The following is a 121,896-nucleotide window of genomic DNA, read 5'->3' as shown; positions in this document are numbered from 1 at the left end:
CGTTCATGTTTTATGTTCTCAAGTACAGGTCTGTTCACGTCGGTTTGTTATTTTGTATTTTGTCAAGTGTTCTTCGTGTTCGTCTTTATCAAATAAGTCATTATGTATTCACACTACGCTGCGCTTTGGTCCGATCCTTGCTCCTCTTCAGACGAGGAGGAAGACGAGCGTTACACTCTGAAACATGACCCTGCCAAGCCGGACTGCTTCTTGACACACTGCTCGCTTAACCCGGAAGCCAGCTGCACCAATGAGTCGGAGGAAACATCATCCAGCTGGCGACCATTGTCAGCTTGCAGGCACCTGGCCTGCCACAAGGAGTCGCTAGAGCGCGATGGGACAAGGAAATCCCTGCGGGCAAACCCTCCACTAACCTGGACGACACTGGGCTAATTGTGTGCCGCCCCAATTGGCCCAGTGTCATCCGGGTTAGTGGGTGCCTGCAAGGTGACATTAGTCGCCAGCTGGATAATATTTCCTCCGACTCACGGCCAGCTGCGACACAGTCAGGGACCGAACTCGGGGCTGTAGTGATGCCTCAAGCACTGCGATGCAGTGTCTTAGACCGCTGCGCCACTCGGGAGAGCTGTATACTCCCAAAGTAACTAAACTATGATGTACATGGTTGCTTATAAACCTAAATAGATGTATACAATGCATTAAACAAATACCCCAGATCAGTGAGCTTGTACTCAAAACCCGTCTAATTGCATAATTTCTACAATTCCACATTTTAAGAACTTAATTCCCTCGGTGCATGGGTTCTACTGTTCTATTTTGCTGAATTTGTATTATAATACAGGGGGGGCCTGGAGGGAGAGGAGGCTAACACCCATGCAGGTCAGACCGTCGGTCAGTCACTGGCACAGTGCTTGGCATGTTGACCTGAGCAAACATTAAGGAAGCCAAAGGAAGCTCTCACTTATCAGGCTCTATCTCTCTCTGGCTCCTGGACCCAACAGTTTAGTGCTGACACTGATTAAGTACGGCACATTGGGATTTGAAAGAGAGAAAATAACTATGTAAAAAGGATTTAATGTATGCACAATGTACTGTACCTTTAAATTACTCCTATTTCTCTTGACTTGGGACAGCTGTGGCATTGCGTGGACTGAAATCAGGGTCGGTTCAGTGTTTAAGTAAGTGTTATGTAAAAGTCTAAGAATCACAGTCCCATCTCCATTATTTATATAATAAGATAATGGATATAATCTGAACTCAAACCCAGTGAATGATAGCTTTGATCTATGATTACTCATCCAAATAAGAGCAGCCTTAGGGGTTTTTTATACAGAAGAGAGAAAAACACATCATTGACGATGTGCTGCTCAAAAGCATTTGAGAATGAGTGGCAGGGAACAATCTTAAAATAAATTAGGCTGAAAACAATTATACAATTGAATAGCTCTTAGGGTGACATTTTGACAAGCAAAAAAGGGGTGCTGATGACAAACCAAACGATATCACTTTGAGTCTGCACGTTCCTTCTTTCCTTGGTGATTAACAGTATCATTTGATCTCTCTCTTTTCATCCCGTGTCTGCTCTGTTTATGCACATTCCTGCTTATTCCTGCACTCTCATAGACATGAAACAATTAAGGGGTATGGAAATAAATGCTGCTACAAGTACAGTAGAGTACTGAGAGTGATTAGGGTCTCTTTTGACATTACCACTGCTTTTTTTGCCTCGTCAGGACTGGTCCTTGACAGGTCGACATTCCTGACCTATTCAAATCCAACCTGGTGTAATACAGTATGAAAACAGCTATTAATGCATTGCCAGTAAGACTTTGACTCTGCGATCACTTCACAATGTTCATTTGGAGAGGCGGCTTTGCCCATCTGTTCTGAATTTACTTCTTTGCCACACGTCCAAGGAGGTTGTGTTACAGTATTGTATTTCGGAAAACCTAATGGTCTCTTCCTCAAAGCTCTCTTTATCTGTCCTTATGCAGCTGGGGTAAGAAATAAAGGAAATAGACAACGTATGGAGAGGTGCTTCAAGACAAGTCTCTTCCCTAGAAAAATGACATTTCCAAAGGTGACCTTTGGATTTGGTCAAACGGCTGTGGTCTGTTTTATACTATGGAAGCTGATCCTGGTGGGTGAGGTGGGGAGGGACATGGCACGTGCCACGCGCACTCTCAGGGCATGGTTGTCCTGCCAACGATGCCATCTTTTCCTGGCTGCTGAGCGCACCTGGAAGATGACAATGAAATATTGTATTAGTGGTGGGCAGCCAGTCTATCTGGTAGGACACACAATATCTAGGGCACAGGAAATCTCTTGAACTTGAATTAACATATTTTATTTAACCTTTATTTAACTAGGTAAGTCAGTTAATAAGAACAAAATCTTATTTACAATGACGGCCTACCCAGGCCAAACCCTCCCCTAACACGGACGACGCTGGGCCAATTGTGCGCCGCCTTATGGGGCTCCCGATCACGGCCGGCTGTGACAGTAGTAATGCCTCTAGCACTGCGATGCAGTGCCTTAGACCGCTACGCCACTCGGTCAACAAACAATCTTTACAAAATGGTACAGAACCATATACAGTGAATAGCTTCAAAAGTATCCACAGTAGACTTCAATCAGTGTCTTTTTTTCCCATGTGTATATATCAATGAAAGCTTCATAGATGCAGTTGAGAACAGCAGAAGCAGGAGGGAGCCACATTTTTCACAACCCTTTTTATGGCACTTTGAATTTCAGCAATGATGGACCACTAAAGTAAGGGGGAAATTGGTCTAGAAAAATAGAGAGCATCTTCTTTAAAGTTTGTAAAAGAAAATAGCCTGCAGGATAACGATGGTAAAAGTAGGGTCTCAGGACTTTTTGTCCACAGCCTCTCATAACGGTCCGCCACATAGCGAAGCCCACGCGTGAAAAGACCATTGTTGACTAACCTCGCCATTAAGAAAGCAGTAGAATACTGACACAAAGAACCCCTGGAAAACAAGACAGAACAACGTTAGAATGTACAGAATGTAACTTCATATGTAAAATCTGTTTTCATAGATCTTTATTAATTCACTCAAATAAGGATGTACAATAATCAATTCACTCAAATACGGGTGAAGTCACTCAGATAGGGATGTACAATATTGGACAATAATCACCTATTGGTCAGATATTTTATAGTGAGTCCAAGTAATCAGATGGCCACTCAAGGTGGGCTAGCAATAGGCTTTTTTTTAGAGTGAAAATGTGATTCATGTAATAAAAATGCCACTTTCTGCAAAGTGTTACCAGTGGCGGTCAGTGATGTTTTTCGTTTTTCATGAGCATGGCCTTATTTCTATGAAAGCATATTGGATGACTGTCATTCATATCCATTTTTCCAGTTCAATGTAACAGTGATAGGTTTAGGCTACTACATAATAATAGTACTCTAATTTTCCTTATACCCATCATGAGGTTGCTATAACTTAGCCTATGAATGAACGTTTACAATGTACAGTAGGTGCACACAGGTTGAGAGACCACTTGAGGTGACAGATGATATACTGTAGGGTGTAATCATTAGTACAACAGTTGCAAATGAGAGTTTCAATTGGACAAATTCAGGTATGTTTATCCCTGTTTTGTTCCTTTTGCTTGCGCTTAAGAAAAGTTTTTCAACAGAATCGGCGGAATGAATACACACCTGATCACCCGTAAACACAATTCACTTTCATAGCAGCCACATTCTATTCCTTCTCGCATCTATGCTCTCTCCTCTCACCTTTTCCCTTCGCTTGTGGACTTCAACACACAACACATTAGGCTAAAAAAGCTTTCCAAGCCAAACTATATCATAACTGCTACACACAGCCTAAAGTAGTTGTCAACATATTAGCTAATGTAAAGTCAACATAGCATATAGAACTAACGCGTTAGTAAACACACTACAATCATGCAGTAACGTTACAGTGTACAGTCAGTAAACTAGTGTTTACAACATATTCTTTGCCCCAATGAGTAACTTGTATAGATATGGAAAAAAAAGCAATTGAATCAATGATTCACAAATGTATAAGAACAATTCGGCACTTCACTTCACATTCAGGGCAGTCTGTATTTCACATTTCAACATAGCAATAATAGAAGTACTGATTCATGATGGAACAGCCTTTTAAGAATAGTCTAAAACCTGACCCCTATTCTCTACACACCTTCACTGAGCACCATTAACACATACAGTACAGTCTCCCCACCCACTCAGCCTTGCATTGTGGAGCAAAGGTTTACACCGAGAATACTCAATGTGGACAAACTCACGCCCACATACATTCTCCTGACAGCTCCTTCTTCCACAGGCTATAAAACCTCAAATGAACAGCATATTAAAGCTAAAGAAAATTATAAAGATTTAAAAGGTTCAAGAGTTGTGTGTTCTTGGGAAGGAGCAACTTGGTAAAGAAAAAAAAGACTCCATGATCTTACCTGAAATGATTGTAGAAATGAATTGAAATAAATAAAAACTATTTGCGAGATGTCGTCCTCCCCGGGATTCACAAAAAACAGCATGTAGGTGATCCCCAGCAAAGGCAGTAGCACTAATGTCGCTTTTACTGCTTTTCTGTGAAGGAAATAACAGAAAAACAGCAGTACTCCAATTTAGTTACCAAAGTAATTGGTGAAAGTGGTTGCGTCTACAGGGAAGATGTGTAAATGTTTCAATGTACGTACACTTCCAAAGTTTTGGAACACCTACTCATTCAAGGGTGTTTCTTTATTTTTACATTTTTCTACATTGTAGAATAATAGTGAAGACATCAAAACTATGAAATTACACATATGGAATCACGTAGTAACGAAAAAAGTGTTAAACAAATCAAAATATATTTTATATTTGAGATTCTTCAGATAGCCACCCTTTGCGTTGATGACAGCTTTGCACACTCTTGGCATTCTCTCAACCAGCTTCATGAGGTTGTCACCTGGAATGCATTTCAATTAACAGGTGTGCCTTCTTAAAAGTTAATTTGTGGAATTTCTTTCCTTCTTAATGTGTTTGAGCCAATCAGTTGTGTTGTGACAAGGTAGGGGGGTATACAGAAGATAGCCCTATTTGGTAAAAGACCAAGTCCATATTATGGCAAGAACAGCTCAAATAAGCAAAGAGAAACAACAGTCCATCATCACTTTAAGACATGAAGGTCAGTCAATACAGAACATTTCAAGAACTTTGAAAGTTTCTTCAAGTGTAGTCGCAAAAACCATCAAGCGCTATGATGAAACTGGCTCTCATGAGGACCGCCACAGGAATGGAAGACCCAGAGTTACCTCTGCTGCAAAGGTTAAGTTCATTAGAGTTACCAGTCTCAGAAATTGCAGCTTAAATAAATGCTTCACAGAGTTCAAGTAACAGACATATCAACATCAACTGTTCAGAGGAGACTGTGTGAATCAGGCCTTCATGGGTGAATTTCTGCAAAGAAACCACTACTAAAGGACACCAATAATAAGCAGATACTTGCTTGGGCCAAGAAACACGAACAATGGACATTCGTCTGGTGGAAAGGTCTCCTTTGGTCTGGAGTCTGTCACGCCCTGATCTGTTTCACCTGTCTTTGTGATTGTCTTCACCCACCTCCAGGTGTCACCTGTTTTCCCCATTAGTCCCTGGATATTTATTCCGGTGTTCCGTGTTTGTCTGTTGCCAGTTTTTCTCGTCTTGTCAAGTCAACCAGTGTGTTTTTCCCTGCTCCTGCTTTTCTTATCTCTCTTTTGCTAGTCCTCCTGGTTTTGACCCTTGCCTGCCTTGACTCTGAACCTACTGGTCTGACCATACTGCCTGCTCTGACCACGAGCCTGCCTGCCACTCTGTACCTCCTGGACTCTGACCTTGTTTATGATCTTTTGCCTGTCCATGACCATTCTCTTGCCTGCCCCTTGGATTATAATAAATATCAGAGACGCAAACCATCTGCCTCCCGTGTCTGCATCTGGGTCTCGCCCTGTGCCCTTACAGGAGTCCAAATTGGAGATTTTTGGTTCCAATCGCCGTGTCTTTGTGAGACGTGGGTGAACGGATGATCTCCGCATGTGTATTTCCCACCGTAAAGCATGGAAGAGGGGGTGTTATGGTGTGGGGGTGCTTTGCTGGTGACACTGTCTGTGATTTACTTTCAAGGCACACTTAAACTCAAGGCACACTTAAACAGCATGGCTACCACAGCATTTTTCAGCAATACGCCATCCCATCTGGTTTGGGCTTAGTGGTACTATCATTTGTTTTTCAACAAGACAATGACCCAACACACCTCCAGGCTGTGTAAGGGGTATTTTACCAAGAAGGAGAGTGATGGAGTGCTGCATCAGATGACCTGGCCTCCAAAATCCCCAACCTCAACCAAACTGAGGTGGTTTAGAATGAGTCGGACTGCAGAGTGAAGGAAAAGCAGGCAACAAGTGCTCAGCATATGTGTGAACTCCTTCAAGACTGTTGGAAAAGCATTCCAGGTGAAGCTGGTTGAGAGATGGCCAAGAGTGTGCAAAGCTGTCATCAACGCAAAGGGTGGCTATTTGAAGAATCTCAAATATAAAATTGATTTGTTTAACACTTTTTTGGTTACTACATGATTCCATATGTGTGTTTTCATAGTTTGATGTCTTCACTATTATTCTACAATGTAGAAAATAGTAAAAATAAAGAAAATGATGAGTAGGATGAGAAGGTGTTCTAAGACTTTGGACCAGTAGTGTATGTCAATACAAAAAAGCACTCCAAGACCTCAAATTTATTTTGGGAGATTGTTTGCTACTTACCATTTCTCACAAAGGATGTTGATAAATGACCCCAAATAATGAATATCAGAGATACATATTCATAGCTAGTAAAGTTAGAACCCCATCCTATGAGACTACTTCCTCACTAGGCTCCTATCAGATCAACTAGGAGGGAGATGTACAATATTGGAAAATATCACCTATTGGTCAGATATTTTATAGTGAGTCCACATAATCAGATTGCCACTCAAGGATTGCTAGCAATAGGTATTTGTTTCAGAGTGAAAATGTGATTAATAAAATAAAAATGCAAATTTCTTAAAACTGGGCTTGACTCCAGCAGGTTGATGATAGAAAGGGGTCACGCCCTGACCTTAGAGAGCCTTTTTATGTCTCTAGTTGGTTTGGTCAGGGTGTGATTTGGGGTGGGCATTCTATGTTTTGTTTTCTATGTTTCTTTATTTCTATGTTTTGGCCGGGTATGGTTCTCAATCAGGGACAGCTGTCTATCGTTGTCTCTGATTGGGAGTCATACTTAGGTAGCCCATTTTCCCTCCTTTCAGGGTGGGTAGTTAACTTTGTTAGAGGCTTCATAGCCCTGTTAAGCTTCACGGTCGTTTTGTATTGTTTATTGTTTTGTTGGCGACATTCAAATAAAAATAATTATGTACGCTCACCACGCTGCACCTTGGTCTTCTTCCAGCATCGGCCGTGACAAAAGGGGTTTATTGCTTAGGGTTTTGTGGCCAAAACAAACATCTGACAATATAAGAGGCCCATTTGAGTATCAGGTTGAAAATGGAAAATCTCTATGGGAGACAGTCTTTCATTCTTAATTTCCTCGAATTACGATGTGATTTTAGGTAATCTACCTAAGCAGTGAAGTAGTTGATGGCCCTGTTAACACATCAAATAGCACCTATTGTATGATATAAATCCACTGTTTGACTTTGAGTAGGGAACCCAATGTCAGCAATATCAGCATTGGAGTAACAGAGGTCTATTCTACAGGACAGAGGTCTGTAGACTTTGCTGGGAATTGAGATGCCCCCTTTTGAGTTTTCAAATAATCCACTAGGAATAAAAGCTTCAATGTGAATCGAGGGCGATGAAAGTTGTTCCGGGAATAATATGCGAAAGGCTATTCTCACTGCGCAACATCAGCAGATCATTTGTAAATAAAAAGAGGGGTTCTATTTCAAACAGAAACGATCATCATGGAAAATGTTGTGTGTGTGTGTGTGTGTGTGGGGCCATATCTTTACAGGAATGTTATGTAATGATGCGTGCAAGTTGAGTACAGATTGAAGTGATTCACCCCTTATAAAGCAGCTGACCTTATTATCACTTCGTTGAGTAGGAGGGATTTGTTAAACAAATGCCCCATTAATTGCTCCATAAACTGTGAATGTTGAGGGGAGGTTGTAATAACTGCAATAACTGTGGGTTGGCAGTCTCACATCACGATACAATGTATCAGACTAAGGACGAAGACCATGTTAGGACAAAGACCATGTTGTTTGAAATGTTATTGTGTCACCTTTATTAAAACGTTTGCGTATGAAGCAACCAAACAGTGAGCGGACGTTCCCTTATTCTCTATGAATTAGTGTAACTCTTGGCGAATCCTATAGTGTACGGCATTGGTTTGTCAGGTGTTTTTTTTTTCTTCCCCTGACTGTCTTCAAGGCACCAGCATCAGAGGGAATAACAAAATGTTAGGAAACCAGATACGGGTGTTCTGTGGTGATAACGTTCTTGGAAAGACTCGTGCCTCTCTCCCATTCAGTCACATAGCCTTTCTGCTGAAATGATAGGAAGAGATTGTTCCTTTCAGCAAAATGTCACTTCTGGATGACTTTATATTTGCAACATTTTGGGACAGTCAAAATGTATTTAAGAATCCTCCTTTGGCATTAGGGTGGATTCCTTCTGAGGTCTAAATGAGTTTGGTTTGAATAATTAACTCTAATAACTCCTCAAACTCGCTATAGAGAATCTCTTTGAGTTTCTACAGGGCAAAAAAAGCATCGGTTAAAACTCAATGGTTCAACGTTAACGAACGCTTCCACTTCCTCACTGAAAAACACTGCGGGAAGCAATGGAGGCTAAATGCAGAATATAATATTTTTTTATTTAACGTTTATTTAACTAGGCAAGTCAGTTAAGAACAAATTCTTATTTACAATGACGGCCTACACCCGGACAACGCTGGGTCAATTGCGCCGCCCTATGGGACTCAAACTGGAATCAAACTTGTGCGTCGCCCTATGGGACTCAAAGCCTGGAATCAAACTGAGAAGCAGTGACTTAGACCGCTGCGCCACTCGGGAGCCCCCCGAGTGAATATTAAATGGAGGTCAAGTAATCTTAATATGGCATGCGATATTTCAAATAACAACCCCACAGGAGTAGTGACTCACCTGTACTGTATAGTTTCTGATGTGGTAGAAGCTCTCAACTTGGTCATAAGGATTCTTACTATGTTGAAGAGGAAAACGAAGTTTATCTAGCAGAGAACACAGATGGAAAACTTTCATTAGGAGTTCATTATGTAGAACATGATGTTTTAGTAATGAAAAAATAACTAAAGGAAGTGAAATTTGCTGCAGTTGCATTACGGCAGCAAAGGAATAAAACAGTGAGAGACAATAGTCTTGTTACCTACCAAAAGCACAAGGATGACCGGCCCTTGATAAATGTAGTCAATATACTTTCCAGGTTCTTTCCCAAACCAGCATCTGTTGACACACATTAAAATAATGGCTTTTTGAAGTGTTGCATATAAAACAACATAATTTGTATCAATCTATATTCCATTATTAGCTAAACAATTTTGGAGCATTATCAAGACTTTCCAGAGTTTCCAAGTTAGAAATTGCTATAATTGAAATTAAATTGGAGATGAAATGTACTCTTTTGGTTAGCCAAGAAGTGCCTTGATAATAGTAGCATAAACATCACAGTCAAAACATATACAACATGACCTCTAACTATTGAACTGCAGTCTGACTTTATTCTATTAAAAAGGACAGCAATTGCATTTTCAAATAAACTGAGCTATCAATTGCCTTTTCATAACCTCTTTAGATTACATTAATGATCCTCTTGTAAATGCTACAGTGAATGCCCCTTTGACACCTACAATACAGTAAATTGCTGATTCACCTTGAATCCGTACTGGTAGTGGCTCCACAATACTAAAAGGATTCAAGTACTACACTGTACTACAAAGGGTATAAGACATCTTTCAAGGTTTATCTGTGACTAACACATTTACAATGGCATACATGTACAGGTGTAGGATCTTAATCTGATCACCCTGTTGCAGCAGAAATTCTGAACGTGTAGTTTTCATTTCCACTTTGAAATGTCAGACTTGATTTTCCCTTATGAAAATTGTATCAATCTGTACAGAAATGTCAATTAATTATAATCCACATAATAATTAACATTTATTGTTGCTAAAGGATAATTTTTCTGCTGTAGCAAACTGGCTCAAATTAAGATCCTACGTCTGTATAGGTTTCTTTGCAATCTATCAAAGGTCATTAACCTTCACCTTTGATGGACCCTCAGCTTTTAAAATGGTTAGTCAGATACAACAAAATACCTACAACACAAACAATTTATTAATGCTTGAGATTTCATTGTTGTTGTTTAAATTGAAATTGTGCACTTACTGTTCATTTTCATTATAAAGCTTCCCAATGGCCCAAGCAACAATAATAGGACATGGAATACCTGAAAGAAATACAAAAATGAATTGACATATTTGCCAATATTGTGAAAGTTGGTGCTAACCCTGCTCCAGAGCGATGTATCTTAGCCCAGGGATAAAGAGGCTGTTAGCCCTGAGCTAAGTGCAGTAAAAACTAGGCTAATTAGAATCAGACTGCTGCATTTAGAAGCTATTACAGAGATGAAATAAAGGGATCCATTGAGGCCAGTTGGATCCTTCCAGTTCTACTTTGATCTGGCTTAAGGACTTCTTATCTTGCTGGTCCCCAGTGTTGGACAGATAAAGTGAAATCTGTTCTACTTCCTACATTTCTTAATAAGTGATCATTAAGGATCTGAAGAAGCTGGGCACTGATGACATTGATAACTTTTATAACTGGCTGGAGTGGATCTACTAAATTAACGTCTTTAAAAATGTTATTATGTGTTCATTATCTCCTTGAAGACCAACAGGTAAACTACATGACCCAATTAGTATTTAACTTAAACTAACCACCCTGACTACTCAAAACAAAGTTTTTTTAAATATTTGTTAGTAGAAAGGAAGTAACAAAATCCACCAAAGCGATTCCTCTCTGTGAAGGAGAAAATATTTAATTTGCTTTTTGTTTACTTAATTTACTGATTAAGAGGATGGCAGTAATCAGTTTCAAATTCACTTTAAAATGAACCTCTCGAGAACAAAAATAATACTATGATGCGAAAAGACTACATGAAACGCATGACAAGTCGATCTTTGCACCAACTGACCTAGACAACGTATAGTTGCTTTAATCAACAAAAAGAGAAGATAGTCTATGTTAAGGTTACCCCCATGCCAGACATACTTATTAGAAATGATGATGCTCGAGAGTAAGAACCAAGTCTAGTCACTGTAATGTCTGAAATGAGAGATCATACTTCAATGTTGGAAATAGGATTCTACTTCAAAGCTGAGACCTGTGCTTGAAAACCACTTGATCATCAGTGGAACTGTGATGGACTGAGTAAATTACCAAAGGGTGTACTCAAGGACATCCCTAAAACCAAAACATCAGGCTACAATATTAATTTGTAACAGATAGACACTGAGTGTACAAAACATTAAGAACACCTGCTCTTTCCTTGACATAGACTGACCAGGTGAATCCAGGTGAAAGATATGATCCCTTATCGATGTCACTTGTTAAATATATACTTCAATCGGTGTAGATGAAGGGGAGGAGACAGTTTAAAGAAGGATTTTGAAGCCTTGAGACAATTGAGACATGGATTGTGTATGTGTGCCATTCAGAGTGTGAATCGGCAAGACAAAAGATTTAAGTGCTTTATGGTTGTAGGTGCCAGGCACATCGGTTTATTTCAAGAACTGCAACGCTGCTGGGTTTTTCCTGTGTGCATCAAGAATCGTCCACCACCCAAACAACATCCAGCCAACTTGACACAACTGTGGGAAGTATTGGAATCAACATGGTCCAACATCCCTGTGGAACACTTTCGACAACTTGTAGAGTCCATGCCCCGACGAATGGAGGTTATTCTGAGGGTAAACTCAATATTTGGAAGATGTTCTACATTGTGTAGATAGCACCAACTGACTGTGCAAGGTTATTTACTTATACACAATAAAGACATCTTCTTGAAGCTACAAAATCAATTCCTTCTGTCATCCCACTGCTGACACCAATACATCCCACTGCTGAAATCTATGTACCTCCCACTTGTGAAACCAATGGACTGTAACAATTCCACATCCCCTCCACTACACACCTGAATTAACAAGTGTGAGTGAACAACCTTTGGTTAATTCCATTTTGAGGCCAAGATGAGATTTCTAATAACTACACTGGGTGTGTTACTATACTGTACTATATCCTATACCCTAATAACTATACTGGGTGTGTAACTATACTGTACTATATCCTATACCCTAATAACTATACTGGTGTGTTACTATACTGTACTATATCCTATACCCTAATAACTATACTGGGTGTGTTACTATACTGTACTGTATCCTATACCCCAATAACTATACTGGGTGCGTTACTATACTGTACTATATCCTATGCCCCAATAACTATACTGGGTGTGTTACTATACTGTACTATATCCTATATCCTAATAACTATACTGGGTGTGTTACTATACTGTACTATATCCTATACCCTAATAACTATACTGGTATGTTACTATACCCTAATAACTATACTGGGTGTGTTACTATACTGTACTATATCCTATGCCCCAATAACTATACTGGGTGTGTTACTATACTGTACTATATCCTATACCCTAATAACTATACTGGGTGTGTTACTATACTGTACTATATCCTATACCCTAATAACAATTCTGTGTGTTTTACTATACTGTACTATATCCTATACCCTAACGTACAATATGTTCAAAGGATTCACATAAATGCGACCTATTTACATATCCATCCAGATCTATGTTTTATCCCATTGCATGCATAGTCCTACATTACATGTTATACACTGCTCAAAAAAATAAAGGGAACACTTAAACAACACAATATAACTCCAAGTCAATCACACTTCTGTGAAATCAAACTGTCCACTTAGGAAGCAACACTGATTGACAATAAATTTCACATGCTGTTGTGCAAATGGAATAGACAAAAGGTGGAAATTATAGGCAATTAGCAAGACACCCCCAATAAAGGAGTGATTCTGCAGGTGGTGACCACAGACCACTTCTCAGTTCCTATGCTTCCTGGCTGATGTTTTGGTCACTTTTGAATGCTGGCGGTGCTCTCACTCTAGTGGTAGCATGAGACGGAGTCTACGACCCACACAAGTGGCTCAGGTAGTGCAGCTCATCCAGGATGGCACATCAATACGAGCTGTGGCAAGAAGGTTTGCTGTGTCTGTCAGCGTAGTGTCCAGAGCATGGAGGCACTACCAGGAGACAGGCCAGTACATCAGGAGACGTGGAGGAGGCCGTAGGAGGGCAACAACCCAGCAGCAGGACCGCTACCTCCGCCTTTGTGCAAGGAGGAGCACTGCCAGAGCCCTGCAAAATGACCTCCAGCAGGCCACAAATGTGCATGTGTGTGCTCAAACGGTCAGAAACAGACTCCATGAGGGTGGTATGAGGGCCCGACGTCCACAGGTGGGGGTTGTGCATACAGCCCAACACCGTGCAGGACGTTTGGCATTTGCCAGAGAACACCAAGATTGGCAAATTCGCCACTGGCACCCTGTGCTCTTCACAGATGAAAGCAGGTTCACACTGAGCACATGAGCACATGTGACAGACGTGACAGAGTCTGGAGACGCCGTGGAGAACGTTCTGCTGCCTGCAACATCCTCCAGCATGACCGGTTTGGCGGTGGGTCAGTCATGGTGTGGGGTGGCATTTCTTTGTGGGGCCGCACAGCCCTCCATGTGCTCGCCAGAGGTAGCCTGACTGCCATTAGGTACCGAGATGAGATCCTCAGAGCCCTTGTGAGACCATATGCTGACACATGCACATTTGTGGCCTGCTGGAGGTCATTTTGCAGGGCTCTGGCAGTGCTCCTCCTTGCACAAAGGCGGAGGTAGCGGTCCTGCTGCTGGGCTGTTGCCCTCCTACGGCCTCCTCCACGTCTCCTGATGTACTGGCCTGTCTCCTGGTAGCGCCTCCATGCTCTGGACACTACGCTGACAGACACAGCAAACCTTCTTGCCACAGCTCGCATTGATGTGCCATCCTGGATGAGCTGCACTACCTGAGCCACTTGTGTGGGTTGTAAACTCCGTCTCATGCTACCACTAGAGTGAGAGCACCGCCAGCATTCAAAAGTGACCAAAACATCAGCCAGGAAGCATAGGAACTGAGAAGTGGTCTGTGGTCACCACCTGCAGAATCACTCCTTTATTGGGGGTGTCTTGCTAATTGCCTATAATTTCCACCTTTTGTCTATTCCATTTGCACAACAGCATGTGAAATTTATTGTCAATCAGTGTTGCTTCCTAAGTGGACAGTTTGATTTCACAGAAGTGTGATTGACTTGGAGTTACATTGTGTTGTTTAAGTCTTCCCTTTATTTTTTTGAGCAGTGTATAAAGAAAATGTCAAAATGGCTCAGCAGTGAGCTGAGCTGAGCTGAATGACTGAAGCGTGCTCCAGTGCAGTTTCAGGAGCCTCTCCATTGTGGGAGTTGGTTTCTAACATGCAATGTGCTTTCACTACCACTTCAGCTCTAGGTGAGTGTGGATAATTATGTGGTGATGACTGGGGGCATCTGCTGCCTGTCCCATTAAGCTCTCGCTCAATCGCAGGCCTGAACTGATGTACAACCACCTCGAACTTCCGCGCACTCCAATAGCATTTTCTCTTTTCTTGAAATTAGACACTTCTGTTAATCTCACAAAATGCTTTGTGGGGAATGTTTTGCTAATATTTAGCTGCATTGTCTAAGCTTGTCTACTCAAGCATGTACTGTAGCATTCACGCTTTGTGATGTGGAGTGAATTAATAAAAACACTACACAAACTAGTGTAGATCACTCCATAGATCAACAACTTTCATAAAACCCCTGAGTTATTAAGGGGCCAGTGTACAAAAAAATAACTACCACAGCTTTCTGCAGCGATATGCCATCCCATCTGGTTTTTGCTTTGTGGTACCATGCTTCTGTAAGGATTGACGCTGGTAGAGACGAGAAGCAGGTACAGGGAGTGAACATTTAATGGCAACAGACATGGAACAGGACAGCACAGCGTCTGGACATGAACACATAACGACATTAATGCAGACACAGGGAACAAACAGGGGAGCAGACAGTTATAGATGGGGCAATCAACAAAGGGAAGGAGTCCAGGTGAGTCCAATGAGCGCTGCCGTGCGTAATGATGATGTCAGGTGTGCGTAATGAAGGGCAGCCTGGCGCATTCGAGCGCCAGAGAGGGAGAGTGGGAGTATGCGTGACAGCTTCACCATAGGGATAGTGCCAGGTTTCCTCCAGACGTGACACTTGGCATTCAGGCCAAATAGTTATATCTTGGTTTCATCAGTCCAAAGAATCTTGTTTCTCATGGTCTGAGAGTCCTTTAGGTGCCTTTTGGCAAGCTCCAAGCGAGCTGTTATGCGCCTTTTACTGAGGAGTGGGTTCCGTCTGGCCACTGTACCATAAAGGCCAGATTGGTGGAGATTGTTGTCCTTCGGGAAGGTTCTCCCATCTACACAGAGGAACTCTGGAGCTCTGTCAGAGTGACCATCAGGTTCTTGGTCACCTCCCTGACCAAGGCCGTTCTCTACCGATTGCTCAGTTTGGCCGGGCGACCAGTTATAGGAAGAGTCTTTGTGCTTTCAAACTTCTTCCATTTAAGAATGATGTTCTTGGGGACCTTCAATTCTGAAGTAATGTTTTGGTACCCTTCCCCAGATCTGTGCTTCGACACAAGCCTGTCTCGGAGCTCTACGGACAATTCCTTCGACCACATGGCTTGGTTTTTACTCTGACATGCACTTTCACCTGTGTGACCTTATATAGACAGGTGTGTGCCTTTCCAAATCATGTCCAATCAATTTAATTTACCATAGGTGGACTCCAATCAAGTTGTAGAAACAGCTCAAGGATGATCAATGGAAACCGGATGCACCTGAGCTCAATTTCGAGTCTCATAGCAAAGGGTCTGAATACGTATGTAAATAAGGTATTTCTGTTTTGTATTTTTAAGAAATGTGCAAACATTTATAAAAACCTGTTTTCGCTTTGTCATTATGGGGTATTGTGTGTAGATTGATGTGGATTTTTTTTATTTAATCAATTTTAGAATAAGACTAACATAACAATTTTTTTTTTTTTAACAGACTGTCATAATGGCTCATATATGATTGACAGATTGACAAAATAGGGAAAAAAACAGTTACCATTTCATGTTTCATATTTAGACAGTGTTAATGCTGCTGTGTGTATGGCTGCTATCTAGAGTTTTATGATTGATATTAAATCAAATCAAATTTTATTGGTCACATACACATATTTAACAGATGTTATTGCGAGTGTAGTGAAATTCGTGTGTTCCTAGCTTGTGTTTCTTATCAGTCACATGTCACAGTCTGACATGTACAGTACTTACACCAGCCAATGAACAAGAAGACCCATTTTTTTAGCTTGTCCGTAGAATAAGTCATCACAATGGCTGTGTGAAGGTAGCATCCTTCAACAAACATCCAGAAAAAATTGGTCACCACAAAATAGTTATATATCGTTGTTATAAGGCGACACCAAGGCTGTAGAAAGACATAAAATGAGTTAGGTATTAGTGCAATGAAAAGCTTAACATTCATGTGAATTGTAAAAAAAAATGAAATAATATGTAACGAATGTTACCTCATTGCTCTCATGTATATTGTGGTCAATCAGCTGAAGTAGGAACCACATAACATTCCTCAAAATGAAGGTTGTTATCAAGTTCCAGTGGATTATGTTTCGAAGGCATCTTATGCTCCTAGAAATATACAGAACATTAGAAATTTGAAAAAACAACAACAATGTTTTATATACCTAAAGTTACAATATTCCAATCAAAAACATATTCCTACAGTAGGCGACAACATTTTATTCTTGGGTACAATTTACTTGATATTATATTTGACCTTTTTTAGATTAACAAGCATCAAAACACAGTTTACATACAAAGACACCAAAAAATAATCTATAATCTTGATTAAATATATGATTAGTGAAGGTTTTGAGATATACTCAACATACTTGTGTTTTCAACTGAGAGGGACCTCTTCATTTTACATTAAATGTGTTAATGGGGGGCAATCCTGCAGTTCAAATAAATGTCGCTCATTGTTTTGTAAGAGGTCACATGTACCGCAAATTAATTTAGAAGGGTACTATGGCTGTACTTGCCTTAAGCATAAGAAGAGAACGAAGGCCACGACAAGAGCTCCCACAGAAATACAGTGCCCTAGGTAGTTGATGATCAGAGCAACCTTATAGTGCATTGGATATTTCCTCTGAGGAGAGAATATCACAAGTTCTACTTCAAAATCTCGAAAGACACAAAATGATTAACACAAAATTATACAGGTAACTGCACCTTGGCATAGATTCTACAAGTGTCTGAGACTCTATTGAAGGGATGCAACACCGTACTTCCACGAGAAATTCCATAATTCTGTGTTTTGTTGATGGTGGTGGAAAACGCTGTCTCAGGCACTGGGTTGAGATCTGGTGACTGAGATGGCCATGGCATATGGTTTACATCGTTTTTATGCTCATCAAACCATTCAGTGACCACTCATGCCCTGTGGATGGGGGCATTGTCATCCTATGGGGGCATAGCCATGGTAGCCAAAATAATGCCCGAAGTAATTGCCTGCCCAGCATTTTTATACATAACCCAAAGCATGATGGGATGTTAATTGCGTGATTAATTTAGGAACCACACCTGTGTGGAAGCACCAGCTTTCAATGTACTTTATATACCTCATTTACTTGGGTTTCCATTATTTTGGCAGTTACCTGTACATACACGTTGACAGAGACATGCATTTGCAATGCAGAATTCACCTTCAAAAGTTATCAATAAAACTAAACATGGAAATGTGGAACATTCTGATAAATTACCTACTTTAGCTGACTGGATTAGTAACAATGAACAAACATTACAAAAAGCTAGGATTTTATTTGTTTCCAATTTTCTTGTGAATTTCAGAAATCAGAGCTTTGTATGTTGAGCTAATATTTGAAGTAGCTGCTTTTGAAACATAAAAAGAGAGTAGCTGCTAATGTCATTAACCGATTTGGAGGGGGGGGGGGGGGGGGGGGGCAGTCTAGAGCCAGTTGCCCTGTACACACTAACCTTAAATTTGACTATTATTAAAAACTGATGGACATTTTTGTCTCTAAACAAGTGGATTATTTATCTTTAGGCTCCCCTGATGGTATATCTACAGTATATGTAAAAAAAGTTTATAGATGTAACTTAATTAGATTATATACAGTGGGGCAAAAATGTATTTAGTCAGCCACCAATTGTGCAAGTTCTCCCATTTAAAAAGATGAGAGGCCTGTAATTTTCATCATAGGTACACTTCAACTATGACAGACAAAATGAGAAAAAAAATCCAGAAAATCACATTGTAGGATTTTTAATTAATTTATTTGCAAATTATGGTGGAAAATAAGTATTTGGTCACCTACAAACAAGCAAGATTTCTGGCTCTCACAGACCTGTAACTTCTTCTTTAAGAGGCTCCTCTGTCCTCCACTCGTTACCTGTATTAATGGCACCTGTTTGAACTTGTTATCAGTATAAAAGACACCTGTCCACAACCTCAAACAGTCACACTCCAAACTCCACTATGGCCAAGACCAAAGAGCCGTCAAAGGACACCAGAAACCAAATTGTAGACCTGCACCAGGCTGGGAAGACTGAATCTGCAATAGGTAAGCAGCTTGGTTTGAAGAAATCAACTGTGGGAGCAATTATTAGGAAATGGAAGACATACAAGACCACTGATAATCTCCCTCGATCTGGGGCTCCAGGCAAGATCTCACCCCGTGGGGTCAAAATGATCACAAGATCAAAAATCCCAGAACCACACGGGGGGACCTAGTGAATGACCTGCAGAGAGCTGGGACCAAAGTAACAAAGCCTACCATCAGCAAGGGCATTGAAGATGAAACGTGGCTGGGTCTTTCAGCATGACAATGATCCCAAACACACTGCCTGGGCAACGAAGGAGTGGCATCGTAAGAAGCATTTCAAGGTCCTGGAGTGGCCTAGCCAGTCTCCAAATCTCAACCCCATAGAAAATCTTTGGAGGGAGTTGAACATCCGTGTTGCCCAGCAACAGCCCCAAAACATCACTGCTCTAGAGGAGATCTGCATGGAGGAATGGGCCAAAATACCAGCAACAGTGTGTGAAAACCTTGTGAAGACTTACAGAAAACGTTTGACCTCTGTCATTGCCAACAAAGGGTATATAACAAAGTATTGAGAAACTTTTGTTATTGACCAAATACTTATTTTCCACCATAATTTGCAAATAAATTCATTAAAAATCCTACAATGTGATTTTCTGGATTTTCTTTTCTCATTTTGTCTGTCATAGTTGAAGTGTACCTATGATGAAAATTACAGGCCTCTCTCATCTTTTTAAGTGGGAGAACTTGCACAATTGGTGGCTGACTAAATACTTTTTTGCCCCACTGTATACACTACCGTTCAAAAGTTTGGGGTCACTTAGAAATGTCCTTATTTTCCATGAAAACACTTATTTATCCTGGTTTTAACTAGGAAAGTCAGTTGAGAAATCGTATTTACAATGACAGCCTCCCGGGGAACAGTGTGTTAACTACCTTGTTCAGAGGCAGAACGACAGATTACCTTGTCTGCTCGGGGATTCAATCCATTAACCTTTCGGTTACTGGCCCAACGCTCTAACCACTAGGCTACCTGCCGCCACATACATGAAATTAGTTGCAAAATGAATAGGACATATAGTCAAGGCGTTGACGAGGTTATAAATAATAATTGCGTCCTTCAAACTTTGCATTCGTCAAAGAATCCTCCATTTGCAGCAAGTACAGCCTTGCAGACCTTTGGCATTCTAGTTGTCAATTTGTTGAGGTAATCTGAAGAGATTTCACCCCATGCTTCCTGAAGCACCTCCCACAAGTTGGATTGGCTTGATGGGCACTTCTTACGTACCTTACGGTCAAGCTGCTCCCACAACAGCTCAATAGAGTTGAGATCCGGTGACTGTGCTGGCCACTCCATTATAGACTGAATACCAGCAGACTGCTTCTTCCCTAAATAGTTATTGTATAGTTTGGAACTGTGCTTTGGGCCATTGTCCTGTTAAGCGCTGTCCACAGGGTATGGCATGGTGTTGCAAAATGGAGTGATAGCCATCCTTCTTCAAGATCCCTTTTACCATGTACAAATCTCCCACTTTAACACCACCAAAGCACCCTCAGACCTCCACCATGCTTGACAGATGGCATCAAGCACTCCTCCCTCCAGCATCTTAATTTTTTCTGCGTCTGACGAATGTTCATCTTTGTGATCCGAACACCTCAAACAAAGATTTGTCTGTCTATAACACTTTTCTCCAATCTTCCTCTGTCCAGTGTCCGTGTTATTTTGCCCATCTTAATCTTTTCTTTTCTTTTTATTGGCCAGTCTGAGATATGGCTTTTTCTTTGCAACTCTGCCTAGGCGGCCAGCATCCCGGAGTCGCCTCCTCACTGTTGACGTTGAGACTGGTGTTTTGCGGGTACTATTTAATGAAGCTGCCAGTTGAGGACTTGTGAGGTGTCTGTTTCTCAAACTAGAGACTCTAATGTACTTGTGCTCTTGCTCAGTTGTGCACCAGGGCTTTCCACTCCTCTTTCTATTCTGGTTAGAGACAGTTTGCACTGTTCTGTGAAGGGAGTAGTATACAGCGTTGTACGAGATCTTCAGTTTCTTGGCAATTTCTCGCATGGAATAGCCTTCATTACTCAGAACAAGAATAGACGTACGAGTTTCAGAAGAAAGTTATTTGTTTCTGGCCATTTTGAGCCTGTAATCAAACCCACAAATGCTAATGCTCCAGATACTCAACTAGTCTAAAGAAGGCCAGTTTTATTGCTTCTTTAATCAGAACAACAGTTTTCAGCTGTGCTAACATAATTGCAAAAGGGTTTTATAATGATCAATTAGCCTTTTAAAATGATCAACTTGGATTAACTAACACAACGTGCCATTGGAACACAGGAGTGATGGTTGCTGATAATGGGCCTCTGTACTCCTATGTAGACATTCCATAAAATAAAAATCTGTCGTTTCCAGCTACAATAGTCATTTACAACATTAACAATATCTACACTGTATTTCTGATCAATTTGATGTTATTTTAATGGACAAAAAAAAAGCTTTTCTTTCAAAAACAAGGATATTTCTAAATGACCCCAAACTTTTGAACGTTAGTGTACAGTACCAGTCAAAAGTTTGGACACACCTACTCATTCAAGGATGTTCTTTATTTTTACTAATTTCTACATTGTAGAATAATAGTGAAGACATCAAAACTATGAAATAACACACATGGAATCATGTAGTAACCAAAAAAGTGATAACCAAATCAAAATATATTGTATATTTGAGATTCTTCAAATAGCCACCCTTTGCCTTGATGACAGCTTTACACACTCTTGGCATTCTCTCAACCAGCTTCATGAGGTTGTCACCTGGAACGCATTTCAAATAACAGGTGTGCATTCTTAAAAGTTAATTTGTGGAATTTCTTTCCTTCTTAATGTGTTTGAGCCAATCAGTTGTGTTGTGACAAGGTAGGGGTGGTATGCAGAAGATAGCTCTTTTTGGTAAAAGACCAAGTCCATATAATGGCAAGAACAGCTCAAATAAGCAAAGAGAAACACAGGCCATCATTACTTTAAGGCATGGTTTAAGGTCAGTCAATGCGGAAAATGTCAAGAACTTTGAAAGTTTCTTCAAGTGCAGTCGCAAAAAAACACCAAGTGCTATGACGAAACTGGCTCTCATGAGGACCGCCACAGGAAAGGAAGACCCAGAGTTACCTCTGCTGCAGAGAATAAGTTCATTCGAGTTAACTGCACCACAGAAATTGCAGCCCAAATAAATGCTTCACACAGTTCAAGTAAGAGACACATCTCAACATCAACTGTTCAGAGGAGACTGTGTGAATCAGGCCTTCATGGTCAAATGAAGGCCTGATTCAAGAAACCCCTACTAAAGGACACCAATAATAAGGAAATCTATCCTTTGGTCTGATGAGGTCTTTTTGAGACGCAGAGTAGGGGAATGGATGATCTCTGCATGTGTGGTTCCCACCGTGAAGCATGGAGGAGGAGGTGTGATGGTGTCGGGGTACTTTGCTGGTGACACTGTGTGTGATTTATTTAGAATTCAAGGCACACTTAATCAGCATGGCTACCACAGCATTCTGCAGCGATATGCCATCCAATCTGGTTTGCGATAGTGGGACAGTCATGTGTTTTTCAACAGGACAATGACCCAACACACCTGTGTAAGGGCTATTTGACCAAGATGGAGAGTGATGGAACACTGCATCAGATGACCAAGCCTCCATAATCACCTGATCTCAACATAATTATATTATTGGAGTTTGACCACAGAGTGAAGGAAAAGAGGCCAAGATGTGCTCAGCATATGTGGGAACACCTTCAAGACTGTTGGAAAAGCATTCCAGGTGAAGCTGGTTGAGAGAATGCCAAGAGAACACCAAGAGTTTGCAAACCTGTCATCAAGGCAAAGGGTGGCAACTTTGAAGAAAACTCAAATCTAAAATATATTTTGATTTGTTTAACACTTTTTTGGTACTACATGATTTCATATGTGTTATTTCATAGTTTCGATGTCTTCACTATTATTATACAATGAGAAAATAGTAAAAAATTTACTTTTGACTGGTACTGCATACATACATACATACATACATACATACATACATACATACATACATACATACATACATACATACATACATACATACATACATACATACATACACAGTTGAAGTTTACATACACTTAGGTTGGAGTCATTAAAACTCGTTTTTCAACCACTCCACAAACTATAGTTTTGTCAAGTCAGTTAGGACATCTACTTTGTGCATGACACAAGTCATTTTTACAACAATTGTTTACAGACATATTATTTCACTTATAATTCACTGTATCACAATTCCAGTGGGTCAGACGTTTACATACACTAAGTTGACTGTGCCTTTAAACAGCATGGACAATTCCAGAAAACGATGTCATGGATTTAGAAGCTTCTGATAGGCTAATTGACATCATTTGAGTCAATTGGAGGTGTACCTGTGGATGTATTTCAAGGCCTACTTTCATACTCAGTGCCTCTTTGTTTGACATTGTGGAAAAATCTAAAGAAATCAGCCTAAACCTCAGGAAAAAAACATGGAGACCTTGATCTGCATACACAAGTCCTACCAACCTTCTCCTCCAAAATGGGTTCACAACTGGAGTAGTTGCTCTTCAGAGCCCACGTTCCATTATCTATGCATTCTCTGTATGCGCTCCCTGCGAAAAGAGGAGCGAGAGGATCGTAAACTTATGGTCACATTACTTATGGGATACAATGTAAGTAAAAGTACATTCAACGGAGTTAACAGAAAGAGTGTGGGTGTGTGGTTAAAATCAATGGGGAAGCCACGGGAGGGCTTCCCCAATTATCACAAACTATGTTGTGATAATTGCATTGTTTGTTCTATAAGCCATTAGAAATGCTTTTATAGGGCATCGTAGTAGCCAGTATAAGACCGATAAACCATAGCCTACATCGTTTCACAGACACAGTTCCAAAAGACAAGTGTCACACAGCGCCGGAATAAATTCAAACACAGACGTTTGCCAAATTATCAGATTTAAAACTGGACATACACTATATATACACAAAAGTATGTGGACACCCTTCAAATTAGTGGATTTGGCTATTTCAGCCACAACCCATTGCTGACAGGTGTATAAAATCCAGCACACCGCCATGCAATCTCCATAGACAAACACTGCCAATAGAATGGCCTTACTGAAGAGCTCAGTGACTTTCAACATGGCATCGTCATAGGATGCCACCTTTTCAACAAGTCAGTTCATAACATTTCTGCTCTGCTAGAGCTGCCCCGGTCTAGTGGAAACATCTATGACCAACAACAGCTCAGCTGCGAAGTGGTAGGCCATACAATAATCCTGAAGCGCGTAGCATGCAAAAAGTAGGAATAATGGTCTGAGGCTGTTTTTCATGGTTTGGCCTTGGTCCCTTAGTTCCAGTCAAGGGAAATCTTAACGCTACAGCATACAACATTCTAGACGATTTCCTGTTTCAGCATGACAGTGCCCCCGTGCACAATGTGAGGTCCGTACAGAAATGCTTTGTCAAGATAGGTGTGGAAGAACTTGACAGAGCCCTGATCTCAACCCTATCGAACACCTGTGGGATGAATTGTAATGACGACTGCGAGCCAGGCTTAATCGCCCAACATCAGTGCCCGACCTCACTAATGCTCTTGTGGCTAAATGGAAATCCCCGCAGCAATGTACCAACATAAGTGGAAAGCCTTTCCAGAAGAGTGGAGGCTGTTATAACAGCAAAGGCGGGACCAACTCCACATTAACGCCCATGATTTTGGAATTAGATGTTAGACGAGCAGGTGTCCACATACTTTTGGTCATGTAGTGTATGTCCTGTTTAAGTACACAAATAAAAATGTAACAAACACTTAAAATGACCAACACAGCATGGTCCAATGTGAGTTAAAGTTAGTTGGCGAAGTTCAAATCACCATCGGTATCCTCAAAATGTAATAACGTCCTAAAATATTTTTTCGGAGCAGCAAGATTAAAATAGCCTAATGCGAAATTTGTAGGCTAACTATAGGTAGAAGCCCCCGGAAGAGCGCGCAACAGAGCAGTGTACTGCCTACACTCGGTTTGTTTAAATGAAATAATGTTCATTAAATTGCTTGTAGTAGTAGCTAAAGTTTGTATTGCTACTGATTCAGTGACGTGGTCAGCCTTTACTGCTGGGACTGCAAGTTTGTGTCCCGGTTTCCTGTTAAGTAGCAGTTAGCTGCTAGACATCAAGAAAATGGAGCGGGCTAACACTAGCAGTGCTAGCCCACTGGTGTTTTTATCCACAGCTGAGCACAAATGCTTCAGGTGTGAGATGATTTTCACACAATCACAAGATAACGATAAGGTGGAACTGGAAATTGGACATGGATTTGTCTGCCCTAAATGCACCACCATCTAGTATCTTAGGGAAGAGATCATCTGGCTGTTAGCTCGGCTGAGAGAAAAAAAAACTGCTTTCAAAGTACACCGACCTTGCTGTATCCCAGGCAAATCGAATCTCAGTTTTAAACAACTCTGTCTAAGTCGGGCGGTGTTGTTCTGTCCCAATCCAACAGGCAACTCTGTGGCCCATGGGAGACTGGACGCTCGCAAGGCGTAGGAGTTCGGGGAGGCAGTCTGGCCACCCATCTATCCGAGAAGATCCGATCCGGCTATCAAACAGCTTTGCCCCACTTGAGACGGACCTACCAGCCCAGGATTATTTCCAGCAACATCGCAAACTGTTTTAGACTGATAGACAGGATATGGTAGTGCTCCAGTTCTCCCTGTAAAAATAAGCAACAGGGGACTTGGAAACCATATCAACTCCTATACAAATGACACTATGGTTATCGTGAGTAACCTAATTGATGTTCTTTTAACTCCACCTTCTAGTGAGTTTATACAAACTGTCATCTCCTACCATTCTGATAGATTGGAGACTGTCAGAAAATGTGTTTGTCACGTTAATAATTTAGTTATTTCATTGGTTACCTCGAGGCAGAGTGGCCCACACTCATTGAATATGGCACTTTTCAATGTTAGAGCAATCCCTCGTAAAACCTTTCTCGAAATGATTGCATGTTTCTCACTGAAACATGGCTGCCTTCCGACTATAGTATCGCTCTTATTGACGCCTCCCCCTGGACTACAGCTTTTCATACTCTATCAGAAAATGGGAAAAGGGTGGGGGGACAGCCTGTATTTTTCCTAATGCTCTCAGCTGTAAGGACATTATTTAATTTGGCAACTTTGTGTCAACTTTTAAGCATCATGGTATACTGTTTAAATGTCAGCCACCAGTGCTGGCCATAACCATGTATAGGCCTCCAAAGCACTGCCCCACTTTCTATACTGATTTATCTGAACTATTGTCTATTGTCTTTGAAAACTATGATAAAATCATTGTTGGGTGATTTTAATATTCCTGTTGACAAAGAGACTGACTGACTAAAAGGCAATTTAATTTCTGAATATTTTGAGCTCTATGGACTTTATCCAACATGTTACTGGGCCCAAAAGCACTTTCTACTGAAATATCCACTATTGTTGATGTTGCTTTATCTGATCACCACTGTGTATTTCCTACTACCTTGTTGCCATAGCACAGGGTAATACTGAACACATTATTAAGAAACACTATCTTACCTCTGAAGTTGCGACAGATTTTATTGAGTGTATGAACAATACTCCATCACCTATTCTGCCTTCCTCTTGTGATGATTTAGTTGATAACTTTAATAGAAAATGGAGGGCAAACATTGATGCTATAGCTCCAGTAAAGTTAAAGGCCAAATCCAAATGGGGAGCCCCTTGGATGAGTGAGGAAACTAATAAATTAAACGGAAATTACAGAGAGGAAGTGGAGAAAGTCCAAGTTGCAGGTCCATTTTGATATTCTGAGAGAGCAACTTGGCATATATAACAAGGCAATTTGAAATGCCAGATGGGCTCATTTTTCTCACTTGATCACTAATAATCAGAAGAATTAGAGTGCTCTTCTCGACCATTGATGGCCTGATAAATCCTACCCCCACAAGCCTATGTGAACTTTCCTCCACATCTAAATGTGATGAGTTTGCGGCATATTTCAGAGATAAGGTAACAAACATTATGCTGGGTATCAGTCAAGCAAGACCTGATGAGAAGTTTGATATGTGCCCTACTCTTCTTGGTTGACATAGACATGCTCAGGAAAGTGATATCAAGAAAGCCTTTGGTCAACTGCAAAACATACAGAATGCTGCAGCATGGGTACTGACCAAGACCAGACGGAGAGCACACATTGCATTGGTTTTAAGGTCTCTGCACTGGTTGCCTGTGAGTTTTAGGATTTATTTTAAGATTATTCTATTGGTTTTTAAATCAATCCACATTGTGCAACATGTCAGACATGCTTTTAATTTGTGTGCCTAGTAGGTCTGTCAGGTCCTCTGGCACTGGCCTTTTAACTATCCCAAAATCTAGGACCAAGATGCATGGAGAGGCAGCCTTTAGTTACAATTCTGCCAGGAATTTCCTGCCAGAGAACCTGAGGGGGGCCAACAGTGGACATTTTCAAAATAAATCTTAAATCTTACCTTTTTAGCTTTGCTTTTCCTTAGGGTGCTTTTTTGTCTTTTTTTTTTATCCTCTTGTTTGTTGTATAGTAAATATTACATTTTGTTTTCATTTTTTTCTTGTGAAGCACACTGTTGCATTCCATGTCTGAAATGTGCTGTGTAAATAAATAAAGCTTGATTTGATGTTAACCTGTGGTAACCCCAAGATGTTCATTAAAACAAGGCACACTAACTATTGATTCAGGACCACGGAGAGTTACCGGAGAGCGTGGTCTCCCACCTCCGCTATTTGTCAGCACCACCAGCTGGACAGTGCCTCTCTGCGTAGGTAGGTTTGAATGCTTTTCAGAATGGAAAATGACCTTTCAGCTGATGTACTTGTAACACGGATGGTGAGCATCTGTTTCAGGTGCTTGCATATCTCGGGTAAAGTGGTGGTCAGGTAATTTTTCACTAATAATTGCAGCTGCTCACCTGGTGGTTTGTGGAAGTAGGTATCAGCATAGACTACCTGCAGCTCATTTTTCAACCTCTGGTCAAAGAAAGGGTACGTTTGGATCAGCTGTGTGAAATCTCTGTCAGGAAACCCCTCTTGCTGTGAGTACTTGGGAAATGACCCATGATCAAGAACACAAAAGAAGTCAAGGCTTGTCATGTCAGCAAACCTCTGGGTCATGTGTAGTATGATTCCATCAAGTATTTCCAAGTACAGTCGTCAGTATCTGTTCAGGAGGCCTGGGTCATTGTCAGCGTTGTCCCTGCTCAGTCATCACAGCCACAGTCATCCCATTTGTCATACTGTATATCCCTTGATACTTCACATCACTTCTAATGGCTTTTGATGGATTCCGTGTACTATCAACCCGTACACATGAATGCCTTACATCAAGAGATTTGCTCTGTAGGGTCTGAAACAGTGGTTCTGTGAGTCCAATTTTTTTTAAATACATGTTTCAGAGCACTGATCTGAGCAATTTAATCTTTATCCCAAAAGGGCTCAGTTACTGTATGAGTCGATCAAAAACAATGATCTCAGGCCTTCGTGCACAGCATGCACTGCTCTAATCCCGGTTCCCGAATGGTATTGTCAACCTCAGTAATCATGGATGTATTTTTGCATGACAGGGTAAAAACTGTCAATAGATATAAAAATAAAAAAACATTTAGTCTTGAATACTGGTTGTCCCCGGCGCTTAAACCAAGTTTAGTTTGTGAGCATAACAATGAATGAATAGGGCATATTGACAGTGGGTTTTCACGAGCAACTGAACCACACCTCGCTGCCCACTATACATTTGTATTTTTTATTGAACTAGGCAAGTCAGTTAACAAATTATTATTTGCAATGACAGCCTACCCCGGCCAAACCCTAACCCGGACAAAACTGGGCCAATTGTGCACTGCCCTATGGGACTCCCAATCACGGCCGGTTGTGATACAGCCTGGAATCGAACCAAATCAAATCGTATTAGTCACATGCGCCGAATACAACAGGTGTAGACCTTACATTGAAATGCTTACTTACGAGCCCCTAATCAACAGTGCACTTTCAAAAAAATATGGATAAGAATCAAAGATAAAAGTAACAAGTAATTAAAGAACAGCAGTAAAATACCAATAGCGAGACTATATATAGGGGGGGTACCGATACAGAGTCAATGTGCGTTGGCACCGGTTAGTTGAGGTACTATGTAGATGTAGGTAGAGTTATTAAAGTGACTATGCATAGATGACAACAGAGAGTAGCAGTGGTGTAAAGGGGAGGGGGGAGCAATGCAAATAGTCTGTGTAGCCATTTGACTAGACGTTCAGGAGTCTTATGGCTTGGGGATAGAAGCGGTTTAAAAGCCTCTTGGACCTAGACTTGGCGCGCCGGTACCGCTTGCCGTGCGGTAGCAGAGAGAACAGTCTAGGACTAGGGTGGCTGGAGTCTGACAATTTTATGGCAGGAAGCTTGGCTCCAGTGATGTACTGGGCCGTTCGCACAACCCTCTGTAATGCCTTGAGGTCGGAGGCCAAGCAGTTGCTATACCAGGCAGTGATGTAACCAGTCAGGATGCTCTCGATGGTGCAGCTGTAGAACCTTTTGAGGATCTGAGGACACATACCAAATCTTTTCAGTCTCCTGAGGGGGAGTAGGTTTTGTCATGCTCTCTTCACAAATGTCTTGGTGTGCTTGGACCATTTTAGTTTGTTGGTGATGTGGACACCAAGGAACTTGAAGCTCTCAACCTGCTCCACTGCAACCCCGTCGATGAGAATGGGGGTGTGCTCGGTCCTTTTTTTCCTGTAGTCCACAATCATCTCCTTTGTCTTGATCACGTTGAGGGAGAGGTTGTTGTCCTGGCACAACACGGCCAGGTCTCTGACCTACTCACTATAGGCCGTCTCGTCGTTGTCGGTGATCAGGCCTACCACTGTTGTGTCATCGGCAAATGTAATGATGGTGTTGGAGTGGTGCCTGGCCGTGCAGTCATAAGTGAACAGGGTGTACAAGAGGGGACTGAGCACGCACCCCTGAGGGGCCCCTGTGTTGAGGATCACCATGGAGGATGTGTTGTTATCTACCCTTACCACCTGGGGGCGGCACTTCAGGAAGTCCAGGATCCAGTTGCTGAGGGTGGTGTTTAGTCCCAGGGTCCTTAGCTTATTGATGAGCTTTGAGGGCACTATGGTGTTGAACTCTGAGCTGTAGTCAATGAATAGCATTCTCACATAGGTGTTCCTTTTGTCCAGGTGGGAAAGGGCAGTGTGGAGTGCAATAGAGATTCCATCATCTGTGGATCTGTTTGGGCGGTATGCAAATTGGAGTGTGTCTAGGGTTTCTGGGATAATGGTGTTGATGTGAGCCATGACCAGCCATTCAAAGCACTTCATGGCTACAGACGTGAGTGCAACGGGTCGGTAGTCATTTAGACAGGTTACCTTAGTGTTCCTGGGCACAGGGACTATGGTGGTCTGCTTAAAACATGTTGGAATTACAGACTCGGACAGGGAGAGGTTGAAAATGTCAGTGAAGACACTTACCAGTTGGTCAGCGCATGCTCACAGTACACGTCCTGGTAATCCGTGAATGTTGACCTGTTTGAAAAGGTCTTCACATCGGCTGCGGACAGCATGATCACACAGTCTTCTGGAACAGCTGGTTCTCTTATACATGTTTCAGTGTTATTTGCCTCGAAGCGAGCATAGAAGTAGTTTAGCTTGTCTGGTAGGCTCGTGTCACTGGGCAGCTCTCGGCTGGGCTTCCCTTTTGTAGTCTGTAATGGTTTGCAAGCCCTGCCACATCCGACGTGCGTCAGAGCCGGTGTAGTACAATTCGATCTTAGTCCTGTATTGATGCTTTTCCTGTTTGATGGTTCATCGGAGGGCTTAGCGGGATTTCTTATAAGCTTCCGGGTTAGAGCCCCACACCTTGAAAGCGGCAGCTCTAGCCTTTAGCTCAGTGCGGATGCTGCCTGTAATCCATGGCTTCTGGTTGGGGTATGTACGTACGGTCACTGTAGGGACGATGTCATCGATGCACTTATTGATGAAGCTGTGAATGATGTAGTGTTCTCCCTAATGCCATCGGAGGAATCCCGGAACATTTTCCAGTCTGTGATAGCAAAACAGTCCTGTAGCTTAGCATCTGCGTCATCTGACCTCTTTTTTTTTTATTGAACCAGGGCTGTAGCGATGACTTCTAACACTGAGATGCAGTGCCTTAGAACGCTGCACCACTCGGGAGCCCATGCGGCTTGCCCCGTCGTAAGTCTGGCAGATGAGTTTGTTGGCAAATACAACCCTGCAGCCAGTTTGTATTACAACATCAGTGATTGCCTCTGCGTTTCTCTCTGCGCTCATAAACAAAAAGAAACAGGAATTTCTCGCATAACACCTTTATCATTGACATAGCGTGCTATGATTGTTTATTGACATTTGCAGGATATGTCTGCGGTGCCATCCACCTGGACTTCTATGAAGGGTGCTGAACTAATCTCACTGTCTTTTTTGTAAAACATTAGTATTGTAAAACAATACAAAATATACACATAAAAACAAAAGCATACAAACACACACAAACATCATCACCCTTCCCAGACCCACCTGCTCACACCCCCATCTCCAGCGCCCTCATCACTGTCCATCAAATTGCTCAAACTGTACCATTTTGTTTCTCTCAATCGCCCATGCACTTTCAACATTTAGATAAAGCGTTTGACCTTTCCATTGTGTTAACGATAGAGGATTGGTTGATTTCCAGTTTAAGTATGCGTTCAAGATGATTGACAAAAGCAGTGTCCAACTTATTGGGTTTCTCACTGCACCCTGATACATGTATGCCATGTCTTGAAATACGCAGTTAGAGCGAAAAGTACATTTACATTGTAATAATTCTAACTGCCAACTTTCTAACTTCTCCCATAACTTCTGGACTTTCTAGCATTCCCAGAAGGCATGGATTATTGAGTCATTGTTAGTTTTACACTTAAGACATGACTCACTGTCAATCTCACTTTGTATCACGTCTGCGATGCTCTGAATGCTGTCATTCTGTATGGTGTTTGACATACCTGTAAATACAGTCCTTCTCCGAAGGTGTTCAGCCATGGCAGTATCGAACTCCGCAAATGCATTGAGTTCCACAATTACAGTTGTTAAGGCTTGTTGTTCAATCATCGTGCCCCCTGAAGGTTTGCTCCTGTCATCCCATGTAGATTACTGTGATGAACAGTTTCTTCAGAATGTCTCTGTTTTTCTTGACCTGATCATTGTGCCTCTGGACACTGATCACTGCGGCCTGGTCGAGAGCATTGTTGATCCGGACTCTACCCTAAAGCTTTAGTTTCAGGCTGTTGTGCCTGACCGAACATGTGCTCTTGTCAAATAGAAGGCAAAGCCAGCAAAACAGCTTCCTTAGCCTAGCACTCCCAGCTGTCCTATTGTAATTCTCAGTGTTGAAAGATTTGATCCGAGCAGGTGCTCCTCTCCCCTGCACAATATCCAATTTTGGAATCGGCCTTCCATTCCCCTTGATTTTTCAGCTGGTGCACAAATTACAGTTTTACTAAATGTTTTGAACTAGGAACTCTAGATCTCCATCTATAGCTAGCTACTGCAGGAAAATGCCAGGACCATTCACAGTTGAGCTCGCTCAGCTCAATGCTGATTGGCTATTAAAATTATCAAGGGAGGCCAAATTCTAGCTGGCTTTCCATGCTATTGAATTCAATTCTAAGGATGGCAACATGTCATACTCTTTTTGGCCAGACCGGTTCAGATACATGGTGCGGTTTCCCTCGCTCTGATGATTTCTCCGTTGAGATACATTTGCAGGTGGCTCAAATGTAAGGGAAATTATTAAACAAAGAGATGAAAGAGACATTTCAATGTTTAATTTTTTGGGGAAGGCTGGCCTCCATTGGCATGCATAAATACATGCCACTGCGCTCCAATAGGCCGAAGATCAAATGCATGATCTATGTCTGTAATACCTACATGTTTTAAACAGACCACCATAGTCCCTATGCCCAGGAATGCCAAGGTAACCTGTCTAAATGACTATCGCCCCGTAGCACTCACATCTGTAGCCATGAAATGCGTTGAAAGGCTAGTCATGGCTCACATTAACACCATCATCCCAGACACCCTGGACCCACTCCAAATTGCATACCACCCCAACAGGTCACACAATCTCTATTGCTCTCCACACTGCCCTCCCACCTGGATAAGAGAAACACCTATGTGAGTATGTTGTTCATTAACTACAGTTCAGCTTTCAACACCATATTGCCCTCATCACAAAACTCAGGACCCTGGGACTGAACACCTCCCTCTGCAACTAGAGCCAAGACTTCCTGATGCGCCGCCCCTAGGTGGTGAAAGTAGACAACAAATCCGCCACGCTGACCCTCAACACAGGGGCCCCCCAGGGGTGTGTGTTTAGTCCCCTCCTGTACTTCCTGTTCACCCACAACTGTCATTAAGTTTGTTGACGACGGTGGTACAGTTCACTCTTACAAAAAAAGGGTTATTTGCGGAGGAATAGGGTTCCACCAAGAACCGTTTTGATCAGAATAAACATTTTTGTAAGAAAGGGTTCTTTGATGATTCATTGGAAGGCAAAAATTATTATTTGGAAGGCAAGAAGGGATCTACATAGAACCATAGATAATATTTCCCAGCATGCTCTATTGCAGGGAGATTTTCAGAATATTTGTTTTAATGTAATATCTATATTTTTGCATGTACATTGATTACAATCTAATCCAATCTGTTTGTAATTGGATTTACTGCACCCGTTACTGAGATGGTTGTTCCAGTTTAGATGACCGAGGTAGTCTCAGTATACTCTGGCTGGATTCCAACAGGAATTACACATCACTTTGCAAGCCAGCATAATGTGACTTGCAGGCCTGATGTGGCCTATAAACTAGGAGACTCCTAACACCACTGTGTAGGTATATAGTAACTAGGCCCTCAAAGAAAGGCCTTATGATATATGTAATGAATTGTCATAAATAATGACATTTTAAAGGTAAGGCTAATAAGGTGGGTTCTACCCGTTCATATAGGGTTCTAGGAAGAACTCCAAAGAATGAAGGGTTCTCAGTAAAACCCTTCATAGACGATTCTAGGAAGAACCTTAAGATAACATATGGAATTGTTTTAAGATGGTCATACTATGGATCATTTAGCTGTTTGATTTTGAATTTTAGGACCCCTTTAGGTATATAAAAAAATATTTGATAAAAAAAATATTGATTTGGTCATTTACTACTAAAGTCTATAGAAACACAATCAATAAAACATTCATAAAATGGCAAAAAAGGACAGTCAAAAAATAAATCATAAGAAACAAGGTTTTGAAGTTGATGTCCTATATCTAGGAGATATAAAAAAAACTCTGGGAAAATACATTATTTATATTTTTACACATTTAACCCATTTTCTTGGGTAGGCACAAAACTACCTTCATACTTTCATTTGTTTTTTAAACCGGTACCGGTTACCTTCAGACGAGTCCTGTGACACTTGAGGGGGGTTGTAGAGAAAAACGGAGAACACCGTCATGTCTGTGAAAATCTCCCCTTTCCACATTAGTTTCTGGCCCAAACGGTTTGGACGCTATCAAACAGAAGTTGTCACATCGACGGTACCGACTTAAGACGAGTCTTCTGACACTTGTGGGGAACGGAGAGCAAAACGGAGAACACCATCGTGTTTCTGAGAATTTCTAGGTCAAACCGTTCGGACACTACAGTCGTTTACGTGACAAGATTTTCGGGATGTCTCATGGTCTGTCAAACACTGCTCTAGCTCTGCCACTTTTCACAGCGGATGCGGAAGTGCGACACTGGCAGATTAAGTGGATTGAGATGCATCCAATGCAAAACCCCCCCCAGATATCTCTAACTTACACTGATGGATTCTTATGGGGATTTTTTTTTTGTGGCCCTCAGATCCTCAAAAAGTTCCACAGCTGCATCATTGAGAGCTTCTTGACTGCTTGGCATCCGACCTCAAGGCGCTACAAAGGGTAGATCGTACGGCCCAGTAAATCACCGGGGCCGAGTTTCCTGCCATCCAGGACCTCTATACCAGGCAGTGTCAGAGGAAGGCCCTAAAAACTATTTTGACTTGCTGTTTATCTATCCTGTTGCCTAGTCACTTTACCCCTACCTATATGTACATATCTACCTCAATTACCTTGTACCTCTGCACATTAACTATTTCAATTACCTTGTACCTCAACTCAATACTGGTGCCCATCTATATAGCCATCATGACTCATTGATTCCTCACATTTTTATCCTTGTATTATTTTAGCAGACACTCTCATCCAGAGCAACTTACAGTAGTGAGTGCATACATTTTCATACTGGTGGGAATCAAACCCTCAACCCTGGCATTGCAAGCACCATGCTCTACCAACTGAGCTACACGGGACTACTACATTGCTGGGAAGTGCCCGTAAGTAAGCATTTCACTGTTAGTCTACACCGGTTGTTTACGAAGCATGTGAGAATTACAATTTGATTTGATTCTTTGAATTTAGTCTTGCCGTCTGTGGTGAGTTCAATATTACATAATAATCATTCATGTGCTCTATTTAAGTTAAGTAGATAATTGTAACACAACTATCATTCAGGTGTAGTAGCAGTTGTGAAGTAAGTTTATAATAGTGATACAACAATAATACTTCATTTATTAGGTAAATAATAGATCATAACTACTACAAGTGGCATAATGCTATGCAAGTTGATTATAGTTACACAAGTCTTTCACTTAGCGCTGTCCTGTGAGCCGAGAAAAGATTGTTACCTCATCCCTCAGTTCAAAGTTTACCACTTCAAAACAATTCTGCCACTCTTGACACTTTAGGAATAACAATGTTCATTCATGAAAGGGGCTTTGCAAAGCCTCTTAATCCTCCAGTTAATACATTAGCATATCTTTAAAACCTCTTACTGTAGCTAATTGACTTTGAACTACATGTTTTCCTTCTACATTTCAATGTACTTTTTTTTATATCCTTGATACTTCATGCATTTTATTTATTTTTATAATCCTCTTAAAGCTGCAATATGTAACCTTTTTGGTAACTGGACCAAATTCACATAGAAATGTGTGGTATAGATCTGTCATGCTCATTGAAAGCAAGTCTTAAAAAGCGGTAGATCTGTTCTATGTGCACTATTTCTATGCTTCCCGTTCTTAAGTTTTGTTTTTAGTCTTTTACTTTCGGTTTTGTACACCAGCTGAAAATACTATGTTTCCACAGCGATGGTAGATGGTACAATGGTTCTCTACACTATACTTGTTTGTTTTGTCACATAAAAAGAAATTAGGGCAAACTATTAGAATATTAGCAACCATGAAATGGCTTTAGTGATTTCTGCATAGTGCATCTTTAATGATTTGCATGTCCATTTAATGAAAAAGTATCCGTAAATTTCAAATGAACCATGTTTCTTTTCAACATTGTGCTACTGTATGATTGTATCTCTTTTGTATAACAAGTTATACAAAATCATGATGTATACAACTAACATATTCGTATGGTAATGAATGAAAAATGCAAAAATGGGGAATATTCACTGACCTTTTTATAAAAATATTGGCAAGATGATAGATTAAAGGAGCAGGGTTAAATGAGTAAGTGGACAAGAGTGGCAATGGGGATGAATAGGGACAATCAGAAGTACCATGCAATCTGGTGAATTACCTTTCAACACCTGATTATGCATATAGCTAACATGTATGCAAAACCAGGTATCACACTATTAGTTAGCCCAGGTTAAATAAAATTGGTCTGAGTTCAATGGTATTTCCTAATCAACAGTAAGTAAAAAAATGTATTTAGCAGTGAATGTATATTTAACAATAAAGAATCAACAAGAAACATGGTTTGATTGAATGCAGAGGACACCTTCAGTTAAATCATTTGGAACAAACAGACAACATGAGTCCCATGAGACAAGGCAAAACAATCAATGACATGACCAAACCAAACACAGAGCCATTGAGCCTGTTCATTTGACCCTTTTTCAACAAAACTACCTGGACATGTTCATTGATCCACTGACAGAGACATTTTTAACAGCAGCTTCTGATGCTGCTACTCACATCTAAGGCCAAGTAATGCACAGTACTGTAGGGGACAGCTTGACTGAATACATTTTGAGTATAATTTCAGGATATTGACTCTCCCTAAAGATTCATCCTCCTCTGTACTTAGAAACTCGAGAGTTGACAAAGTACATCCAAATTAATTGGGTGGCACTCTGGGAATAGTCTAATACTTTCCCAGCAATACAGGCAGCCTTGTACGGTAGCTCAAACACCCCCAGTCCTACACTTGTAAGACAAGGAGAATTTTCCCAGATAGTATGATATTAACACAGAGAAATAGTAACTGTCTTTGTAAAGTATGCTCTTTCAGTGAACAAATGAGGGCTGGGGAGCAGGTTCAGATGCTTGTGCCTGTGAGCTATTCCACTGAGTCAGCAGTAATTTGAAGCATTGGTGCAGGGAAAGAGTACAGATCTCTGACTAACCATCTGTACATTACGCATGATGAAGCAAAGTTAATCATATCTGTTTCTCTTTCCAAACCATGGTACTAGAGGTCGTTTCAGTGCTTCCTTTCAGCTTGGTAAGGGGGAACTAAGATGTCTGTGTATACACTACTACATGATTAAAAGTATGTGGACACCTACTTGTCGAACGACTAATTCCAAAATCATGGGCATTAATATGGAGTTGGTCCCCCCTTTGCTGCTCTAACAGCTTCCACTCTTCTGGGAAGGCTTTCCACTAGATGTTGGAGCTTTGATGCGGGGACTTGCTTCCATTCAGCCACAAGAGCTTTAGTGAGGTCGGGCACTGATGTTGAGTGATTAGGCCTGGCTCGCAGTCAGTGTTCCAATTCATCCCAAAGGTGTTCGATGGGGTTGAGGTCAGGGCTCTGTGCAGGCCAGTCAAGTTCTTCCACACCGATCTCGACAAACCATTTCTGTATGGACCTCGCTTTGTGCACGTGGGCATTGTCATGCTGTAACAGGAAAGGGCCTTCCCCAAACTGTTGCCACAAAGTTGGAAGCACAGAATCATCTTGAATGTCATTGTATCCTGTAGCGTTAAGATTTCCCTTCACTGGAACTAACGGGCCTAGTCTGAACCATGAAAAACAGCCCCAGATCATTATTCCTACTCCACCAAACTGTACAGTTGGCACTATAGATTTGGGCAGGTAGTGTTCTCCTGGCATCCGCCAAACCCAGATTTGTCTGTCGGACTGCCAGATTGTGAAGCGTGAATAATCACTCCAGAGAACGCGATTCCACTGCTCCGGAGTCCAAGCTTTATATCACTCCAGCCGACGGTTGGCATTGCGCATGGTGATCTTAGGCTTGTGTGCGGCTACTTGTCCCCTGAAACCCATTTCATGAAGCTCCTGACTAACAGTTCTTATGCTGACGTGCCTTCCAGAGGCAGTTTGGAAATAAGGAAAGTGTTGCAAACGAGGAAAGACGATTTTTACACGCTTCAGTACTCGGCGGTCCCGTTCTGTGAGCTTGTGTGCCCTACTACTTCGCAGCAGAGCCGTTGTTGCTCCTAGTTGTTTCCACTTCACAATAACAGCACTTACAGTTGACAGGGCAGAAATTTGACGAACTGACTTGTTGGAAAGGTGGCATCCTATGACGGTGCCACATTAAAAGTCACTGAGCTCTTCAGTAATGCCATTCTACTGCCAATGTTTGACTATGGCGATTCCATGGTTGTGTGCTGGAATTTATACACTTGTCAGCATCGGGTGTGGCTGAAATAGCCGAATCCACTAATTTGAAGGGGTGTCCACATACTTTTGTGTATATATTGTGTATGTTGTTTATAGTGTTGGAGGTTAGGCAAAGTTTGAAGAGACAACAGCAGGTTGTAGAATTCCATACCCCCTTTTAACTGCTAGTGATCAAAAACGAATGAAAACATAATAATCTCTAATAAAAAGGTATAATTCTGCCAGTACCTCAGTATGATCAGTGTGCAGATTCAACGTCAAACAGTTCTTGATTCCTGCCCCACAGCCGATGACTGATGGCTATCAAAGAGTTTTGTGTTTGATACACAGGACAGGGCAAATGTTTGTTTACAATAATACAAATAGTGTACTCAATACACCGTGAAAGTATATTTTATAGTTTAATCACAAAATGTTTTACCATTTTGGGATTAAACTATAAAATATGTATACTGTTCATACAATAGCAAGTGAGTGTTTTTTCACATTTGTATCAGTCCTTCGCATGACTTCGCTGTACTTTGGCCAGTGTCTAACGCAATAGTATCTTTGACATTGACTCATGAGTTCTAAAAAAGGAACAGCCTAAGGACACACTTGGCAGAGCACTGGAACATTCAAGTTTATTTTCTCAGCATTATATTTTGTTGGTTTAATTTCAGTAGGCATCTACTGAAATACAGGAGACACTGATTTCAGCTTATTGAAGAAACTCTAAAAATACGTACACAAAAACAACATCAATGTTTGTCACGTGCTTACTTACAGGCTCTAACCAACAATGCAAAAAAGGTATTAGGCGAACAATAGGTAAGTAAAGAAATAAAAACAGTAAAAAGACAGTGAAAAATAACAGTAGCGAGGCTATAACAGTGGCTATATACAGTAGCGAGGCTATAACAGTAGCGAGGCTTATACAGGCACCGGTTAGTCGGGCTGATTGAGGTAGTATGTGCATGTAGATATGGTTAAAGTGACTATGCATTTATGATAAACAGAGTAGCAGTAGCGTAAGAGGGTTTGGCGGGTGGTGGGTAGCGGGACACAATGCAGATAGCCCGGTTAGCCAATCAAATCATATTTATTAAGCCCTTCTTACATCAGCTGATCTCAAAGTGATGTGCCTAAAACCCCAAAACAGCAAGCAATGCAGGTGTAAAAGCACGGTGGCTAGGAAAACCTAGTGTCACGGCCGTCGAAAGAACTGGACCAAAGCGCAGCGTGGTAAGCCTTCCTATTCCTTTTTATTAGGAAGACGCCGACAAAAACAATACAAAAACGACTGTGAAGCTTAAGGCAATAGTGCCACAAAGAAAGACAACCTCCCACCAAGACAGGTGGGGAAAAAAGGCTACCTAAGTATGGTTCTCAGAGACAATGATAGACAGCTGTCCCTGATTTGAGAACCCTACCTGGCCAAAACATAGAAATACAAATAATAGAACTAAAAAACATAGAATACCCACCTCAAATCACACCCTGACCAAACCAAATAGAGACATAAAAAGGATCTCTAAAGTCAGGGCGTGACACCTAGAGTGGAACCAGGCTATGAGGGGTGGCCAGTCCTCTTCTGGCTGTGCCAGGTGGAGATAACAGAACATGGCCAAGATGTTCAAATGTTCATAGATGAACAGCAGGGTCAAATAATAATTATCACAGTGGTTGTCGAGGGTGCAACAGGTCAGCACCTCAGGAGTAAATGTCAGTTGGATTTTCATAGCCGATCATTCAGAGTATCTCTACCTAGAGTTGAAAACAGCAGGTCTGGGATAGGTAGCACGTCCGGTGAACAGGTCCCCAATGTCCGGGGGCACTGGTTGGTCGGGCCAATTGAGGTAGTTAAAGTGAGGCTCATAGCAAGTCATAGTATATTTGAGGCCACAACGCAATAGGGTAGGCCCTTTTCATCTTCGGTCACTGAGCAACACACAAAAAGCATTTGTCTCTTAGGAAAAATGCCCAGAGTGAGTGCATTTGGTGATCGAATTGACTTCTTCATCCTCTGACCCAGACGCTTCACCGTGATGACATGACGAATGAGATTCTTAAAGGGGTAGCTGTAAAATTCTGGAGAAATATTGTATACATATAGATAGTTATACCCCACTGCAATTCAATACACTCATAAATGTGCAAATGGATGAGCAAATGTATGCCGTATTTCACTCTTATTGTAATTATTATAGGTAATATTCCATAGAAATCTGGAAAGTTACTTTAAAGGCTAGTAACTACTGCATTATATTATATCTAATCTAAAAGTTCCTCCAAAATGACAGACGCTGCTGTGAACAGCAGCTTGGTGGAGAGCATCCTCACATTCAAAATGAAAGTCTGGTATGGTAATCTGAGCATGAGGAGCAAAAGCAAACTGAACAGAATAGTAAACATAGCCAGCAAAATAATTGGTCGACCACAGGCACATTTGAGCATCCTGTTCCACAAGGCAACCAAAAAGAAGACACTGGTTGTCGTTGGCGACCCCTCCCACCCTCTATACCCTCAGTTTGAGAGGCTTCCCTCTGGCCGGCGCTTCAGAATGCCCATGGCCAAGAAGAATGTGTTCAAACATTCATTCGTTCCTTGTGCTGTTGGACTACTAAATGCAAAGTAAATTGTATGGGTATATGTACAGTGGTAAGAAAAGGTATGTGAACCCTGTGGAATTATCTGAATTTCTACATAAATTGGTCATAAAATTAGATTTGATCTTCATCTAAGTCACAAAAACAGACAGTCTGCTTAACTTCTTTAGGATCGGATCCTTTTTTTCAATTTTTACCTAAAATTACATACCCAAATCTAACTGCCTGTAGCTCAGGACCTGAAGCAGGGATATGCATTTTCTTGATACCATTTGAAAGGAAACACTTTGAAGTTTGTGGAAATGTGAAATTAATGTAGGAGAATATAACACATTAGATTTGGTTAAATATAATACAAAGATTTTTTTTTTTTTTTAAGTTTTTGTACCATCATCTTTGAAGTGCAAGAGAAAGGCCATAATGTATTATTCTACCTCAGGTGCAATTTAGATGTTGGCCACTAGATGACAGAAGTGTATGTGCAAAGTTTTAGACTGATCCAATGAACCATTGTATATCTGTTCAAAATGTTGCTTCAAGACTGCCCAAATGTGCCTAATTGGTTCATAATTGTGGACTCTCCTCAAACAATAGCATGGTATTATTTCACTGTAATAGCTACTGTAAATTGGACAGTGCAGTTAGATTAACAAGAATTTAAGCTTTCTGCCCATATCAGATATCTCTATGTCCTGAGAATTTTTACTTACACGAAACACTTACAACCTCTTGCTAATCACATTAGCTCAACCGTCCCATGTGGGGGACACAGATCCCGTAGAGGTTTAACTTCTTATGGCTGCAGGGGCAGTATTGAGTAGCTTGGATGAAAGGTGCACAGAGGTGCCCATAGTAAACTGCCTGCTCCTCAGTCCCAGTTTCTAATACACTGCTCAAAAAAATAAAGGGAACACTTAAACAACACAATGTAACTCCAAGTCAATCACACTTCTGTGAAATCAAACTGTCCACTTAGGAAGCAACACTGATTGACAATAAATTTCACATGCTGTTGTGCAAATGGAATAGACAAAAGGTGGAAATTATAGGCAATTAGCAAGACACCCCCAATAAAGGAGTGGTTCTGCAGGTGGTGACCACAGACCACTTCTCAGTTCCTATGCTTCCTGGCTGATGTTTTGGTCACTTTTGAATGCTGGTGGTGCTTTCACTCTAGTGGTAGCATGAGATGGAGTCTACAACCCACACAAGTGGCTCAGGTAGTGCAGCTCATCCTTGTGGATCCTGGGATTCCTAGGACTGCATTCCAATGAAGTTCATCAAAGGTAAGGAAACATTTATCATATATTTTCTGGTTTCTGTTGACCCCAACATGGCGGCTAATTTGGCTATTGTTCTGAGCTCCGTCTCAGATTATTGCATGATTTGCTTTTTCCGTAAAGTTTTTTTTTAAATCTGACAGCGGTTGCATTAAGGAGAGGTATATCTATAATTCCATGTGTATAACTTGTATTATGATCTACATTTATGATGAGTATTTCTGTTGAAACGATGTGGCTATGCAAAATCACTTGATGTTTTTGGAACTAGTGAATGTAACGCGCCAATGTAAACTCAGATTTTTTGTTAAAAATATGAATTTTATCAAACAAACATGCATGTATTGTGTAACATGAAGTCCTATGAGTGTCATCTGATGAAGATAATCAAAGGTTAGTGATTCATTTTCTCTATTTCTGCTTTTTGTGAAAGCTATCTTTCGCTGGAAAAATGGCTGTGCTTATTGTGGTTTGGTGGTGACCTAACAATTGTTTGTAGTGCTTTTGCTGAAAAGCCTATTTGAAATCGGACACTTTGGTGGGATTAACAACAAGATAACCTTTAAAATGATATAAGACACATGTATGTTTGAGGAATTTTAATTATGAGATTTCTGTTTGAATTTGGCGCCCTGCACTTTCACTGGCTGTTGTCATATCGATCCCGGTAGCGGGATGCAGCCATAAAGAAGTTAAACTAATAATCACACAAATTATTGTATTTTTCTTGTCTATATTGAATACATAATTGAAACATTCAGTGTAGGTTGGGAAAAGCACAGCTCAGAATGCTCAATGAGGTTTTAAGAAGAATCTTAGAGCGTCAGCTAAAGACTTCCCTGGAACATGCTAACGTCTCTGTTGAAGAGTCAACGATACGTAAAACACTGAACAAAAATGGTGTTCATGGGAGGACACCACGGAAGAAGCCACTGTTGTACAAAAAATCATTGATGCAAGTCTGAAGTTCGGAAAACAGCATCTGGATGTTCCACAGCGCTACTGGCAAAATATTCTGTGGACAAATGAAACTAAAGTTGAGTTTGGAAGGAACACACAACACTATGTGTGGGGGAAAAAAGGCACAGCACACCAGTATCAAAACCTCATCCCCGTGGTAAAGTATGGTGAAGGAAGCATCATGGTTTGGAGCTTCTTTGCTGCTTCAGGACCTGGACAGTTTGCCACCATCGAAAGGAAATATTAATTCCCAAGTTTATCAAGACATTTTGTAGGGGAATGTAAGGCTATCTGTCTGCCAATTGAAGCTCAACAGAAGGTGGGTGATGCAACAGTACAACGACCCAAAACACAGAAGTAAATAAACAACAGAATGGCATCAACAGAAGAAAATACGCCTTCTGGAGTGGCCCAGTTAGAGTCTTGACCTCAACCTGACCATGAGATGCTGTGGCATGACCTCAAGAGAGCAGTTTACACCAGACATCCCAAGAATATTTCTGAACTGAAACAATTGTGCAAGTCTGATCCGCAACTACAGAAAACGTTTGGTTGAGGTTATTGCTGCCAAAGTAGGGTCAACCAGTTATTAAAACCAAGGGTTCACATACTTTTCCCACCCTGCACTGTGAATATTTACACAGTGTGTTCAATAAAGACATGAAAACGTATAATTGTTTGTGTGTTATTAGTTTAAGCAGACTGTTTGTCTATTGTTGTGACTTAGATGAAGATCAGATCAAATTGTATGACCAATTTATGCAGAAGTCCAGATCATTCCAAAGGGTTCACATACTTTTTCTTGCCACTGTACCTATCTATCTAGTGCAGTCGGGACTGTGGTCGTTTGAGTGAATGTATTAAATAATTCCCCTGCATATTATCATTTTATTTGACCAGATGTGATCTCCCATGAGATGATGTTCTACTGTACTAAATGAGAGCATTGCTCGATCACTGTTTAGTCAAGAACCACTGCTAGACAGGCACATTGAATGTGACTGTACTATTTGCCATTGGTGCATATGTTATTCCTGCCTTGTCCTGGATATTAGCACAACTAGGTTAATACTATTTACACATACTGCTCAGAGTTCAACACCATTGTGCCCTCAAAGCTCATCAATAAGCTAAGGACCCTGGGACTAAACACCTCCCTCTGCAACTGGATCCTGGACTTCCTGACGGGCCACCCCCAGGTGGTAAGGGTAGGCAACTACATGTCTGATCCTCAACACTGGGGGCTCTCAGGGATGTGTGCTCAACCCCCTCCTGTACTCCCTGTTCACTTATGACTGCACAGCCAGGCACGATTCCAACACCATAAAATTTGCCGATGACACAACAGTGGTAGGCCTGATCACCGACAACAATGAGACGGCCTATAGTGAGTAGGTCAGAGACCTGGCCGTGTGGTGCCAGGACAACAACCTCTCCCTCAACGTAACCAAGACTAAGGAGATGATTGTGGACTACAGGAAAAAAGGACTGAGCACGCCCCCATTCTCATCGACGGGGCTGCAGTGGAGCAGGTTGAGAGCTTCAAGTTCCTTGGTGTCCACATCACCAACAAACTAAAATGGTCCAAGCACACCAAGACAGTCATGAAGCAGGCACAACAAAACCTATTCCCCTCAGGAGATTTGCCATGGGTCCTCAGATCCTCAAAAGATTCTACAGCTGCACCATCGAGAGCATCCTGGCAGGTTGCATCACTGCCTGGTAAAGCAACTGTTTGGCCTCCGACTGCAAGGCACTACAGAACGGCCCAGTACATCACTGGGGCCAAGCTTCCTGCCATCCAGGACCTCTATACCAGGCGGTGTCAGAGGAAGGCCCTAAAAATTGTCAAAGACTCCAGCCACCCTAGTCATAGACTGTTCTCTGCTACTGCACGGCAAGCGGTATCGGAGCGCCATGTCTAGGTCGAAGAGGCTTCTACCTCTAAGCCATAAGACTCCTGAAAATCTAGTCAAATGCCTACCCAGACTATTTGCATTGCCCCCCTCCTCCCCATCACTGCCACTCTCTGTTGTCATCTTAATCATTAATAACTCTACCTACATGTACATACTACCTCAACTAACCGGTGCCCCCGCACATTGACTCTGTACCGGCACCCCCTTGTATATATTGTTATTTTTTACTTCTTCTCTTTAATTACTTGTTACTTTTATCTCTTATTCATGTTTTTTTTAAGTTAACTGAACTGTTGGTTAGGGGCTTGTAAGTAAGCATTTCACTGTAAGCTCTACTACACCTGTTGTATTCGGCGCATGTGACTAATAAAATTTGATTTGATATTTGTATGAGAATAAAGAAGTAAGGAAAGCCTGTATACATAAAGGATGGATAAAACACTGAGGGCATTAAGAAACATTTGCTATTCCAGACTGTACCTGGAAGTAAAAAAATGAATAATTGAGAGGTCTTGTAGGTATTAAAAAGGTATGTGAGCCATACTGTACAGTGACAAACACAATAATGTATGCAGTTGAACACAATCTGTACATTAACACCACCAAATGAACAGTAAATATAATTTACTTGGTGAGAGCTGACTGTCAATCTGTCTTAACATCAGTCTCTATAAGATGACACATCAAATCACTTCATGTTGCTCCACATGCAAAACCGGCGCATGTGGAGGAATGAATGAATTGCAAACACTGTTAGACCTCTGCATTAAGTAAAGGTTGTATGTCTGTATGGACATAAATTGATAAGACTACTGACTATGCCACATACATCTAGTTATATTGAATCTAGTCTTGCAGTAGCTGATTTAGAGTTAATGTGACAATCAGCAGTAGAAACAATAAGAAAGCATACTCCCTTATTTTGGTATGAGGCTGGAGAAATGTAACCACTCTTAAATTGATAGACAGAGCTATGATGTAAGGACTGAGCATCCATGGTATAAAAAGTACAGTTTTAACCATGTTATGAGGCTATATAGTGTTTGTTTATATATATTTTGTTTGCAAACATCGGAGTAAAGCAAGCTTATATTTTGGGTTCTGATGGGTACGGCAGTTGAACTAAATGAAATTATATTCTTCAAGAATCAATGGGTACATATCATTCATTTAGAAGTCGAAAAATGAATATTTCAACTGCTGACTCCCTTTTTAATGAACATAATTGTAATAAATTACAGGTTCATTTGAGGTGCTTCGTACAGTCTAACTCCTGTAGAGAGATGGCTGGGGGACAATCACACTGTCACTCAGGCTAGGCTGGCTGGCTGACCCCCTAAAAAAAGATTATTGAAAAAAGGTTATTTTGAGTGAACATTGCACATCCCTTCTACATCAATATATCAGTCATCTCTGACAGTTTGTAATTTTGTGAACGGGATAAGGGTCATCTTTTAAAACCAACAAAACATCTCCCAGACGGAACTGTGAATTGCAATTGAACTCAAGGCTAAGCCCAGATTTCAGAGTAACCACTGTCATGTTGACATATCGCAAAAGGAAAAAGGAACTCATCTGTTCAGAGATTAGCCCAAATAAATAGCCTAAACCCCTAGTTATTTGGGTTTCAGGAACAGTTGGGTGGATGAATATGGCATTTGGAGACATTGTTTCTCTGTCAGGTGCAATCTAAATGAAAAGTGACAATTTGAGCCAGTAGGATACCATTTTGAGAAGAAGGGAGAATCAGAATTGACCTACTTTTCTCTTGTGAAAACAATAAGGCTACTGGGGGTATCGTAAAAATAAAAATGCAATGCCTCTGTGTGGAAGTCGACAGGAAATAATTTTAGAGTGTACAAAATGGTGTGAAGAGATTGTTCCGCTGACAAAATACCAAAATCTCTCTTTGGTTAAACAAAAGAGGACAGGGACTGTGGATTTCACTGTAGGGATGAAAAAGCATATTCTACAGCAAATTCACACACATTCTACGGGTGTAAAATGCAAAATGGGCACAATAATAGACATGAACAGCATATCATTTTTTTTGTTACTTCTCATATTAACTGATCAGTCAGGATAACTAACTAGCATCCAATTACTCAGTTAACACAGAAAACAATCAAGTGCAGCGCTAGTTCATACAGGCAACCCTAGTATTGGCTTCAGCGATGCATCAGCTGACGTCACACCAACCATATTCTACAAACACTTCCTACCTTAATATGGCGGTCTTTTTAGCGGATCAGTTTTACTCACTCATTCTCTGCTGCCTCTACTGCTGTTGGTTACTCGATACTAAGGGGTTGCATTTTTTTTTGCATCCAACACCACCCAAGACTCCACCTGTTGGTTCTGTGTTTCTTTCCTGCAGGGTGATTGGTACAATGTACCTTGCTCACTACCTGTGTCATAAGATGCTCATCACAGGGATATAACAGAGTCATTTGTGAAATGGTTTGAAGCCAATTACTTAGACCTGTATGCACTGAAAACCAAGGAGCTAGTGGTAGATTTTAGGAAAAATAAAGCTGTTTTTAATCCCACTTCTATTAATTGTGAAGAAATTGGCAGTGTTGACTCTTATAAGTACCTGGGTGTAATAGTGGACAACAAACTGAACTGGAAGGAGAATTATCAGTGTCTACAAAAACGGCCAATCCAGACTGTACTTCTTAAGTACTGTGAAAGGCCGTACCTATTCACTGACGAAAACCTGGGCGGGACAGCACAAAATGAGACGCAGAGACGTAACTTCAACAAAAAGAAGGAAACTGTATTGGGAGTTCTTCTTTCAACTCTCCCCGGGACCGTACAAACAAAGGCCAGGGTAATGGCTATCAAACAAAACCCCCCCCAAAAACCTAACAGTTGGTACCACACGCCAATCCAACAGCTTGAGCCGAACCGGGCATCCTACTGGGCATCCTACTGTCCTTGAATTCACCATAGTCTCCGGCTCATAATCACTCTCCCCCCTCTGCCACTTCAGTCAGGTCCTTAAGATAGCGCCATCAATAATCAGTCAATTAGCCTCAGGTGAGCCCATCAGTAGTGGCTATACTGCGGCCCACCTCCAGGAGAGGGCGCAGTCGGACCACTTGAGCCGGCTGATTTCCCCCCCCCTCCCCCCCCAAGCCAGACCCAGGGGGGATCGCGCCAGCCTGACATACTAGGTCTCGGCGAGAAAGAGCATCCGCGTTACCGTGTAGTTTTCCGGGCTTGTGAACCACCTCGAATTTAAACGGCTGCAGTGCTAGGAACCACCTGGTTATACGGCTATTGTTGTCCTGCTGTCCCGCAATCCACTTGAGGGGGTGTGGTTGGTGACCAGGCGGAAACTTCCCCCCAGGAGGTAGTACCTCAGATACCCTAGCGCCCATTTAATCGCCAGCGCCTCTCCCTCCAGAGTAGCATAGTTTCACTCCCTTGGGGACAGCTTACGGCTGATATACACAAGGGGGTGTTCCTCCTCCCCCTCCCCCTGCAACAACACGGCCCCTATCCCTGTGTCTGATGCGTCTGTGAATACAGTAAAAGGCATGTTAAAGTCTGGCATCCTCAAAACAGGGTTCATGAATAACACAGTCTTAAGTTCATTAAAAGCTTTTCCGGCCCTGTCGGTCCATACCACCCGCACTGGTTCTGATTTTCGGGTCAGGTCGGTCAGTGGCGCTGATATGGTGGAATAGTTTGGTATGAAGTGCCGATAGTATCCTGTCAGTCCCCGGAAGGCACGCACCACCTTCTTATTAGCGGGTCTGGGCCACTCCCGCAGCGCTTGTGTTTTCTCCTTCTGGGGTTAGATGAGGCCACTGCCGATAGTGTACAACAAGTATTCAGCTTCGTTTAAGCCTAGGTGGCACTTTTTAGGATTGTCCGTAAGCCCGGCCACCTCCAGGCTCGCCAACACAGCTCGTACCTTATTTAGGTGGATGTCCCAGTCCTCCGTGTGTATGAGGCGGTTGCGAAGCTTAATGGTGTCTAAGCAGGGTATCCATCAGTCATTGGAACGTTGCTGCCGCTCCATGTAGACCGAACGGCATCCGGACGTATTGGAAAAGCTCCTCCGGCGTGGCAAAGGCGGTCTTGTGACGATCCTCCGGGGCTAATGGAACTTTCCAATAGCCCTTCGTTAGGTCTAAGGTGGAAATGTACTTGGCTTTCCCTAACTGCTCTATGGGCTCGTCGACGCGTGGCATGGGGTAGGCATAGAATCGGGAAATAGCATTTAGGGCCCTGAAGTCCTTACAACACCGTGTTGACCCATCAGATTTTGGCACCAGCACGATTGGGCTAGACCAGGCACTTGTGAACGGCTCCACCACACCTAGTTGTACCATTTCTCCCACTGCGGCATGTGCCATCTTGCTCCTAGCTTTGGGGATTCTATACGGCCTTAAACATACTTTAGCCCTGGGGTCTGTCCTGATATGGTGCTGGATCAGGTTAGTGCTACCTGGAATGGGCGAGAACTCTCCTGCTTTGTCTGACCAACGCCGTTAAGTCCTGTTCCTGTTGTGCCGTTAACTTGGTTCCCATGGGGACTTCCACTGGCTTCGCCTCGTCCTTCCCCTTTCCCCCATATAATACCAGCGCCTCCCTCTCGTGTACAACTTCAACAGTTGACGTTTTAAATCTGCACGGCTCGGTGCCGCCCGGCCTCCTAACCGGGTAGGTCACCGGGGACACCTGATCTAACACCTCATAGGGACCCTGCCATTGTGCTAGGAGTTTGTGTTGCGGAGTTGGCACTAACAAGAGGACCTTGTCCCCTGTTTTGAAAGAGTGGTGTTGGGTTGTTCAGTTGTAGGACAGTGACTGCGCAGCCTGGGCTCGCCCCATGTGCTCGTTAACCACCGGCCATATAGCGGCCATCCTATCCCGCATCAGGACTACGTAATCAATGAACGAGCGGTAGGGACATGGTTGGTTCTCCCAGGCTCTTTTGCTAAATCCAAAATTCCTCTGCATGGTTGCCCGTACAACAACTTGAAGGGGGGAGAACCCGGTAGAGGCTTGAGGAACTTCGCGCAGGGCAAACATGAGGTGGGGCAACAGCATGTCCCAATTTTTCCCGTCCTTATCCACTACACGTCTTCTCATGCTCTTGATGGTTTTATTCAGCCTCTCGCACAGTCCGTCTCGTTCTAATCTGCTCTACACTGTATAGCTTACAAAGGTCTTTCATGAGCCGCGACATAAAGGGAGTGCCTTGATCTGTTAAAATAGTCGAGGGTAATCCTACTCGCGAAAACAACATGACCAGCTCCTTGGCTATGCCTTTCGTCGCCATGGTGCGTAATGGAATAGCCTCTAGATATTTGGTCGCGTAGTCCACTACTACGAGGATGTATTGGTGTCCTCGGGCTGACCATGGCAGCGGCCCCACTAGGTCCATGGCAATCCGTTCGAATGGCGTTTCTATAATGGGAAGAGGTATCAGGGGATTGCAAAAATGGGCCTTGGGGGCCGTACATTGACACCTGTCGCATGACCTGCAATATTTGGCTACATCTCTGGTCACCCCCGGCCAGTAGAACCGGGTGAGTACCCTCTCAGCTGTTTTCTCCCATCCTAAATGTGCGCCCAAGACATGGGAGTGGGCAAAGTGCAGCACAGTGTCTTGACATGACTTTGGTACTACCAATAGTTCAAACTCCCCCTCCCTTCTCCTACATACCCAATATAATAGGCATACATATCGCAAAATATGGGAAACGTAACTCACCCTCATCCTGTAGCCTCTTCCCATCAATAACTGCCACTTTGACCATAAGCCTTAGCACCTCCGGATCTCGCTGTTGGGCCGTGCCAAACTGACCCATAAGGTCTTCGGAAAGGGACACTGCTGTAGCCATCAGACGGGGTGGGGGGCGATCTATGTCGCCGTCGTTGGTCTTCGTGTCAAACCACGGCCAGGACTCCTCTGGTGTGGACTCAGCGAAGATCTGTTGAAGCCGTTCTCTTTCCTCCTGCCTTCCTATCCTCGTCTGCCTGGCTGGATCCCTCTTCGCCTTGGCTCTCGATTCCCTGGCACATCTCTTCGAAGACCCCCCACAGCAGTCGTGTGGATTCCTCCTCCAGCTTCTCCTGTTCCCCTAGTAGACCGTCTAGTCACCCCGTGTGGTTTTCTTTCCCCAGAGTTTATGGCGGGCAACCAGGTTATGTGCCAGGTCCATGCGGTGCTGTGAGCTCCTCTTCTCTTGTCGGACCCTCTCATGCTTCTCCGCATTGGCCCACAACCAGTGGAAGAGTGGGCAGTCACGACCGAGGAGGACGGGAACTGACAAGTTCGATGACAGGCTCATAACTATAGTGACCTTTCCCACAGGTGTGGTCATCTTTACTCGGGCCCGGGGGTACTCCTGGACGTCGCCGTGTATGCATGATACCTTCACTTCCCCTTCAAGCACTGTCCAGTCGTCCTGTATATCCCTTTGACTGAGGGAGACCATGCTGCCGGAGTCCAGGAAATGTTTCAGTTCCGCCTATTTTCATCGGAACGTGCCGGGCTGGGGCCGTCTCTGCCTGCCAGCAGGGCGCTTGACGAGGAATGTCCCTTGCCTGAGTGGAACCGGGGCTCGGGTTAGGGGACTCGGTGGGCATGGGCTCATCCGTTTTCGGGCAGTGTTGTGAGATGTGTCCTAGGGTTTGACATTTAAAACACCAGACCTTGCGGGGAACAGGTTCATGTCTCATTCTCTCCCTCTCTGGTGGCAGCTTCTCTCTCTTCCTCGCCACTCGTAGTAGGGCTTCTTGTGCCGGCTTCCCACGCCTACCGGCCTCTACAAGGGACTCTGTAGCCCTACAGGTCTCAATAGCCTTGACTAGGGCATCCATTGTCTGGGGGTTGCTCTGGCTTACTGTTCTTAGTAAGGTCGGCGGCAGCTCTCTCAAGCACTTGTCGACCTCGATTGTCTCCAGTAGTTCCGCTACGGACCGGGCAGACCCCAGCCAGCCTTTCACTAGGCGGACTAACTGGAACGCTTGTCCTCTAGGTGATTCGTCATCCCTGTAGGTCCATCCGTGGAACCTCTGGGCTCTCACGCGAGGGTTCTCTCACGAGGGTTCAGGTTATACCGAGCCCTCACTAACCTGTATTTTGTAGTGTCTTTATTTATAGTGTAGCACACAAGAATGCTCCTTCCATTGTTGAGGTCAAGATGAGTATGTCATGTATAGATTTGCACAGACAACATGCTGATATTCATACAGTTGTTAGAACTATAGGCTCACAGCATGATCAACATAGTCTAGAATCACTGCAAGAAGTCACTGTACATACACACACCATATTTTGTGAACCCCCACCCTTAAAAGTCTTTGTTTTCTTCTTCTAAATAAAATACATCTGATAGTAAGGGACAAACTGTATACCCTCACAGGTTATGTATTGGCTTGACTTGGTGATGCAATAAGATTAAAATATAGATCCCTTAGACGCCTATTAGAGTCCACAATGTGTACGTGTACGCACAGCAGTGGTCTAGAATAGTGGACCATTGGCTTTCATATTTTTCAAATTCTCAGCGTGGCTCAAGCAATTTCTACAACTGTCAACACATTCAAATCAGTAGACACATTGGTTGGGAATTTTGGGGAGGTGCGTGGTCGGGATGTGCATAACCAGCAGACCGTGGTCTCAGAGCAGCGTAGCTATGTCACAATGGGACGCCAGAATATAGTGTCTAGGCGTCCGTGGACACTGAATAAAAACGGAGAGATAAAAACGGAGAGTTGAAATAAAATGTTTTGAAGTTCTTACTGTCTTGTGTCCACTGACCCTACGAATTGGTCTTTGGAGAATGCATTGTCATGAAAACACAGATGTACGTATTCAGTGTGATCGCTCCACTTCCAATTCCCCCAAGGCATTCCTCTCAGTGCAACATGAAAGCACTGTTTAAAAAACATCAGCATGTTTCAGGTCCAATTGATGCCCCCAAAAAACGGTTGCATTGTAGAGATCATGTGCATTCAACCATATTTCCAGAACCCAAACTCACAACAAAAAGTATTCCGTTGCTGTGAAGATTTTAAAATAATTAAATACTTTCGTGCGTGAAAACACATATCCTAATAAAATGAGCTATTGCACAATGTAATAAAGGAAATACCACATCATGGAGGGCTATAAAGTAATGAGTCAGACTTGTTTTGCCCCAAGCCTATATCCAATACAGAAAAATGCATTTATGTTCGAGTAAGAGCTAGCGTTGATTCATTATCTCATACGGTGTTTCAATGACCAAACTCTCCTCAGCTCGTTCATAGATGGGCTATGTTATACTGAACAAAAATATAATTGCAACATGTAAAGTGTTGGTCCCATAAACATGGGACATGAAACCATGAGTTGAATTAAAATATCCCAGAAATGTTCCATACACAAAAAGCTTACTCTCTCAAATGGTGTACATACATTTGTTTACATCCCTGTAAGTGAGCATTTCTCCTTTACCAAGATAATCCATCCAAGTGACAGGTTTGGCATATCAAGAAGCTGATTAAACAGCATGGTCATTACACAGGTGCACCTTGTGCTGGGGGACAATAAAAGGCCACTCTAAAATGTGGAGTTGTGTCACACAACACAATGCCACATAAGTCTCACGTTTTGAGGGAGTGTGCAATTGGCATGCTGACTGCAAGAATGTCCACTAGAGCTGTTGCCAGAGAATAGAATGTTAATTTCTCCACCAAAAGCCACCTCCGTCGTTTTATAGAATTTGGCAGTACGTCCAGCATGATAATGTTTCCGCATTGTAATGCACGGCCCCATCTGTACACAATTCCTGGAAGCTGAACATTTCCCAGTTCTTCCATGGCCTGCATACTCACCAGACATGTCACCCATTGAGCTGTTTGGGATGCTCTGGATTGACTTGTATGACTGCGTGTTCCAGTTAACGCCAATATCCAGCAACTTTGCACAGCCATTGAATAAGAGTGGGACAACAATCCACAGGTCACAATCAACAGCCTGATCAACTCTATGCGAAGGAGATGTGTCGTGCTGCATGAGGCAAATGTTGGTCACACCAGACACCATTTTTGTCTGATCCACACCCCTACTTTTTATTGTTTAAGGTATCTGCATATTTGTATTCACAGTCATGTGAAATCCATAGATTAGGGCCTAATGCATTTATTTCAAATGACTGATTTCCTTATGAACTCTAACTCAGTAAAATCTTTGAAATTGCTGCATTTATATTTTTGTTCAGTGTAGTTCCGTAAGGGCAGACAAAGTCAAATACTCTGTAAGATATCCAGTGACATCAACACAATTAGTTTTAGTCTTGAGAAATAGAAATGTTCTCGGTCCTTGTCATTCTGGGATGTTTGTATTTGTGAAATCAATGGCAAAGAGATTACATTTCAGCAGAATTACTTGGAGCATTTCAGGGAAGGTGTTGGGAATCTCACTGCATGTGATTAGCTATTTGAAACTCAAAGTAAAGCAAACAACACCACAATAGGCACACTGTGAACCACACAGTCAATATACAAAGCCCCAATTTAAAGTCTTCCAAAAACAACTTCACACCAGAGCCCCCGGTACTTTTGTATACTTTTTAGACAGTAGTTATAAAAGTAGCACTCATGAGCCAAAAGTGTTCCCTGTAAATTGCATACTACGTCACATACAGTACCAGTCAAAAGTTTGGACAAACCTACTCATTCAAGAGTTTTTCTTTACATTGTAGAATAATAGTGAAGACATCAAAACTATGAAATAACACATATGGAATCAAGTATTAACCAAAAAAAGGTTTAAACATAAACAAAACATATTTGAGATTTTAGATTCCTTTGCCTTGATGACAGCTTTGCACACTCTTGGCATTTTCTCAACCAGCTTCACCTGGAATGCTTTTCCAACAGTCTTGAAGGTGTTACCACATATGTGACCCGTTTCAGGAAACTAGGCGTATGTCACGGGTCACTACTTCACAGGAGATCCGTTTGAACGGAAACTTTAAAAAAAATCTAAATTCGTTTTTTGGTCAGAAATTCCTTCTCCAACGTGAACTTTCACGTGCCTTAATAACAAACGTGTATGCCATCTGTAAATACAAATAAAATTGTAAAATTAAGAGCCTAGTTGGTTAAGCCACAGAATAGGTGAGCAACCTTCCCGCTAGCCATGATTGGCTGAGATAATGAGTGGGCTGGACATGCCGAGATATAAGTTTGGATTGGTCTGCCATATAGCACACTTCTGTCTATTTGAGTTGGTCAGTGTTGCGTAGTATAACTTAAAAGGCTCCACTATGCAAGTATCCATTTCAATAGAATGCCACTGCAACAACTGTTTCAGAGCACTCTCATCTTAGTGTGCACAGAATCACTGATGAATTTACGAATGCTCAACACCGTAATTAAATTGTTCCCAGAAGCACAGTTACAGTCACCAACGCTCTGGATAACATGAAAACAGCCTAACCAGCTCTGCTAGGGTGAGTAAAAAGGTCAAAGTTTGGGTGGGGGCTAAAGCTTAAAATGTTTTCATTGCAAGTTAAAACTTACTGTTAGCTAGCTAGCTGATGTTAGATGGCTGGCTCGCTTGCTAACATTACATTTATGATCTGTGTGTAGTAATGTTATCTCAGAATGCCATTTCGCATTACTAGTTATAGCCAAATGTTAGCTAACTAGCTAACATTGAACCTATTTGGTTAACTTTAGCTAGCTATGCCTGAGCTATGTTGATGATGTAAATTGAGAAGAGCATGGGGCCTAGGATTGAGCCTTGGGGTACACCCTTGGTGACAGGCAGTGGCTGAAACAGCAGATGTTCTGACTTTATACACTGCACTCTTTGAGAGAGGTAGTTAGTAAACCAGGCCAAAGACCCCTCAGACACCAATACTCCTTTGCAGGCCCACAAGAATGGAATGGTCTACCATATCAAAAGCTTTGGCCAAGTCAATAAAAATAGCAGCACAACATTGATTAGAGTCAAGGGCAATGGTAATATCATTGAGTACCTTCAAGATTGCAGGGACACATCCATAACCTGAGCGGAATCCAGATTACATACCAGAGAGAATACTATAGACAACAAGAAAGCCAGTCAGTTGATTATTGACAAGATTTTCCAACACTTGATAAACAGGGCAAAATAGAAATATGCCTATAACAGTTAGCTTGATCTCCCCCTTTAAATATAGGACTAACCGTGGCTGCCTTCCAAGAAATGGGAACCTCCCCAGAGAGGAGAGAGAGGCTTGACGATTATAGGAGCAGCAACCTTAAAGAAGAAAGGGTCTAAACCATCTGACCCAAAATTGTTTTTTGGGGTCAGGTTTAAGCTCCTTTAGCACCTCGGACTCAGTGACCGCCTGCAGGGAGAAACTTGGTAGCTGGGCAGGGGGAAAAGAGGGAGGAGCATCGGGGCTAGTCGCATTAGAAGTGGTGGGAGATGAGGAAATGTTGGACGGGCAAGGAAGCACGGCTGTTAAATAGGAACCCTGACTTAATAAAGTGGTGATTAAAGAGCTCAGCCATGTGCTTCTTGTCAGTAACAACCACATCATCAACTTTAAGGGACATGGCAAACTGAGGAGGAGAGTTTATTCTCCAGGTCTTTAACCGTTACCAGAACATCCTTGGGGTTAGACCCACAGAGAGAGAACTGCTCATTAAAAAGTAACTAACTTTGGCCTTCCGAGTGCACTTATTTCTCATTTACCTGAACGAGAGCCAGGCAGCCTAAATATGCGTGTGCCGAGCCTGCCGAGCCTCAATTCTTGAGGTGGAGTAACTCTGCAAGATCACGGTCGAACCAGGGGCTGAACCTGTTAATAATTGTCATTATCTTTATGGGGGCTTGTTTGTTAACAATATCACTGAAGATATCAAAAAAGATGGTCCAAGCTTCTTCGACAGAGGGGATCAAGCTGATTCTATAACAATTTACAGAGGCCAGGTCATGAAGGAAGGCTTGCTCATTCAAGTGTTTTAGCAAGCATCTATGACAAATCAGGACCGGACATTTCACTGAGCAGCCATTACGAACACAGGCTGTAAAACAGTGATCACTAAGGTCATTACAGAAAACACCAGACTGGTTCCTATCAGGATTATTTGTGAGGATAACATCGAGGAGAGTAGCCTTTTCTGGGTTTTTGGAGTCATACCTTGTGGGATTGTTAACAATCTGAGGAAGATTTAGAGAGTCCCATTGCTTTAGGACTTGGTCTGGTGGTGTAAGCATGTCCCAGTTTAGGTCACCTAGCAGGACAAATTCAGACTTAGTGTAATGGGCCAGGAGAGAGCTTAGGGCAGGTAGGGTACAAGCCGATAACACCCCGCAACAGTAAACAAAGAGCTATTTGAAAGTTTAATGCTTAAAAACAGCAAATCAAATTGTTTGGGGACAGACTTGGTAGAGACAACCGAGCACTGAAGGTGATCCTTGGTAAAGATTGCCACTCCCCCACCTTTGGAAGGTCTGTCTTGCAGAAAAAGGTTATAGCCAGAAAGGTTGACATCAGTATTCAAAACACTCTTTCTTAACCACGTCTCAGTAATGACCAACACATCTGGATTGGAGCTGTGAACCCACACTTTCAATTGATCCATTTTAGGTAGTAAGCTTTTAGTGTTAAATTGCAGAAAACCCAGGCTTTTACGAGAGCAGAAATCAGTGAAACAGATATCAGAGCAGAAGTCAGAATTGGGGCTAGCAACAGTAGATGGGCCAGGGTGTACATGCACATTTACAGATATCATCAACAGTAATTACAATCAAGGCACAACATAGGACAGTGAGAGCTCTGCAGTGTTGATTTATGACATTTGAGTGTGCATTAGATGGCAACAGGATCCTATTATACAGCAATTTCATCAGGTAACATGAATACAAAGCCGGCGAGAGGTGGTTAGAATAGGATGGGGGGCCAAAAGTCTGTGTAACCAACAGAGAGTCAGAGTCCCGAGTGTGGGAACCAACGTAGTCTGTCCCATGGTATGGTAAACAAGAAAGTTCATAGTCAACAAAGCATGCAGGAGTCATGAGGCAAATAGCAAAATGCACAAGGAAAGAAAATGACTTGGGGTTAGCCACTAAGCTCAGAGTCACTCGCCCCAACAGTGCCTGTGTGCTGGAGGCGAGTGAAAGCTTGGTAGAGAGGGGTGTGGTGTGGTGGGGGTACCTGTACCAGACAGGGGGAGACAAGCCAGGGCAGAAGGTGAACAGATCGCCAGGTGGAATCCAAGCAGCAGCGCAGCAGTCAGCGGGGGTAACTGTCACACCCACTTGGGAGAAGCTTTATTTCTGGAGGCAGGCCATGAACAGCAGGAGGGTGCTTCAAGGCCTCTGGATTTTGGAGGGGTAGCCTGTGAGATTCCTGCCATGTGTTGGGATCAAAGACTTTGACACCTTTCACTTCACGCCTCAGTGCTAATTGAAGTTGTATCTGGTCTGTCCAAAATGTAGGTTGTTGGTTTGGAGTTGATTTGGAGGGTAGCATCCTGTATATTTCCCTGCCGAAAAATCCAAATTTATCTAACTCCAAAACTATCTTCTTGTAAAAAACGTGCCCAAAGTAAACGTTCCCAAAGTAACTGCCTGTAGCTCAGGCCCTGAAGCCATGATATGCATATAATTGGTACCATTGGAAAGAAAACACTTTGAAGTTTGTAGAAATGTTAAAATAATGTAGGAGAATATAACACAATAGATATGGTAGGAGAAAATCCAAAGACAACCAACCAGAATTTTTTGGGGAGAGAGACCATCCTCTTAGAAAGGCAAGAGAAAGGTCATATTGCATCTAGGGAGCTTCCACAGGGTGTCAGCAGTCCATGTTCAAGGTTTCAGGCTTGTAACTTCAAAAACGAATAAGAAATATCCGTTTTAGCAGAAGGACACAGTCTTGGAAATTCGTGTTTGCGCGCCATGAAGACATTACGCACCTGCTAAAATCAGTTTTCTGTTGAACATACTTCTTTCCGTAAGAAATATTATAGTATCTGAGGAGTAAATAGAAACGTATTTTGACTCGTTGAAACAAAGTTTAGGGGTAGATTGTCGGATTCCTTTCTCTGCATGTTGAACGAGTAGATTACTGAAATCGATGGCGCCAACTAAATTGACTTTTTTGGGATAAAGAAGGATTTTATCGAATGAAATGACACTATGTTATAGCTGGGACCCTTTGGATGACAAACCAGAGGAACATTTTCAAAAAGTCAGTGAATATTTAATCCTTATTTGTGAATGTATGAAACCTGTGCTGGTGGAAAAATATTTTGATGTGGGGCGCCGTCCTCAAACAATCGCATGGCATGTTTTTGCTGTAAAAGCTACTGTAAATCGAACAGTGCGGTTAGATGAACAAGAATTTAAGCTTTCAGCCGATATAAGACACATATGTACATAAATGTTTAAAATCCATAATATTTATGATTATCTATTTGAATTGCACGCCCTCCAGTTTTCCCGCTAGCGGGACTCCTATCCCTATGTAACGTCTGTCATATTCCTCCTCCTCGGATGAGGAGAAGGAGTAGGGATCGGACCAAAACGCAGCGTTGTATGCAGACATAATGAATTTATTTAAACAAGACGAAAACACGAAGAACACTTGAATAGATTACAAAACAACAAAACGACGTAGACAGACCTGAACATGTGAACTTACATAAACACGAAGAACGCACAAACAGGAACAGACTAACCAAACGAACGAAAACGAAACAGTCCCGTGTGGTGCGACAGACACAGACACAGGAACAATCACCCACAAACAAACAGTGTGAACAACCTACCTTAATATGGTTCTCAATCAGAGGAAACGTAAAACACCTGTCCCTGATTGAGAACCATATCAGGCCAATAGACAATGAACCTAAACATAGAAACACATAACATAGAATGCCCACCCCAACTCACGCCCTGACCAACTAAACACATACAAAAACAAGGAAAACAGGTCAGGAACGTGAAACCCTAAGAAGTTTTTAAGTATGCCTTGCATTCTAAATAAATCACTGACAGTGTCACCATCAAAGCACCCCCAAATGAACACACCTCCTCCTTTATGCTTCAGGGTGGGAACCTACTCTGCGTGTCTTCGGTGATGATGGACTGTTGTTTCTCTTTGCATATTTGACTGTTCTTGCCATAACATAGACTTGATCTTTTACCAAATAGGGCTATCTTCTGTACACCCCCCTACCTTGTCACAACACAACTGATTGGCTCAAACGCATTAAGGAAGGAAGGAAATTCCACAAATGAACTAGGCACACCTGTTAATTGAAATGCATTCCAGGTGACTACCTCATGAAGCTGGTTGAGAGAATGCCAAGAGTGTGCAAAGCTGTCATCAAGGCAAAGGGTGGCTACTTTGAAGAATCTCAAATATTAAATATATTTTGATTTGTTTAACACTTTTTTGGTTATAACATGATTCCATATGTATTATTTCATAGTTTTGATGTCTTCACTATTTATCTGCAATGTAGAATATAGTAAAAATAAACAAAAACCCTTGAATGAGTAGGTGTCTCCAAACTTTTGACTGGTACTGTATGTGCAGATATGTTCACCACGTCATTGCTCTCGCTCTCTGGTGTGTCCACTGAACCGTTGGGCCTTGCAACCTAATTGGATAACGCTGGCAGGCCTCTTGCTAGGTGTCACTCAAATGCAAGGGGCTGAAGCTCATTGGTTAGAATTTAAATTCTTAGGGGCTGGCCCACGTGGGGGGGAAATGGAGGGAAAATGGAGCGACAGAGCTTCAAGATAAGCCACTTTCAAACTAGGGATGTTGTGGCTAATTGAGGTAATACAGTAATTCCGCTCATAAATGATGCATATATGAACTACACATTGACACATCCAGCCCAAAGCGAGAGGTTTAAAAAAACATCATTCCTTAGTCACGAAAGTACTGGAGCATATCTTTACAAAATTCCTGCCTTGTGATGGCCACTAAAAAAATGGACAAACCTTGAGAGCCTGGAGAAGTGTTGGGCAAAACTAAGCTGTTTCACAACTGTGTCTTATAAGCTTCCCATTCCCCTTCATGTTCCCAAAGCACATTAAGAAAGACGATTACACTTGGGCAAGGATTCAAATATCCTCATGTGTGTTGTCTAAAGCTCCCACCTCGGGCTTCAAACAAACACAGGGCCAGGGTTGACCACAGCTGAGATTATGTCCGTATCTGGGACAAACTTTTTAGGAGGTTTACCAGGCCTCAAGCACCATGGGTGACCATTCAAAAGCTGAGATGTTCCAAGTCATCAGTAGTTCCAATAAGACAGCCTCTACCATAATTGTCAAAATTCTACTCTATTCTTTGTCTTACACCCACAGTACATGTTCCGTTGCTAGGCTTCTGTTCCATCTATTCTATCAACGCATTCACTTGAGAAATAACTGCTTGCCTTTTCCTCCTTTGTAAATAATTCACACATTATTTGTGTAGCGTCTCTGTCGGAATACTTTCATTTAGCCATTCCACCGAGAGCAATTTAAATATGGTGGATTATTTTATTATGAACAAGCTGTTATTGACCTGAATAAATCATGGCCTCAAAGTATCACCAGAATCCATTGAAGCCTCACAGTTGGAGAGCAGCATTCTCAGAGAAGCCTCCATACTTTCACATGAAACTAAGACAAAGTCAAAGATGTGGAAATCTGGAAGATGAAAATGTAATGTATGTTAACTAAGGGGTCTTGACCAGCACTATTGTTTAATCATTTATTTAATTCAATTAATCAGATTGAAATTACCTTTGGGAAAAATGCAGAAATATTTGATCAAATCCTCAAAGACAAATTCTATACTTGGACAAGGTCATTTAATCGTCTTGAATGTACTGTACTGTCGAGCTTATTAAGATAAACCCTGTCATATTTTTTTTTTAACTAGCAGATCAATTTGAAGAATGTGGGTGGCACATGTCCCTTTAAACAATGATTATGTTGGGATTTCTTAATTCAGTCACTGAGTAGATTTAGAAGGGGAAATTATTGATACCAACTGTTTCTGACAACACTGTCCAAAAACAACCCCTAGCCTATCAGGGGGCTATTACCATATTGCTTGAACCTATATCAAATCCTTTCAGATCTTTTTGTGTCCAGGCGCTAGAGATCATTTGTCTGTTAACCCAAAGAAATCAATAGCTGATTTGAGACAACCTCTAATTCAAGGAAACAAGCCGACATATACACATATTTTTTGTTTTCAGATACCAATAGGCTACATGATCAAGATTATAACAATGTCATCCTAAAACTACAATCATGTAGTGTGAGGGTTCTTTCAATGGTGGATGGGTGACTTTCTATGTGGATACAAACTGGATGGAGACCAATTATTATTTTGTAGATTATTTTGTAATCGTCAACTGACCACTGATACGGCCATACATGAGCAGCCCTACTTCCTGTTCTCTTCCAACATTAACAAACATCTGACCAATCAGAATAGAGCAAAGTAGTTGCTCGGTAGATCATCAACTATCATTTCAAACAACTGATTCACCATATTTTAGAACTAATAACAGTGGCTTAGAAAACAACTCATAAAATAATCCTATATTTCTTACCCCCTCCCTAAAACTACTGCTCCAGTTCTGCTGGTTGGGGGTGTAGACATCCGCCCTACTGAGGGGTCAGGTTTGTCAATGTCCAATGGCCAGAGCCGGGCAGATGGGTCCTGGCGAGGGGCCTTGTGAGGCACAGGCGGCTCCAGGGGCGGCTCATGTAAGTAGCGTTCCCGTGTCTCACAGGGCCTTGAGGGCTTGAAGGGTAAGGAACCTGATAAGGCTGTCAGGGTTGGAGGTCAAGGAAGTGTTCCACAGGCTCATTCATTCCATGTCAGGGTACAGGTGATGTTTACGGCCTTAAAAGGTTGTAGTGGATCCCTTAGATTGGTCCAGTAGGTACCTGATCCTGTATTTTACACCAGGTTCCTCTTCTGTAGATCCAAGGCACTCCATTACCTCAAAGGAACCCTTCCAGTGTGGTGAAAGCTTCAGACGTGCTGCCGTAGGGTTGTTAAGCCACACAAGATCTCCTGGGTTGTAGGGAATGTGCCTGACATTGATGTCATAGTTGCATTTTTGTTGAAAGTGAGAATGCTCAAGGACTGTAACTTTCTGCCTTCAACTTGATTTTGTAATTCTTGCCTTTAGTTTGTTGACACACACTAGGCACGCTGTTTGATGGCATTGCACCGCCTGTGCAAATACGATGTTTGATTATGTCTGTTTGACCCTGGTCTTCTGATACTTGTGAGAAGCAATTTCGGGGACTACGCTTGAGCGGAAGACAGGTTAGTCACATCTATCTTCACAGGAGGTGCAGCAACATCCAGGGAAGGTGATGTGGTACAGTATGTCTTCCACAACTGAGGTTTCAAGAGATGCTGTTTGAAACTGCATGAAGGTGTTGAAACTGCCCCAGGTGTTGGCCAGAATGTAGCTCAATGTCGTCCTCCGTTGAGTTCACCACACGCACCTCAGTCCTGCCATTTTGAACTTTGCTTAGTGTGTGGGCCACAACACCATCACAGTTTGTGTTGGGCATGAGGACACCAACATAGTCCGTTGGCACAGGAGATGCAGCCATATATAGCTGTGATGATGTTCTTACTACTAGCAGGAATCCGGATTGAAGTCAGCACTGAGACATTGCAGCAAGCAGCAACATAATGTCCTTTTGGGAGTAGAGGGAGCTCCATGTTCCACAAGAACAGCCGCCCATTTAAAAAAAAACAAGTTTTTAAACTAGGCAAGTCATTTAAGGACAAATTCTTATTTACAATGACGGCCTTCCCCGGACGATGCTAGGCCAGGCCAATTGTGCGCCGCCCTATGGGACTCCCATTCACAACCAGATGTGATGCAGCCTAGATTCGAACCAGGGAATGCAATGATGCCTCTTACACTGAGATGCAGTGCCGTAGACCGCTGCGCCACCCGGGAGCCCCGAGTGGTGAAGTCATTGCCGATATTCAGTAGGGCATGGTGCTGTCGCAGTAAATTTCAGCCCAGTATCACTGGATGGTGGCCCCCTGTGACAACTTAAAACTCATACTGGAGTAGTTCTTTCCCAAAGCGAATGACTACTGACAAAGTCCTAAGAATGTCCAAACATTTTCCATTGACAGAGCGAGCGAGCACAAAGGATGTCTCCATGGGGAACTTTTTCAGAGCTGGATGTAAAGTTCTGCAATCCTCACTGATGATGGAAATGGTCGATCCTGTGTCAAGAAGTGCAGACACTTCAATTCCCTCAAGGATGCCAATAATGTTAGCCGAAACACCTTCTGTGGAAGCCATCTTGTCACTTAACATTTTTTATTGCGGGGTGTCAACAGGGAGCTCTGGTGCACTAGCTGAAGTTACCTATTAAACCACTACCAGTAGTAACTCTACCTATTAAACCACTACCAGTAGTAACTCTACCTATTAAACCACTACCAGTTAACAGTAGTAACTCTACCTATTAAACCACTACCAGTAGTAACTCTACCTATTAAACCACTACCAGTTAACAGTAGTAACTCTACCTATTAAACCACTACCAGTTAACAGTAGTAACGCTACCTATTAAACCACTACCAGTTAACAGTAGTAACTCTACCTATTAAACCACTACCAGTAGTAACTCTACCTATTAAACCACTACCAGTAGTAACTCTACCTATTAAACCACTACCAGTTAACAGTAGTAACTCTACCTATTAAACCACTACCAGTAGTAACTCTACCTATTAAACCACTACCAGTTAACAGTAGTAACTCTACCTATTAAACCACTACCAGTTAACAGTAGTAACTCTACCTATTAAACCACTACCAGTTAACAGTAGTAACTCTACCTATTAAACCACTACCAGTTAACAGTAGTAACTCTACCTATTAAACCACTACCAGTTAACAGTAGTAACGCTACCTATTAAACCACTACCAGTAGTAACTCTACCTATTAAACCACTACCAGTTAACAGTAGTAACTCTACCTATTAAACCACTACCAGTAGTAACTCTACCTATTAAACCACTACCAGTAGTAACTCTACCTATTAAACCACTACCAGTTAACAGTAGTAACTCTACCTATTAAACCACTACCAGTAGTAACTCTACCTATTAAACCACTACCAGTAGTAACTCTACCTATTAAACCACTACCAGTTAACAGTAGTAACGCTACCTATTAAACCACTACCAGTTAACAGTAGTAACGCTACCTATTAAACCACTACCAGTTAACAGTAGTAACTCTACCTATTAAACCACTACCAGTTAACAGTAGTAACTCTACCTATTAAACCACTACCAGTTAACAGTAGTAACTCTACCTATTAAACCACTACCAGTTAACAGTAGTAACTCTACCTATTAAACCACTACCAGTTAACAGTAGTAACTCTACCTATTAAACCACTACCAGTTAACAGTAGTAACGCTACCTATTAAACCACTACCAGTAGTAACTCTACCTATTAAACCACTACCAGTTAACAGTAGTAACTCTACCTATTAAACCACTACCAGTAGTAACTCTACCTATTAAACCACTACCAGTAGTAACTCTACCTATTAAACCACTACCAGTAGTAACTCTACCTATTAAACCACTACCAGTAGTAACTCTACCTATTAAACCACTACCAGTAGTAACTCTACCTATTAAACCACTACCAGTAGTAACTCTACCTATTAAACCACTACCAGTTAACAGTAGTAACTCTACCTATTAAACCACTACCAGTTAACAGTAGTAACTCTACCTATTAAACCACTACCAGTTAACAGTAGTAACGCTACCTATTAAACCACTACCAGTTAACAGTAGTAACTCTACCTATTAAACCACTACCAGTAGTAACTCTACCTATTAAACCACTACCAGTAGTAACTCTACCTATTAAACCACTACCAGTTAACAGTAGTAACTCTACCTATTAAACCACTACCAGTTAACAGTAGTAACTCTACCTATTAAACCACTACCAGTTAACAGTAGTAACGCTACCTATTAAACCACTACCAGTTAACAGTAGTAACTCTACCTATTAAACCACTACCAGTAGTAACTCTACCTATTAAACCACTACCAGTTAACAGTAGTAACTCTACCTATTAAACCACTACCAGTAGTAACTCTACCTATTAAACCACTACCAGTTAACAGTAGTAACTCTACCTATTAAACCACTACCAGTTAACAGTAGTAACTCTACCTATTAAACCACTACCAGTTAACAGTAGTAACTCTACCTATTAAACCACTACCAGTTAACAGTAGTAACTCTACCTATTAAAGACAGCGAGTCTTTAAGAAACTGCAAAGTGAAATGACAACTATGAACAGTGAAACATCATATTTGCATATCGAAGATCTAATAATGAAAAAAATTGCTGTTTTGAATTTGGTCAATTTGTGTGGAAGAGGTGGGAAAACGATTGTTATCCATCAATAATGATAAGCCACCAGGTGTATATACAACCTAGATGAGAAACTATTGAGAGTGGTAGCAGACTGTATTGCCACCCCTATTTGCCATGTCTTTAACCAAAGCCTAAAGGAGTGTGTCCCCACAGGCGTGGATGGAAGCTAAAGTAATTCCACTACCTAAAAACACCCTGAAGCACCCTTTGCCGACTCTAACAGCCACCCAATCTGTTTTCTGCCTGTTCTTAGTAAACCGGTGGAGAAAATTGTGTTTAAACAAATACAATGCTATTTTTCAAAGAACACGTTAACTGTTGATTTTCAGCATGCATATAGGAAGGACACTTAACTTGTAATGCACTGCCTCAGATGACTGATGATTGGCTAAAATAAATGGAAAACATGATGATAGTTACAGCTGTATTGTTAGATTTCAGTGCAGACTGATGTTATTGTTCATGATTTGTTATTGAAAAAAACTCGTTATGGCTTTAAATCACCTGCCATCACATGGTATTCTTCAAAGGAAGCTTCTCTCACATCAGATATGTACAGTGCGGTATCTCTTAGGCCAGTTGCCTTGGGCCGTTACTCATCTCTAATTTGCTACTTGTGTTACAAGAAGCTAAAATGACTATGTATGCTGATGATTGCACACTCTACACATCATCACTTACAGTCAGTGCACTCGCTGAGTTACAGTCAGTGTCAGAATGGGTCTTACAATAAACTGGCCTTAAATTCATCTAAAAACCAAAAGCATTGTATTTGGTTCAAAGCATTCTCTTAGACATTAACCTCAACTGGAGTTGTGCATAAAGGGTGTGACCATAGAACAAATTGAAGAAGCTGAACTCCTATGACTAACATTGAATGGTTCGTTATCATGGTCAAGTCATATTTACAAAGTTGTTGAGAAGCTGGGGAGAGGTACTGCACGTCTGATATTTGTGTCAAAAACGCAGAACAACAGTACACGAGGTGGCAACTTCTCCCCCTCCTGTGCTTTGTGGTCACAGTTTGGGAAGACCTCCAGAAATCCTGAAGTGATGTCAGCACTGTACACATCCAAGTTCTTACCAGGATCCTAGGGCAAGCGTTTACATGTGTCTGAAAAAATGGAAGAGAGTTTCGTCTTTACAATAGAGTAGGTCTTCTGAACCATTGGCGAAAGGCTGTCTCAGTAGATGAATGTTGCATCAGCTAGATGTGTGGGAAAAACAGAGGCTAGCACAGGGTCCAACTCCATATATGGCAGCTTTCACATAGTCTGCACAGTCACTTCAAAGCGACGAGACCAGCAAACGACTCAGTGCCATCTCCCTGAAAAGCTGGTGGTAGGTCAACTTTCAGGCGCCCTGAGAAGATTTGTGGGACTAAAGAGTCATTAGCATTGTTCAAAGATCCAGCTTGATTAGCATTAGCCAGAGGTTTGGGGTTATTGTTAGCATTGTTCAGAGATTCAGTTTCAGATATGTTGTTCCAAGAAAGTAACAAAAAGTTCAGAAAACAAAAAATTCTCCAGTAATCCTCAAAAGGTCTCAGAAAAAGCTAGTAGTTACTGTAGTTCTTACCAGCTGTCCAGACAAGTCCTTTATCAGTGTGCTAGCTGGTGAAGGTATCCACAATGTCCATGGAAAATAACCATAAAAAACACAAACTACCAAAAAATATCATTGCCGCTGTCACCGTGTAGTTTGAGGGTTATTTCAATGGTGGATGACTCTCTATGTGGATACAAACTGGATCGAGACTGATTACTCTTTTGTAGATTTAATTATCAACTGACCACTAAAACATCCATGCATAAACTACCCTACTTCCTGTTCTCTTCCAACAATTAACACACATCTAACCAATCAGAATAGAGCAAAGTAGTTGCAAGGTAGATAATCAATTATCATTCAAATTCCAACAGTGGCTTAGAAAAGAATAACTCGCATAAAATAATCCTACAATCACAAGGGCAATAAAAACACACTAATGGTGATGCAAAGCAGACAGTCTAGGCAATGTGTCTATGTCGAGGACATTTTTTATTGTTTATTGAGAGAGTTAATACTGAGCATGTTGCTTACAATGCTTTTTATACTTTTTATTCAGTTGGCAACAAGGACTGTAGGGCGACCCAGCCCCCGAAGCGACTCTCATCAACTGTATGCAAGGATTCCTCTGTGTTGTTTTAGGAATGTCTCATCTCTCCAACCCTCATTGTCACACCTCTGAGAAGCAGATGTTCTGTTGTCTTTATAGGTCTGCAGGTCTGATATCTGACTGGAGGATAACTTTACAATGCTATTTTTCAACAATCCAGATTTTGAATCCAAACAACTCAGATGTTGTAAATGGCTCTTATGTTCATTGTCTCTCTCTCTCTCTTTTGTTCCTGAACTGCTGTGGTCAGATACTCATTCTCTCTTTCTTTGTTTCTCCCGTTCCAATGAGCTATGGGCCTTGGCTCAAGCCACGGTTTCTTTGTCTCTCTCTCTCCCTCTCTGATCATGCTCAGAATAATGCCTTGTAAACCTTGTTAATGGTTTGTAACTAAAGCTGTATGCCTTGTATGTGAATCCATTCATGTTCCAAAGTTATTAAATAACACTTGCATTTAGAATTCCATTCACAAACATTTCTCGACGACCTATTAGTGTAACTCAACTGTAGTCTCTTGCATATTCTTATTTACACTTTATCTTATCAGATGTACTTTTTAATAGACTTTATCAAATGAATTGCATAGTCTTATCATGGGTTTTCCCAAACTCGGTCCTGCCCCCCTATGTCCAGAATCTGTTATAATGACATTAATAAAAGATGCATTCATTTCTGTTTGCAACACAAAAGGATTTCTCCATTACATTTGGGGCTAAAAATAAAAAACAATCGCAGAAAATAATTTCATTTGAGACTAGCATCTCTTCATTCATTATTGGGGAGAAAAAAGATTAATTTAGTATATGAAAGTTTCTTCCTCCAGGAGTAATACTATTATTTGGGAGATCTCCGTGTTTGCTGAGTGCTGAAGGAGGATTTGGTAAACCTCATCAGCCTGTGGAGTCCAGACACTATTCGGTGGATTGTCAGCACTCACTATGTCAGTGTTCAGTGTTGAAGTACAGGGTGCTGGCAGTGTTAATGTACATGGAGACTGTGGCAGTGTTTAGTATTCAGTGTTTACTGTTAAAGTACAGTGAAACTGGAAGTATTCAGAATTCCGTGTTCAGCGGTCAGCACAGGGAGACTGGTGCTGATTAGACAGCCAGTCCCTTAAAGCAGATTGTGCGGCCAGGGAAGCCCGTGAAGTGTTACAACACACCTCGACCCGGATTTACTCACTGACAAGTGGAAGGAGAGAGAGGAGAACAGGGTACATTTGGAGTACAGTCACACTAAGTGTCAAATTTATAGTAACTCATTTGCTTAAGTGGCAAAAGATTAAACAGCCACCCAAGTGAGACATGCCTTGTTGGTACCTACGAGGTAGAATGGTCCAATGTAGGTTTACATCAATTCACATTAATTCAAATGTAATGCATGGCAAACTATAGATTCCAGTCAGTTTTTTGAGGACACAAGTCTCCATCACATTTGCGATATACCAAATGCTAAAAATTATTATCGTAATTGACTTGAATATTTAGCATACCAGGTTATTAATAGTGATTGTGGAAAAATCACTACAGTAGAGTATCACAATATTATTGTTGCTGATTTTTATATCGATATTCTGACTCCAAGTATCGATCCATACAAAAAAACGATGTAGTTAATGTTAGCTAGCTAGATGACAGTATCTGAGCCAAAATGCTGTTATTTCTCATACTTTAGCCTGTTCTATTTATTTTTAAATGGTGAGCAAATGTGTTTTCTGAACTTTTACTTCCATGATCAAAACTCATTTTGTTCAAGCTGACTCTTAATTGCTAGCAGCTGAAGACATGAGCAGCACTTCATTGGTACAATCTTGAGAGTTTGGATTTGCTCTTTAAAAAGGTATGAACCCTATAAGACACAGCAGATTCTTTGCCTCACTGGACACAAATAAATGGGGCAAAGTGTTGGGTGGAACGATGGTTTGGCAGGGGAGAGGAAAAATTATTCACTCTAACTAATCAGTTACACACATTCCAGTTTTGATTTCACTGAATTTGACAAAGCACATGAGGCAACAAAGGAGTGGTCTGAAAGTAAATGGGGCTCCTGGGGGAGGTCACACGATTGTGACACCAAAGTGTTCATATATTTGTCTCTTTAGAGGTCACGGGAACATCCAGTGCCCTAGAGGCTGACCAGCTACTGAATGACACGGTTGTGACACGCAAGGGACAGACAATGAAGGACCTTTGAGCACACTCAACAACTCCTTCCAAACAGCCAGGTGAAGCGTGTTTTAAATCAGCCATGGAATTGGATGAATACTCACAGAAAAGAAGGTACAGAGGAATTTTAAAAATGTATAAACCTCTTAAAGAGTTGACATTAATATTTATACATTTTGAAAGTAAAGGAAGGACAGCAGTGCCGTGCCGTACGTGTGCAGTACAGTGCCGTACAGCAGTGCCGAGGGAAACATCTGATTTGTGTTAAATTGTTGCCAAAACCAACTCACGTAACCCAGGCATTGGGCCCACTAAACTGTTCATTTGAGTGCAATAAGGTCAAACTCAAGACTTGACAGTCACACTAGTATCTTTAGAACTGGAAAAGATTATGTGAGGCCGGGCATACAGTATATTCAAGTAAGCATTTCACTGTTAGTCTAAACCTGTTGTTTAGAAGAATGTGACAAATAAACTTGATTCGATTCAATCTTCCCAGTAACAATTCAATGACCTGAATTTGAACCCAAATTCGACTATGCAGGCCTACAGTAACTCCGTGTCTGATATTGTTCAAAGTACTGTAATCTCAAGGAGATACTCTCTCAGTGAATAGAAATCATTATGACTTCCATATGCCAGATGTGTGTATGGAGCATCTACAGTGACAGAATATGTATAGTTTATATCAAGGCAATTTTTGCTTAATCTTGACCTATTTAAAGCCACGTACACTTATATAAGAAGTGTGTTAACGGGGTGCATTCACATAAAGTTAACACCTAGGAGTGTCGAAGTTGTTATTGGTCTGCACAATGCGTCTAACAGAAATACTGATGCATAAATTAGCAGTCATTAAAGTTATTTTTAAAGTAGAAATGTAAAGGCATATCAAAATAAATATAATGCAAGTCTCTATCATGGATTAAATATACAGGTAACTGCCAAAATAAAGGAAACACTTGAGTTAATGAGGGATACAAAGTATATTGAAAGCAGGTGCTAATTAAGCAATTAAAACATTCCATCATGCTTAAGGTCATGTATAAAAATGACCGGTTGCCCATTATTTTGGCTACCATGGCAAGAAGAAAAGATCTCAGTGACTTTGAAAGAGAGATCTCAAATGAGTATAGGGGTTTAAAGGGTGTGTGTGTGTGTGTGTGTGTGTGTGTGTGTTGTCTCAGTCAGCAGATCTAAACCCATTTGAACACTTATGGGAGATTCTGGAGACAGTGTTTTTCACCACCATCAACAAAACACTGAATGGGGCAGCATACCTCCAATAGAGTTCCAGACATATGTAGAATCTATGCCAAGGTGCATTGAAACTGTTCTGGCGCCTTGTGGTGGCCTAACGCCCTATTAAGGCACTTCATGTTGGTGTTTTCTTTATTTTGGCTGTAGATAGTGGTATTAATGTCCCATGTTGTGTCTTTGGACAAAACATATTAGGAGTACTGTTGTAAGCAGTGATGTAGTAGTAAAAAAAAAAATAGGTGGGTAAACACTGATCGCCATTTGCGGTGAGTAAAGTAACCCTCCCTATATTTCCAACGATCTCTCTAGCATGTTTAACATGAATCTATGAAATACATTAATCCACACACACTGATTTTGTTCTCTACGGTCTCTGAGCTTGAATATCTGTATTGCTAGGACTCTCAAGATGGTGAAAGAATGGGACTCTGTAATATTACACAGATATTGCAAAAATACAGAGCACACTGAATTTCTTGTCTTTGAGTTTCTTGTCTTTAAAGGCTGTAATGGCTGGCTTTTTCTTTTCTATTAAAAGCATTATTTAGTAACTTTGTGACAAGAGAATTTTAGGGGTTAAATGGAAAAAGGTTCAGTATTGAGACAAAGAAACCACATACACAGCATCTCTCCATACCCAAAAGCTTTTAACAGCCTAACGCCGACAGAGATCGTCGCCTCGCTTCAGGTCCTTAGGAAATTATGGTCCTTAGGAAGCTATGTAGTTATTTGTTTTTTTATGTATTATTTCTTACATTGTTAGCCCAGAAAATCTCAAGTGTTATTACATACAGCCGGCAATAACTATTGGATATAAAAGCGATGTCAATTTACCAGCATTACGACCAGGAATACGTCTTTCCCGAAGTGGATCCTTTGTTCGGACATCCACCCTGGACATGGGATCTTATCCCAGAGGCTGACCCAAAACAACACGGTCGCAGCAGAAGAGGCAGACGGAGCGGCCTACTGGTCAGATTCAGAGGGCGAGCACACCATCCACCACTTCCGAGCATATTACTCGCCAATGTCCAATCTCTAGATAACAAGGTGGCCGAAATTAGGGCACGAGTTGCCTTCCAGACAGACATCAGAGAGTGTAACAGTCTCTGTTTCACGGAAACATGCCTCACTCGGGATATCGGTACAGCCACCTGTTATCTTCATGCATCGCGCCGACAGAAACAAACATCTCTCTGGTAAGAAGAAGGGCGGGGGTGTATGCCTTATGATTAACGACTCATTGTGTAATCACAACAACATACTGGAACTCAAGTCCTTTTGTTCACCTGACCTAGAATTCCTTACAATAGAATGCCAACCGCATTATCTTCCAAGAGAATTATCTTCGATTATAGTCACTGCCGTGTATATCCCCGCCCCCCAAGCAGATACCTGTCGGCCCTGAAAGAACTTCACTGGACTCTATGTAAACTGGAAACCAAACATCCTGAGGCTGCATTTATTGTAGCTGGGAATTGTAAACCTTCTGAGTGATAGGAGTCCCGCTAGCGGGAAAACTGGACGGTGCGCAATTCAAACAAATAATCATAAATATTATGGATTTTAAACATTTATGTACATATAAGTGTCTTATATCGGCTGAAAGCTTAAATTCTTGTTAATCTAACTGCACTGTCCGATTTACAGTAGCTATTACAGCAAAAACATGCCATGCGATTGTTTGAGGACGGCGCCCCACATCAAAATATTTTTCCACCGGCACAGGTTTCATAAATTCACATACAGGTATAACGATTAAATATTCACTTACTTTTTGAAAATCTTCCTCTGATTTGTCATCCAAAGGGTCCCAGCTATAACATGTAGTGTAGTTTTGTTAGATAAAATCCTTCTTTATAACCCAAAAAGTATGTTTAGTGGGCATCATCGATTTGAGTAATCCACTCGTTCAACTTGCAGAGGAAGGAATCTGAAAATCTACCCCTAAACTTTGTTTCAACAAGTCAAAATACGTTATCTATTTAATCCTCAGATACCCTAAAATGTAATCAAACTATAATATTTCTTACGGAAAGAAGTATGTTCAATAGGAAACCAATTTTAGCAGGTGCGTAATGTCTTCATGGCGCGCGCAAACACAAATTTCCAAGACTGTGTCCTTCTGCTAAAACTGATATTTCTTATTCGTTTTTGAAGTTACGAGCCTGAAACCTTGAACATAGACTGCTGACAGCCTGTGAAAGTCATAGGTATTGCCTGTGAAACCAACCAGAATTGTGAGCTAATTTTCAATATGACCTTTCTCTTGCCTTTCTAAGAGGATGGTCTCTCAACAACAAAACAATTCTGGTTGGTTTTTCTTTGGATTTTCTCCTACCATATCTATTGTATTATATTATTCTACATTATTTTAACATTTCTACAAACTTCAAAGTGTTTTCTTTCCAATGGTACCAATTATATGCATATCCTGGCTTCAGGGCCTGAGCTACAGGCAGTTTACTTTGGGCACATCCTTCAGACAGGAAGTGGAGAAAAAAGGGGCCTAGCCCTAAGAAGTTGTTTAACAATGCTAACCTGAGAACAAGACCGCCTAAATTCAATCAGCATGTCGAATGCGCGACACAAGCTGGTGGCATTCTGGATCATTGCTCCTCTAACTTCCGCTATGCATACAAAGCCCTCCCCCGCCCTGCCTTCGGCAAATCTGACCATGACTCCATTTTGTTGCTCCCAGCCTATTGACAGAAACTAAAACAGGAACGCCCGTGCTCAGGTCTATCCAACGCTGGTCTGACAAATCGGATTCCAGGCTTCAAGATTGCTTCGATCACGTGGACTGGGATATGTTCTGGATAGCCTCAGACAATAACATTGATGTATACGCTGACTTGGTGAGCAAGTTTATTAGCAAGCGCAAGTGATGTGGTACTCACTGTGACTATTCAAACCTTTCATAACCAGAAATCGTTGATTGATGGCAGCTTCGCCCAAAACTCAAAGCGCGAACCACCGCTTTTAATCATGGCAAGGCGACTGGAAACATGGCCGAATATAAACAGTGCAGCTATTCACACCGCAAGGCAATCAAACAGGCAAAGCGTCACTATAGAGAGAAAGTAGAGTCGCAATTCAACAGCTCAAACACGACACGTATGTGGCAGGGTCTACAGTCAATCACGGATTACAAAAAGAAAACCAGCCCAGTCGCTGACATCGACGTCTTGCTCCCAGACAAATTAAACAACTTCTTTGCTCGCTTTGAGGACAATACAGTGCCACTGACACGGCCCGCTACCAAAGCCTGTGGGCTCTCCATCTCCGTGGCCAACGTGAGTAAAACATTTCAATTTGTTAAGCCTTGCAAGGCTGCCGGCCCAGACGGCATCCCTAGCCGCGTCCTCAGAGCATGCGCAGACCAGCTGGCTGGTGTGTTTACGGACATATTCAATCAATCCCTGTCCCAGTCTGCTGTCCCCACATGCTTCAAGATGGCCACCATTGTTCCTGTTTCCTGTTACCTTAGAAAGCTAAGGTAACTGAACTAAACGACAATTGTCCCGTAGCACTGACTTCCGTCATCATGAAGTGCTTGAGAGACGAGTCAAGGATCATATCACCTCCACCCTACCTGACACCCTAGACCCACTCCAATTTGCTTACCGCCCCAATAGGTCCACAGACGACGCAATTGCAACCACGCTGCACACTGCCCTAACCCATCTGGACAAGAGGGATACCTATGTAAGAATGCTGTTCATCGATTACAGCTCAGCATTTAACACCATAGTACCCTCCAAACTCGTCATTAAGCTCGAGACCCTGGGTCCTGGACTTTCTGACGGGCTGCCCCCAGGTGGTGAAGGTAGGAAACAACATCTCCAACACTGGGGCCCCACAAGGGTGCGTTCTCAGCTCTCTCCTGTAGTACCTGTTCACCCATGACTGCATGGCCATGCACGCTTCCAACTCAATCATCAAGTTTGCAGACGACACTACAGTGGTAGGCTTGATTACCAACAACGATGGCAGGTATCCTAGTGGTTAGAGCGTTGGCTAGTAACCAAAAGGTTGCTAGATCGAATCCTTGAGCTGACAATGTAAAAATCTGTCGTTCTGCCCCTGAACAACGCAGTTAACCCACTGTTCCAATGCCCGCATTGTAAATAATAATTTGTTCTTAACTGACTTGCCTAGTTAAATAAAGGTTAAATGAAAAGAAAACGATGAGACGGCCTACATGGACGAGGTGAGGGCCCTCGGAGTGTGGTGTCAGGAAAATAACCTCTCACTCAATGTCAACAAAACAAAGGAGATGATTGTGGACTTCAGGAAACAGCAGAGGCAGCACCTCCACATCGACGGGACAGTAGTGGAGATGGTGGAACATTTGAAGTTCCTCGGCATACACAACACGGGCAAACTGAAATGGTCCACCCACACAGGCAGCGTGGTGAAGAAGGCGCAACAGCGCCTTTTCAACCTCAGGAGGCTGAAGAAATGTGGCTTGTCACCTAAAACACTCACAAACTTTTACAGATGCACAATCGAGAGCATCCTGTCGGGCTGTATCACTGCCTGGTACGGCAACTGCACCGCCCTCAACCGCAAGGCTCTCCAGAGGGTGATGCGGTCTGCACAACGCATCACTGGGGGCAAACTATCTGCCCACCAGGACACCTACAGCACCCGATGTCACAGGAAGGCCAAAAAGATCATCAAGGACAACAACCACCCGAGCCACTGCCTGTTCACCCCGCTATCATCCAGAAGGCGAGGTCAGTACAGGTGCATCAAAGCTGGGCTCAAGAGACTGAAAAACAGCTTCTATCTCAAGGTCATCAGACTGTTAAACAGCCATCATTAACATAGAGGCTACTGCCAACATACAGACTCAAATCTCTGGTCACTTTAATAAATGGACTTAATAAAGGTATCACTTGTCACGGCCGTCGAAAGAAGTGGACCAAAGTGCAGCGTGGTGAGCGTACATTTCCTTTTATTATAAAATGTCGATAAACAAAACAAGAAACAAAATAAACGACCGTGAATCTTCCGAGGGCTATAGTGCCACTAACACAGTTAACTACCCACAATCACAGGTGGGAAAAAGGGCTGCCTAAGTATGATTCCCAATCAGAAACAACGATAGACAGCTGTCCCTGATTGAGAACCATACCCGGCGAAAACATAGAAACACAAATCATAGAAATAAAGGACATAGAATGCCCACCCAAATCACACCCTGACCAAACCAAAAAGAGACATAAAAAAGGCTCTCTAAGGTCAGGGCGTGACAGTACCCCCCAAAGGTGCGGACTCCGGCTGCAAAACCTGAACCTATAGGGGAGGGTCTGGGTGGGCGTCTATCCGCGGTGGCGGCGCTGGTGCGGGCCGTGGACCCCGCTCCACCTCTGGCTCACCCCACTTTGGTGGCCCCTCTGGTGCGGGGACCCTCGTCGCCGACCCCGGACTGGAGACCCTCGTTGCGGGCCCCGGACTGGGGACCCTCGTTGCGGGCCCCGGACTGGGGACCCTCGTTGCGTGCCTCGGACTGGGGACCCTCATTGCGGGCCCCGGACTGGGGACCCTCATTGCGGGCATCGGACTGGGGACCCTCGTTGCGGGCCCCGGACTGGGGACCCTCGTTGCAGGCCCCGAACTGGAGACCCTCGTTGCGGACCCCGGACTGGGGACTCTCACTGCCGGCCCCGGACTGGGGACCCTCGTTGTGGGCCCCGAACTGGGGACCGTCGCTGGAGGCTCCGGACTGGGGATCGTCGCTGGAGGCTCCGGACTGGGGATCGTCGCTGGAGGCTCCGGACTGGAGACCGTCGTTGGAGGCTCCGGACTGGAGACCGTCGTTGGAGGCTCCGGACTGAAGGTCGTCGCTGTAGGCTCCGGACTGGGGATCGTCGCTGGAGGCTCCAGACTGGAGACCGTCGTTGGAGGCTCTGAACTGGAGGCCGTTGCTGGAGGCTCCGTGCCATGGATCATCGCTGGAGGCTTCGTGCCATGGATCATCACTGGAGGCTTCGTGCCATGGATCATCACTGGAGGCTTCGTTCGTGCAGCAGGCACAGGACTCACCAGGCTGGGGAGACACACAGGAGGCCTTGTCCGTGGAGCAGGCACAGGACTCACCAGGCTGGGGAGACACACAGGAGGCCTGGTGCATGGGGCGGGCACCGGATACACTGGGCCTTGGAGGCGCACTGGAGGTCTCAAGCGTAGAGCTGGCACAACCCGTCCTGGCTGGATGGTTACTTTCGCCCGGCAAATGCGGGGCGCTAGCACAGGACACACTGGGCTGTGTAGGCGCACCGGAGACACAGTGCGCAGAGCCGGCGCAGGATATCCTGGGCCGTAGAGACGCACTGGCGGCCAGATGCACTGACCCGGCACCATCCGTCCTGGTTGGATGCCCACTCTAGCCCGGCCGATGCGGGGAGCTGGAATGTAGCACACCGGGCTGTGAACGCGCACTGGAGACACCGTGCGCTCCACCGCATAACATGGTGCCTGACCAGTACCACGCTCCCTTCTGTAAGCATGAGGAGTTTGCTCAGATCTCCAACCTGACTCAGCCAATCTCCTCGTTTCCCCCCCCAAAAAAATGTGGGGGGGGGGCTGCATCTCGTGCCTGCTTTGTTGCTGTGACTCCTGGTATCGTTGTCGTTCCTCCCTCGCTACTTCCTCCTGTTTCCATGGCAGGGTCTTGTCCCCTGCCATAACCTGCTTCCATGTCCAAGATGTTCTCCACTCTCTCTTCTCCCGGGCCCAGGATCCCTGCTCCTCCTGGCCACGCTGCTTGGTCCTTTTGTGGTGGGTAGTTCTGTCACGGCCGTCGAAAGAAGTGGACCAAAGTGCAGCGTGGTGAGCGTACATTTCCTTTTATTATAGAATGTCGCCAACAAAACAAGAAACAAAAGAAACGACCGTGAAGCTTCCGAGGGCTATAGTGCCACTAACAAAGTCAACTACCCACAATCACAGGTGGGAAAAAGGGCTGCCTAAGTATGATTCCCAATCAGAGACAACGATAGACAGCTGTCCATGATTGAGAACCATTCCCGGCCAAAACATAGAAACACAAATCATAGAAATAAAGGACATAGAATGCCCACCCAAATCACACCCTGACCAAACCAAAAAGAGACATAAAAAAGTGACGAGCGATGTCACTGCATCTTGCCTATGCCGATCTACCATCGCTCAACCATATATTTCTATGTACATATTCTTATTCATCCCTTTACAGTTGTGTGTATAAGGTAGTTGTTGTGAATTTGTTAGATTACTTGTTAGATATTACTATATTGTCGGAACTAGAAGCACAAGAATTTCACTACACTCGCATTAACATCTGCTAACCATGTGTATGTGACCAATAAAATTTGATTTAACAAATGAACTGTCAATATTACCAGCGATTGCAAGTTAAAATGTTGGTGTTGTTATCTTTTGCAGTGTGCTGCTTTTTAAAAATGTTTTATGTATATGCCCTGAAGCACTGTGGGAAAGAAATGTATTATCCTGACCCCTGGGATTTCACACACATATTCCTCATAGCTAAACATTCATGGATGACTAGTTATATCTCAATGACGAGCAAATATCTGTTGATTATCTGTTGATTATTGAAATGGTCTGGGCCTTGTTGCCCAGTTGGATTTAACTTAAAAATTACGATGATTGTATCAGATGCATCGTTGCTTATGAGTGTTTCCAAAACAAGCACGTAGAAAGAACATTTGCTAAGTGCATCGTTAGACCACATGTCGATACTGAAACGATTGAAAGAAAAGCAGCACTACTCTCGCATGAGCTTATTCCATTCAAATCTTGCCTAAACTGTTCGGACACTACAGACAGAAGTTAGCAGATTGGTTGCACCGACTTCAGGCGACTCCCAAAACACCATCGTGTTCATTTCAATAGAGGGGCTAATGTGACAGACTGGATTCAGATATTGGTTTCCTGCACACCACAAAGATATTTAACCTGCAGATCCAAAACTTAGGCATTAGCTTGCAGAGATAGAACAAGATATACTGGGCCCGGTTTCCCGATAGCGACGGAATTTAGGCTTATGAGTGTTTCAAAGATGCATCTTTCCTACAACGGCCGAAGACGTAACATGCGTTTTCCAAAACACCACGCAGAGAGAATGTTTGCCAAGTGCGTCGTTCAGGCATGTGTTGATACTGATAGGATCGAAAGAAAGCCAGCACTGCTCTCGGAACAGCTTTCTCCATTCAAATCGTACCTTAACATTAGAATTATTCCACAATACTGACGACGGATCAGCTCCTAAAAAGAAATCCTCACCTATGGCTGCAAATATTGAGGCTGGTTATTATAATGCTTACTCTATAATAATGCACTAAATCAAGATTTGGCACCTTATTGCGCACATGTTATAACACATCATAAAATACTCTGAACAAAAATATGAATGTAACATGCAACAATTTCAAAGGTTTTACTCAGTCCAAAACATGCTCAATGGGTGACATGTCTGGTGAGTATGCAGGCCATGGAAGAACCGGGACATTTTCAGCTTCCAGGAAATGTTTACAGATCCTTGCAACATGGGGCCATGCATTATCATGCGGAAACATGGGGTGATGGAGGCGGAAGAATGGCACAACAATGTGCCTCAGGATCTCGTCATGGTTTCTCTGTGCATTCAAATTGCCATTGATGCAATTGTGTTCATTGTCCGTAGCTTATGCCTGCCCATACCATAACCCCACCACCACCATGGGACACTCTGTTCATAACGTTGACATCAGTAAATCGCTCGCCCACACGACGCCATACACGCAGTCTGCCATCTGCCCGGAACAGCCTTGGTGAGGACGACGGGCACGCAGATGAGCTTCTCTGAGGCAGTTTTTGGCAGTTTGTTCAGAAATTCTTCGGTTGTGCAAAGCCACAGTTTTATCAGCTGTCAGGGTGGCTGTTCTGAGACGATACCACAGGTAAAAAAGCCAGATGTGGAGGTCCTGGGCTGGAGTGGTTACACGTGGTCTGTGGTTGTGAGGCCGGTTGGTCGTACTGCCTATTTCTCTAAAACGACGTTGGAAGCGGCTTATGGTAGAGAAATTAACATTAAATGATCTGGCAACAGCTCTGGTGGACATTCCTGCAGTCAGCATGCCAACTGCACGCTCCCTCAAAACTTGAGACATCTGTGCCATTGTGTTTTGTGACAAAACTTTACATTTTAGAGTGGCCTGTTATTGTCCCCAGCACAAGGTGCACCTGTGTAATGATCATGCTGTTTAATCAGCTTCTTGATATGCCACACCTGTCAGGTGGATGGATTATCTTGGCAGCAGAGAAATGCTCACTGACAGGGATGTAAACAAATGTGCACAACATTTGAGAGAAATAAGCTTTTCGTGCGTATGGACATTTCTGGGATCTTTTATTTCAGCTCATGAAACGTGGCACCAACACTTTGTATGTTGCATGTATATTTTTTTTCCGGTGGATATTGAGGTAAAATTACAGACATTAGCTTACAAAAGCAACATTTTTACTCAATTGAATGAATGTCAAATTGATATAAATAGTATTGAATGATATAGGCCTATATAGCCTATACTGTAGACTATTAAAACAACATGACAAAAAGTATGTGGACACCTGCTCATTGAACATCTCATTCCAAAATCATGGGCATTAATATGGAGTTGGTCCACCTTTGCTGCTGTAACAGCCTCCACTCTTCTGGGAAGGCTTTCCACTAGATGTTGGAACTAGAGGTCGACCGATTATGATTTTTCAACGCCAATACCGATTATTGGAGGACAAAAAAGCCAATACCGATTAATCGGCAGATTTTAAAAAATCATTTAAAAAATAATGTACTTATATATATCATACACACACACACATTTTTGTAATAATGACAATTGCAACAATACTGAATGAACAATGAGCACTTTTATTTTAACTTAATATAATACATAAATAAAATCAATTTAGTCTCAAATAACATGAGCAGAGGTTGTCTGCATGGTCCCCTGTCAGTCTGCTCCTCCGTGAAACACAGACCTTATTTGAAGTAGATCAAGACATTCTCTATGGAAGCCATGAACGGTAAAATAACGAAGGAACCCCTTTCAAGTTCAGCCGCAAGTTATTACAGGAATTATAACGCGTCGACTATCCGGAAACTATCACCTCGAAAACAAAATGTTCATTCCGTTCCGTATTTTATCTAACGGGTGGCATCCATGAGTCTAAATATTCCTGTTACATTGCACAACCTTCAATGTTATGTCATAATTACGTAAAATTCTGGCAAATTAGTTCGCAAAGAGCCAGGCGGCCCAAACTGTTGCATATACCCTGACTCTGCGTGCAATGAACGCAAGAGAAATGACACAATTTCACCAGGTTAATATTGCCTGCTAACCTGGATTTCTTTTAGCTAAATATGCAGGTTTAAGAATATATACTTGTGTATTGATTTTAAGAAAGGCATTGATGTTTATGGTTAAGTACACATTGGAGCAATGACAGTCATTGATTGATTGTTTTTTATAAGATAAGTTTAATGCTAGCTAGCAACTTACCTTAGCTTACTGCATTCGCGTAACAGGCAGGCTCCTCGTGGAGTGCAATGTAATCAGGTGTTAGAGCATTGGACTAGTTAACTGTAAGGTTGCAAGATTGAATCCCCCGAGCCGACAAGGTTAAAAATCTGTTGTTCTGCCTCAGTTCCTAGGCCGTCATTGAAAATAAGAATGTGTTCTTAACTGACTTGCCTAGTTAAATAAAGATTAAAGAAAGGCGTAAAAAATATATATATACACTGCTCAAAAAAATAAAGGGAACACTAAAATAACACATCCTAGATCTGAATGAATGAAATATTCTTATTAAATACTTTTTTCTTTACATAGTTGAATGTGCTGACAACAAAATCACACAAAAATTATCAATGGAAATCAAATTTATCAACCCATGGAGGTCTGGATTTGGAGTCACACTCAAAATTAAAGTGGAAAACCACACTACAGGCTGATCCAACTTTGATGTAATGTCCTTAAAACAAGTCAAAATGAGGCTCAGTAGTGTGTGTGGCCTCCACGTGCCTGTATGACCTCCCTACAACGCCTGGGCATGCTCCTGATGAGGTGGCGGATTGTCTCCTGAGGGATCTCCTCCCAGACCTGGACTAAAGCATCCGCCAACTCCTGGACAGTCTGTGGTGCAACGTGGCGTTGGTGGATGGAGTGAGACATGATGTCCCAGATGTGCTCAATTGGATTCAGGTCTGGGGAACGGGCGGGCCACGCCATAGCATCAATGCCTTCCTCTTGCAGGAACTGCTGACACACTCCAGCCACATGAGGTCTAGCATTGTCTTGCATTAGGAGGAACCCAGGGCCAACCGCACCAGCATATGGACTCACAAGGGGTCTGAGGATCTCATCTCGGTACCTAATGGCAGTCAGGCTACCTCTGGCGAGCACATGGAGGGCTGTGCGGCCCCCCAGAGAAATGCCACCCCACACCATGACTGACCCACCGCCAAACCGGTCATGCTGGAGGATGTTGCAGGCAGCAGAACGTTGCCCACGGCGTCTCCAGACTCTGTCACATGTGCTCAGTGTGAACCTGCTTTCATCTGTGAAGAGCACAGGGCGCCAGTGGCGAATTTGCCAATCTTGGTGTTCTCTGGCAAATGCCAAACGTCCTGCACAGTGTTGGGCTGTAAGCACAACCCCCACCTGTGGACGTCGGGCCCTCATACCACCCTCATGGAGTCTGTTTCTGACCGTTTGAGCAGACACATGCACATTTGTGGCCTGCTGGAAGTCATTTTGCAGGGCTCTGGCAGTGCTCCTCCTGCTCCTCCTTGCACAAAGGCGGAGGTAGCGGTCCTGCTGCTGGGTTGTTGCCCTCCTACGGCCTCCTCCACGTCTCCTGATGTACTGGCCTATCTCCTGGTAGCGCCTCCATGCTCTGGACACTACGCTGACAGACACAGCAAACCTTCTTGCCACAGCTCGCATTGATGTGCCATCCTGGATGAGCTGCACTACCTGAGCCACTTGTGTGGGTTGTAGACTCCGTCTCATGCTACCACTAGAGTGAAAGCACCGCCAGCATTCAAAAGTGACCAAAACATCAGCCAGGAAGCATAGGAACTGAGAAGTGGTCTGTGGTCACCACCTGCAGAACCCCTCCTTTATTGGGGTTGTCTTGCTAATTGCCTATAATTTCCACCTGTTGTCTATTCCAATTGCACAACAGCATGTGAAATTTATTGTCAATCAGTGTTGCTTCCTAAGTGGACAGTTTGATTTCACAGAAGTGTGATTGACTTGGAGTTACATTGTGTTGTTTAAGTGTTCCCTTTATTTTTTGGAGCAGTGTATATATATATATATATCGGCAAATCGGCGCCCAAAAATACCGATTTCCGATTGTTATGAAAACTTGAAATCGGCCCTAATTAATCGGCCATTCCGATTAATCGGTCGACCTCTAGTTGGAACATTGATGCGGGGACTTGCTTCCATTCAACGACAAGAGCATTAATGAGGTCTCTCACAGATTTTGGTCGATTAGGCCTGGCTCACAGTAAGTGTTCAAATTCATCTTAAAGGTGTTCGATGGGGTTCAGATCAGGGCTCTGTGCAGGCCAGTCAAGTTCTTCCACACCGATCTCAACAAACCATTTCTTTATAAACCTCGCTTTGTGCACGGGGGCATTGTCATTTTGAAACACGAAAGGGCCTTCCCCAAACTGTTGCCACAAAGTTGGAAGCACAAAATCGTCTAAATTGTCATCGTATGCTGTAGCGTTAAGATTTCCCTTCACTGGAACTCAGGAGCCTGAACAATGAAAAACCGCCTCAGACCATTATTCCTCATCCACCAAACTTTACAGCTCGTACAATGCATTCGGGCCGGTAGCGCTCTGGAAATCGCCAAACGCAGTTTCGTCCGTCGGATGGTGAAGAGATACAGTGCATTCGGAAAGTTTTCAGACCCTTTGACCTTTTCCACATTTTGTTGTGTTACAGTCCCATTCTAAAATGGATAAAATAGTATTTTACCTCATCAATATACACACAATACCCCATAATGACAAAGTAAAACAGGTTTTTAAACATTTTTGCAAATGTTTGAAAAATAAAAAACTTAAGTATCACAATTACACAAGCATTCAGACCATTTACTCAGTACTTTGTTGAAGCACCTTTGGCACCGATTACAGCCTCAAGTCTTCTTGGGTATGACACTACAAGTTTGGCACACCAAGTTTGGCACACTAGTTTCTCCCATTCTTCTCTTTGGCACACTAGTTTCTCTCATTCTTCTCTGCAGATCCTCTCAAGCTCTGTCAGGTTTGATGGGGAGCATCGCTGGGCTCTGGCTGGGCCACTCAAGGAAGTTCAGAGACTTGTCCCGAAACCACTCCTGTGTTGTCTTGGCTGTATGCTTAGGTTGTTGTCCTGTTGGAATGTGAACGTTCACCTCAGTATGAGGTCTTGAGCGCTCTGGAGCATCAAGGATCTCTGTACTTTGCTCCGTTCATCTTTCCCTTGATCCTGACCAGTCTCCCAGTCCTTGCTGCTGAAAATCATTCCCACAGCAGGATTCTAACGCTACCATGCTTCACCGAAGGGATCGTGCCAGGTTTCGTCCAGACATGACACTTGGCATTCAGGCCAAAGAGTTCAATCTTGGTTTCATCAGACCAAAGAATCTTATTTCTCATGGTCTGAGAGTCTTTAGTTGCCTTTTGGTAAACACCAAGTGGGCCGTCATGTGCCTTTTACTGAGGAGTGGCTTCCGTCTGGCCGCTCTACCACAAAGTCCTGATTGGTGGAGTGCTGCAGAGATGGTTGTCCATCTAGCAGGTTCTCCCATCTCTACAAAGGAACACTGGAGCTCTGTCAGAGTGACCATCGTGTTCTTGGTCACCTCCCTGACCAAGGCCCTTCTCCCTCGATTGCTCAGTTTGGCTGGGAGGCCAGCTCTAGGAAGAGTATTGGTAGTTCCAAACTTTTTCCATTTAAGAATGATGGAGGCCCCTGTGTTTTTGGGGACCTTCAATGCTGCAGACATTTTTTGGTAACCTTCCCCAGATCTGTGCCTTGACACAATCCTGTCTTGGACTTCTATGGACAATTCCTTCGACCTCATGGCTTGGTTTTTGAAAGACATGCACTTTCAAATGTGGGAGGTTATATTGACAGGTGTGCCTTTCCAAATCATGTCCAATCAATTGAATTTACCACAGGTGGACTCCAATCAAGCTGTAGAAACATCTCAAGGATGATAAATGGAAACAGGATGCATCTGAGCTCAATTTCGAGTCTCATAGCAAAGGGTCTGAATACTTTTGTAAATAAGGTATTTCTGTTTTTATTTGTATACATTTGTTATTTCTAAAAAACTGTTTTCGCTTTGTCATTATGGGGTTGGACTTCTGTGTAGATTGATAAGGGATTTATTTGATGTTATCCATTTTAGAATAAGGCTGTAACGTAACAAAATGTGGAGTCTGAAAACTTTCCGAATGCACTGTATATTACCAATGCTTACCCAATAAAAATACACTAAATCACAGATTTGGCAATGCATTGCACTCATGTTAGGCTACATATTGAGAATTTTTTTAGACAGTAGCAAAATAGAGCTCAATTGTTTAAACATGAAATGTATTTCAATATGAATGAAATAGGCCTATTGGGAACTTTGTATTTGTTGTCAACTTTGATCTGAAGTTATTGGCAGTCACCATATGACAGATAAGATCCAAGTTTTAAGTTTTATTGTCACGTGCACAAGTACAGTTCAAATATGTTGTTTTCTGCATTCGTTATCTCAAATCGCCCTGTCAGACTTCATAAATAAACAATATGTCTATCTCTATGCCCATCTCTGGAGTTGACAGCTCCACCATCAACGGTGATCTATTATTTTCATTATTACATCTGTCACTATTATTTAATTAGCGATTCTCATCAATAACTACTCTTCTGGATGTGAACAATGATGCATCGAGTGACACAGGTGTTTCTCTACATTATCAATCAAGGTGTTGCTGCTCGCCCATGTGTAGTAATCCATCTTGAGAAATTAATGAAAGATGAATGAATGAATGAATGAATGAATGAATGAATGAATGAATGAATGAATGAATGTTGGCAGGTTAGGTATGGTGATGAAAACTAAGTCCACCAAAAGCACAGGGCAGGTCAGAGAGCCAAAACAGAGAGGAAAGATAGTGTTGCTTATTTTGACATTGTTGATCATGTGTCATAACAGGATGGTTATTGTAGACATAACTTGACTCAGTATTCAATATAAAAATAACATCAATTGGATCAAATCACACTGGATTTGATTTCAGATTTCAGTTCAAATGTATACTGGGTGTATTACGAAATTATGAGTATATGACAATTCATTTCATTACAGTGTTTCCTGTTAAAAAAATGTGTTACTATATCATCACACATCTTGGTAGAGCAATTGGAGAAAACTGCATGTATTCACATTTGCAAAAATGGTGCTTGGGTCTTCTGACTCTATTCCAGCAACCCACGCGCAAACTAAATATGATATTATTACTGTAGCTAGTACTAGAAGATTGGTTTCGATTGCACAACTAAATATGATATTATTACTGTAGCTAGTACTAGAAAATTGGTTTCGATTGCACAGTTTAGATAACTCTAAACTGTGTTTGCTTAGTTTATGATCTGCAACATTACCACCAGAAAAGTATCGCCAACCAATTACGCATGGACAGCGACAAACCCCATAAACATACACGGTGGGTAAAAAACGTTAACAGAATTAAATGGTTTAATTTCTTACTTGTTGTGTTGTACTTCACCCCATTGATGTACTCGGGACAGGGTCTCTCCACCATCAGTCCGGGGTTGCTCTTTGGCCAACATGTTCCAATCTCATCCGTTGTGGCATTGCAATACAAACCTTTAAATAAATAAGAAGACGTTTAAATAATGATCATTATTCGTCCAAGTCCTCAAGAAAGAGCATTAGCCTAACCATTGATGACCGTGTCAAAATCACCCCAAATCGTACCGTCAAAATCCATCAAAGAGAACGATGCGTTTTCATAGAAACTGTCTTGAAATGAATCCATCACACTGCAGTTTGGGTCTCCAAACTCCCCAAAGATGATTTGGTAAATCGTAGCATCCATGGTTAATTGATACGTTAAATCAAATAATTTTAAACTGGGATTGAAGTCCAAGAGGTTCCCTACACGAAGCCCACTACAGAATGTGCATGTGTTTCATCCAAGCTATAACCGCATGAAAGAGCGTGCCCTTTCAAACCCATGGAAAACGTCTCGTCCAATTGGTGCACTCAGAAGTGACTCCAAGCGCTCGAGCGCTTCTCTCTCTCTCCTACTCGCACCGCTCCCTGTACAATCAGATTGACACACCGAGCCTCATTTACACACATTCATCATCCCGCTATGGAATTATACAAAAATTATGAAAGTGAGTTAAATTAATACCAAAAATACCTTAATTTAACCACTGTCCATCTGTTCTGTCTCTTGCAGCCGTTGTGAGTTATTGAGACATATCTAATTTTGAGAATAACAATCTGGTAAGCAAACTACTGATCCAATGTACTGTTGAGACCAATGGGGGTTGGAAACAATAGTTTAATTTTTTCCCTCATAAATGTTGAAGTAAAAATATTTGTTGTTTTCTGTAGGTAGGTAGGGAGAGAGCTACAGAGAGGGAGATTAAAACGGGTTATAGATAGCCTACTGCCACGTTTACGTGCTAGTTGGAACTAGGAAACTTTGAAATGTCCTACATGCTAACTGTTTGTAGTTATACACGTGCCAAGTTCAACCAGTTAGCAAGTTGAACATTTCCTAGTTGTGACTAGCACGTGAGAACGTGCCATACGTCTGAGACTTGCTGAGAGTGACTAAAATGTGGCTTTAAATAGCCTTCAGTGGCATGTAGCCTAGATAATACAGTATATAAATACACACTGTATGTAGGCTACATCCAAAACACAGACCATTTAACATTTCTAATGTGTTTTACAAATGGAAATTGAGGACAATGGTTTTAAAGTACCTACAGTCAGGTTTCCTCTCAGCACCTCCTCAAAGGGACCATGTCGAATCTTGTATTCCTTCACAAATGAGATACTTTTTCTAACAGTAGTTGGTCAGACATCTATCATAATAACTTTTCCATACCCCTGAGTTATGGCAGGAATTCCCTAATATAATGTTATCCATCTGGATGGAAAAAGGGAAAGTTGGCCTATCTATTTTTTGGTGGTACCCAGGCCATAACATTATTTAAAAAACGGTTATGAAATTGTATGAAAAATGTACCTCAAACAAACTTTTTAACACGTCACTTTTGATATAACCGTGATATAGTTGTTGATAGCTTTTGATAAATGTCCTGTAAAGCCACACTTTTTCCAATGCTTTCTGTGATACCCATGTATGTATCCCTATTATGTCATCACAGACTCTAGTGATCTGTTTATTTGTTCAATTAGACTCCTGACCTTTATCAAAATCTATCCCACAGCGTTGTTGAATACTCATTTCTGATTGGCTAGAAGGGCATTCTAGAAAGGGGATTTAGTAAGGGATAAATGCCGACGTTCTGTACGCAGCGGGGCGAGGCTAAAGTTTAATGTATTACCCTAGAGCAGGACTCTGTGCTAAGCTTTTAAAGCCTACCAGCTATGGAATTAAACTGGCGTATCATTATCACCATGATGATGATGATGATTATTATTATTAATTTACATGTTACGCTCCATATTCCATTTGGCGGATGAAGGAAGCAGATAAGTAAACAAATCGGTAAAGAACAGAATTGTGCTCACTGCACATCCAATTTATAGACCTATGGGACTGTAATCACATATTGGCTGTGATACTATATCATGTGCTTCTGCTGTGGAAGGTTCAGACTGGTTGTAAAGGAAGTCTTCAAAATTCAGAAAGAAGATAGTCTTTAAGATGCTGAACTTTGGCTTAATGATGCTGAAATTTGGCTTAATCTTTACACTCCGCTCTCAATTGTTTGCACAGTAGGGGCATCACATATCAGTTAACTACATGGGAGACTTAATAATGGCCTGCTATTTCCTAGACATTTCCTTGAGAGTAATTTAACTGCCAAGCGAGCACTAATTTGAGTTCGACAGTGTTATTCTCTGAATTCAAAACAGTGAATCAAGAAGGCTTTATGCATATTGACTGATATGGCTTTACAGAAAATAAAGTGGCTGTGGCATAAGACAATTATCTTTCATTTTTAATTAAACTAATACCAATGCATTTGATTGCTTTTTCAAGAGCATGTTGGAGTAAAAATAATTAGTTTTGAACATCTGTCGCCTCAAAAGGATTTTGGTCTGTAAACTTTGGGACCATAGGCTAGACCTGCAGTCATGACATCTTTGCATCCTTAATGTAGGCTATGCAGGTCCAATAAAATATTAATGATCTGTGCTCTAATGGTGTTTGGTGGCATAGTTTACAGCAGTACCTTTAGAAGCCTACCTTCTACAAATTTGTGTTCCTACTGAAGTACGGTAAAGGTAAACCCATCCTGGGCTTTCTGTTTCAGAAGTCTTGAAGTGAAGATGAGGGACATCACATCAGGGTTGCAACGTGGATCAAAAGACTTGCAAATAGGAGACCAATGGATCCCAGAGTCGTCTTGAGACCCCAAGGCTCTCAACCGGGCCTGTAAGTGTCACGACTTCCACCGAGGTCGGTGCCTCTCCCTGTTCGGGCGGCGCTCGGCGTCGCCGGTCTACTAGCCATCGCCGATCCACTTTTCTTTTTCCTTTGGTTTTGTCTTTGTTTTCACACACCTGTTTTCTATTTCACAATTATTTGTTCCTGTATTTAAACCCTCTGTTTCCCACATGGTGTTGTGTGGGATTATTTCATGTTCAGTTAGGTTTATTTTGATGGCTGTTTTTTGACGGGTGCTGTGTTCACCTGTGCGTTATCTTTACCGTTTTGGTCAAGTGTAATTGTTACCTTGTGCCTTGTTGAGTAAAGTACGTTGCTCACTCATTCTGCTGTCCTGCGCCTGACTTCATGCACCAGCTACACTCACCTTCTGACAGTAAGGCTTTCACCTCTCATGTACTGAAGCTGGCAGCTTTCTCTCTGATGATAGCTATCGGACCTCTAGAAATGCTTATTGATGCAGTATTTTTGCTGATAAGTATTGACTGCATGTGAATTAGTGCAGTTCGATCTGGTTTGCTTTGCCAGATGAGAACTGATGTGATATGAGAGATTGTAGCACATCATGTTATGATGTCTTTTTTGGTCATAGCATCATATTTTCAGATGCAGAATGCATTTGCCCATTAACCCTCTACACAGCCATGGACAATCTACACCAGGTGACTTGAATGTGTTGACTTTCTGGTAACTTTTGTATCCTCGTAACAGGTCTTCCTGGTTACTCTTTATATGTCATCATAATAGTGAGGACAACAAAATATATTAGCAATATATTCTTCCTTCTGAAGTCAACTTGTCTGGCCTAATTTTAATCACTGACTGTCATTTCTGCAAGCCCAGTTCAACCTTGTTTGTGCTGGTTCAAAGAGACAAATTTGCTTTAATTGTCTGAATGACAGACTGAGTCTGCCCGGCAGACAGGGAACAATCTGTAGACTCTCCCTCAGTAAGGTGTTGCTCAGAGCAATGGCACAAGGAACTGGAAAAACAGATTGTGGAAAAAAGAGTGGGAGCATGCAGGAAGTAAGAAGAAGCAGCTGAAGGAGTTATTGTCTTTGTTGGGTATCGCTTGGCTTAATGTCAGATACTATAATTGGAAAATGCTCTATTTTTTTTCCTGCCGTATGTTACTTTATTGTTTGCTTCACAGTCCTTAATCTCTTTTGTAATGAACATCTACTGGTAGAATCTCTCTGAAAGCAAGATTTAGTTTTTTCATGATGCATCTGGTCTTACGTTTTTAGACTTGATCTGAAATAAGCAGGGAGCAGGAGCTGTTAGTTTGACATGATAGTGAGAATACAGGAGCAGAAGCTACCTGTTTCAAATAATTGCTTCGAGGCAGGAGTGATGATTAAATATTCTGTAGCTAGGGTGACCACATGTAAAATACCCCAAGTACTGGAGCGCAATACAAATTGAAACGCTGTCATGATTTCTCATCATTTGTACCAGTGGTTTTTGCCCACAAGTGTAGCCTATTGATATTAATCCTCCAATTGCAATGTTTGTCTATGCCCACACATATTGTCTCAAAGGTTATATTTTTAATACCCTCAAACACCAGGTTAGGAAAACGTCATTTCAAAATAGGCCACTGTCAGTCGTAAATGTTAATTAAACACATTTTACCGGTGAAACTTCCAAACTGCATCTGCATGCCAATCATTTGATGTCAATGGATTTCATAGGAATATGGATATAGATATTCTTGAATTACTGTTTCCTGAGCCAATTAGAACAGGTGGTGTTAACAAACTATATAGCCTTCCTGTATTTAGTTTCAGTCCAAACACATTCTGCCTAGTGGTGCACGCTGTCGTTACATTATCTTTTTTGTTTTTTTACTATTCAACTAACCATTGTCAAATGGAAATTAGGTTATATTTTTGTCTAATAGTAATGTTATACCATACTATTATATTTGGTTATGTAGAATACGAATGAATCATTATGAGTTCTTCCAAGACATTCATTAACCTTTGATCTAACTTTACTAAACAGGCACAGTTGTGAGAAGTGGCGGCGCGACGATCCGGTGGATGTTGTCATGACTGTCCTGATCAGGTCAGGTTACAGGAGACCACAACCCTACAGATTATCTCTCAACCCCAACAGATGAGGAGAGATCTAGGGGTCTGAAGATGTGGGGGTTTTATGACCCCTCACACCCATGGTAATTCTGAGGCCACAGAAAACATTCCCTCTCACTATGGAGAACCAGCCTCAGAACTTTAAACATGCAATAAAGGGACTTTGGAACAATGGTTTCCGTCAACTACAATGGTGGTCATGACGATAGATGGAATATGAAAATGTATGTCATTTTTGTTTTGTTATTAAAGGTTAATAGATGACGTTATTATGAAAACATTGTAACGTTAAGAGTTTTCCTCGTATATGCTTGATGTTTATACATTGTACGTCGTGTGGAAAATGTCCAAATCAAAGAGAATGTTTTGGTAGAGATGAAATGTGAAGTTAGTTGTCTAAAATTGGATTTGAGTAAAATCTATACCTTGCCCCTTAAACCTGGTACGCCCAGAGAATTGCCCTGAAGGCGGTTACGCCCACTTCTGACCCGAGGGTATAAAACCTGTGAGTGCAGAATTAACAGATATGACTAAGTGACCCGAGCTGCAGCCAAAGGTCTAAAAGGTCAACGAATCCAAAACGCAACAAGTTGAAGACAAAGAAATCTTTTTCTACCCAAGCTACGGATGAGTAGCGTGTCTAAGCGGGTGTATTCAAGCCGAACCACCTAGCCTCCACTCCCCATCGAATCGTGGTATCTACACTCTTTCATCTTTACGCTGTGAGCTCTGAGCTACAGAGCTATCTGTCCTCCGAAGACCCCTTCCAGAGCGAGGACAAAGGAACAGGCCAGTAAAGCCAAAGGACACGGACATCGTGTCGTGAACCCACCTAGAGAGGTGCGCAGGAGAAGTGCGTCATTGAGCAGCTTGAACGGTCCACGCGGGAAAATCCACGGAGAACCTCCACAAGTAATTACATCATTATATTCTGACTCATAACAGCGGCAGTTTGGGGGCAAGGCTAGGGTTAGAATGAGCATAGCTGACAATTTCACCCAAATGTATATTCCTCTTGTGTACTTTCTCTCTTTCTCTCTCTTTTAAATCCCCATTTTGGGTAACACGCGACCTAGTGTGTTGGCCCGTTATACTAAGTTCTAATCAATAGCCTAGAATGTGTTTTTGTGTATGTGTATCTTTTATCATCATTTTAGCTTTTTAGTAAATAAACATTCAACTAAGACTGGTGTGGTGCGAATTCATTAGTGAGACCCGGGTCCGTGCAGAATCCCGGGCTATACGACGTTCAGAACGAAACTGTTAGAGGCAACTGGTTAATTAGCGGCTGTGGCAAAATCGATATTCTGATATTCTTTGAGTTAATTTGGGAAATAGAAACTCAATAAAAACTAGTTTTCCCATGGTGCCCCAGGTTAATGAGTTAATAATTGCTTGATTCAGTTAATCACGTAATTAGAAACTTGTAATCATTCGATGAGCAACAGTCGCCACATTAACTAATACAACGTCACGACAATGTACTTCGGAGGATCAGATGTTGACGGGTCTCAGCAGGGTCAGCCAGCCAGGGAAGACTAGTCTGTGACGGAGCATAGGTACATTTTTGCAGATCCAACACTTTATTCTCTCAGTGCAGCAAACACTGGACAAGCCAGATGCTTCAAAGATGGAAACTATTTTAAGGTAGTCTGGCAAACCTTCGTAGTTGATTGCCAAACCTTATCAAGGGTTGATAGGCGCTTTTCCAGATAACACAAAGCATGTAAAACAAAAATGCAAGGGAGACCTGGTAGAAGCTATTGATGATGAATGTATACAGATGTGTTTGAATGCCCAGTCATGTTCATATAATCTCAGACATAAATTACTGCAGTATAAGACCATCTATAGAATGTACTATATGCCAGTGAAACTGAATATCATGCACTCAGAAATGTCATTCCTCTGCTTGATGTTACGATTGTCTATTTCGTCCTCCTCATCGGACGAGGAGAGGCGAGAAGGATCGGACCAATATGCAGAGTGGTAAGTGCTCATGATGATTTATTAAAACCGAACTGAACACTGAAATACAAAAACAATAAACGATGTGCAGAAAACCGAAACAGTACCGTGTGGTGAAAAAACACTAACACGGCAACAAACACCCACAAAAACCACGTGAAACCCAGGCTGCCTAAGTATGATTCTCAATCAGGGACAACGATTGACAGCTGCCTCTGATTGAGAATCATACCAGGCCGAACACAAAATCCCAACATAGAAAATCACACATAGACAACCCACCCAACTCACGCCCTGACCATACTAAATAAATACAAAACAAGGGAAAACAGGTCAGGAACATGACACTTGAGGTGTAAAACACAAATGGGGACATATTTGCATATGTTATGGTCTTGTGAAGGCTGGCTGGATTCTGGTAGAATATGTATTTTATCTCAGCATGTCTACAGATGATCCTTTCTCCTTGTTTTTGCTTGCTTCTAAATGTTGATACTGGAGACTGTTATCAAACAAAACTGTGTAACCAAGCATCTAAGAAAAACATTGCCATTAATTAGAAGGTTGGTAGGCCGTCATTTTAAATAAGAATTTGTTCTTAACTGACTTGCCTAGTTAAATAAAAAAATAATACTCACACAATGTCACAATGCCGAAATGTCAAGTTGTGTATCACTAGATTTGATTTATTAAAAGATTAAGGGTATACTGGGCAACTTTCATAAGGTCTGGATGTCTTATATGGAATACAGTATGACAAAAGGAATGTATTGAAAACATGCCCAGGTCAGGGGAGAACTATTTAGGCAGTCCCTAGCTGCTGGGCTGCTCAGTCTTGGCCCTGTAGGTCTTCAGTCCTTCTTTGTTATCACTCTGGCCTTGGCATAACACACCCATGACCAATAATGAATGTTTCACCAAGATCCTAAAGCTGAGTGGGATGTGTTGGGTTGGGGCACTGAAGGGGGGTAGACCCCTTGGGGCAGGAAGGGGCAACCCAGCTATATTGTGTGCAAGTAAAAAGAGCTCTACAATACAATTAGGCCTATGAGATTAGTTATATTGACACATGTGCTGTTAATGTGTATGTGTTTCTTTGTATTTTTTACTTCTGTTACAAAACCTTTCCCTTGGGAATAAAAATGGGGGACAAAGTTGAGGTATTGACTAGACTGGTGGGGTAGGGTGTGCAGGCAGCTCGGCTGGCTTTGATCGAGTTGAGTCTTATCAATCACTTAAACATATTTAACAATGATCTCTTACCTAGCATGAAGACTGGTGGCATTGGATTGTGTAGAAATGCAGGAAATTAGCTTTAGATGCCCCAAAAAAATCTGGGGGAGGACCCTCAGACCCCCTGGTGTCCCCACCCCCTGGTGTCCCCACCCACTTCTAAAACCAAGTGGGGGCATCTAATGCTAATTTCCTGCATTTCTACATAATCCAATATGGCCCTTCTAGCCGTCTCTATTTAACAACAAAAAGTAACGTCAATAAATTGTACCTATGCTCCATCACAGACTAGTCTTCCCTTGCATTTTTGGTTGCAAGACAAAGGGCCAAAATGCGGGACACACAATTTGGGATATTTGGTCACCCTATGTGAAGGGAAAAAAGATTGTTCTTTCATAACACATGTAATTCGAGAGAAGCTAACATTCAGTCCCTGGACAATAAAGTAGACAAACTCAGTGCAAGGCTCTCCTTCCAGAGAGACATAATGGACTGTAACATACTCTGGTTTACGGAATCATGGCTCTCTCTGGACATATTGTCCCTGTCCATACAGCCAGAGTGGTTCTCAGTTCATTGCACTGACAGGAAGAAGGAACTCTCTGGGAAACAGAGGTAGAGGGGTATGACTCATGATTAATAACTCATGGTGTGAGTGTGGCAAAGTACAGGAACTCAAGTCCTTTTGTTCTCCCAATCTGGAATACCTCACCATCAAATGTCAACCGCATTACCACCTGAGATTATTGTTACTGCCGTGTATATTCCCCCCCAAGCCGACAGCGCTCACAAGGCACTACTGGACTGGAATTTGTGCAAACTGTAAACCGCATATCCTAAGAAAGCATTTATTGTAGCTGGGGACTTTAATAAAGGAAATCTGAAGAAAATGCTCCCGAAATCTAGCAACATATCTCCTGTGCTATACGCAGAGAAAACACGCTTGACCATTGTTACTATCCCTTCCGGGACAGCTACAAGGCACTCCTTTGGGCAATTCAAATCATGCCTCCATCCTGCTTCTTTCCGCCTATAAGCAGAAACTTAAGCAGGAAGCACCTGTGGTAAGGACTGTTCAACATTGGTCTGACCAATCGGAATCTATGCTTAAAGATTGTTTTGATCACGCGGACTGGGAAATGTTCCATGTCGCCTCTGGGAATTGTAAAATGTGAACTTATCCAAACCAAAAACTGTGGATAAATGTCAGCATTAGTGCAAAACTGAAAGAGCAAACCACTGCATTTAACAACGGCAAGGTAACTGGGAACATGGACATGTACACTAAGACCAGCTATGACCCCGAAAGGCAATCAGAGGCATAACGATAGTACAGAGACAAAGTGGAGTCACGATTCTACAGCTCAGACACGAGATGCATGTGGCAGGGACTCCAGACAATAATGGATTATAAAGGGAAAGCCAGCCATGCTGCGGACACCGACTTCTCGCTCCCGGACAAGCTAAACACCTTCTTCACCTGCTTCAAGGAAAACAACACCAAGCTGCAGACGTGGGCCCCCGCTGTTCAGGCGGACTGTGTGTTCACGATCTCCATGGCCAATGTAAGTAAGACATTTAAGCATGTTAAGCCTCGCAAGGCTGCCGACCCAGACAGCATCCCAAGCCACGTCCGAAGAGTATGTGCAGACCAGCTGGCTGTTGTCTCCGCTTGTTTCAAAATGTCCACCATTTCCTGTACCCAAGAAAGCGAAGGTGACTGAACTAAATTACTTTCAAAGCTGAGACCGGGAGATTGATAAAAGTTTCGATCTCCAGGCCATCGGACTGTTAAACACTCACCACTAGCCGGCCTTCGCCCAGCACCCTGCCCTGAACCTTAGAGACTGCTGCCCTTTGTTGAAGGTGAACCTTCACCCCAGTCTAAGGTCCTGAGCACTCTGCAACAGGTTTTCATCAAGGATCTCTCTGTACTTTTCTCCATTCATCTTTCTGTCAATCCTTACTAGTCTCCCAGTCCCTGCCGCTGAAAAATGATGCTGCCACCACCATGCTTCACTGTAGGGATGGTGCCAGGTTTCTTCCAGATGTGACGCTTGGTATTAAGGCCAAAGAGTTCAATCTTGGTTTCATCAGAGCAGAGAATCTTGTTTCTCATGGTCTGAGAATCTTTATGTGCTTTTTGGCAAACTCCAAGCGGGCTGTCATGTGCAAAAATGTCTAAAAACCTCTTTTCGCTTTTTCATTATGGGGTATTGTGTGTAGATTGCTGAGGATTTTATATATTTAATCCATTTTAGAAGGCTGTAACGTAACAAAATTTGGAAAAAGTCAAGGGGTCTGAATTCTTTCCGAAGGCACTGTACATTGGAAAATATGACTACTTATATGGCATTGTTGAATATTCCTTTCTGATTGGCTTGAAGGGTATTCTAGTGTACATTATTTCCCTATAACGCATGGTTATTTTGCACAGTAGAATTCAATGGCTATAGTTCATTTTTACCTGTTTTGTTTTGAGGTGCTTGTGAAAGCAAAAGTCAAATTGAAAACAGTATTGGTGTTGTTGAGTTCGCTTTTCATAATAGCTGTCACGGTCGTTATAAGGAGTAGACCAAGATGCAGCGTAGTATGTTTCCATCCTTTATTTTGGAATAGAAAACTTAAACAACAAAACGAAAAAACAAAACGTGAAGCTAAATATTAATGCTCACAGGCAACTATACATAGACAAGATCCCACAAAGCACAAAGGGGAAATGGCTTCCTGAATATGATCCAGAATCAGAGACAATGATAAACAGCTGCCTCTGATTGGGAATCATACCAGGCCAACAGATGTATAATTACCTAGATAACCCACTCTAGTCACACCCCGACCTAACCAATATAGAGAATAACAGGCTCTCTATGGTCAGGGCATGACAGTACCCCCTCCCAAAGGTGCGGACTCCGACTGCAAAACCTGACTCAATAGCGGAGGGTCCGGGTGGGCATCTACCATCGGGGGCGGCTCCGGTGCGGGGCGCGTCGCCGGATGCTCCGGACCGTGGTTCGTCGCCGGGGGTTCTGGACTGTTGATCGTCGCCGGGGGCTCCAGACCGTGGATCGTCGCCGGAGGCTCCGGACCGTGGATCATCGCCGGAGGAACCGGACCATGGATCGTTGCCGGAGGCTCCGGACCGCAGACCGTCGCTGGAGGCTCCGGACCGCAGACCGTCGGTGGAGGCTCCGGACCGCGGACTGTCGGTGGAGGCTCCGGACCGTGAAACCTCGCCGGAAGCTCTGGACTGAGAACTGTCGCCGGAAGCTCTGGACTGGGAACTGTCGCCGGAAGCTCTGGACTAGGAACTGTTGCCGGAAGCTCTGGACTGTGGAGGCGCACTGGAGGCCTGATGCGTGGCACCGGGCTGATGACACGCACCTCAGTGCGGGGAGGAGGCACAGGACGTACCTGACTGGGGACACGCACTTCAGGGAGAGTGCGAGGAGCAGGCACAGGACGTACCTGACTGGGAAGGCGCACTTGAGGGAGAGTGCGAGGAGCAGGCACAGGACGTACTGGGCTGTGGAGGCGCACTGGAGACCTGGTGTGTAGAGCTGGCACAAATGGTGCCGGAACGATGACACACTCCGCACTGTGAGTGCGGGGAGCTAGCTTCCTCAGGACGAATGCCGTGCATACTACTCCAAACCAATAGCTCTCTCGCTTCACTCTCCTCCAATTTGTCCAATAACTCCTCGGTCTCTGACTCACACCTCAACTTCGCCGACCACCCCGTGTGCCACCCCCCCAATAACATTTTGAGGCGGCTTCTTTGGCTTGCGGCGTGGCCGCGAACCCCGGCGTTGTCGCTCTCCTTCCTTCACCGCTTGCGTCTGCTTCCATGGAAGGCTTTCGTCTCCTGCCATTATCTCCTCCCAAGTCCAGGATGTCTATACCTCCTGGATATCCTCCCAGGCCCAGGATACCTGTTCCTCCTGGCCACGCTGCTTGGTCCGTTTGTGGTGGCATCTTCTGTCATGATCGTTATAAGGAGTAGACCAAGATGCAGCGTGGTATGTTTCCATCCTTTATTTTGGAATAGAAAACTTAAAAGAACAAAACGAACAAACTAAACTTGAAGCTAAAAAATAATGCTCACAGGCAACTATACATAGACAAGATCCCACAAAGCACAAAGGGGAAATGGCTGCCTAAATATGATCCCCAATCAGAGACAACGATAAACAACTGCCTCTGATTGGAAATCATACCAGGCCAACATAGATGTATAATTACCTAGATGACCCACCCTAGTCACCCCCCGACCTAACCAACATAGAGAATAACAGGCTCTCTATGGTCAGGGCGTGACAATAGCAAGCTTGGACTGATGGTTTGGTTAGCTAAACCAACAAATCTGTTTGTTTGGTTACCATGGCAACTATTGTAGCTTTAGAACACACCTTCCACATCGTTCATTATTTTCCATAGAACGCATAGCCCCTCGTTGTTTATCCCTTACATGTTGTGCAAGGAGGCCAGACTATTCCCTAAAAGAATGCTGCAGCTGCACCTATTATTTCCGCTGTTCAAAGAAAATGTGTTTATCACACAATAGAGTTGTTGGAGTATCCTCACATCATTATGGAGCTTGTCGAATGTAAAACCTCACACATCCAATGCTTTGGAGTAAGTGCTGCTCAAGTATCTTAATGGGTATGACTGAGAAAGTGGATGTGATTAATTATGCCAATACACATCCTCTAGTTCAGTTACTGTATCTGCTTTGGCTTAAGCAGTGCTTGTCATTCAATATCAGCCCATTGTGCACACAAATGAGTGTTACTTTTGTCTGGTTGCATGATGAAGCTACATTTTGGTATGTACTCTGACTGAGCAGCACTCTAATTATTCAATAAATAAATAAAGTAAAGTAATTAACAGGCTGGAAAGAACAAACACTCATTGTGTTCCTCACTTTCATTCGTATTTTACATTACCTGTGACATTGTAGAGAGTGGATAGAGCCTCACAGTATTTCTGTAGAAGTGCAAGCAGAGAGAGCTGGGAGAGCTGCTCAGACAATGTACTGGGCTGGATGGAAGAAGAAAAAAGTATTTTAGAGAGCAATGTCAGCAATTTGAATAATGATGCAAATAGGCTTCTTTAATCAGCTAAATGCGGAATTCTTATTTTTATTTATTTCAAATCTGGCATCAAATCTGCTATTACATGAACAATGTTAACAAAGTGATACTGTCACACACTGATCTGTTTCACCTGCCTTGTGCTTGTCTCCACCCCCCACCAGGTGTGTATTTATACCTGCGTTTTCTGTTTGTCTGTTGCCAGTTTGTCTTGTTATGTCAGGTCTTACCAGCATTTTCCCCATTTCTCCTGTTCTTAAGTTTTGTTTTCGTCTTCCTGGTTTTGACCTTTCTGCCTGTCCTGACCCTGAGCCCGCCTGCCGTTCTGTCCCTGACTCTGCCTTGGATTACGACCCTCTGCATGCCCATTTGTTATAATAAATATTCTGTGAATCGTACTATCTGCCTCCTGTGTTTGCATCTGGGTCATATCCTGAGTCATTATAGTACGAACTGGCCATGACTGACCCAGCAGACTCGGACCAGCTCTGCAACGCTGTCTCCTCACAAGGAGCAACCATTGGAAGACATGAGGAGTTACTACATAACCTTATGGAAGGATTCCACACCTTGGCGGAACACCATGACCATGCTGTCAGTATATCGTTGGAACAATTCCACTGACTATCTATTAGGCAGCAAGCCACAACGGAAACCTCCCAGACTCTCAGTAACCCAGCTACCAACGGTGCTTCTCTCCAACCTACCCCTGCTTCCTGAGAACCCTGCTTACCTCCTCCGTAGTGCTACGCCGTTGTGCAACTCCGTAGTGCTACGCCGTTGTGCAACTCCGTAGTGCATTCGCCTGGACTACGGCGCTGTGGGAACAACAATCCACCGTTTGCCTTAGTCTGGAGGATTTTCTGGGGGAAGTAAGGAAGATGTCCGACTTTCCGTTGTCTGGGAGAGAAGCTACTTCAACTGCGTCAAGACTCCCATAGTGTGGCAGACTACGCAGTAGACTTTCGCACTTTAGTCGCCGAGATGGCCTGGAACCCAGAATCTCTGTTCGACACGTTCCTTCATGCATAATCGGAGGGAATTAAGGACAAGCTCGCAGCCCGGGAGCTGCCTTTGGACCTTGACTCTCTCATAGCCTTGACCATAAGGATTGATGAGCAACTATGGGAACCCAGTAGGGAGGGACGTGCCTGTCCACAGTTTTCCCCTTGCCTCCGAAGAACCCCGGAAATCCCCAACGCCTGCATTCCCTCAGAAATCATTGAGGACTGTTGACTTGCCTCTGGCGCACATGCAACTGGGCAGGGCTAGATTGTCCCCTGAGGATCCTTTATGCAGACTGAGCTCTAAAAGCTGTCTGTATTGTGGAACTTCAGGACATTACATTTCCACCTGTCCAGTAAAAAGCGCCGGCTCATCAGTAGGTACGAGTATGCTGGTGAGCCATACAGGGAGTCTCCCAGCTCCCATTACTCATACTCCTCTCCATGCTATCCTGTTGTGGGGTGACCGGTCTAAATCTCTTCAGGTGCTCATGGACTCTGGTGCCGACGAGAGCTTTATGGATACTACCCTGGTGTCGGAGCTGGGTATCTCCACACAACTCCTTTCCGTTCCCATGGGCGCCAGAGCAATTGTCAGGGTCGCTTGCAGTACGATTCCTATCAACTTGAGAGTGTCAAGGAATCACAGTCCATGCGGTTCCTGCTCATTGAATCTCCTCATGCACCCTTTGTTTTGGGATTGTAGTGACTTCAGAGGCACATTCCCCTGACCAACTGGGCTAGGGGTTCTATCCTGGTTTGGATCCTGTTCTGCCACGTGCATTGCCTCAAGGCGGCGCAGCCTTTGATCTCTCCACTGTTCCTGCGGAGTATTAGGACCTCCGCACCACATCTCTTCCTACACATCGACCCTATGAATGTGCCATTGACCTCCTCCCTGGTACTACATCGCCTCGGGGGTGGTTTTATTCCCTGTCTGGTCCGGAGACCAAGACCACGGAAGGGTACATTGAGGACTCTCTGGGGGCAGGGTTCATTCGTCCTTTTTCGTCCACTGCCGGTGCAGGGTTCTTCTTTGTGAAGAAGAAGGACAAGACCCTGCACCCGTGTATGGACTACAGGGGCCTTAATGACATCATGGTAAAGAACCGTTATCCGCTACCACTCCTCGGCTTTCGAGCCTCTCCAGGGTGCGACTATATTCTCAGAGTTGGACCTTCGGAACGCCTACCATCTTGTTCGGATACGGGAAGGAGGCAAATGGAAGACACAGCCTACATAGCTAGCGGGTACTACGAGTTTCTGGTTATGCTATTCAGACTGACCAACGCTCCCGCGGTGTTCCAGGCTCTGGTCAAAGATGTGCTCCATGACGTGTTGAACCGGTTCGTGTTTGTCTACCTTGACGACATCCTTCTCTTTTCCCGTTTGGTTTAGGAGCATATGCTCCACGTCCGACATGCCCTCCAGTGCCTCCTGGAGAACCAGTTGTTTGTCAAGGCGGAGAAGTGTGAATTTCATTGCTCCACTATCTCCTTTCTGGATTACGTCATCGCTGCCGGGAACATTCAGATGGATCCAGACATGGTGAAAGCGGTGGTGGAGTGTCCCCAACGTGCAGCTGCAACGTTTCCTGGGATTTACTCATTTCTACCGCCGCTTCATCCGGAGCTACAGCACCCTGGCTTCCTCCCTCTCTACACTCACCTCACCCAAGCTTGCGTTCACGTGGTCCCCAGCTGCTGACCGGGTGTTTTCGGATTTTAAGCATCGGTTCACTACAGCCCCCATCTTAACCCATCTGGACCCGTCCCGTCAGTTTGTGGTGGAGGTTGATGCCTCGAACGTTGGAGTGGGGGCCGTCCTGTCCCAGCGTTCTACCGAGAACCAAAAACTGCATCCCTGCGCTTTCCTTTTCCATCGTCTTAACTTGTTATGGCTGCAATCCCATTAACGGGATAAGTGTCATCAACAACCGCTGAATAGCATAGCGCTACATTCAATAAATATTACTAAAAATATTTATATTCATGAAATCAGGAATATAAATATTGCAATATAGGAAAACACAGCTTAGCCTTTTGCTAATCCATCCGCTTTACAGCGAAAGCAATCCAAGCGTTTGTGTAAGTTTATCGATCGCTCGACAAAACATTAAGTACACTTAGCATCAAGTAGCTCGGTCACGAAAATCAGAAAAGCAATCAAATTAATAGTTTACCTTTGATGATCTTCGGATGTTTTCACTCACGAGACTCCCAGTTAGACAACAAATGTTCCTTTTGTTCCATAAAGATTATTTTTATATCCAAAATACCTCCGTTTGTTTGGCGCGTTATGATCAGAAATCCACAGGAAAGAGCGGTCACGACAACGCAGACAAATTCCAAATAGTTTCCATAATGTCCACAGAAACATGTCAAACGTTTTTTATAATCAATCCTCAGGTTGGTTTTAAAATATATAATCGATAATATATCAACCGCAAATGTCTTTCACAGTAGGAGAGGGAAAAACAATGTCTGTCCAAACTCTGTTGCGCGAGCAAAACTCATGTGACCACTTGACGAGATGTTATCGTTCTGGCTCATTTTTCAAAATAAAAGCCTGAAACTATGTCTGAAGACTGTTGACACATTGAGGAAGCGATAGGAAAAGGAATCTGGTTCATATCCCTTTAAATCCAGCAAAGGGAGTCTATGGAACATGGAGTTTTCAAAATAGAAGCCACTTCCTGTTTGGATTTTCCTCAGGGTTTCACCTGCAATATCAGTTCTGTGTTACTCACAGACAATATTTTGACAGTTTTGGAAACTTTAGAGTGTTTTCTATCCAATACTAATAATAATATGCATATATTAGCAACTGAGACTGAGGAGCTGGCCGTTTACAATGGGCACCTTTTCATCCAAGCTACTCAATACTGCCCCTGCAGCCATAAGAAGTTAATCCCGTGGAAAGGAACTATGACATTTGTAACCGGGAACACTGGAGGAATGGAGACACTGGCTAGAAGGGGCGGAACATCCATTCCTAGTGTGGACCGACCACAAGAATCTGGAATATCTCCGCACCGCCAAGCGCCTCAACTCAAGGCAGGCTCGCTGGGCTCTGTTGTTCACTCGTTCAATTTCACCATCTCCTACTGCCCTGGGTCCGAGAATGTGAAGCCTAACGCCCTCTCTCGCTTGCATAGCTCCGCTGCTATTACATCTGACCCAGAGACAATACTCCCTACCTCCAGTCTAGCAGCGACACTCATATGGGGTATTGAGGGCCTGGTCCGCAAAGCACAGCATTCCCAGCCGGACCCCGGGGGGTGTCCCAGATTCTTCCCGGTTCCCGGTCCTGGAATGGGCTCATTCCGCTAAGCTAACCTATCATCCAGGCTCCTGCCGGACCCTGGCCTTCCTCTGATAACGTTTTTTGTTGGCCCGCTATGGTTTCTGATGTATCTGCATTCGTCACAGAATAAGACTCCGCCGCAAGCTCCGGCCGGCTTCCTTCAACCACTCCCTCTTCCTCATCGCCCCTGGTCCCATATATCCCTGGACTTTGTCACTGGTCTCTCTCCATCTGATGCAACACCACCATCCTTACAGTGGTAGATAGGTTTTCCAAAGCTGCCCATTTCATCCCCCTTCCCAAGTTACCCTCAGTCAAGGAGACGGCCCAACTCATGGTACAGCACGTCTTCCGACGCCTTCCAGTTCCTGTCCCGATTCTGGAAGGCGTTCTGCACACTCATTGGGTTGTCTGCCAGCATGTTCTCCGGGTTTCATCCTCAATCTAACGGCCTGTCGGAGCGTGCCAATCTCGACCTGGAGTCAACTCTTCGGTGCCTCGTCTCGGCCAAACCCACCACCTGGAGCCAGCAACTTGTGTGGGTGGAGTACACCCGGAACACATTTCCCTGCTCGGCCACTGGTCTCTCGCCTTTTGAGTGCTCCGTGGGTTATCACCCCCCACTTTTCCATAAGCAAGAGGAAGAGGTCAACATACACCCAGTTGTTCGTCTGCCGCTGTCGGTGTACCTGGAAGAGAGCCCGCAACCTGACCCCAGCTCCCCACTATCGTCTCGGGCAGAGGGTATGGCTCTCCACTTGGGATCTGCCCTTCCTGGTGGAATCCCGTAAACTTTCACCCCGCTTTATTGGCCTTTTCCCCATCTCTAATGTCCTTAGCCCCACTGCTGTTCGTCTTCTGTTGCCCAGCACCCGCCGTATACATCCCACTTTCAATGTGTCTAGGATTAAACCTCTGTCTCACAGCCCTTTGTCTCCTGTTTCTCGTTCGTCTTGTTATGTCAGGTTTTACCAGCATTTTCCCCGTTTCTCCTGTTCTCATGTTTTGTTTTCTAGTCTTCACGGTTTGGAACTTTCTGCCTGTCCTGACCCTGAGCCCGGCTGCCGTTCTGTCCCTAATTGACTCTGCCTTGGATTACGAAACTCTGCCTGCCCTCGTCCTGCCCTTTGTTGTAATAAATAATACTCCTCGGACGAGGAGGAGGAGTAAGGGTCGGACCAAAATGCAGCGTAGGTTGAATCAATAATTATTTATTTAAAGACGAAGACGAACACGAAAAACACTTGGAAAATTACAAAACAACAAAACGACGTAGACAGACCTGAACATGTGAACTTACATAAACACGAAGAACGCACGAACAGGAACAGACTACATACACGAACGAAAACGAAACAGTCCCGTGTGGTGCGACATACACAGACACGGAAGACGATCACCCACAAACAAACAGTGTGAACAACCTACCTTAATATGGTTCTCAATCAGAGGAAATGTAAAACACCTGTCCCTGATTGAGAACCATATCAGGCTAATAGACAATGAACCTAAACATAGAAACACATAACATAGAATGCCCACCCCAACTCACGCCCTGACCAACTAAACACATACAAAAACAAGAGAAAACAGGTCAGGAACGTGACAGTTATTCTCCTCACATGTGAAAAATTGGTTTAACATATGAACAATGAATTTCACGTCTCTTGTTTTCACATGTGAAAATGTCAGTTCAACATGTGAAAACAGTATTTTACATGTGAAAATGTGATTTCACATGTGTTTTTGTAAGGGAAGTATTGATATGGTATGGGGGAATTAAGGTAAGTGGTACGCTGTTCACCTAAAAGAGTGTTAAAGTCTTTATCACTTAGTTCTGACCATTCAATATAACCCCAAATGGGATTTGAATTTACGTTCTCTGAATTTACGAAGTGAGCGAGTTTATTAGCAAGTGCATTGGTGATGTGGTACCCACTATTAAATCCTTCCCCAACCAGAAACCATGGATTGATGGCAGCATTCGTGCAAAACTGAAAGCGCGAACCACTGCTTTTAATCATGGCAAGGCGACCAGAAACATGACCGAATACAAACAGTGTAGCTATTCCCTCCGCAAGGCAATCAAACAAGCTTAGCGTCAGTATAGAGACAAAGTAGAGTCACAATTCAACGGCTCAGACACGAGACGTATGTGGCAGGGTCTACAGTCAATCACGGACGACAAAAAGAAAACCAGCCCCGTCGCGGACACCGATGTCTTGCTCCCAGACAAACTAAACAACTTCTTTGCTCGCTTTGAGGACAATACAGTGCCACTGACACGGCCCACTACCAAAACCTGCGGAATCTCCTTCACCGCAGCCAACGTGAGTAAACATTTAAACATGCTAAGCCTCGCAAGGCTGCCGGCCCAGACGACATCCCTAGCCGCGTCCTCAGAGCATGCGCAGACCAGCTGGCTGGTGTGTTTACAAACATATTCAATCAATCCCTATCCCAGTCTGCTGTTCCCACATGCTTCAAGAGGGCCACCATTGTTCCTGTTCCCAACAAATCTAAGGTAATTGAGCTAAACGACTATCGTCCCGTAGCACTGACTTCCGTCATCATGAAGTGCTTGAGAGACTAGTCAAGGATCATATCACCTCCACCCTACCTGACACCCTAGACCCACTCCAATTTGCTTACCGCCCCAATAGGTCCACAGACGATGCAATCGCAACCACACTGCACACTGCCCTAACCCATCTGGACAAGAAGGATACCTATGTAAGAATGCTGTTCATCGACTACAGCTCAGCATTTAACACCATAGTACCCTCCAAACTCGTCATTAAGCTCGAGACCCTGTGTCTCGACCCCGCCCTGTGCAACTGGGTCCTGGAATTTCTGACGGGCCGTCCCCAGGTGGTGAGGGTAGGAAACAACATCTCCACCCCGCTGATCCTCAACACTGGGGCCCCACAAGGGTATGTTCTCAGCCCTTTCCTGTACTCCCTGTTCACCCATGACTGCGTGGCCATGCACGCCTCCAACTCAATCATCAAGTTTGCAGACGACACTACAGTGGTACGCTTGATTACCAACAACGACGAGACGGCCTACAGGGAGGAGGTGAGGGCCCTCGGAGTGTAGTGTCAGGAAAATAATCTCACACTCAACATCAACAACAGAGGAGATGATTGTGGACTTCAGGAAACAGCAGAGGGAGCACCCCCCTATCCACATCGACGGGACAGTAGTGGAGAAGGTGGAAAGTTTTAAGTTCCTCTGCGTGCACATCACGGACAAACTGAAATGGTCCACCCACACAGACAGCATGGTGAAGAAGGTGCAACAGAGCCTCTTCAACCTCAGGAGGCTGAAGAAATGTGGCTTGGCACCATAAACCCTCAAAACTTTTACAGATGCACAATCGAGAGCATCCTGTCAGGCTGTATCACCGCCTGGTACGGCAACTGCTCCGCCCACAACCGTAAGGCTCTCCAGAGGGTAGTGAGGTCTGCACAACGCATCACTGTGGGCAAGCTACATGCCCTCCAGGACATCTACACCACCTGATGTCACAGGAAGGCCAAAAAGATCATCAAGGAGAACAACCACCCGAGCCACTGCCTGTTCACCCCGCTATCATCCAGAAGGCGAGGTCAGTACAGGTACATCAAAGCTAGGACCGAGAGACTGAAAAACAGCTTCTATCTCAAGGCCATCAGACTGTTAAACAGCCATCACTAACATTGAGTGGCTTCTGCAATCTCTAGACACTTTTATATTTAACATTTGGATGTAATAAATGTATCACTAGTCACTTAAACAAAGCCACTTATATAATTTTTACATACCCTACATTACTCATCTCATATGTATATACTGTACTCTATACCATCTACTGCATCTTGCCTATGCCGTTCGGCCATCGCTCATCCATATATTTATACAGGTATGTACATATTCTTAATCATTTCTTTACACTTGTGTGTATAAGGTAGTTGCTGTGAAATTGTTAGATTACTTGTTAGATATTACTGCACGGTCGGAACTAGAAGCACAAGCATTTCGCTACACTCGCATTAACATCTACTAACCATATGTATGTGACCAATAAAATTTGATTTTATTTGATTTGCAATTAGCAAAAGAGTGATATCTGCACTGATATTTTAGTCATCAGTTAATCTGACTATTCTCTTATTGATTTCATTTAGTTATTTCAGAAAATTGAGGGTTTTCTGTATAGATGTCTAATCTTGGTGGGGGATATTATTCTGTTTTAATGTTACTCCTGAATCACTATGATAAATAAATATAATACATTTTCTTGAGGGTATTTTTAACAAGGCTGGCGTTTACTTAGAAGTCCAGTGTAGAATACAGGTGAAATCAGTCATTGTCACAGACGTGGTGGCATAGCAGGAAGATCAGAATGCAGTGAACCGATAGGTTGTTTGTTCAAATCCCAGGTGAGGACATGTTGAATAATAATTATTGTATAAATAAACATACATGCAACACTCATTAGACTATATATACAAACCACATTAACCCATTTGTACTCACATAATGCAGACTGACACACTTTTACACTCATCATTTGCTGCTCTGTTCTTTATTTGACTCTTATTATTATCTATCCTGATGCCTACTCACTTTACCTTGCCTTCTTGTACATATTTACCTAAAATCCCTCAAAACCTCTCCACATTGATATGGTACTGGTATGCCCTGTATATACTGTAGCTCTATTCTTGTGTATTTTATTTTATTCCTCTTGTGTTAATATATATTTTATTTTATTCCTCTTGTGTTAATATATATTTTATTTTATTCCTCTTGTGTTAATATATATTTTATTTTTAAACTACATTGTTGGGAAGGGCTCATAAGCAGTCATTTATCCGTAAAGTCTAAACCAGTTGTTTTCGGCGCATGTGACAAATCCAATTAGATTTTTGTTTTGAACATACGCAATGTTATCATGTTACATATGTAAAAATGTATGTTGAAAACACTGCGACTATTCTGTGACATTCCGGTGACATCCTAAGGACAATTTGTTATGCAGGGCATCACCTGTGAAGTAATGTGATTATCCACATATGAAATCATGTGTTTTTCCGTAAGGATAGTTAGGCCTGAAGGTTAATTAAGCAGTGGTGTCCCTCCTGTCCCCATGTAATGCAATGACTCCTGCTTTTCAATGTTTACTAAAAGAAAAATTATACAATGAATTATTTATTCAACCTGAGACTCATTTTCTGTGTAGAACATGTCAAATAACACATTTTCATTGAGTGCATACTATGAACCCCCCTACACATTTATTTTACATATGTGGTGTTCGGGTCCACTGGACCCAAGAGTAATAAAAGTGTGGAAAAGTGAGTGTGTAGGTGAAAACAAGTAAAAATGAAACAAAAAGGTTTGCTGTGTGCCTCACTCTGTCTTCCTCCTCACTGAGCCTGCTGTTTCAACATAGCACCAAGAACCGGTCTGTCTCCCTGCCTGTCTGCCTGTCTCCTGCTTTTCTTGCAGTCTTTACCCTTTGTAGTATGTGAAGCTACTCAATGTCTTGCGGGAACCTGCACAAATATGATTACAATAAATTATTTTGATACATTATTTTGACACATTGTAATTTTTTTTTAAAAAGCTGTATTTTCCCACACTCTACCCCAGGCAGGTGCAAATTGGGGGATGGACACAACAAATAAATAGCTTTACATGTGTGGCTCCTTACCACAATCAATCAGTATTCAAAAATTATCTCTGCTCAGAGGGCCTTAGAGAGAGAGGCTAGTGTGGAAGGACGTCTTCCACTTTGGAAGATTAAGAATTTTGAAAATATGAGGATCATGTCTCTGTAAATTTGGAGTCTGACAGTGAGTTGGAAGAAGAGGTTGAGATTGACCCGAGGACCAGCCCGAGGACCAGCCCGTCAGCAGCCAGTCCCAGGACCAACCCATCAGCAACCAGCTCATCAACAGCCTGCAGGAGGAGAAATATGGATGTCAAACAATTGTGAAATTGAATGGTCTTCTTGCCCAAGGAATGAGCCACCCCGCATGGCTGCCAATGTGATAAGGATGCAACCATGGCCGACGTGGATGGCGGTTACTCATGTGCAGGACATAAAGTCTTCTTTTCAACTCCAGAAAATCATTCTGGACTGCACTAATTTGGAGGGAAGGCGTGTTTTTGGAGAGACATGGAAGGAGATGGACCAAACTCATTTACATGCATACTTTGGTGTTCTTATCCTTGCTGGTGTATTCAGATCCAATGGGGAATCTACAGAATCCCTGTGAGATGCGGAAACTGGCAGATAACCTTTCCGTGCAACAATGTCTCTTGAAAACTTCCACATGATTTCCAGGATTATCCTCTTCGATAACTGAGACACTAGACCAGCTCGGCAGCAGAGAGACAAGCTACAGTAGCTGCAATCAGGTCAGTATGGGAGTGGGTGGACCGCCTTCCCCTGTTTTACAACCCTGGGCCCAACGTTTCTTTTGATGCGCACATTATGCCATTTAGGGGCTGCTGCCCCTTCAGGCACTACATACCGTCTAAACCCGCAAAATATGGAATCAAGATCTGGGCTGCCTGTGATGCTGCTTCATCATATGAGTGGAACTTGCAAGTGTATACGGGAAAGCCAGATGGAGGAGCCCCTGAGAAGAACCAAGGGATGCGGGTTGTCCTGGACGTGACACAGGGACTCCGGGGTTACAACATCACATGCAATAACTTTTTAACTTCGCACAAGCTGGGACAGGAGCTCCTCAAGAGTAAGCTGAAGATGGTATGAACAGTATCAAAAAACAAGCCAGAGCTCCCACCTCAGCTGTTGAATACACGGAACAGGCCTATCAATTCCTCTAAGTTTGTGTTCATGCCCGACATGTCCCTAGTGTCCTACGTGCCAAAGAAAGGCAAAATGTAGTACTCATGAGTATGCTGCATAGAATCTGTGGCCAGGAACACAAAAAACAGAAATCATAATGGATTACAATTTCACAAAATGAGGGGTGGACAATTTAGACAAGCTGGTGACATCTCATCTTGGACATCTTGGCGTACATCACGTTTGTCATCTGGAGGGTGTTGAACCCAGACTGGAACAGAGGGAAGCTCCAGAGAAGACGGCTCTTTCTTGAGGAGCTGGGCAAGGGATTGGTAAGACCTCAAATCCAGAGGAGGCAACAAATCTCAAGAACCCCAGCTTCTGCATCCATCGTGAGTTGGATTCAGGAGGAGGATGCTGGTGCCCCATCCGACCGATCCACAGAACCAACAACTCCAATACCGGAAGTAAGTGTGAGTGATGTTGCATGTGTGTGTGTCTGACTCTCCTACCTTGGCCTGCTGTAAGTAACTAAACTCAGCAACAACAAAAAATGTCCTCTCACTGTCAACTGCATTTATTTTCAGCAAACTTAACATGTGTACATATTTGTATGAACATAACAAGATTCAACAACTAAGACATAAACTGAACAAGTTCCACAGACATGTGACTGACAGAAATGGAATAATGTGTCCCTGAACAAAGGGGGGGATCAAAATCAAAAGTAACTGTCAGTATCTGGTGTGGCCACAAGCTGCATTAAGTACTGCAGTGCATCTCCTCCTCATGGACTGCACCAGATTTGCCCGTTCTTGCTGTGAGATGTTACTCCACTCTTCCATCAAGGCACCTGCAAGTTCCTGGACATTTCTGGGGGGAATGGCCCTAGCCCTCACCCTATGATCCAACAGGTCCCAGACGTGCTCAATGGGATTGAGATCCGGGATCTTCGCTGGCCATGGCAGAACACTGACATTCCTGTCTTGCAGGAAAACACTCACAGAACGAGCAGTATGGCTGGTGGCATTGTCATGCTGGAGGGTCATGTCAGGATGAGCCTGCAGGAAGGGTACCACATGAGGGAGGAGGATGTCTTCCCTGTAACGCACAGCGTTGAGATTGCCTGCAATGACAACAAACTCAGACCGATGATGCTGTGACACACCGCCCCAGACCATGATGGACCCTCTACCTCCAAATTGATCCCGCTCCAGGCCTCGGTGTAACGCTCATTCCTTCGACGATTAACACGAATCTGACCATCACCCCTGGTGAGACAAAACCGCGACTCATCAGTGAAGAGCACTTTTTGCCAGTCCTGTCTGGTCCAGCTACGGTGGGTTTGTGCCCATAGGGGAAGTAGTTGCCGCTGATGTCTGGTGAGGACCTTCCTTACAACAGGCCTACAAGCCCTCAGTCCAGCCACTCTCAGCCTATTGCGGACAGTCTGAGCACTGATGGAGGGATTGTGCGTTCCTGGTGTAACTCGGGCAATTGTTGTTGCCATCCTGTACCTGTCCCGCAGGTGTGATGTTAGGATGTACCGATCCTGTGCAGGTGTTGTTACACATCGTCTGCCACTGCGAGGATGATCAGCTGTCCATCCTGTCTCCCTGTAGCGCTGTCTTAGGCGTCTCACAGTACGGACATTGCAATTTATTGCCCTGGCAGTCCTCATGCCTCCTTGCAGCATGCCTAAGGCACGTTCACGCAGATGAGCAGGGACCCTGGGCATCTTTCTTTTTAGTGTCCTAAGTTTTCATAACTGTGACCTTATAATTGCCTACCGTCTGTAAGCTGTTAGTGTCTTAACGACCGTTCCACAGGTGCATGTTGATTCATTGTTTATGGTTCATTAAACATGCATGGGAAACAGTGTTTAATAAACCCTTTACAATGAAGATCTGTGAAGTTCTTTGGATTTTTACAAATTATAACTTCTTATGGCTGCAAGCCCGATATCGGTACACCTATGACAACATCCAGCTCAAAGTGCAGGGCGCAAAATTCAAAAAAATATTTTTTTAAAATATTTAACTTTCACACATTAACAAGTCCAATACAGCATATGAAAGGTACACATCTTGTGAATCAAGCCAACATGTCCGATTTTTAAAATGTTTTACAGGGAAGACAAAATATGTAAATCTATTAGCTAACCACGTTAGCAAAAGACACCACTTTTCTAACTCCATCAGTTTCTTACTCTATCAGGTGCTATCACAAATTCGACCAAATAAAGATATAAATAGCCACTAACCAAGAAAAAACTTCATCAGATGCCAGTCTGATAACATATTTATTGTATAGCATAGGTTTTGTTAGAAAAATGTGCATATTTCAGGTATAAATCATAGTTTGCCATTGCAGCCACCATCACAAATCTCACCAAAGCGACTAGAATTACTACAGAGAGCAACGTGTATTACCAATTTACTCATCATAAAACATTTCTTAAAAATACACAGCCCATAGCAATGGAAAGACACAGATCTTGTGAATTCAGACAACATTTCCGATTTTCTAAGTGTTTTACAGCGAAAACACAATAAATCGTTATATTAGCATACCACATGTGCAAACGTTACCCGAGCATTGATTCAAGCCAAAGAGAGCGATAACGTTATCATCGCCAAAATATATTAATTTTTTCACTAACCTTCTCAGAATTCTTCCGATGACACTCCTGTAACATCATATTACAACATACATATAGAGTTTGTTCGAAAATGTGCATATTTAGCCACAAAAACCGTGGTTATACAATGAGAATAGTAGCAAAACTGGCCTGAAAATGTCGGGCGCCATCTTTGACAGTGATCTTGTCTAATGAATAACTATTCATAAACTTGACTAAAAAAATATAAGTTGGACAGCTATCGAAAGACAAATTAGTTCTTAATGCAATCGCTGAATTACATTTCTAAAATTATCCTTACTGTGCAATACAGGGTTCGCCAAGCGAAGCTATACCAAAAAAAATGGCGGAATATGCGTTTAACATTTTTCTACAGAACAACGATTTATCATCTTAAATATGTCTTACTATGAGCTGATCTTCCATCAGAATCTTGGGCAATGTATCCTTTCTCCGGTCTAATCGTCTTTTGGTCGAAAGATGTCCTCTTGTCCGTCGAAATTGCCACTAACGTTCGACCGGTACTGGAAACGTGCCCGGCGCTTCAAAGTGCATCACAAAGAAATGCCTCAAAATCGCACTAAACGGATATAAATTGCTATAAAACGGTTTAAATTAACTACCTTATGATGTTTTTAACACCTATAACGAGTAAAAACATGACCGGCGATATATAAGTGGCTAAACCAGAGCTTGGAAAGAGAGCCAGTCCGACGTCCATCGTGCGTCAGGCGCAGCAGGAAAAGAAAGCCACTTCCGCCTTGTGCTCTTTTATACAGGCCCTGATTGCGCAATCGACTCCATTCAAATTGTCACCTCTTACTGACATCTAGAGGAAGGCGTGGGCAGTGTTTGTATCCTCATAGCATTTACAGGGACTTTAAAACTGACCTGGGACCAGAGGCCAAGATTTCTGAAATCTCACTCCCTGTCAGGAAAAGTGCTGTAGAATGAGTTCTGTTTCACTCAGAGACATAATTCCAACGGTTATAGAAACTAGAGAGTGTTTTCTATCCAATAGTAATAATAATATGCATATTGTACGAGCAAGAATTGAGTACGAGGCCGTTTGAAATGGGCACCTTTTATCCGGCTACTCAATACTGCCCCTGCAGCCCAAACAGGATTATCTTTGAAAAACAGGGTCCTGAAAAAGGGACGTTTCTTTTTTTGCTGAGTTTATTTATGTGACTGAGTGAGATGTTAGTAAAATGTTGACCCAAGAAGGACAGGAATACAGAGTACACATGCATCAAGTGGAAGAAATACATTTGTAACACACACAGTGAAACACCGTCCCTCATGTGGTGTGTAAACCAGCTTTAATTTATGTTACATGGGGCTCATTTATAATTTCCATAAAATACTGTATGTAAAATTTGTCCTTCCAATTTGTTCAATGCAAAGCAATAAACATCAATAGTGATGAAAACCTTGTTTCATTTATATTTGTTCAAGATAAACATGAAATATTCCACCCATGTCTTGATTTTATTTATTGATAAATGTGATCTCGCAGAGGTAAATGGCAAATATTAACCATGTATGCTGTCTATATTGCTTGTAATTAATATAAGTCAACATCTAAGTATTAAGTATTTTTACGTAAATTGTTACGGCCCACAAACATTGGGTGAATAACAAAAACATGAACACAACACAAGGGTTAAACTTCTTGAATTCAACCATTATTGGGTTCAAATACACATTTAGATTTGTGAACAGGCATCCACAACAACCACAATCCGTAAGGCGCAAATAGCTAAATGAGAGAGCAGCAGTGTTATTCACCTCAATGCGCTATGTAGATATCAATAATAAGTGATATCCGTATCGCCATAGACCACACCACTGCTGTCATCCTTACCTCCAGGCATTTATTCAAGTTGGATAATCTTTTGATGCCAACAGCAGTCGCACAATTGGAAGACATGGCTTGGACTGTAGCTTACTCCTGCTCTGTTCCTGCGATCCATCAAACCAATTTGGTGTGTCATCATAGTGGTCTCTGACTTGTGGTCAGACTCGCTCAGGTGGAACAAACTTAAACTTGCACCTTTTTCACTGCTGATTTGAATGTCATTGAGAAAACAGAGAAGAGCCAAAGATTTTTTTCCGCAAGCATCCTTTCGGAATTTAAAAGTAATCCTCAAAGTAATCATCTACTTTTTCAAAAGTATCTAATCTGATTACAATATTTTTGCTGGTAACGTAACGTATTACAGTTACTGTTTTTTTGTAATCGCTTACATGTGACGGATTACATGTAATCTGTTACTCCCCAACCCTGATCTCTGACCAATGGTGGTCAGATATGACAGTGTGACAACTGTGGCAGCAATTACAGATGGTTGCATTTGTGTTTGTGCCAAAGCAACATCAACCTCTCCTCTATCCATCCCTCTTTGACAGGCACTGACCTAATGCTCAGATAAGACAGTGGGCAAGGGAAGCCCTAATTTTATAGCTGGAGGGCCAGCTGTGTCCTGTACGATGAATGGCCTTTTTGGAGGGAGCGGGGGACAGGACAGGCTGGGGCACAGAGGAAGCTGATGGTAGGAGGGCAGCTGCGGAGTTCCTCTGGGGTTAGAATGAGACCTCTGGGGGGTTGTGGAGGAGGAAGCCATTCTAAAGACTCTGTCTACAGGGTCTACTACAGTGCAGGCCAGGGCTGTTTCACATGTAGTGGAGTCATCATAGTTTACAGTCTTTCTTTGTCACATTAACACTTCTTCAGGATTAGTGGGCCCCACACGGGACAGTTGAGCTAACGTAGGCCAATGCGATTGGCATGAGGTTGTAAGTAACAAGAACATTTCCCAGACATAGACATATCTGGTATTGGCAGAAAGCTTCAATTCTTGTTAATCTAACTGCACTGTCCAATTTACAGTAGCTATTACAGTGATAGAATACCATGCTATTGTTTGAGGAGAGTGCACATTTATGAACTTGAAAAGTTATTAATAAACCAATTAGGCACATTTGGGCAGTCTTGATACAAACTTTTGAACAGAAATACAATGGTTCATTGGATCAGTCTAAAACTTTGCACATACACTACTGCCATCTAGTGGCCAAAATCTAAATTGCACCTAGGCTGGAATAATACATTATGGCCTTTCTCTTGCATTTCAAAGATGATGGTACAAAAAACAATTGTTTTTTTCTTTGTATTAGCTTTTACCAGATCTAATGTGCTATATTCTCCTACATTCATTTCACATTTCCACAAACTTCAAAGTGTTTCCTTTCAAATTTTATCAAGAATATGCATATCCTTGCTTCAGGCAGTTAGATTTGGGTATGTCATTTTAGACAAACATTTTAAAAAAGGGGCGGATCTTTAAGAGGTTTTAAGGGATTGCAAGAAACAGCACAGCTATCCCAATTAGAATGCTCAATTGACTCTGCTGCTGCTGTCAAAAGTGTCAAGAAAAGAAAAGGCAGTGTTGTATTTTTAGATACGGTTTGCACTAGCGTTTCATAATGGTTTCACTACATTTTAAATCATTACCTGGATCTGGAACACACTGTTAAAGACTAATTAGCCATGCACAGGTTTCACTTATGTTATCTAATTATAATATTTACCTTTTCAGCTGAAGCCCACAAAATAATTTTATGAACAAGGAGCTCATTGACCTGTACTTTAAAAGTGCATTGGGAAAATGTCCCCTTTTAAAAAATATTCTACTCCACCTGCAAAATGATGTAGGAAATGTCCACGATATGCCCCATAAATTCTAGAAAACCTTCCCACACAGTTCCTTAGGGAACACTTTAATTTTATTTTCCATGACGTGCGTGTGTTTGTGTGTGTGTGTATCTGCACGTGTCCGTGATAGCGCAATCATTGTGAGGTTTGCATATGTTACTGTATGTTATAGTTGCTGTAAGTTACAGTTCTTTAAAACATTTCATAATTAGTAAGAATTAAACCCATACATGTATGTAGGCCTATAACGTATATTCAATTTCGATCTGATTCAAACATGAAGTTGAGTTTCGTTTAATAATATCTGGACAGCATGCTGTCTCACAAAAGTATACTTCTCCAAACTCAAACAGAATTGCATGCCATGCAGGTAGAATAGATAAACTAAGGACATGGAAATTAAAGTCACATTCTGAAGTAGAAGATCTCACTCTGAAGTAGAGGGTCAGGCAGTGAATTGTCAGATGGTGATCCATGTGGTCCTTCAACATGTACCTGGTTTGTTTTCAAGTACTGTATGTGTGTTTAGCAATTTAGAATCTTAAGGTAGGAGGAATGGAATGCAATGAAGAAGAGTCAAATAATTCCAAGGCATTTTTGTACTCCTTCAGTCAAGGTAAAAGCTTAATTTCAAATAAAGTGTAAGTCTTGAAATACACACAATATTTCTTAACTCCCAGGAAAGTTAAGTTAAGAAAGTGTTGAAATACTCACATACAACAGTATCAGAAGTAACAAAATATGTGCAGCATTCATGTTGATGCTGAAATCATGTCAGGAGATGTCATAATCCAAAAGGAGAGGCAGATCTTCCATGGTCTATGTCACAACCAACCCATATTTCACATTTTCCTCAAATCTGAATCACTTACTTCTGAATGAAAGAAAACTCAATTGTATCATAGACAGAGAGGGACAAATAAAAGATGAGAAAAGATCAACCAAAAGACTGAGATTATAACTGTAGAAAAATGCATGTCCTCATGCCGCCATGTACTCTCTGTCAGGAATCAGAATCTGATCTAACTGGCTTCTAAAAAACGGAAATAAACATTGTTATCTCAGACATGGAGCAGAGCAAAGCTAACAGAAAGTAATAGCAGAGACAGTAAATCCTTGGGAAAAAATTAAGCTCTAGCGTAATGGGACCATCAGATCAACTGGTGAGGCCAAATAGTTCTCTCCCATTTCTCCCAGCTTTCACCTACCACTCAGTGATCAGCTGGTCTTGGGACATTCTGCCAAAGACTACATTCCAAAGTCCAGCACACAATTTTTTAGCCTCCAGTGTTTGTCTGTGTGTGTGTGTGTGTGTGTGTGTGTGTGTGTGTGTGTGTGTGTGTGTGTGTGTGTGTGTGTGTGTGTGTGTGTGTGTGTGTGTGTGTGTGTGTGTGTGTGTGTGTGTGTGTGTGTGTGTGTGTGTGTGTGTGTGTGTTTGTTTCAGAGTGATTAATAACTCCAGTGGTTTCTCTTGCTGTGCGGTGAGCAGCTGAAGTGGATAAACTAATCTGGGTTTAAGGATTAGGGTTTGATTTTGTAATACAATCCATTACTACTACACCAGTGGAAGAATCTCACTAGAAACTGTTTCAATAGATCACATTGTAGAGCTACAAAGTGGGACATTATATAAGGTTGTAAGATTTTTGTCTTGTAACAACATACAGACGAACAAACCATAATTAGAGACTCAAGAGACCCACCTAAATGTTGTAATCACACTAAACAAATTGTGAATGACATCAAGTCATGTTTAAAGAGCAACTGAAGGGAATAGACAACTTCTCTGATGGAAAACCACTTATGTGATATTAGTCAGAAACATTTATTGTATAATCAAAAAGTACTAGAAAGTGTAAATAAGATCATTTTGTCTCGTCCAAAAACTGAGATTTATGAGAATTAGGAAAAAATGGTATGTCACAGAATGAAGGGTACATACTAAAGAAATTAGTTTTCTTTGGGTTGGGTTTATTTCAATCCTACCCACATGCCCACAGCTGGCAGCACCCAAGTAATCATCAATTCGTGAACACAGCTGCATGCGACCCGATATCCCTATGGGGCCAATTAGGGTTCAAATTATACAATGTACTCTACATGGGACAATGTTTTAAAATGTCAATAGCTCAAAATTTCTATGACTTAAAAACCTCAAACCAACTATGAATTGTAGAAATTCATATATGAATATTGAAAGCATCTAACGAGAACTAAAAGATGTGAAACATGAAAATGTGCCATTTACATAGGAACTGTCAATAAATTACACTAACTAGACCCAGAGATAGGCTATCCAAAGTCAAACCAATTTTGCTACTGATGCACACCGGCCGGCAGAAGCTAACTGGCAAAATAAGTTGGCTAGCTTATAGACTACTTCCAGACACAAGACCTGGTTAGATTGTTTCAAGTTATCTAGAAAGGTGAGTGACTGTAACTGTGTACTGTTTTGGCAGAGTGAAAGTACAAAGGTTCGAACACACACACAAGAGACACCCACTGTCACGGCCGTCGTAGGGAGGATACCAAGGCGCAGCGTGGTATGCGTACATTCTTCTTTTATTAGAATGAACACTGAACAAAACAACAAAACGAACCGTGAAGCTATACAAAGAGTGCTGATCAGGCAACTACACATAGACAAGAACCCACAAATACCCAAGGGAAAATGGCAACCTAAATATGATCCCCAATCAGAGACAACGATAAACAGCTGCCTCTGATTGGGAACCAATTCAGGCCACCATAGACCTCCATATGCCTAGACTTACGAACACCCCATGACATACAAAAACCCTAGACAATAGAAAACAAGCATACCCACCCTCGCCACACCCTGACCTAACCA

At 42.6% G+C, this 121,896-nt stretch overlaps 1 protein-coding gene across 3 annotated transcripts; it reads right to left on the bottom strand.

Moving 5' to 3' along the window:
• Positions 1 to 2,058: 2,058 nt before the first annotated feature.
• On the bottom strand, positions 2,059 to 88,616 carry LOC120020067 (corticotropin-releasing factor receptor 2). Of its 3 annotated transcripts, none has more exons than XM_038963503.1 (12): positions 88,496 to 88,616; positions 88,265 to 88,384; positions 23,418 to 23,503; positions 17,315 to 17,421; positions 16,784 to 16,901; positions 16,530 to 16,683; positions 10,401 to 10,461; positions 9,386 to 9,458; positions 9,141 to 9,226; positions 4,429 to 4,564; positions 2,910 to 2,951; positions 2,059 to 2,199 (listed from the first exon to the last, which is right to left on the bottom strand). In XM_038963503.1, the coding sequence occupies exons 1-12, from the start codon at positions 88,614 to 88,616 to the stop codon at positions 2,059 to 2,061; spliced, it is 1,245 nt and encodes a 414-aa protein (XP_038819431.1). The 3 variants fall into 3 exon arrangements, with proteins under 3 accessions (XP_038819431.1, XP_038819433.1, XP_038819432.1); XM_038963505.1 differs by lacking the exon at positions 88,496 to 88,616 and adding an exon at positions 23,167 to 23,186 and having other exon boundaries at positions 23,441 to 23,503; positions 88,265 to 88,376; XM_038963504.1 differs by lacking the exon at positions 88,496 to 88,616 and adding an exon at positions 21,998 to 22,002 and having other exon boundaries at positions 17,315 to 17,419; positions 88,265 to 88,373.
• Positions 88,617 to 121,896: the final 33,280 nt, after the last annotated feature.

This window comes from Salvelinus namaycush, chromosome 25 (assembly GCF_016432855.1).
Source record: "Salvelinus namaycush isolate Seneca chromosome 25, SaNama_1.0, whole genome shotgun sequence".
Taxonomy (NCBI): Eukaryota; Metazoa; Chordata; class Actinopteri; order Salmoniformes; family Salmonidae; genus Salvelinus; species Salvelinus namaycush.
Note: the sequence above shows the minus strand (reverse complement) of the source record. Positions and strands in the feature narration are given on the sequence as shown.

Bases quoted from the DNA above. Each gene is read 5' to 3' on its own strand.
- LOC120020067 (XM_038963503.1), bottom strand. From the start codon at position 88,616: ATGGATGCTACGATTTACCAAATCATCTTTGGGGAGTTTGGAGACCCA. The intron at 9,459-10,400 runs GTAAGTGCACAA...GTGTGTCAACAG, and splicing joins CTTTATAATGAAAATGAACA to ATGCTGGTTTGGGAAAGAAC. The intron at 2,952-4,428 runs GTAAGATCATGG...CTTGTTTTCCAG, and splicing joins CATTTCTACAATCATTTCAG to GGGTTCTTTGTGTCAGTATT.